Source organism: Hyperolius riggenbachi, chromosome 8, assembly GCF_040937935.1.
Source record: "Hyperolius riggenbachi isolate aHypRig1 chromosome 8, aHypRig1.pri, whole genome shotgun sequence".
In the NCBI taxonomy this organism is placed as follows: domain Eukaryota; kingdom Metazoa; phylum Chordata; class Amphibia; order Anura; family Hyperoliidae; genus Hyperolius; species Hyperolius riggenbachi.
Window position 1 is genome coordinate 284,946,214 of NC_090653.1, and position 122,790 is coordinate 285,069,003.

The window sequence follows — 122,790 nt, forward strand, 5'->3', positions numbered from 1 at the left end:
ATCGGGAGATGAGGTGGGCAGCAGAGTTCAGTAAGAACTATAGAGGTGCCAGTCTAGTTTTTGGTAGACCGCAGCGTAGGGTGTTACAGTAGTCAAGACGGGATATGATTAGAGTATGTACAAACATTTTAGTAGCCTCCTGTGTAAGCAAGGGACAAATTCTGGAAATGTTTTTGAGATGGAAGTAGCAGGAGGTAGTTGATGTGTTAATAAGCTATATGCAAAACTATATAAATGGCACTTCAAACATTTATGTGTCATTCCTTGATACGCTGTTTCTTCCCTGGCCCTGACAAAGTTCCTGCTGTACTACATTGATCTCAAATCCAGGCCCTCAATTACCATACAGAGGTTCTTGGGTTTTGAGAATTAGTATAGACATTTAAACAATTTATCCTTTGGCAAAACATTCCCATCGATCTAAAAAATAATCATTTCACTGAAAGTCAGGGAACGTCTGGCCATGAAATTGGTGCTTGAGGAGTGTCAGCTGCTCCTGGGCACTGATACCCACTCGGTATAGGCAGCTGGAAGGCGTCTGTTTCCTGGAGCAACATCTGAGCGCAGCCACACTCAGGTGCGACATCACATGTAGTTCCCTGCTGCCAGGTAAACATTGATACCTGTGACTGCTACTGTATTTGTGCCAGTAAAGCCAGAAAGCACTCAGTGGTCAGCAGAAGAGAGGTTGAAAGTGTACCATTCAACCATCCATGTGAAACAGCCCTAAGGGTTCTTTAACACTAGGAGCTGATCCGTGCGTTTCTGACGGATCGCTCCTAGGACGCGGTAAGCAGGGTAACATGAAAGTCTTTTGACTTTCATGTTACCGATCATATTATACCTGGGATGTCAAACTCAAATACAAAGTGGGCCGAGATTGTACATTGGGACGTAGTCGCAGGCCAATATCAATGACTACTGGCCACCATCATCCCTTATAAAGTTCCCAGGTGTCTAATGGCCCCCCTCCAACCCCTATGCAGTTCCCTGGTGTCTAGTGGTCCTCCATCCCCTATACAGTTTCCTGAATCCCTAATGTCTAGAGACCCCACCCTCCCCTATACGGTTCACTGGTGTTTAGGGCTTTCCACCTACCTCCCCCATATGGCTTCCCTGGTGTTCTAGGGCTTCACCTCCAATATAGCTTCCCTGGTGGTCTAGAGTGGGCCAAACATAATGTAAAGTGGGAAACCACTTGAAGGCCAAATTTAATGTCTCTGAGGGCCAGTTTTTGGCCCGTGGGCCGGAGTTTGACATGTATGCATAAGACAAAGTGTTCCAGAGCGTTAAGTTGTAACACATCTGAGAGTTTTTAATCGTACATCGCCGGTGTTTTCCTGTCGGGTGAATTAGAACTAGATCAGCGTTGAACCGCAAAGTCCCGACGTTTCGCTGTAGATCACAATGTGTGCGCGAAATCGTGTTCGTACACACGTTATGTAATGTGAAAATGGTCTGAGAGCCTCAAAGCTGATGGCTTGTCTTGTTGTTTTGAAATTGAACTTCAGGAACCTGAACTTACCATTATAGTTCTTCCCCCTTGAATCCTGTATTTTGCTCCAACTTACACAGATACCAACTAAAATAATATTTTAATGTCCACAATTGTTTCCTTTCTTGTGACACGACTGGCCACTCTGGTCAGTACAGTATAATCTTGTTATAATAAACTCAGGTGTAGTAAACATTTGGGTATAGTAAACAACCGCTCCAGGTCCTGGTCAATCTCCATTGTAAGTCTATGGGAGCAACGCCTGTTATAGTAAACTCAGATATACCGTAATAAAAATTTGGGTATAGTAAACTAGTTTTCTGGACCCTACGTGACGCTGACGCCAGATATAGGGTAAAGTGGGCGGTGCATGCGTCACTGGGTGGAGCAGGTGTCCTGTCAGTGGGCTGTGCATGCGACATGTGATCAGTGTGAACTGAATCTCGGCTGCTCTCTTCACACTGGAAGGTGAGTTGATGCCTGAATGGAGTGCAATTAATAGCGCCTCTGTTACTCTTTAGCAAGGATGCACACTTGGTGAACGGACTACAAGGCATAGAATACATTAGAGCTGCATAGCTCTGATACCTCGGCGGGCGGGACTTAGCAACGGGTTGGACTGCATGATGACTGGATGTATTTTGGAGAGAGGCTACATGATTCCTTTAGATCACGTGTCAAACTCCAGGCCTGGAGGGCCGGATCCATGCCAGTGTTTAGGATAGACTGAGAAAGAGAGGAATGCGTTCTACCTGATGGACCACATCTGTCCTGATTCAGACCCATCAATTCATTTGAGCGGTGTCAAAAATGTGTGAGGACCTCGGTCCTTGTAGGACCAGTTTGACATACCTGCTTTAGATTGTAAGCTCGCAAGGGCAGGGTTCTCACCCCTTTGTGTCTTGGAATGTTATTCATTTATTTGCGTGCACTTTTACATTTTAGTCATCATGTTAAATCTGTTATTGTAATCACCAGTTCTGTATTTTGTACCAGTATCCATATTTGATGTATATGATTGTCTGTATCATTATGTATCCCTTGTTTGTACAGCGCCACAGAATATGTTGGCGCTTTATAAATAAATAATAATAATTGCCCCTAGTGTGAACAGGAATTTTTGTCTTACCCAGTTACAGCATGCATGCTGTGATTTGTCCAGCCTGGGATGCGCCCAGCCTGGCTATCAGGGCCAAATTTACCATGAGGCACTGTAGGCACGTGCTTACAGGCGCCTCTTGATGGAAAGGCGGCTCACTCCCCTCCCCAAGAGGCCTCCCTCCCTCCTTCCCTATACAGAGTCCCGAGCAGAGTGTACATGAGAGGTTACTCACCCAGCTCTCGGCATTCCACTGACCAGATCTTTCAGTTAGGGGCACCTCTAGCTACTTAATACTGAGGGTACTCCTGACTACCTAATACTAAGAGGCACCTGTAGCTACCTGTGGTGGGCAAGGGAAGTAAGGGTGAAGTGACAGCTGGGAGAGCCAGCCCACTTGCAGTGCAGTTCGGTGGGGGTTTGTTTCATGGAGGGCGCAGTCTAGGGTGCCGGCCCGGGTCATCTGTGCATATAGGCTCCAGTAATATAAATCCGAGCCTGCTGGCTATGCAGCCCTAAGGTATTCTAGACCTTGTAGTCTAGATATGGTGAGGGTGTGATGTATAGAACCTCCCGTGGTAAGGGGTGATATTACAGTGGCTGATAGTTTAATGGTTAAGGGCTCTGCCTCTGACACAGGAGACCAGGGTTCGAATCTCGGCTCTGCCTGTTCAGTAGGCCAGCGCCTATTCAGTAGGAGACCTTAGGCAAGTCTCCCTAACACTGCTACTGCCTATAGAGCGCATCCTAGTGGTTGCAGCTCTGGCACTTTGAGTCCACCAGGAGAAAAGTGCAATATAAATGTTATTTGTCTTGTCTTTATATATATCTCGGTTGTAATGAGTGGTTATTTCAGTCAACGTTGCTCTTCTATCAACTTGAATCAGTTGGCCCATTCTCCTTTGATCTCTAGCATCAACAAGGCATTTTCGCCCCCCCAGGACTGCCGCATACTGGATGTTTTTCCCTTTTCACACCATTCTTTGTAAACCCTAGAAATGGTTGTGCGTGAAAATCCCAGTAACTGAGCAGATTGTGAAATACTCAGAATGGCCCATCTGGCACCAACAACCATGCCATGCTCATAATTGCTTAAATCACCTTTCCTGATACCTCCATGTCGTCATACTTCCTGGGTTAGCTCCTCCCCCTGAGCCACTATAGGACCCATACAAAACTATAAATAAAAGGTCACAACCCTATATCACCCCATTCTCTTTTTTTGGCCTCTATGACACTATTATTATTTATTATATTTATAAAGCGCCAACATATTACGCAGCGCAGCAGACACTATAGGATCCAGGATGATTTAGTTTAGTATATATTCTATTCTTTAAGTATATTTCTTCATTATCTGAACCTTTTTTCTTATCTTTTCTAAATACTCTAAGCTCATTGAGCACCTTACCCTTCCCAGGTTTTTCTTTTAACCACCCTGGCGTTCTGATAAGATCGCCAGGGTGGCTGCGGGAGGGTTTTTTGTAAATAAAAAAAAAACTATTTCATGCAGCCAACTGAAAGTTGGCTGCATGAAAGCCCACTAGATGGCGCTCCGGAGGCGTTCTTCTGATCGCCTCTGGCGGCCAAAAGTAACACGGAAGGCCGCAATGAGCAGCCTTCCGTGTTTGGCTTCTCCTGTCGCCATGGCGACGAGCGGAGTGACGTCATGGACGTCAGCCGACGTCCTGACGTCAGCCGCCTCCGATCCAGCCCTTAGCGCTGGCCGGAACTATTTGTTCCGGCTGCGCAGGGCTCAGGCGGCTGGGGGGACCCTCTTTCGCCGCTGCTCGCGGCGGATCGCCGCAGAGCGGCGGCGATCGGGCAGCACACGCGGCTGGCAAAGTGCCGGCTGCGTGTGCTGCTCTTTATTGCATCAAAATCGGCCCAGCAGGGCCTGAGCGGCACCCTCTGGCGGTGATGGACGAGCTGAGCTCGTCCATACCGCTAAGGTGGTTAAACTTCTTTTCCTGGAGTAAGGTCTTTCCATGGCTACTAAATGTGCCTGCATGGGAGATCTGTGTATCGCTTGACCATGACACAGGCTAAATACCTATAGGGTTCACTTTGTGCCCGTTTTGGGTGGGCTTCGACTCATAGAGAGTCCTGTTTTTTACTTACTATGAGCTCGGTTTTCTATGTAAGCATTGTTTTGGATGTGGGGCGCCGGTTTTCACTACTATGCAGAGCGGTGGCTATGGCGAATGGAGTTCTTCCTTGTCCGCGCGGCTTCCGATACGCTTTATTAGTTCGACCCCAGCGAGCGGTGGACATATTTGTTAAAGGCAAGCGTGCCCTAGGGACGTGTTTACGCTGCTCACGCTGTTGGGGGCGGTCTATTTAAACCAGGCAAGCTGCAGTCAGTGTGTGGTTCACCTGGTGGATACTAGGTTGCTGCAAAATGGAATTCCCTGTATGCTAGCATTGCACCAAGGAGTACGGTCCTTATCTATAGTTCTACACAAGTAAGTATTTGTTATAGCAGATCCTGGTTAATACTTTGGGGATTATACTGTATATGGATTTAGGCTTATTCTATTTTTGTTCATTTCATTCCCCACAGTGAATCCTGCCGCAATAAGTGATACTGCTGGTCCTTCAGGGTAAGGTTGATTTCTTAAAGGGACATATAGATTGAAAAAAAATTAGCTTATTTACGTTACAGAGCAATTAAATCATTGCTTATGTCTTTTAGCTCATATGATGCGATTCAAGAGGGATCAGGATCTAATAGATCACGCTCAAAATCCAAACCTAAAAAAAGCATAAATCGAAAAAGCATCATCGCAGATCCTCTAGATCACGTTCCAGATCAAGATCACCGAGGCGGAGAAATTCCTCAAGATCTACTCATCATCATCATCATTGTGATATTAGGAGTACATTTCCTTCTCCAACTCTTAAATCAACTACCTAATAAAGGCCAGTGTTGGGCATGCCCCAGAAAGGCCTTGCCTGATAAGACTGTATGCGAGGAGTGTTTTGCACAAGTTGCAAATGGTCAAGAGGAAAAAGCTGAGGATATTATGGAAATCATTTGTAAAATAATTAGAGATGAAGTTATGGCTCATGCTTCCAAATCTGGACAACAAGAGGATCAGGAGGCAGTGGAAACAGATGCTGCAGATGAAGAGTCTCCATGCTTGCTTGACTTTAAATTAACGAATCCTTTTATTACGGCTATAAAGGAAGCCTAATGGCCCATACTCACGGGCTACAATTGTCGCCGCAACCACGTGGCGCGCGCGTGTTGCGGCGACAGGTCGCCCGTGAGTATGGCGCGCGCACCCCGAACCGTTGCTTGTCGCTGCTGTCAGCAGGCATTTGGCGCGGTCAATCGCCTGGCGACAGTTGCCGCCGCAACTGTCGCTAGTCCGAGTGTGTATGCGGACTAGCGACAGCAACCTCTATGAAGAACACGGCACTTCCGGCGGTGGAGGGAGGAGCCTGGCGAGGAGCTGTCGCCGGCCTGTCGCCCACACGCTCACATGTGCTAGCGACAGGCCACAAATGTAGCCTGTGAGTATGGGCCATTAGAATGGACAGATCCTCCTGTGGAACAAGAATCAAATAAGGAATATTATTCACATCTCACAAAGAAGACAAACATCTTTCCGCTAATGAAAGAAATTAAGAATTTGATTCTAGAAGAATGGAAAAAAGTGGAAAACAAACAACCATTACATAATAGTTTTTCCAAACTGTACCCACTGAAAGAGTAGGAGATTCCTTTTCTTCAGAATCCTCCCTCAGTAGATGAATCGCTCTCAAGACTTGTGAAACATGTCACTTTACCTAAGGAGGACTCTGCTATCTGTAAAGATGTACTTGAGAGATGCTTAGACATTGATCTTAAAAAGTCATATTTGTCTGCGGGGGCTTGTTGTGAACCAGCAATTGCATTAACCACTTTACCCCCCGCGGTACGGATTTCTCCGTCCCCTTTTCCACCTGTAAACTTGGCGGCTGCGGATACGCATGTTATACCCGCAGCCGACTTTGTTCCCTGTTCACAGGCCTTATCCGTCCCGGCGGCGTCCAGCACGCCGGGAACGGCATTGTCTCTTGCTCATAGGGTCTCTATATCGCGCGGGCGCGCGCGGAGACAGGACCTTTATGCTGGAAGAAGGCGCGTCAGCTGACCTGCCGGTCAGCTGACGTCGGGAGTGACTCACGCTGCTCGGATTGGCTGATTGTTAGGAGGCGTGGCACTGGGCTCTCCTCGGCTTCTTAAGCCTTCACTAATCATTGGCAACTCGTCTGCTGTTGCGAATACACTCGTGTTAGCGCTCAGACCTAGTGAGGTTCCTGTTGATGATAGATGTATATGCAGTGTTTGCGATATACATCTATCTATAGTTAGTTATTATTACATTGTATTTCTGATAACCTGTGTATGATACTGGCTACTCTCTGACCTTGCTATTGCTAAACGATTCCGTACCTCTGCATTTCTGACTTTAGTTGCTGAACCTCTGCCTGATATTAACTACTCTCTTGCCTGCCGTTTTGGTACTGTCTCTGCCTGCCTGTTATCGAACTTTGCTTGTCTGACTACTCTACTCACCAGTGGGCCCTAGCCACTGGTGAGGTTCTCTGGCCTTTAGAACCCACCAGCTCCTCTGGTGAGGTTCAGACGCACTTATATAAGCTCCAGTGACTGATAGTGCCTTGCCAGCTCCTCTGGCAAGGTCTTGCTAAACTATTCAGTCACTTGTGCTGGTATTACCTTGCCAGCTCCTCTGGCAAGGTCTAGTCTAACTTTTCAGTCAATTGTACTGTCAGTACCTTACCAGCTCCTCTGGTAAGGTTCAGCCAAACTTCTTAGTTCTCTCATTATTAGTACTTTCCCAGCTCCTCTGGTAAAGGTATTGTTTGTTATTTGTGTTGACAGACCCTCCAGCTCCTCTGGAGTAGTCTATACTGTTGCAGCTAGTACCCACTAGCTCCTCTGGTGAGGTCTAGCACTGTTGTTGCAGATAGTACTCACCAGCTCCTCTGGTGAGATCTATCCAATTGTTCTACTGTTGCACCAAACACCACACCTTACTCTCAGCTAGCTATACCAGTATTATTGGTGATACTGCAGATCACCACATAATCAGGTATAGCGTCTGTATTATTGGTGATTCTGCAGATCACCAATGATCAGACGTCTGAGTTGCAGTACCCAATCGTTACACCACCCTTATAAAACCAAGGGACGGAGAAATCCATACCTCCCGCGCTACCGCCACTGTCCGAGCTCCCACCGCTCGTGCGCGTGCTCCCGCCGCTCGTGCATGCCGCCGCCCGCTCGCCCGGAGATCAATGAACGGGAAAATCCATTCCCGCAGCACGGTGGCGTAGTGGTTAGCTCTCTCGCCTTGCAGCGCTGGGTCCCTGGTTCGAATCCCAGCCAGGGCACTATCTGCAAAGAGTTTGTATGTTCTCTCCGTGTCTGCGTGGGTTTCCTCCGGGCACTCCGGTTTCCTCCCACATTCCAAAAACATACAGATAAGTTAATTGGCTCCCACTAAAATTGGCCCTAGACTACAGTACGTTCACTACATAATATAGACATATGGCAATGGTAGGGATTAGATTGTGAGCTCCTTTGAGGGACAGTTAGTGACAAGATATATATATACACACTGTACAGCGCTGCGTAATATGTTGGCGCATCAGCGGCTCGATTGATAAGGAGCATCGCGGCCGCATCTACGTGTGTAGATGTGGCTTTAAAGCAAGAAAAGTATCCACAAATAAGTCATATCACAGAGTACAGAAGAGATTTATAGACTTTTCAGTTCACAAAGGAATAGACTTTCTATCTCCTTCTGTTCCTCATGTACTAGACTTTCTGCAATCTGCAGTTGATTTGGGACTAAGCATGAGTACGCTAAGAGGACAGATATCAGCTATTTCAAGCTTAATAGGTCATTGTCATCGGATAGACTTATTCAACTATTCTTCCAAGCCTTAATGAAGATTAGGAAAATCCTTCCTTCCTGGGACTTACCTCTTGTGCTGGAATATCTATCATCCTCTACCTTTGAACCACTGGAATCATGTTCTATCTGGTACTTGACACTAAAGACAACTCAGAGTTTCAGAGATACAGGCTCTAGGAGTATAAGATCCACATATCGTTTTCTTTCCTGATAGAGTAGTTTTGAGGCCAGTTATGTATTTTCTTCCAAAAGTGGTCTCTGTTAAACATCTGAATCAGGAATGGACTTTGCCTTCCTTCCCTGATGAAGAAGGGAGATCTGGAAATCATCCTCTGGACATTGCTAGAATATTGAGGTTCTACATACAGTCCACAGAGACATTTAGAGACTCTGAACACCTTTTCATATGTCTCTCAGGTCCGAGAAAAGGGAAGAAAGTAACTGCTAGGACTATTGCTACGTGGATAGTAAGACTGATCAAAGCTGCTTATAGAGCGAAGGGGTCGGAGGAGTTTCCTTCCACTACTGCTCATTCAACCAGAAGTATGGCGGCCTCCTGGGCAGCTTCTGCAGGAGTATCTCTTACTACAATTTGTAAAGCTGCTAATTGGTCTATTCCAAATACTTTTATCAAACGTTATAGGATTGATCCTTCTGAGTTAACCACTGCTAAGTTTGGAAAAAAAAAAAAAGTTCTTTCTGCTGTTGTTAAATAATTTAGTTTCTTGCATTATACCCTCCCGACTTTTTTTTATTGTGTACAGGTTATATCCCAGGAAGTATGACGATATGGAGGTTTCAGGAAAGCCAGAAAATTTGTCCTTACCTCTATAATTTTCCTTTCCTGATACTACTCCATGTCAGCGTACGACCCACCCTTTTTGATTTTTGTTGTGTCTGAGTACTTTGGCCTCTATTCATAAAACTGTTCCGCAAGTTTTCCGCTCAAAACAGCTGACTTTCCCGACCATTTAGCACAGTGTGCATTCTTAAAAGCTGTTTCCGCAAGAAAAGTTACAATTCCCCAGCAGAGCGATAAATGTCCGCCTTGTGCGGTGATTTTCTAGATTTATCTAGAAAAGGTAACAAAAGCCAGAAAATGTGTACTTACCTTGGTAATTTTCCTTTCCTGATACAACTCCATGTCGACATACTTCTTGAATTAACTACTCCCCTCTAACCCCTATAGGACCCATTCCAAAAATAAAAAATAAAGGATATGACCCAGTACACCCCATTCTTGTATCTAGTACTCAGACACAATAACAAAGAAAAAAAGGGTGGGTCGTATGTCGACATGGAGTTGTATCAGGAAAGGAAAATTACCAAGGTAAGTACAAATTTTCTGGCTTTCCTGATACCTCCTGGGATTTAACTAGCATAAAAAGAAAACAAGTCGGTGGGTTATAATGCAACAAATATTTATGTAGAAAAACAACAATTATTTATGTACAGAAGATAACACTTTTTCCCAAACTCAACTGTAGTCAGTACAGAGGGATCAATACTGTAGTGATAAATAAATGTATTTGGACTGGCCCAGTTCGCTGCCTATTACAAATTGTTGAAAGTGAAACACCTGACGAAGCTGCCCAGGAAGCTGACATGCTTCTTGGTGAGTGGGCTGAGGTTGAAGGAGCCTCTGCTGCTCCCTTGGCCCTGTAAGCTGCTTTTATCAGTCTCACTATCTATGTAGCGATAGTCCTTGACGTAACTTCTCTACCCTTTCTGGGCCCTGAAGGGCAGATAAATAAATGATCAGAATTTCTGAATGAATTAGTCCTTTCAATATAAGCAGCGAGTATTCTGGCCATATCCAGCTCATGAAGCCCTGACCCTTCTTGAGATTGTGGAAAGGCTGGTAATGTCCATTCTTGGTTCAAATGTCTTGTGGAGACCACCTTGGGTAAGAAACTCATGACTGGCCTTAAAACCACTCTATCCGGATAGAAAACAATGTGTGGTTCTGAAGCTCCTAGAGCTTGAATTTCCGAGACTCTTCTCCCAGAAGTTATTGCTACCAGAAAAGTTGCTTTCAGTGTTAGGTTCCAAATACAGCATGCTTCAATCGGTTCAAAAGGAGCTGATGAAAGATAGTCGAGTACAAGAGGTAAGTCCCATGTAGGTAGCACCTTCTTTATGGGAGGTCTTATCTTTAATAGTGCTTGGAAAAACAACTGAACCAATCTTTCTGAGGATAATCTTTTACCTATCAAACTTGACAAGGCCGACACCTGACATCGAAGGGTACTAACACTCAAACCGACATCTACTCCAGACTGTAAAAAGTCCAATATATGCGGCATGGATGGTGATAGAAAGTCTACTCCTTTAGAGTATGAAAAGTCCATGAATCTTTTTTATATTCTATGGTATGATTTATTAGTTGACACCTTTCTGGCTTGCAGCAAGGTATTTACTACTGCTTCAGAGAAACCAGCTTGTATTAAAAGCCCCCTTTCAATTTCCACGCCGTTAGTGATAATACTTCCGGATTCTGATGATATATTCCGTTCTGAGATAATATGTCTTGCGTCATCTGTAATCTGAGCGGTGGACAAACTGACATCTCGATTAATAGCGGGAACCAAGGCCTCTTGGGCCAATATGGAGCTATCACTATTGCTGTGGTTTCTTCCGTCTTCAATCTCTGCAAGAATCTGAGCATCAGTGGAACCGGAAGAAATGCATAAACCATCCATGCCTTCCATGGGGATGTAAGAGCATCCACTCCATATGTCCCCGGTACTAAATGTCGTGACAGGAACCTCGGTAACTGATGATTGAGATGAGACGCAAAAAGGTCCAACTTGGGAAGTCCCCATAGTTGAACTATTTGCTTGAAGATTACCATATTTAATTTCCATTCGTTGTTGTTGATCATTTTCCTTGATAAAGAATCCGTTTGGACATTCAGCTTGCCTGGAAGATACACTGCTCTGATCGATAAAAGATTGGACTCCGCCCAATCCATCAATGGTGAAAGTTCCCTCATCAATGACCAGCTCCTGGTGCCCCCCTGTTTCTGCACATATGCGACTGCCGCACGGTTGTCCATTTGGAGACAAAAAGCTGAGTTCTTTACTAAATGTGTAAATGCTTGGGTTGCTTGAAATGCTGCTCTGAGCTCCAATACGTTGGAAACCACCTTTGTTTGTATTGAAGACCACTGACCCTGAGCCCAGTTCTGAAGGCAATGGGCACCCCAGCCAATTTTGCTCGCATCTGATGTAATCGTGATCCATCTGTACGGAATTAGAGGAAAACCCTGTCTCAGGTTGCCTGGATCCATCCACCATAGGAGGGACATTCTGCATGACATCGATAGCTTTATCTTTTGATTCATTGATGATTGGTTTCATTGTTTCAAGAAATTTAACTGAAAAGATCTCATGTGCCATCTGGCCCACTTGACTATCGGAATCACTGACGACATCAGTCCTAGAATCTGAAGGCACTGTCTTGATGATATTAGCTGACATTGTAGAATCCAATGTATTGTCTTTACCAGATTCTTGACCTTCTCTTCCGGTAGACAAACTATGTTGTTCACCGTGTTGAACGTTGCACCTATATATATTAACTCTCTGGTTGGTTCCATCTGACTTTTCTGCCAATTGATGATCCAACCTAGTTCCATCAGAAATCTGATGGAGATGTCTCTGTGCTGGATAAGCTTTTGCTTGGAATCCGCTAATATCAGGATGTCGTCCAAGTAGTGGTATATCCTGATGTTTTTCAACCTCAGTTGTGCTATTATTATTATTATTTAGTATTTATATAGCGCCGAAATATTACGCAGCGCTGTACAGCGTATATATATATCTTGTCACTATGCTATGGCAGAAATCAGTACTTTTGTGAAAGTGCGGGGCGCTGTTGACAGCCCGAAGGGCAAAGAAGTAAATTGGAAATGGACCTCGTCTATACAAAACCTCAGGAATCTTTGAAATCTTTGATGAATAGGTATGTGAAGATAGGTATCTTGTAAGTCGATTGACATCATCCAATCGTTCGGCATGATTGCTAGGATAATTGATTGGAGAGACTCCATCTTGAACTTTGGAATTGTCACAGCCTTGTTTAAGTATTTCAAGTCTATTACCGGTCTGAAACCTCCGCTCTTCTTCTGTACTAGAAACAGTTGAGAATACACCCCTTCTCCCTGTTCCAATAAAGGTACTGGTGCTACTGCTTTTTGTTGCTGCAATGAAATTACATATTCCCTCAAGGTGTTTGCTTTCTGTAAATTTTTTGAAAGATAAGTCGGAATGAATCTGTTGCTTGGAGTCCATCGAAACTTCCACTTGTGACCCTTTGAGATGGTAGCCACCACCCATTTGTCTGGTATTCTTTCCACCCAAACATCCTTGTAGCTTCTTAATCTTGACCCTACTATGGATATCTGGGTGGGTGCAACTTCAAAATACTGCATAGCTTGTCCTGGACTCTGGATATTTGTCTTAAGGGATCTTGCCAGAGAAGCCTGCGAGCTCTTCCAGTTTCCTCTAAATGGTTTTCCCGGTCTGTATGACCTCGCGTCTCTGAAACGGCTTGTCTGTTGCTTCTTAGGACCCGCAAAATTACGCTTTTGTGGCCTGTCCTGAGGAATTAATCCAGATTTTCCTCCGGTAACTCTTGAGATGGTTTTGTCCATCTCACTGCCAAACAAAGTTTCTCCGTCATATGGTATTTTTTACCCAATTCTGCTTCAAACTTAAATCCGCTCTCCACGGTTTCAGCCACATGGCCCGCTTGGCAGTTACTGAATTAACCATAATTTTGGCCAAAGATTTCAAAATGTCCATGGATGCCTCTCCTACGAAATCAGCAGTGATTTTAAGATCTTCCATTGCTGCTATAATATCTGATTTCTCTGCGTCTGCTTCTATAGCTTGTTCAATATTAGAAGTCCATACTTTCAGGGCTTTTGCTACTGCTGTCAGGGCAATCGCTGGTTTGCATGTAGCTCCTGCCCCCAGATAGGATTTTTTTAGATCATTATCCACTCGGCGTTCTAGAACATCTTTGAAGATAGCTGAGTCCTCTTTGGGCAAAGTTACATGCTTGACTAATCTTGAAAGCGACGCGTCTACCGCAGGAGGGTTTTGTAGAAAAGGTACTTCTTCCTCCTTTAAAGGGTACAATTTTGCAAATCTATTTTGATATGATGTTTTATTTTCCACCTTTTTGAATTCCTCCAGTATTATATTTTTGATCTCCCTCATAACTGGAAAGGTGTTCGATTTCTTTGTAAGATGAGAATAGTATTCTTTATTCTGATCTTCCTCAGCTGGGGGGTCTGTCCAATCCAAGGCCTCTTTCACAGCAGAAATGAAAGGATTACCGGTAGTTAACCAGCTGAGCGGTCTGGACGAGCTCAGCTCGTCCAACACCGCCAGAGGCTGCCGCTCAGGCCCTGCTGGGCCGATTTTAATGAAATAAAAAGCAGCACACGCAGCCGGCACTTTGCCAGCCGCGTGTGCTGCCTGATCGCCGCTGCAGCGCGGCGATCCGCCGCGTGCAGCGGCGAAAGAGGGTCCCCCCAGCCGCCCGAGCCCAGCGTAGCCGGAACAAACAGTTCCGGCCAGCGCTAAGGGCTGGATCGGAGGCGGCTGACGTCAGGACGTCGGCTGACGTCCATGACGTCACTCCGCTCGTCGCCATGGCGACGAGGTAAGCGAAACACGGAAGGCTGCTTATTGCGGCCTTCCGTGTTACTTCTGGCCGCCGGAGGCGATCGGAAGAACGCCTCCGGAGCGCCATCTAGTGGGCTTTCATGCAGCCAACTTTCAGTTGGCTGCATGAAATAGTTTTTTTTTTTATTTAAAAAAAACCCTCCCGCAGCCACCCTGGCGATTTAATCAGAACGCCAGGGTGGTTAATTTAAAGTCGAATAGACAAGGAGACTCATCCTCATCCGTAACCACTAAATCTTGATCCTGTTCCTCCAGTGGTTGGACTGTAGATGTATGGGCCATCACTACTTCCCTGACCACTTTCCTAATGACCTCTGATATATCCTCCGTTTTATTCTCCTGTGCTTTTGCCAGCTGAATAAAGCATGATTCGCAGATAGTTTTTTCCGGCATTGCCGGTTTCGGGCAAGCCCAGCACTGATCCATCACAGGCAAGCGTCTATGTGTCGGAGACCGTGATCTAGTTCTTGAATCGTAATATCTCCTGTTTGATCCAGACGAATGCCTCCTTCTGTTGGAACGTGATCTTGATCTTGACCTAGATCTAGAAGATCTGCGATGCTTCTTCGCTTTATGCTTTTTTTGCCTTGATTTGGATCTGGTTCTGGAGCGTGGTCTGTTAGACCTCGAATCTCCTCGTTCTGCATTAGTTGCTCTGCAAGACGTAAGCAATAATTTAATTGCTTGTTGCAGATGCAAGAAATAGCATCATTAAAATCTGCATTTTTTTTTTTAAATACACTTTTTTTTTTCTGTCCCTTTAAAAATATTAGGAACCTTACCCAGAGGGACCCGGATCAACATTTTCAGCAGGATTCACTGTGGGGAATAAACATAAACCTACATTACTAGACTGTCATAAACAATCATTCCAATATCATCCTGTGATATGATCTTTACTCACTTTACACAACTTCCATCTTTAATATTATCTCTCTGGGCAGCAGGATCGGGAGCCACCACTTCAGCGTCCTATCCCTCTGCTCGCCCAGACTTTCTGCTTAAATATAGTGACGTACCGCGCTCACGCTGCGTGAATACGCGTGATCACACGCGATTACGCCTGAAGGGCACGCTTGCCCACAACAAAGATGGCCGCCGCACTCCGACCTGCCGACCTCACAGTCCTGCGCATGCGTACGCGCCACTTCCGGATGCCAGCCCCGCATGGCGAACTGCAGGATGAAGCGTAACGGCCAAAGCCCGCTGAACAACTCCATCAAGATACAGCTATGCCACAACAGCGCTAGCAGCGCAGCCAGCCGAGAGGAAGAAAAGCTTAGATAAGCCGAGCGCACCCTAAAGCGGGCACACAGTAATCCAAACAGACATTTAGTCTGGTAAACGCCATGTTGATCCATATGAAGCCTCTATGGACACATTTAGTAATCCTAGACATTTCATATTGCTCAGGGGAAAAAAAATCGACTCCATTAAAAAAACCCTGCCATAGTCTGGGTAAGGTGCTTAATAATCAAACATTCAACAAAGTACAGATAATAAATACATTATGAACTAATATATCTACCAATAACCTGGATCCTATAGTGTCTGAGGACGAAAAAGAGAATGGAGTGTACTGGGTCATAGCCTTTATTTATAGTTTTGGTATGGGTCCTATAGGGGTTAGAGGGGAGGAGCTAACCCAGGAAGTATGGAGACATGGAGGTATCAGGAAATGTCCATTCATAAAGATTAGAGGAAGCGGTATGTGGACGGGAAATACCGCTTCCTCTAATGTGGCGAGAAGCGTGCGGAATACATTGCAGTGAATAGGACAGACCTCCCAAGCAGCAGCAGAGAGAGAAGCGCACGGAGGGACTCTGCCAGCTTCTGTGTTTCCGCCAGCCTACAGCGGGAAATCTCCGCACTGCTATCACAGCTGTCAAGATTTTTTATGAATGACCACCCAGAAGTCTAAAATACCGATGCGGTATTTTCCCTCCACAAATTTTTTTCACCCCAAAGGTTTTATGAATAGAGGCCTATGTGACAAGAATAGGGTGATAGGGTCGTGACCTTTATTTATATGGATCCTATAGGGGTTAAGGGGGTGGAGCTAACCCAGGAAGTATGCCGACATGGAGTAGTATCAGGAAAGGAAAATTATACAGGTAAGTACAAATTTTCTGGCTTTCTTTCCCATTCTGACATTCAGTTTGGAGTTCAGGAGATTGTCTTGACCAGGACCACACCCCTAACTGCATTGAAGCAACTGTCCTACGATTGGTTGATTAGATAATTGCATTACTCCTTTAGGTGAGTGTGTATATATATATATATATATATATATATATATATATATATATATATATATACACATACATTATATATATATGTATATATATATATATTTTCTATATATCCCCCTGTTGATGGCTGACACACTGTAGTGGAGAGTACAGAAGCACGTATGAGAGGGGTGACATATATAACCCCCTATAGTGATTGGTGACAATGCTCTCCCCACCCCCTCTTTGGCAGAATGGAGGGAAGTGTCACCATGTAGGAGGGAAGGAGGAGGGGAGGGGTCAGTGGACCCTCCCCCTCTTCGGCCTGATCTGCCCCTCCCCTGCCCCCCCAGAGCCACACGTTCCAGGGAGGTGCCCGCCGGTTCCCCGGATCCCTCTCTCAGGACAGCAGAGCTCCCGAATCCAGCGGATCAGCTCACAAAGCGCCCCGCGTCCTCTCCCGGCCGCTCCATTACACGGGGGGGAGAGGGGGAGGAGGCCGCGCTGGGGCAGCTGGGACTCGTAGTCTTCTCGCCAATCTGAGGTTACGCTCTATTCACCAGTGCGGACTACAAGACCCGGCGGGCATTGCTGGCTGTGCGCATGCGCAGCGCGGAGTCGGAGCTGCTCTATTCTGCTGGTGAGGAGAAGAAGAGGCGCTGGAGGGACGGCGGAGCCCCGGGGAGAGTAATCCGCCCCCTCTCTGACCCCCGTCACCCCCCGGTGTGTGTATGGAGGAGGGGGAGGCTACGGGGATCCGGGGGGGCTCCTCCCCCCCTCTCCGCCATGGTAGCGGCCGCTCCGGCCTTTGTGCGGCCGGGGATACAATGTAACAAAGCGGCGGCCCGGACTGATACACTGTGTGCGGGGGGTTGTGTGTATACGACTGATGTGTAGGAGGTAGGGAGGAATTATTACTATGGGGGAGGGGGAGAGTGTTTCTGCAGGTGGGCTTCTGATGTATGGGGGGCCCGGGGGAGGGGTAATATCCTTACACTAGAAGGGGGGGGAGGGGTATTGGGGGCAGGGTAAGTGTGTCAGCAGGTGCTTATTAGGGGGGGGTATATTAGCAGGCATAGAAAGTTAGCGACCCCAAACCTGTATGATGGTGACAACCATACCTAGAGGGAGGGGATTGTATGATGGGGGTGTCTATGGAGAGGAATGGGTCACTTGATAGAATGTGTACTAGTAAGAGGGCTTTTTGGTCTCTTGGAGCCTTTTGCTTGATCCTGTGGCTGTAGGTGAGCTGTGTAGGCACTCTGTAATAGATTGTATGTGACAGCTACCCCTGGAAACATAGGAAGGTGTTATTGTTGGGGACATAAGGGGTACTTTTAGGTGGTAGGACTCTTGAGTATTGTTAATGTGGAAGACCCCTTTTTTTTATAGATGACTAACTTATCATGAAGGGGAAAAAGGTGGCAAACAATTTATTAGTATGGCTCTGGATTATGCGCATATTTGTAGGATATCTGCTGAAATCTTTTGCAGCACTTTACAGAGTACATAGTCTTGCAACTACTGTCCTCAGAGAAGCTCACAATCTACTTACCACCATAGGGTAATGTCCTACCATATTATTATGCATTTATATATCCCTGACATCTTCTGCAGCACTTTACACAGTCATGTCCCTGACTGTCCTCAGAGGTGCTTACAGTCTAATACTACCATAATCATAGTGTAATGTCCTCCCATGCTATTATTATGTATTTACATAGCACTGACATCTTCTGCAGCACTTTACAGAGTACATAGTCATGTCACTGACTGTCCTCAGAGGAGCTCACACTCTAATCCTACCATAGTCATAGTGTAATGTCCTACCATATTATTATTATGTATTTATATAGCACTGACATCTTCTGCAGCGCTGTACAGAGTACGTAGTCATGTCACTGACTGTCCTCAGAGGAGCTCACAATCTAATCCTACCATACTCATAGTGTAATGTCCTAACATATTATTATTATTATGTATTTATATAGCACTGACATCTTCTGCAGCACATTACAGAGTACATAGTCATGTCACTGACTGTCCCTCAGAGGAGCTCACAATCTAATCCCACCATAGTCATAGTCTAATGTCCTACCATGTTATTATGTATTTATATAGCACTGACATCTTCTGCAGCACATTACAGAGTACGTAGTCCTGGCTCTGACTGGCCTCAGAGAGGAGCCCACAATCTAATCCTACCATAGTCATATCCTAATGTCATATCCTAATAGCACTGACATCTTCTGCAGCACTTTACAGAGTACATAGTCATGTCACTGACTGTCCTCAGAGGAGCTCACAATCTAATCCTACCACTGTCATAGTCTAATGTCCTACCATATTATTATTATGTATTTATATAGCACTGACAGCTTCTGCAGCACATTACAGAGTACATAGTCATGTCACTGACTGTCCACAGAGGAGCTCACACTCTAATCCTACCATAGTCATAGTCTAGTGTCCTACCATATTATTATTATTATTATTATTATTATTATGTATTTATATAGCCCTGACATCTCCTGCAGCACTTTAGAGTACATAGACATGTCACTGACTGTCCTCCGGAGCTCATTATCTAATCTTACCATAGTCGTTGTCTAATGTCCTAACATAATAATTTCTATTTATATAGCACTGACATCTTCTGCAGCACTTTACAGAGGGAGGACACACAAACTTCATGCAGATAGTACTGCGGCCCAGACTTGAGCTTGGGACTCTAGTGTATTACTATAAATAGAATAGTAACGGGGTAGAGGTGTAGATTTGGGGGTTTCTGTGTATTGCTATAAAGGGACTAGGTGCCTCTTCGTCTGTCTGTGGTGGATAGCTGGGGAAGGAGGTATGTTTATTCTCACTGGGAACACGTAGGATGGTTGTGTCTGTCCATGTGTGAGGGGTGTCTGTGTGTTATTAAAGTATTGAGGTGTGTGTGGGGGGGGGGGGATTCTATCCATAGGTGACCAACTGCTCCTGGATGGAGTAGAATGGGAGATATTTTATTAGGACTGTGTGTTGGCTTTGGGTGGTAATACAAGTCTCTCTGTATTACTATGTATATAATAGATGTCTGTGTCTCAGTGACAGCGGGAGGGAGAGAGGTATGTGTACTTTCACTAGACTCTTTATTTCAATTGCAGTCTATAGACGTTGGGGGTGTGTATCTGCTGATGCTGGCTCCCCGTGAAACTGTTGTGTTATGCTGGGAATATACCATTCGTTTTTCCAATCAGTTTTCCGATCTTTTTTTTTTTTCTGATTTCCATTTACTTCTATGAGAAAACTGATCCCAAAAAATTGGGCTGTGGAGTCGGAGTCGAGGAGTTGGAGCAGTTTTGGGTACCCGGAGTCGGTGGTTTTAGTAAACTGAAGTCAGATGATTTTTGAACCAATCCCTAGCTTTTGTAAAAATTAGACTAATGGTCCAATTTTTTTCAACCAATCTCACCAATTCTATGTAATATGAGGGAACTGCCTAAATTATCCTCTCCATATATTCCCTCAATTTACCCTTATACTACATAGATTTGGTAGAATTGGATGAAAAATATTGGATCATTAGTGGCCACCTTTAAGAGTCCGAGCCATTTTGGGTACCCGGAGTCGGAGTTGGAGGTTTCACAAAATGAGGTGTTGGGAGTCGGATTAGTTTTGTACCGACTCCAGAGTCCTGGAAAAAAGTGATCGGATCCGTCAGAAATGATCTATCAAGCCATCTATCTGCTGAAAACCTCATGGTGTATTCCCAGCATTAAGGTGCGTACACACATGCGACTATAGTCGTTTGTAACGATCGTTCCCCGATCTTTACCAACGACGATCGTTACAAAAAACGAACCAACGACTATTAAGGCAAACGACGAACGAGGCAAATCGCTACAAAACAAAGTTCTGTCTTGGCGGATTTTTACCACCGACGATCGTTAGCAAAAGTGGTACATCGTTGGAAACGATCGTTCGTACCAGGCTGGACATGCGTATTTCACTTTTTCTCCAAGGAACTTTACAATTTTATGCGCAGGCGCATTAAGTGCTTTTACGTGGTGTAACGTTCGTTCTAACGATGTGATCGTTACACACTTTTTACAACTAACTTTACTTCGGTCGTTCTTTTGTCAATTAAAAGATCGTTCGTCGTTGACAACGAACGATCGTTGTCGCATGTGTGTACGTAGCATTAGTCTCCTTACCTGCAGACGTACACTCTCTTATTCTTGGAGAGAGTGCAGGTCTGGCAGGTAGGGGGACTCTATTCACTGCAACCGTCATTCTCCTCATTAGGAGTACATCTCTGCTTGTGACAGTTACCTTTGTATGGGGGGGGGGGGGGGGGATCTAATTATTATTGCTAATTGTGAAGCCTCCATCTGCAGATAACTCCACAGCAGGGGGCTGAGTGTGATATTATTTGCGTGGCAGCTTCAGTATCTGCAGATATTGCTGTGGTAACTGTATTGTGTGTTTTATGGCGCTGCTATCTTCTAGTTTTGCCTTGATTACTAGTGCTACTTTTAGAGGCTGCCTGGCCTGTGTATAACGTATGAGAGGTGTATCTACAGGGAGTGCTGTACATGAACGGATCATTCATCCTCCATTAGCTCTGAGCTGGCTGCTCCTGTCGCAGGTAGAGCTCTTGTTTCCATTCTCTATTGTTGTTGTGTACAGGACCTTCTGTTTACAAATATGCATTCTGCTGTTTACAAACATCAGGGCTGTGTTTATAGTTTTGTTGTATTTGGAATGGTTTCCCTGTTTTTTGTTTTTTTTCACTGCAGATTGTTTTTTGTGTGTGTGTGGTTTTTTTTTGTTGTTGTTTTTTAACATTTAAAGCTTTATTGTAACTTTTACAATACAGTAGTAGCAATAAAGTACACATACTCAAGGAAACAGGACGCAGATAGTATTAGAAGTGTTTCTCATTGGTAGAGAGCATGAATTACGAGTTTAGGCAATTTTTTCTTGCTCCAAGTGGCATTTATTACGGGCTGAAGTGGAGCTTTGCAAGGGGTGATTAATATTGGGGAGGCTGAGAATTAATTACCTTGAACGCTTATTAATTCATGAAACCGGTGGGGAACTCGGTCATTGTTGTTCTGCGTTTTATACTGTTCAGTAAGCCAGCACCTATTCAGTAGGAGACCTTAGGCAAGTCTTCCTAACACTGCTACTGCCTATAGAGTGCGTCCTAGTGGCTGTAGCTCTGGCGCTTTGAGTCCGCCAGGAGAAAAGCTCGATATGTGTTCTGTGTTTGTTTGTTTACACACGATGCAATTTTCTGACAGATTTACAGTCTGATTATTTCCAACAGGTCCGATACGATTTCTGATCAATTTTTCATAGAAGCGAAAGGAAAATCGATTTGAAATCAGATTGGACCTGACGGAAATAATCGATCTGACAGTAAATCTGTCAGAAAATTGTATCGAGTGTACCAGACTTAAGTCCGCTGCAAAGATCTGGTTCAGTTCAGTTTCCACTTGAAAACTGACAAGTTAGAGTTCTGATAACTTCTTTCCAGTATTGTACATGTATCCCTTTATAAAAAGCAGTGCGTCTAGTGTACATCATCTCATAGCTGTTTATTTATATTCATAAATGTGTTTGCGCTTTTGCAAAACTTCCTACGTGCTTTTAATTAACTTATTCAGGTTTGTGTTTATGTGGTATAGTTTTTTTTGTCTCAAAACTTGCCGTAATTGCTTGTAATAAGTTCAACCACCCCTATCTTCCCCCCCCCCCCAAATCCCCAGAACCCCAAATAAATGGCCCCAGGTGTACATGTACTGCATCATGACCCTGGGGGTTTACAGTGAACCCGAGGTGAGAGGTATATGGAAGCTGCCATATTTATTTCCTTTTTAAACAATACAGTAAAATCCCTTTAGGCTACTTGCACACCAAGACGTTGCATTAGGTGGCACGTTAAGGTCGCATAACGTGCACCTAACACAACGTATGGTGCTGCAAGAGCCGACGGTAGAGTGAGCCGCGTTAGGCGGCTCGATTCCTATAATGTCTCCCAGAGTGGCGCTGATTGGCCAGCGGGTCCACGTGATGCGGAGCGAGACACTCCGCATAACGTGGTCCCGCCGGCCAATAAGCGGCCGCCAGTGCAGTGAATATTAAGTAGCCATGTGCGCGGCTACTGTAGCTGGCTCTCCCCGCCTCCTCTCCGCCCCCCACTGCGCATGTGCAAACAGTCTAACGCGGCTATAGCCGCTCCAACGCCGTAGCATGCTGCACTTTGCGGAGAACGTGCAGCGTGACATGTAACGCAACGTGGGCTGTGTGAACAGCCCACTTGTGTTACATTGCTGTGCGTTGGGGGAGCGTTACAGGCGCACTAACGTGCGCCTGTAACGTCTTGGTGTGTAAGCAGCCTTAATATTAAACTCCAAGGAAGAGTAGTTTACTAAATCAGAATTGGTCACACATTGTATATTTATACAAATGCATTTGCTGGGACCTGAGGACTGAGTTTGCTATAGCTAGATTCTACTGTACCAGTTGCCTGGCAGCCCTGCTGATCTATTTGGCTGCAGTAGTGTCAGAATCCCACCAGAAACAAGCATGCGGCTAATCTTGTCAGATCTGACAATAATTTCAGAAACAACTGATCTGCTGCATGCTTGTTCAGGGGCTATGGCTGAAAGTATTTTTAAGAAAGTTTTTGCTCTTCATTTGCAAATGTTGGCAATTTTTCCTGGGTCATAGCAGAAAAAAAAAGTTGCTGGAAGATTAGTAAATTGTTTTTCCTGTACAGCACCCACAGCGATAATTTATTTTAGTAAATTCAAACTGCTCCAAATGGGACAGTTACATAAAATTGTAATGTTCTGAGCTTTCAGCAGTCGTAGTTATATTCTGATCTGACCCATGTGGAAGCTGCACAAATTTGCTGCTTAAAGGGATACTGTAGGGGGTTGGGGGAAAATGAGTTGAACTTACCCGGGGCTTCTAACGGTCCCCCGCAGACATCCTGTGTTGGCGCAGCCACTCACCGATGCTCCGGCCCCGCCTACGGTTCACTTCTGGAATTTCAGACTTTAAAGTCAGAGAACCACTGTGTCTGCACGCCCGTGTCCTCGCTCCCGCTGATGTCACCAGGAGCATACAGTGCAGGCCCAGTATGGTCTGTATCTGCGCAGTACACTCCTGGTGACATCAGCAGGAGCGAGGACACGGGCGTGCAGACACAGTGGTTTTCTGACTTTAAAGTCAGAAATTCCAGAAGTGAACTGGAGGCGGGGCCGGAGCATCGGTGAGTGGCTGCGCCAACACAGGATGTCTGCGGGGGACAATTAGAAGCCCCGGGTAAGTTCAGCTTATTTTCCCCCGACCCCCCTACAGTATCCCTTTAACACTAGACCGCATTTTGGAAAGCGTATGGCAGGTGTGACAGATCTGCAACTTTTGAAAACTGCCTTGCTTGATACACAGTAAAGCAATCAAACTCGATCTGTTGTGTTGGGCAATCTGACTTGTAAGTCAAGTCGTGTATCATACATACTAGTACACGTGGATAAATGTTTTGCTTTCAGACATTTCTGGACTTGTACATACAGTGTAAATATTTTTGGGTTGATTTTTTTTTTTTTATGTGTTTTTATGGACATGAACTCTTCCACAGGACAGAAAGTAAATAGAGAGAATTGCACCCTGTATGAACTAAGAGAGTTTTGCCTGTGTAGTTCCATCTCATCTGTGACTAATCACAAGTGTAATTTGATCCCTTAGCTGCGTCAGCTGGATGCCTCGACAGAGCAACTGATTTGTAAACCTAGGATGTTTAATTCTACGTCTCCTTCCATGAAAACAGGAAGTAGACAAACTGAAGATATATTGCAGGATCTGTATCAGCTGTAACAAAAAAGTTTTTCTTTAAAGGTTATTATGCTTATCTTTTAGAACAGAGAGGAAGTTCTGAGGTCAGTTCCGCTTTAAAAAAGTTTATGCAATACTGTAAAAGAAAAGTTTTGAATCAATACTGTAACACGTTGTGAGGAAATCAGTACCGTATATCTTGTCCTTGATGTCGGCCTTGTATGTATGAGTCGTCTGTAACTTGAGTCATTTGGATTTAGGGGGCTTTCTGTAAATGATTTTCTAGACAAGCAATAGGTTTGTCGGGTTCCATCAAACTGTTCTGATCTGCCTGAAATTGATCAATACAGTCGATTGGCCAATACACGTCACTCTCAAATCCAGTTGTCTCTCTTATACGCCAGATGTTATGCTTTTAAACACGTTTATAGTATGCAGAAAACTGTTTTCATATCGGGAAGGGATCATACTTGTGTCTGCTGGAAATGCAGACGATTTGTCGCAAGCGTTTCCCCGCACGATATGCGTTTGTGGTTGAATGCAGCTTTGATTGTGTTTTTTAGCTGAGATCACACTTGAGTCTGCGGAAAATGGCAGCGGTTTTCTGCGGACATTTCTTTGTGTTTTTCTGCACACTTCAGCTGACAGTCAGCAATAGGAATCGCAGGCGATGTACAAAAAAGTGAAGCAAAGCCCCTTGAGTGCAAATGCGAAAAACCGCATGCGATTCCTGCCAGGGCAGTACCTGTCTAATAGTGGCCACTAACAGTCCAATTTCTAGCGAAAAATCCTTCGAGTGATCAGAAATTCTCATCGGATTGGTTGTAAATAAACTCCATCGATGGGCACAATCGATTACGAACGATTATAAAAATAGTCGCCCGATTGGATTTTGGTTAAACCAAAATTTGGATTTTCTTGTTGGTTGTGATAGATAGGAAGCAAAGATTGGTTCGTTGATGGTGTGGTGGACGATTTTTCTTCCAATCAGAATTATCTGTTCGCTGGAACGATTTTTCTCTAGTAATTGGATTGGTAGTGGCCACCTTTTACAGTAGCCAGTGAAGTATGAGGCATCCGCATGCGTTGTGTGGGAAAATGTGTAATTTTGTTACCGCTATACAGAATTGAGCATGACTCCTGAAAAATGTATCGTCCCTATAGAAAGGCATTACTTGCGTTTTCACATTGCAACAAAACGTCTGCGATTTTCAATAAGTGTGACTCCTGCCTCAGTTGCCTCGCCTCTTCTGCATTTTGTTGTACTATGCTGGTGAGGCAGTAACTGGGGTCGGTCGTATTTTTCTGATTGTCGTTTTGTTGCTTTGTAAGTGTTGGTATTTGTTGTATTGGGTAAATCGTTTCTGGTCTGCAGTGTATTGCCGGGGTGACCACAGGATGTACCATGTCGTGTACTAGACTCTCCTCTGGCATCTGCACATTTCGGTTGTCTGAATTATGGTCAATCAGGATTGACAGCCCATAGCGTTAAGCTATTTCCGACAGGCCTGATCTGATTTCCGATCTTTCTGATCGATTTTTGTACAGAAGCGATCGGAAAATCGTTCAGGAAAATACTGCTCCAAACAGCACAGCACTGCGGTTAGATCGATTTCCAATCAAAGAGGAATCCGTCATTTTTGCCACATATGGTGGCAATCTGGAAGTGTATGGCCAGTTTTATGGTGCCCATGCACTGTACAATAAAAATGTTCGATTTTCCTGTTTATTCAACCAAAACGATGGAATGGAAAGTTGAAAATCATTTTTTTTTTTGTTTTTTTTATCAAGAAAAACAAATGATGATCTCATTTTTATTTATTTATTTTTTTTAAAGTCCGATCGGACATGTTGGAAAAATCTTTATATTCGATTATTTTTTTTCAGAATTTCGGATAAATCGAACGTCCGTGTATGATACCTCCAATACAACTTTTTTTTTTTTTTTTTTTTTTAATCTAATGGAATAATCGAACAAAATTATCTTATTGAAAAAAAAGATTGTACCATGTATGGGCACCATTAGATTGTGCATGAGTATTCCAGAGCTAGATGTATACCGATAGTTGAGGGGCCAATGCACCTTAATGATGGCTGATAAAGAGCGCTCAGGCTTTTCTCGGTATCAGAAGTGCAATTGTAAACCCAAATAAAAATGAACTAAACTTCAATTTGAGACATTTTAGCATTCTAACAGCAGTTCTGATGAGTGAAGTAGATACTGAAGTGTAACTAGAAGACTCCTTAAAGGGAACCTAAAGTGAGAGGGATATGGATGTTTCCTTTTAAACAATACTAGTTGCCTGGCAGTCCTGATGATCTCTTTTGCTGCAGTAGTGGCTGAATCACACACCTGAAACAAGCATGCAGCTAATCCAGTCTGACTTCAGTCAGAGCACCTGATCTGCATGTCTGTTCAGGGGCTGTGGCTAAAAGTATTAGAGACATAGGATCAGCAGGAGAGTCAGGCAACTGGTATTATCTTAAAAGGAAGAACCCATATACTTCTCAGTTTAGGTTTCCTTTAAAGGGACACTGCAGGGGGGTTGGGGGAAAATGAGCTGAACTTACCCGGGGCTTCTAATGGTCCCCTGCAGACATCCTGTGCTTGCGCAGCCGCTCACCGATGCTCCGGACCCGCCTCCAGTTCACTTCTGGAATTTCTGACTTTAAAGTCAGAAAACCACTGCGCCTGCGTTGCTGTGTCCTCGCTCCCGCTGATGTCATCAAGAGCGCACAGCGCAGGCCCAGTATGGTCTGTGTCTGCGCAGTACACTCCTGGTGACATCAGCGGGAGCGAGGACACGGCAAAGCAGGCGCAGTGGTTTTCTGACTTTAAAGTCAGAAATTCCAGAAGTGAACCGGAGGCGGGGCCGGAGCATTGGGGAGTGGCTGCGCCAACACAGGATGTCTGCGGGGGACTATTAGAAGCCCCGGGTAAGTTCAGCTCATTTTCCCCCGACACCCCTACTGTATCCCTTTAAGCTAAGCGCATGCTAGATTGAAGTAGCTCGAAATGAATGATCATCGTTTGGTCGCCCAACTATCAAAATAAGAGCTGCAGATAAAATGATTACCAAAGCACCTCGGCCATTCTCAGCTATGTGCCTGGCGCATCACTTCGGGAAATTATCCAATGTTTGAAGATGTTTGCCCTTGACGTATACTGTACATCGTTTCATGGTTTGTTTTTAAATAACCTCAATTTAGCGTGTGTGTTGCTATAGAACAGAATCTCTATAGAAGTGCCGTACCATGTAGGATTCCACACCGAGATGTATTCTAGCTGTCGTGTTTGCTGAATACTCCCTGGACTCTGGTGTGTATATGTATATCTATCTAGTGTCCCACACCGAGATGTTCTCCGATAGTTGTGTTGGCTGATTTGTTCTTGACATTGATGTTGTGTGTGAATATACAATGTTGTGTTCCACACTGAGATGTCCTCTAGCACAGTGCTTCTCAAACCTGTCCTCAAGTACCACCTGCAGCGGCTTTGTGGTTTTCTGCAAAAACTGTTGGTGGTACTTGAGGACGTGGTTGGGAAGCCCTGCTCTAGCGGTTGTGATGGCCGATTTCTCCCTGGACTTTAATCTATGGCCAGATGCTGGTGTTGGTGTGTGTGTTTATACTGTATACAATGTAGTGTTCCATACTGAGATGTCCTCTAGTGGTTGTGTTGGCCGATTGCTCCCTGGTCTCTGGTGTATGGCCAGGTTATGAAGTTGGCTGTGTATATACAAAGTAGTGTTCCACATGAAATGTCCTCTAGCGGTTGTGTAGGCCATTTTCTCCCTAGACTCTGGTCAATGGCATGATGATGATGGTGGTGGGTACATTGTAGTGTTCCATACTGAGATGTCCTCTAGTGGTTGTGTTCGCTGATTGCTCCCTGGTCTCTGGTGTCTGGCCAGATTATGAAGTTGGCTGTGTATATACAAGGTAGTGTTCCACATGAAATGTTCTCTAGCGGTTGTGTAGGCCGTTTTCTCCCTAGACTCTGGTCAATGGCATGATGATGATGATGATGATGATGGTGGGTACAATGTAGTGTTCCATACTGGGATGTCCTCTAGTGGTTGTGTTCGCTGATTGCTCCCTGGTGTATGGCCAGGTTATGAAGTTGGCTGTGTATATACAAGGTAGTGTTCCGCATGAAATGTTCTCTAGCGGTTGTGTAGGCCGTTTTCTCCTTGGTCAATGGCATGATGATGGTGGTGGTGGTGGGTACAATGTAGTGCTCCACACTGAGATGTCGTCTAGTGGTTGTGTTGGCTGATTTCTCACTGGACTCCGGTATATGGCTGGATTATGATGATGATGTATACACAATGTAGTGTTCCACACTGAAATGTCCTCTAGCAGTTGGGTTGGCTCATTGCTCAGTGTTCTCCTCAGATCCTTTTAGGCGGGTGCTCCACCCGGCTAATTTTGGTGAGCACCCGGCTGCCACTGGCTGTCCTCCTCATCCTCCTATGCTGTAAGCAGAGTTGCACCAGCCCTGCATTCTCTCATCGTGCTCCTCCCGGCTACTTTTCCATGCCACCCGGCTGGAAAAAAATTCTGGGGAGAATACCAGGGCTGTGGAGTCGGAGTCGAGGAGTTGGAGTCGGGACAATTTTGGGCTCCCGGAGTTGGAGTCGTGTTGGAAGATTTTAGTACCGACTCCACAGCCCTGGAAAATACTGTTGCTCCCTGGTCTATGGCCGGATGATGTTGGCTGTGTACATGCAATATAATGTTCCACACCGAGCCTTTCTATGGCATTTGTGTGGTTTCCGGTTCTCCACCAGGGAGTGAGAAAGCCATTATAGAGTTCTGCAGATGTGCAGCCACCTCAGTGGTGAGCTATGACCTTCCCTGGTGACCCCAGTGTCCAGGAATGTGTCACTCTGACATGGGGCGGGCTTCTCTGTGGTTTCAGCCTGCCTGATGCCTCTGGGGGATCCCAGACTACACAGGGAACAATTCATAGCAGATCTCCCCCAGGAATCAGTCTAGTTTGTGCAGCCGCTGGAGATTGTTGAGAAATTTAAATCAGAAATGGGGGGGAAATCGCTTAACTGCTTCATCTTCTATCTAGAATGTAGATCTGTTCACTGACATTTCATGAGATTGTTAACACTTTTATGAACTTTATCATGTTCCAATAGAAATAACAAAAGTTTGCTTTCCTAAAACAGAAAGAATTTGCGATAATTCAGGTTGGAGTGAGCTTGAGATGTCTCCCAGTGCAACACAGCTGAATATATGCAAATTAACCATTGTACCCTTAGCAGCTAAAAACACCTCCAGAACTGCTGAAATGCAATGATGTGTCAGCTTGTTAATTTGTACAGAGCCATAATAATCCAACATGCATACAGACTGTTTAGGATTGTTTGATCCTCATCAGTGCATGGCATGGATTAATTTGGCTCTATGCAGTAGGGCTTGTAACACCGAGATGTACAGACTAACCAGCAAGCTCATGGTGACCCAGAACTCATTGGAGTGTGTAAGGGACTACAATGGTCCTAAAAGCCCCCTTCTGGGTCACCATGAGCTTGCTGGTTAGTCTGTCCCTCTCGGTGTTACAAGCTCTACTGCATAGAGCCACATTAATCCATGCCATGCACTGATGAGGATCAACCAATCCGAAACAGTCTGTATGCATGTTGGATTATTATGGCTCTGTACAAATTAACAAGCTGACACATCATTGCATTCCAGCGGTTCTGGAGGTGTTTAGCTTCTAAGGGTACAATGGTTAATTTGCATATATTCAGCAGTGATGCTCTGGGAGACAACTCAAACTCACTCCAACCTGAATTATCGCAAATTCTTTCTGTTTTAGGAAAGCAAACTTTTGTTTTTCTTAACATCTTAGTAAGGGGGCTTTTAGGACCATTGTAGTCCCTTACACACTCCAATGAGTTCTGGGTCACCATGAGCTTGTTGGTTAGTCTGTCCCCAATAGAAATAGACAGGGACCCCTTAATAATATTATTATTATTATTATTATTATTATTATTATTATTATTATTATTATTATTTTATATAGCACCAACATATTATGCAGAACTGTAAAAAGTAAGAAACAAAAATGGGGTACGAAATAATACAGACAAATGGAAGACGCCAATATACAAAATACAGAGTTGGTAATTACAGTGACAAAAGTAATATACATAAAATGTGTAACAAGTTCCAATACACAAAGGGTGAGAGAGCCCTGCCCTTGCAAGCTTACAATCTAAAGACCCCCGATGAAGCTGTAAGTGAAACCGGTAGGGTGGGAAGGAGACACCGCCGTCGCATTCTTGCTTATCGTACTGGTTATAGTTAGAGTCCCTGTCAGATGGACCCTTGATGTGAGTTGTCTAATACTTTGTTTTTAGATGGATTTCATTAACCATAATTGAATAAACCTCATTTATATGGGAAGCTACACTTATGGTGCCCATACACGGTACAATAAAAATGTTCGATCTTCCTTTTTTTTTTTTTTTTTTTTCGACCAAAACAATCGACTGAAAGTAGAAAAGAATGTGGTTTTTTTTCGATCAACAAAAACAGATTATGCCGTTTTTGTGTTTTTTGTTTTTTTTTTGTTTTGGTTTTTTGTTTAATAAAAATCTGATCGGACATTTTGGAAAAATCTTTATAATCGATCTAAATTATCTAATTGAATTTTTTTTTTTACATTGTACCATGTATGGGCACCATAAGAGATTGTTTCCATTTCCTCCTTGGGCATGTATGGGACCATTGCCACGGAGGGTGTATCTGATGTGTGTTTGATTCGGAGTTTTCTGTGAGCCACGAGGAGAGCTGCCTACATGTTATATGACCTTGTAATTCAGGTCACCTGCATAGTTACATAGTTATTTTGGTTGAAAAAAGACATACGTCCATCGAGTTCAACCAGTACAAAGTACAACTCCAGCCCGTCCCCCACATACCCCTGTTGATCCAGAGGAAGGCGGAAAAAAACCCCACAAGGCATGGTCCAATTAGCCCCAAAAGGGAAAAATTCCTTCCTGACTCCAGATGGCAATCAGATAAAATCCCTGGATCAACATCATTAGGCATTACCTAGTAATTGTAGCCATGGATGTCTTTCAACGCAAAGAAAGCATCTAAGCCCCCTTTAAATGCAGGTATAGAGTTTGCCATAACGACTTCCTGTGGCAATGCATTCCACATCTTAATCACTCTTACTGTAAAGAACCCTTTCCTAAATAAATGGCTAAAACGTTTTTCCTCCATGCGCAGATCATGTCCTCTAGTCCTTTGAGAAGGCATAGGGACAAAAAGCTCATCCGCCAAGCTATTATATTGCCCTCTGATGTATTTATACATGTTAATTAGATCCCCTCTAAGGCGTCTTTTCTCTAGACTAAATAAATCCAGTTTATCTAACCTTTCTTGGTAAGCGAGACCTTCCATCCCACGTATCAATTTTATAGCTCGTCTCTGCACCTGCTCTGAGGCTTCTTGCACACCAAGACGTTGTGTTAGGTGGCACGTTAAGGTCGCATAACGTGCACCTAACACAACGTATGGTGCTGCAAAAGCCGACGGTAGAGTGAGCCGCGTTAGGCTGCTCGATGCCCATAATATCTCCCAGAGTGGCGCTGATTGGCCAGCGGGACCACGTGATGCGGAGCGAGACACTCCGCATCACGTGGTCCCGCCGGCCAATCAGCGCCCGCCAGTGCAGTGAATATTAAGTAGCCATGTGCGCGGCTACTGTAGCTGGCTCTCCCCGCCTCCTCCGCCCCCCACTGCGCATGTGCAAACAGTCTAACGCGGCTATAGCCGCTCCAACGCCGTAGCATGCTGCACTTTGCACAGAACGTGCAGCGTTACATGTAACGCAACGTGGGCTGTGTGAACAGCCCACTTGTGTTACATTGCTGTGCGTTGGGGGAGCGTTACAGGCGCACTAACGTGCGCCTGTAACGTCTTGGTGTGCAAGCAGCCTAAAACTGCAATATCTTTTTTGTAATGTGGTGCCCAGAACTGAATTCCATATTCCAGATGTGGCCTTACTAGAGAGTTAAACAGGGGCAATATTATGCTAGCATCTCGAGTTTTTATTTCCCTTTTAATGCATCCCAAAATTTTGTTAGCTTTAGCTGCAGCGGCTTGGCATTGAGTACGATTATTTAACTTGTTGTCGATGAGTACTTCTAAGTCCTTCTCCAAGTTTGATGTCCCCAACTGTCTCCCATTTATTTTGTATGGTGCTAGACCATTGGTACGACCAAAATGCATGACTTTACATTTGTCAACATTGAATTTCATCTGCCATGTATGTGCCCATATAGCCATCCTATCCAGATCCTGTTGCAATATGACACTATCTTCCTGAGAGTTGCTGATTCTGCACAATTTTGTATCATCTGCAAAAATAGCAACATTGCTCACTACTGCATCTACTAGGTCATTAATAAATAAATTGAAGAGCACTGGACCCAGTACAGACCCCTGTGGGACCCCACTGCTAACAGTCTCCCATTTAGAGTACGATCCATTGACCACAACTCTTTGTTTTCTGTCCATTAGCCAGTTCCCTATCCATGCACACAAACTCTTCCCCAGTCCTTGCATCAACAACTTTTGCACCAGACTTTTGTGGGGAACAGTGTCGAAGGCCTTTGCAAAGTCCAAGTATATCACATCTACAGCATTCCCAATATCCATATTAGCATTCACTACCTCATAAAATCTGAGCATGTTAGTCAAACAGGACCTGTCTTTAGTAAACCCATGTTGATGCTGAGAAATAAGATTATTTTCTACTATGAAGTCATGTATAGTATCTCTTAATAACCCCTCAAATAGTTTGCATACAACTGATGTTAAGCTTACAGGTCTATAATTTCCGGGATCAGATTTTTTGCCCTTCTTAAATAATGGGAAAATGTGGGCTGTACGCCAATCCACTGGGACTCTGCCAGTTGCAAGAGAGTCACAAAAGATGAGATAAAGGGGCTTAGCTATAACTGAACTTAATTCTCTTAGGACCCGAGGATGCATGCCATCCGGGCCAGGTGCCTTGTCTATTTTTAATTTATTTAGTCTTGCCTTTACTTCTTCCTGCGTTAAGTATTTAAAGGAATACTTAAGGGGAAAAAAAAATGACATTTACTCACCCGGGGCATCCCTCAGCCCCCTGAAGCTGGATGGTGCCCTCGCAGCCCCGCTCCGATCGTCCTGTCCCCGCCGGCGGCTACTTCCGGGTTCGGCGACAGCCGCTGACAGGCCGGGAACGCGGCTGATTTTCCGCGTTCCCACTCTCTATATGCTGCTATAGCGTAGCTATATACGCTATAGCAGCATATAGCGAGTGGGAACGCGGAAAATCAGCCGCGTTCCCGGCCTGTCGGCGGCTGTCGCCGAACCCGGAAGTAGCCGCCGGCGGGGACAGGACGATCGGAGCAGGGCTGCGAGGGCACCATCCAGCTTCAGGGGGCTGAGGGATGCCCCGGGTGAGTAAATGTCATTATTATTTTTTTTTCCCTTAAGTATTCCTTTAATATTACAGTTAGAAGATTGAGACTCTTCCGCCTCTGTAGTTTGCAACAGTGCTGTTTCCTTTGTGAAGACAGAAGCAAAGAAAGCATTTAATAACTCTGCCTTACCTTGGTCATCCACCATTGAGTTCCCACCCTCATCCTTTAGGATTCCTATACAGTCAACCTTTCTTTTTTTTAGAGTTGATGTACTTGTAAAACTTTTTGGGGTTAGATTTGATATCCCTAGAGATTTGATTTTCAGCTTTGATCTTTGCCAGCCTAATTTCTTTTTTGCAATTTTTATTGTACTCCTTATAAGTGCTTAGTGCAGCCTTGGCCCTCTCCTGCAATTCGGTAAGCTCAATTATATCACTGGGGGGTGGGCACTAAAATGTATGTGCCGAAATTCACAGCGGTGAAATAGCGGCCTGAAGATTTGTGCGCTGATCTTGGGAATTAAGTTAATTGGCAGCCCTTTAAAAAAATGCCTTTAGACTATGACTATGGTAGGATTAGAGTGTAAGCTCCTCTGAGGTCAGTGACATGACTATGTACTCTGTAATGTGCTGCAGAAGATGTCAGTGCTATATAAATACATCATAATAATATGGTAGGACATTACACTATGACTATGGCAGGATTAGATTGTGAGCTCCTATGAGGACAGTCAGTGACATGAATATGTACGGTATACAGTGCTGCAGAAGATGTCAGTGCTATATAAATACATAATAATAATAATACTACTACTAATATGGGAGGACATTACACTATGACTATAGTAGGATTAGAGTGTGAGCTCCTCTGAGGACAGTCAGTGACATGACTATGTATGCTATACAGTGCTGCAGAAGATGTCAGTGCTATATAAATACATAATAATAATATGGTAGGACATTAGGCGGTCACTATGGTAGGATTAGATTGTGAGCTCCTCTGAGGACAGTCAGTGACATGACTATGTATGCTATACAGTGCTGCAGAAGATGTCAGTGCTATATAAATACATAATAATAATAATAATATGGTAGGACATTACACTAGGACTATGGTAGGATTAGAGTGCGAGCTCCTCCGAGGACAGACAGTGACATGGCTATGTACTCTGTAATGTGCTGCAGAATATGTCAGTGCTATATAAATACATAATAATATGGTAGGACATTACACTATGACTATGGTAGGATTAGAGTGCGAGCTCCTCTGAGGACAGTCAGTGACATGACTATGTACTCTGTAATATCCTGCAGAATATGTCAGTGCTATATAAATACATAATAATAATAATATGGAAGGACATTAGACTATGACTATGGTAGGATTAGATTGTGCGCTCCTCTGAGGACAGTCAGTGACATGACTATGTACTCTGTAATGTGCTGCAGAAGATGTCAGTGCTATATAAATACATAATAATAATATGGTAGGACATTAGAGTAGGACTATGGTAGGATAAGTCAGTGCTATATAAATGCATAATAATATAGGAAAACATTAGACTATGACCATGGTAGCAGAGCAGATTTGGTTGCAGAGCCTGCAGGGAAGCTGTGCAGAGCAGCTCAGTGTTACCGCCCGCACTCTGCGTTATTCCTCTGCAGGAAGTGACCTCATTGGTCCCTATTTTAATAGCAGAGCAAGTTTGGTTGCAGAGCCTGCAGGGAAGCTGTGCAGAGCAGCTCAGTGTTGTTACCGCCCACACTGTTATTCTCCTGCAGGAAGTGACCTCATTGGTCTCTGTTGACAGTCAGCGCATTGCAGTTTTCTTTACTTGAAGCAGATTTTTTTTGCAGTTTGCAGCCTAAAATTGGAGCAGTCACATGCAGTTGCAGCCGATTGCGTGGCTCTGTGGTCAGGCCCCACGTGGGAGTTAGTTTAACCCTTTTCAGTCCTCTATCCCGATCATCCACGTCCCCAAATGCACCTAATTTTTTTCCAGGGTGCTGGGGAAGGTAAGGGGGGGAGGGGGGGGGGATGTGGATAATCAGCAAAAAGTGTTGGCAGCGGCTGTGTGGAGGGTCTCTAAAGGTGGCCACGCACGATGCAATAAAATTATCCGATTTTACGGCAATTCGATAAAAACGATCGGATCTCCCGAAAAAATCGAAAGCTTTTTTTTCCATTCGACTGAAAAATCCGATCGGATTTCCCATTTTCTTATCGATCCGGAATGCCAGATATTTTTCTTCAATCTTTCTAAAGATTGTATGGTGTGTGTTGGATTGTCAATTTATTAACATACACTCCCGAGCAATTTTGTCAGAGTTTCCAATCATTTTTATCATAATGGGCGGAAAAATTGAACATACGTGTGTGGTACATTGGTCATATTTTTGAAATGTTACAATCAGTCAGAAAAATTGATTGCAATTCTTAAATTGAACAGATATTTAAAAAATTGTATGGTGTGTGGCCTCCTTAACTCCCCACATTAGAGCGAGGAGGTGATCCGCATCAGTAGCAGAGGTGGGCTGGCTCCCGTGCTGTAGCTCCACCTTCTTGCATGAGTGGCAATGTAATCTTACATTACGTGGTGCTCAATGCAGCTAGAAAAGTTCAGTCGCAGACTTTGACACCTTGATTTGTCTGACACATTATTCACCTCAGTGATCAGAAGAGGAGGATGCTGTGCAAGATTTAATCGGCAACAGCTCCACCTAGTGGCAATCACTTTTCCTATGTCGGCCTATGCTGACATTGCTATAGGACGGGTCAGGAACCTTTTTGGCTGAGCGCCATAAACGCCACATATTTTAAAATGTAATTCTGTGAGCGCCATACAATATGTTTCAAACTGGGACAGTGTATGCGCAGCAGAGGGCTCATATCCCTGTTGCCATGGTGATGTGTATACAGTTGATCCTCCGGGCAGGGGAAGTGTCAGACACGTCTTCAGCTTCTCTCGGGTTTCAGCAACATCAGCAATTTCCCTGAGAGCCAGACAGGAGAAATACCGATAGGTCAAGTGACAGACAGCCTACTGGGCCAATCAAAGTGCAGGGATCTCGTCCTACAAAGTCACTGGATCTGACAGGATCCAGAGTGGGACAATTTGAGCGGCTGTTTAGTTTTGGGGGGTAGCGTGAGTAAGTTGGTAGTGATGCTACAGCAGTAGCGTGCCTACTTTGAAAATGTTACCTGCGCTGCCACACTAAGCTGCGCTGCTTGAGCAGTGTATATTAGTGAATCAACCCCTACTGATTTGTCTGAGCCAGATATAGCCATTAAAAGAGCCACATCTGGCTCCTGAGCCATAGGTTCCCTACCCCTGCTATAGGGAAAGATGCCAAGGATCTGAAAGGGTTAAGGGCCGTTTGCGCTACAGCGAATTTGCATGTGTTTTCTGCACGCAGATTCGCATAGCCAATACAAGTAAATGTCCTGTTTCCACTTGTCAGGAAATCTGCGTGTTTTGCTGTGCAGAAAAAATCTGCACAGCAGAGCCATCAGAATTCACTTGCCGCACACACCGCGTGCGATTCGCCTGTAATGCATTTAATAGGAAATTCGCATGCGTTTTTGCCATGCGAATTTCCATGTGAATTTGCGTACGTTTTCGCATAAAAAAAACAATGTAAAAGCACATTGTTAAAATCGCTTACTTACAAAAGTATGCAAAAACGCATGCAAATTCGCATAAAAATTTGCATGCGAGTTGGCTCACGCATTTTCCGCAACTAATTTGCACCGCAAAAGTGGAAACGGGCCCTAAAAGGAACCCGAGGTGAGAGACCTATGGAAGCTGCCATATTTATTTCCTTACCTTCAATACCAGTTGCCCGGCAGTGCTGCTGATCTTTCTGGTCAGTTGGGTCTAAATCACACACCTGAAACAAGCATGCAGATAATCTTGTCAGATTTGTCATAGACATCTGATCTACATAGGGTACTAGGAAAAAACACAAAGACAACGGGAGCCCAAATTGTGCAGTATATCACAGGTAGATGGATAAATAAAGTGTTTGAAAAGGGAATACTCATAAAGGTGGTTAGCACACGGGGAAACCGACCACTTCAAGCAGGTGGCGTGTCTTATACCTGACTCCACTCAGGTAAGCCAGTGATCCTGGAGGCGGTCGCTCTCAAGGTAAAAAACCTCATGCATTCTAAAACCATGAGGCGATGTGGATTCCACCTCAAGTTTGATGCATGGGACTCCCCTCACTGGAACGTGGAAGGGAGTATGACACAGAAGGGAGCCAACGCGTTTCGTAGGTTCTAGCCCACTTCCTCAGGCCAAATAAAGTGCCACTGCAGTCTAATAGCCGCAGAGAGGCGCCCCAAAATGATCCTACAAAACTCATTGCCTGTGCTTATTACTAAACATTTCTGCTGAAAGTGAGTTAAGTCATCTGAGATAAGCCACCTCAACCTTTTAGTTTTAGTGTTTTTAACTCTTTTATACTCCATTGGGCGCCTCTTTACTCCCATCTGATCTGCATGCTTGTTCAGGGTCTGTGGTTTAAAGCATTATGCTAGGTACAGACAATACAATTTTCTGACCGATTTATTTCCAACATGCCCAATCTGATTTTCCAACGATTTTTCATAGAAGTGAACAGAAAATCAGATCGGACATCTTGGAAATAATCAAACTGACAGCAAATTTGTCAGAAAATTGCATTGTGTGTACCTAGAATTAGAGGCAGGAAATCAGCCAGGCAATGCGCCTTATTTAAAAGGAAATAAACATGTCAGCCTCCATATCCGGCTCACATCGGGTTCAGCTGTGAGCACACCCTGGCTCAGCGATGGGCGCCGTTGTGCCGATGCGTCGTGTAACGAACGATCCCTCAGCTGCAGGTCGCGTACAATGCAGGCCATGAGGGAATCCTGTGCCCCAGCAGCTACTTCTGTCTTCCCTCTCTGGAGCCCAGACACAGGATAAGAACAGCCTCCCTGCTGGGGAATAAGGTCGCTCTCTAATTAGAGCCGTGTGATCAGGTTTCAGCCCCGCCCACTTGTTTGTTTCTTGAATTTAAAGTCATCCTGCGAGCGCAAAAAAAAAAGCGGCTGCCACGGCTAAATGTGGTAGTGACGGAGCGATCCAGGTCTCCTCCAGTCTCATTGGATGAGGCACTCGATGGGGGAGGACATTTTATTTTATTCAGAAATTTTTGACAGTAGTGGAACAATATGGAGTTTGCGTGCACACATTCAGTTCTGATTGGCCAATTTTCCATGTGGTTTGTGCAGGACTCAGACTGCTTAGTTTATGAAACCTCCGACTCCAGGTGCCCAAAATAGCTCCGACTCCTTGGTCTAATACTTACCAGGGCTGTGGATTTTGTACAAAAATTATCTGACTCTGACTGCTGACTCAGACTCCAATTCCTCGACTCCAACTCCGACTCTACAACCCTGAGTATGAGGGCCGATAGATACTGAATACTAGCTTATTGTGTAGGTAAGCCCTAATACTGCTCTGCATACTACAGAACACAGGGGGCCGAATGTGACCCTGCTTGCCATTTTATGTGGCCCCCTGAGAGCTTCAAATGTGCATCATTGTAAGCAGTAAGGCCTTGTTCACATTAGAGGCGTTTTTGTAAGATTTTAAGCGCAAGCAATTTTCAAAATCGCCCTGAAAGCACTTGTGCAATGATTCTCTATGAGAGAGTTCATATCTGGTTCATTTGCAATCCCCTTTTCTAAACGGTGTTTTTTGGCCATTTTTTAAGGCGATTTGCCATTTCCATTTCAATGGAATGAATAACGCAAAACGCTCACAAAATCGCTTTAGTAAACGATTGCGCTGAGCGTTTATAAAAAAAAAATACATTTTATTCCGGATATTTTTCAGATCAAAAGATGGAAGCATTCTGCAAAAGCGCTTACAAAAACAAGCGAATGCGCACAAAATCGCCAGAAAACACTTTAAAAAGTCGCTGAAAAACAAGCCCACTGTGGACGGACACGTGACCCAAACGCAATGTGAGCAAGACTTAAAGGGGAACTGAAGTAAGAGGTATACGGAGGCTGCCATATTTATTTCCTTTTAGTCAATACCAGTTGCCTGGCAGCCCTGCTGGTCTATTTCTCTGCAGTAGTATCTGAATAACACCAGAAACAAGCATGCAGCTAGTCTTGTCTGATCTGACTTTATAGTCTGAAACACCTGATCTGCTGCATGCTTGTTCAGGGGCTATGGCTAATAGTATTAGAGGCAGAGGATCAGCAGGGCTGCCAGGCAACTGGTATTGTCTAAAAGGAAATAAACATGGCAGCCTCCATATACATCTCTCTTCAGTTCCCCTTTAAGAGAACAATAAACTGCCGTCCCATCCAGAGGATGACAGCGTCTCTGGTTAAAACATTATGAGCATAGGTGCAGCAAAAACCCACGTGATCCCTCTTAGGACAGAACTCATCCCCCCCCTTCCCTCCTGAGGGCCTGGTATGACACACCTACTGTACATACTTTATGTGCACCTTTTTTCTTCCATACTTTTCCCTTCCACATAACCTTCTGTTAGGCTGTAGACACACTACGAGCGCTTTCTGGGTGCTTTTCTGACCAGCTGCGCTTTCTGATCAGTTTTAAAAAAAAAAAATACTCCCATTGACTTGCATTAATATCACCACGTTGCCATTCACTGATTCCCCCCCCCCCCCCCCCCAACGATCGGCAGCATGAACGAGCACGGGAGCGAGTGGGAGTGCGCGGCGGCGAGGGACGAGTATCTATGTCCCTGCGAGGTGTAGTGGTGTTTTGCTGGGACGTAGATTCTCGGGGGAGGGGAAGTGGTTAAAGGAACCCTTTGCAGGTGTTTTGGATTCATTAGCGGAGTCTTATGCTTCGTACACACTTGCGATAACTATCGTTTGCAAGGAACGATAGTTACCAGACGAACGCTATTGGAAAGATTGGTATGCAACGATGGGATGCAGTGATCATCATACACATTTTAACGATCGTTCTCGCAGAAAAGAACGATCAGGAGGAAATGTTGCGTACTTATTTATATAAAATTAAAAAAAAAACACTGACATGGAGTTACAATAGATACAAAAATATGATTGTTAACTTGAAAACAAAGTTTAATTGAAATGAGCAATGTAACAATCCTTACGGCCGCGCTACAAAGGAAGTACTGAAGCTGGGCAGAATTCAACGCAGGCGCATTGGCCCTTGTAACGATTGTTCTCTGCCGATGTCTGTACACACTATAGTTTTGTAACGATTGTCAGTAGATACGATCCGTCAGGTTGGATATTTCCATCTTCCCGATGTCGTTCGTGTTAATGATCGTTGGGTAAAGTTCTTTCCCCGATTGTCGGCGGAACGATCGTTAATGAGCTGTTTCAAACGACCATAGTCGCCAGTGTGTACGCAGCATTACACTTTGAGCCTAGAAAATTGAACCTTTTCATAATATTCTAATGGCCTGAGATTTTGAGGTCCTCCTAAAGCTGTGATGCCTCGTTCATATTGCGTTCCGATCGCCTTCACGTTGGACGTTTTTCCCCTTCCCGACGATTTGTGTTCATTGGTCATTTTTGGTAATGGTTTTTGCAGAGTGATTCCGTTTTTTCACTTCCTGATATCAGTTAGGAAGTGAACTCTGACTCGGAAAACAATAAATACTATGTATTTATTCTTAAAATGCAAATGCAATCGCTGGACAAAGTGATTTTGTGAGCATTTTGCATTTTTCCTATACCTTCCGTTGTAGCAAAATCGTCCAGAAAATGGTCCATGTATCGCTTCTCTTAGCGGAAAGCGGACGGATTGCCCTAATCTGAACTAGCGCATAGGATAGCATGGTGTAAGCGTTTTCATCGCAGGCGCTTAAAAAATATCCTAAAACGCCTCCAGTGTGAGCGAGCTCTTAGACATAATGCTCAAAATTCTAACACAGGCATGAAATATCTCACTTTGCATGTAATATATTTCATATATTACTTTCGCCTTTTTAAAGGGATACTGTAGGGGGGTCGGGGGAAAATGAGTTGAACTTACCCGGGGCTTCTAACGGTCCCCCGCAGACATCCTGTGTTGGCGCAGCCACTCACCGATGCTCCGGCCCCGCCTCCGGTTCACTTCTGGAATTTCAGACTTTAAAGTCTGAAAACCACTGCGCCTGCGTTGCCGTGTCCTCGATCCCGCTGATGTCACCAAGAGCGCACAGCGCAGGCCCAGTATGGTCTGTGTCTGCGCAGTACACTCGTGGTGACATCAGCGGGAGTGAGGACATGGCAACGCAGGCGCAGTGGTTTTCTGACTTTAAAGTCAGAAATTCCAGAAGTGAACTGGAGGCGGGGCCGGAGCATCAGTGAGTGGCTGCGCCAACACAGGATGTCTGCGGGGGACCATTAGAAGCCCCGGGTAAGTTCAACTCATTTTCCCCCGACCCCCCCCCCTACAGTATCCCTTTAAGTTGAATTACTGAAAAAAATGAACTTTTGCAGGATAGTCTAATTTTTTTTTTTGAGCTTCACCTGTAGATCTCTCTAAATGATGCAAAATCAACTTGAAGGTGTTCACTCAATATGTCTCATCAGCCTTCAATCGTTTTGAAAACCGGATCAGCAATTTCAGGGGATGGCTTTGTTGAACCCCTCTCTGAGATCTTGCTGATCTTTCTGAAAGTTGGCCCACCGCACCGTCACAGCTGAGAGTGATGGACACTTGTCACTCAATTTGTGTCTCAACCACTCATGAATGTCTTTCTTCTGCAAGATTAGAAGCATTATGGCCCAGAGTTAAACTTTTCAAAAATTCCACACTTGATGTGGTTGTATCAACAATCTGAAAAAAAAAAAAAAATTGAGACGTTAGCACCATCATCCTGTAACTGCCACATTTACAATAAAAATTAACACTTTTAAGATACTGCAACAAATGAATGCTTGTAATCTGGGAAGAGGGTCAGGCTATTACGTTATTATTTAGTATTTATTTAGCACTGACATCTTCTGCAGCGCTGTACAGAGAATATAGTGTTGTCGCTTAAAGGGATCTTAAACCAAATGTTTTCACTTACCTGGGGCTTCTGCCAGCCCCCTGCAGCCGTACTGTCCCATGCCACTCCTCAACGATGCTCCCTTGCACAGACGCTGCTAAGTTTTGTTTTTGCTGCGCCTGTGCAGCCCTGGCCATCTGTATACGTGTCTGCTTTGCCGTTCGTAATAGCAGATGGCAACGCAGACAAGTATACGGATGGCCAGGGCTGGACCGCCTAACGCCAATTGGCAACAAGTCCTGGGGCTGCATTTTGCAGGAGATCGCGCGCAGGCTGCATGCGCATCTCCTGCTCGGGGGGTGGAGCTCTGCCCCACCTTCAGTCTCCGAGTGGCGATTGCCGCTCGGAAGACTGTTAGACGGCGAAACCGCCGTCTTTTGTGTTAGTACAGCGCTGCGATCAGCAGCAGCGCTGTACTGGGGACAGCCGTGTGAAATGGCTGTCCCCTTGGAGGACAAGAGAGCGATCGGCTCTCATAGGCAGAAGCCGATGACCGGATTGGCTAAAGGGGGAGGGAGGGGTTTAGAAAACAAAAGAAATTTAACAATAGGCCTTGTCTTTAGGGGGGTTTAACACTGCGGTCCTCAAGTGGTTACATTTGGGTTAGGTACTCCTTTTAATTGTCCTTCAGAGGGGTGCACAATCTAATCCTGCCATAGTCATATGTCTCTGTATGTATCGTGTAGTGCATGTATCGTAGTCTAGGTCGAATTTAGGGGAAGCCAATTAACTTATCTATGTTTTTGGGATGTGGTGTGCCTGGAGGAAACCTAAGGCAGACAGGGAGAACATGCAAACTCCTGCAGATAGTGCCTTGGCTGGGATTCGAACCGGGGACCCAGCGCTGCCAGGCGAGAGCGCTAACCACTACGCCACCGTGCTGCCCATATGTGCTGTGAGTAGAGTGGAACTGCGAGCTTGTTCAGGGTAGATTGCACTGCCTCTGCATGTGAATGGAGCAGTGTAGGCATGCTGTACTGCCTCTCATGAATAGGGCAGAAGAGTACCTGGCATTGGCTGCAGTGTGCAGATCTTGGGCACTGGATCTCTTTGGCCCTCAGGCCTCCAGCGTGTCCCTGTGCTGGATTGCTGTGTCCAGGGATGTCAGTACAACTTTATCTGATTCCTCGACTGCTCCCTGCTGAACTGGACTGACCAGCTCTGCCAGGACGTGCCTGAGGGACCAGAGCTGCCTGTTTCCTCTGCCCTTCACCTTTTTTGTTTTTGATGAACTAATTTGCTAAGTAAATGGCTAAAAAGGCCAGCAAAATGTCCATGTTTGTGTTGGTCAGGTATTTGGCGGCACTAGGACAATTACTGATGGATTTCATGCTGAAATCTGTCTGCAATGTGTGGGCAGGCAAGAGATCCTCCTCTGGTCAGAGTCGATGGATGGATCTATCTGGTGGTAGATAAACAGGTGTATGGGCACCTTAAAGAAAACCTGTACTGAAAAAAAGTTCCCCTGGGAGGTACTCCCCTCAGTAGGGGGAAGCCTCTGGACCCTATCGAGGCTTTCCCCGTCCTCCTGTGTCCCACGGCGGTCTCGCTGCAGCCCACGGAACGCACGGGTGACAAATCCGACAGCCTGTGCAATATTTACCTTTCCTGGCTCCAGTGGGGGCGCTGTTGTGGCTCTTCCCACGGAGATAGGCGAAAATAGCCGATCTCTGTTGGGTCCGCTCTACTACACAGGTGCAGGAGACTTGCGCCTGCGCAGTAGAGCTGCCCGACTGAGATCAGCTATTTTCACCTATCTCTGTGCAGAGAGCGGATACTGCGCCTGCGCTGGAGCCACGGAGGTAAATATTTACATTGGCGCTGCTCCGGGAGGATTTTAGCCGCTGCCGTAAGCCCGAGGAGGACGGGGGAAGCCTCAATAGGATCCGGACGCTCCCCCCCCCCCCCCCCCCCCCAAGGTGAGTGCCCCCCCCCCAAGGTGAGTGCCCCCCAGGGGAGGTTTTTTCATTACAGCCGATTATCAAGCATGCACAGTAGACCCCAACCCCAGAGCGATCTGATGGACGGCCAATGTCTTTGAAGAGGCCACTCCCCCTCCCGCTGCGCGACGTCAAGCATGTGCCGCTTTGTCGTTGTCTGCCCCCCCGCATAGCAACCGAACACATTGTCAGCTACACAGGTGACACACGTCTGCGCTGGCCCCCCACGGCGATAGTTACCCGTGGGGATTGGGTCTCGATCCCCGACAGGTGTGTACGCACCTTGAAGCGGACCCGAACTCAGAACTTCCTCTCTGCTCTAAAAGATAAGCAACAGCATAACCTTTTAAAGTAACATTTCTTGGTTACAGCCGATACAAATCTTGAAATACTGTAAATCTGCAGTGTGTTTACTTCCTGCTTTCATGTAAACAGACATAGGGCTAACATCCTGTGTTTTCAAATGAGCTCATCTGCTGTGGCAGTCAGGTGATCTCTCAAATTACAACTATTGTATTTATAAAGCGCCAACATATTACTGTACATTAGTTTAGGTTACAGACAATATTTAGGGGTGACAAACAGCAATATGACAGTACAGGATTACAAGAAAGACCAGATCACACACCATAGTATGAGTACAAGGTAATGCTTAGTTAGTCACTGGAGGGGAGCATGGAGATTAGGCAAGTTAGGTTCACTCAGATGCATAGCATGGGTGCACAGTAATGGAGGTGCATGATCAGGTAGGACACAAAACTTGTGATTAGACACAGATAAGGGGGAATTGGACAGGCTAAACTCTCTAAATACATACAGGGTGCATTTCTCTCTGTTTTCCTTCTGTCCTGTGCAAGAGTTCAGGTCCACTTTAACACTCTTCGAAAGTTATCAGACTACGGCCCTTATGCAGTTCACTTTTTCTCTCTTGAGGTTTCTCCCAGGAGATAAATATTCCTTATCTAAGAAATGTTTCAGTACTCTGCGTTTAGCACTTAAAAGTTGGTCTAAAGGTAACATCAAACTTTTTTTTGTGTAATTTCTCACATGGTGGTAGCTTTAAAGAGAATCTGTATTGTTAAAAATCGCACAAAAGTAAACATACCAGTGTGTTAGGGGACATCTCCTATTACCCTCTGTCACAATTTCGCCGCTCCCCACCGCATTAAAAGTGGTTAAAAATAGTTTTAAAAAGTTTGTTTATAAACAAACAAAATGGCCACCAAAACAGGAAGTAGGTTGATGTACAGCATGTCCACACATAGAAAATACATCCATACACAAGCAGGCTGTATACACCCTTCCTTTTGAATCTCAAGAGATCATTTGTGTGTTTCTTTCCCCCTGCAGCTATCTTCCACTGAAGTGTCAGGCTGTTTCTTCCTGCAGAGTGCAGACAGCTCTGCCTGTATGTAATTCCTCAGTATGTGAAAGCCCAGCCAGCTCAGAGGAGGATTTATCCAGCTTGTAAAAGATGAGAAGCTGCCCTAATCTAAATAACACGCAGGCAGTGTGCATAGAGGGGCCTGTAGGGGGGAAGACATCACAGAACCACAACACTGAAGAACTTGGCAGCCTTCCAGACACAGGGCGACAAGTCAGACAGGGAAAACATTTGCTGATTTATTACAGAGACGGTGATAGTAGAAAGTGCTGCAGTAAGCCTGAGCACATTAAAATAGATTTTGGTACTTTGTAGGATGGTAGAAAACAGGATGACATTTTTGGTACGGAGTCTCTTTAAAGAGGAACTGTAACCAAGAATTGAACTTCATGCCAATCAGTAGCTGATACCCCCTTTTACATGAGAAATCTTTTCCTTTTCTCAAACGGACCATCAGGGGGCGCTGTGTGGCTGATATTGTGGTGAAACCCCTCCCACAGTGTGATGTCAGGACCATGGTCCTGACAGTTTCCTGTCTGTAAAAATCATTGCATTGTGTGAAATAACAGCTGTGTACAGCTGTTTCCAACTGCCAAAAAAGCAAGCAGCATCTCCTTCCACTGACCTCACCTGCCAGCAGTAAAAATGTCACCATGTGATAAATGTCAGAATGTAAATAGGGGAGCAGAAAGATTTTACAATGGGCAAACACTGACTAAATCATTTATACATAATTATTGTAAAAATGAAGCACTTTTTATTTTCACTGGACTTCCTCTTTTAAGGGAATTTTATTGCTAAAGTTTGATAATCTCTCCTTGGAGAAAAGTTTATAGGACATGGGCTTGTGCAGGTGTCTCCTCCTTCATGGTGGTCTTACTCTGAGTGATGAGGCTGATAGTGATTGAGCGCTTGTGTTGGTTCTGGTGACAGATGCAGAGCAGGCTGATCATGTGACAGGAAGTACAGATCGCAGCAGCGTGTTCAGTTAATAGTTGTAGTATTTGCAGTGAAATACATAGCCCGCAGTGCTGCAATTCACAGTGTCAATATTACCACCGCAAACATGCCGAACAGGAATCATTGGCATGAACGCCCCGGAACTATGCCTGGATGACTGAGGGAGACTTTTTTTTTTTTTTTTCTTTTTCTTAAACTTTATTCGAAAACTAAAATACAACAGATTACAAACCTCATCAGGCGTAAGCTGTATATACTTTAGACACTGTTAATAAGAATGCATGGAAATCAGGTAATCGAGAAACAGACCCAGTCTACCTTATCCTCTATAATAAAATCTCTATCCCTGCATGTGCTGTCTCTGTGTAGCTAGTCTGTGATTTTTGGTACTGCACATGTGCGCAGCACGGACCAGCCTACAGAGACAAGAGGATGGAGCCAGGCGGGCGTGTGAGCGGGCAGCCGTGTATGCGGCGGATGTGTGTGCAGGTGCAGTAACATGCGGCGGCGAGAAACAGACCCTAGAGCCAGTTTTTAAATGGGCTTTGGTCTACTAGTACAGTATAACAGTGTAACTGAACTAACATTGGGAAATGTTAACTGAGAGGGATATGGATGTTTCCTGTTAAATACCAGTTGCCTGGCAGTCCTGCTGATCTCTTTGGCTGCAGTAGTGTCTGAATCACACACCTGAAAACAAGCACGCCTGAAAACAAGCATGCAGCTAATCCAGTCTGACTTCAGTCGGAGCCGCTGATCTGCATGCTTGTTCAGGGGCTGTGACTAAAAGTGTTAGAGACACAGGATCAGCAGGAGAGTCAGGCAACTGGTATTATTGTAAAAGGAAAAATCCAAATCCTTCTCAGTTTAGATTCTCCTTAGTGGTAATCCCGAGTCAGGCTCGGGATGGAAATCCACAGCTCAGAGCGGTAATCCCGTGCCTGAGTGAGTTATATGCAGGAGCTGCTGCAGATCTCTCTGTGGTATATATATATATATTTTTATTATTGTTTTTAGGGTCTAAAAGCTTCTGAAAAAAATGCACGGCCTTTAGACCCTAAATCTGGAAATAATCATCATGCCAGGGTGGTTAAGGTGATTGAAATTGGCTGGATAGTATGATGGTTAAAGGTTCTTCCTCTGGCACAGGAGGCTTGGTTTAAAATCTGAGCTTTTCCTGTTCAGTAAGCCAGCCCCTATTCAGTAAGGAGACCTTGGGCAACACTCCCTAACACTGCTACTGAATGCGCCTTAGGGGCTGCAGCTCTGGCGCTTTGAGTCGACCAGGAGAAAGGCACAAAATAAATTTTATTTACCTGCCCCCACACTGCACACCGAATTCCAATACATCTCAGCTTGAAATCTATTGAAAATCTGCTCAGAACCGTTTCCGCCTGCGTCCTGCCAGATCTCGAACGCCAAAAACTAGAGTCATATGAGCCTGCAGTGTTCGATAGGGTCATATGACTAGTGCCGAACCCCCTCCCCCCCCCCGCACGCCCTTCAATGTCACTGGGATTCCCAGCTTTCTCATCCCATTTGCGTCTTTCTACGCATGCGCCCTGCCACCAACAATTTAAAAATGTTTGCATCACCCATTGACTTCGATGCATTCCACCGTCTCCCATAACACTTTGACTTTAACGGCGGGTCGGGAACTTTCGGCCCAACACATCGGGGTAAAGGTTACTGGGCCCCATGGACTTTCTTTGCTGTTTTTACCCTGAGCGCAGAAAGGGTGGCGCAACGCAAGTGGCCCAGTGTGAAAGGGGCCTCAGGGTGTGCTACGGTGATGGGCGATCTGTAGTAAGTCCCAGGCCTCATACTGCTGAATCCAATCAGACAGCACGTAGCGGAGTTACCAGCGCTTTGTGTCCTGTCTGCGTAACACGCGGCCTGCTGCTGTTTTTTGGGTAGAGGTACTGCTGTGGGTCAGCATGGTCACATTGGGGGAGATCTGCCACCTCCTCATGTGGACTGAGAGGATTTTGTGTTCTCACCTATCATATCTGTAAGGTTATGTTGCGTTCCTGTTGTAGTTGTTTACTGTCGGTATGTGAAACGGACGCAGACGTTCCTCCCCCTCCCCCTCTCGCCTATGCGAGCTCATTTTAATTGTTTATTGTGCATTTCTCTCAGGGGTTCCAAATATAACGAATGACTCCAGTTTGAGGGTCTCTGGGGCTGCCAGATGGGGGCGCCTCAGGGGGATGGATTATTTTACCAGACATTGAAGTAACCAGTTTGTGCAGGTGAGGTGTGTGTGTGTGGGGGGGGGGGGGGGGGTATAGAGACACCTCTACGACATGTGACAGAATTTGTATCCTCTGCTCCACCTCAAATCCAGCTGGGAGATCCCCACATATGGAACCATCTCAGGACAGCCGCAGTTGTGAACCACACCGGGCAGCCTGTTGTCCTCCTGTCATCTGTTCAAGAGGAAGACAACTTACAGAGATTTATTGGCAAAATTCCCTTGAGATTAGCAGACAGGAAAACAGCGGTGCGCAGGTGAATAGCTTCCCCAGTATACCACCACCTGGTTATAAAAAAGGCTTTGAAATGTTTTACAAAATCGTTGAGGGCCCGTTTCCACTATCGCGAATTCGCATGCATTTTCTGCGTGCGAGTTCGCATAGGCAATACAAGTGGATGGGGCTTCCACTTGTCATGATTTCTTTGCGGTTTTGTGTGCAGGAAAAATCTGCACGGCAGAGCCATCAGAATTCACTCGCCGCACACCACTAGGCGATTTAATAGGAAGTTCGCATGGGGTTTCGGTATGCGCATTTTCATGCGAATTCGCATATGATTTCGCACAAAACCAATGTGAAAGCACACAGGCACTGACATGGTTAAATTTGCATACATACAAACATATGCAAAATCGTATGCAAATTCACTGTAAAATTCGCATATAAACGCTAACGAATCCGCACCGCACAAGTGGAAACAGGCCTTGAAAAGAAGGAACGGGCCTCAATAGGGCTCCGTACATTTTTTGCCAGGTTTCCGTTTCCAGCTAGAGCGTTTATAAATTATTTTGTGTCCTTTATTTGTATGCTGTTCTCGATAAAATGCAAATCCATACCGGCATTTTTATTGGCATGTTCCTGCATTGGTGTTCTGTACTGTGTTTAGGACAGTAGAGTGTGAGCTCCCCTGGTGCAGAGACTGATGGGAATGGATCAATGATCTCTGTACAGCGCTGTGGAATGTCAGAGCTATATAATGTATAATAATAATAGTGTGTGACTGTGGTGAGGGCATTAGAGTGTAAGCTCCTCGGGTGCAGAGACTGATGGGAATGGAGTGTACCCCTGTGTACTTACCTGTTGTGTTTGTGCCTGCAGGTTCTATGGTGGGACTCCTGAAATGGGATGTCCTTCCCTTTCGGGGGCCATAAAGGAAGAGATTGCGCTGCAGAGTCGCTGTGAAAGGAAGTAACGCCGATATAGGAAGACGATGTCCACCTCTGCCCAGGCCCCCCAGGGGCCAGTGATCCCGCCCCCTCCAGAGGTCACAAACCCCAACAAGCCGGGTCGGAAGACCAACCAGCTGCAGTACATGCAGAATGTGGTGGTGAAGACTCTCTGGAAGCACCAGTTCGCTTGGCCATTCTACACCCCCGTAGACTGCATCAAACTCAACCTACCTGTAAGTGAATTCATCGGTTAAAACACACACACACCACACACATACACACCACACACATACACAGCTCACACATATACACAGCTCACACATATACACAGCTCACACATATACACAGCTCACACATATACTCAGCTCACACATATACTCAGCTCACACATATACACAGCTCACACATATACACAGCTCACACATATACACAGCTCACACATATACACAGCTCACACATATACTCAGCTCACACATATACACAGCTCACACATATACACAGCTCACACATATACACAGCTCACACATATACACAGCTCACACATATACACAGCTCACACATATACACAGCTCACACATATACACAGCTCACACATATACACAGCTCACACATATACACAGCTCACACATATACACAGCTCACACATATACACAGCTCACACATATACACAGCTCACACATATACACAGCTCACACATATACACAGCTCACACATATACACAGCTCACACATATACACAGCTCACACATATACACAGCTCACACATATACACAGCTCACACATATACACAGCTCACACATATACACAGCTCACACATATACACAGCTCACACATATACACAGCTCACACATATACACAGCTCACACATATACACAGCACACACATATACACAGCTCACACATATACACAGCTCACAGCACACACATATACACGCACACAGCACACACATATACACGCACACAGCACACACATATACACGCACACACATATACACGCACACAGCACACACATATACACGCACACAGCACACACATATACACGCACGCAGCACACACATATACACGCACGCAGCACACACATATACACGCACGCAGCACACACATATACACGCACGCAGCACACACATATACACGCACGCAGCACACACATATACACGCACGCAGCACACACATATACACGCACGCAGCACACACATATACACGCACGCAACACACACATATACACGCACGCAGCACACACATATACACGCACGCAGCACACACATATACACGCACGCAGCACACACATATACACGCACGCAGCACACACATATACACGCACGCAGCACACACATATACACGCACGCAGCACACACATATACACGCACGCAGCACACACATATACACGCACGCAGCACACACATATACACGCACGCAGCACACACATATACACGCACGCAGCACACACATATACACGCACGCAGCACACACATATACACGCACGCAGCACACAGCACACACATATACACGCACACAGCACACACATATACACGCACACAGCACACACATATACACGCACACACATATACACGCACACACATATACACGCACACAGCACACACATATACACGCACACAGCACACACACACATATGTGTGTGTGTGTGTGTGTGTGTGTGTGTGTGTGTGTGTGTGTGTGTGTGTATACACATACACATACACACACACACACACACACACACACACACACACACACACACACACACACACACACACACACACACACACACACACACACACACACACACACACACACACACACACACACACACACACACACACCTCTCTCTCTCTCTTCTCTCTTCTCTCTTCTCTCTTCTCTCTTCTCTCTTCTCTCTTCTCTCTTCTCTCTACATCACAGCATGCCACAGACTGAGAGCAGGAATCCACAGTGACAATAGCTGCACACTGTCTGGCATGCTGTGGCATAGTGTGCTGCAATTGTAGCTGTGGATTCCTCCCATGTGTGTGGCATGCTGTGACGCAGTGTCCAGTGATTGTCACTGTGCATTCCTTCTCTGTCTGTGACATACAGCTTGATGCATGAAACTGCGCTAAAGATACCATGCACACACAGCACGCAGTATGCGTAACTAATGCACGATGCGGTACTGTTGTCATTATGGGCACACGCTATGCTAATGTAACCGTGCACTGTGTGTGCGGTAATATTAATCCATGCTGTGTGTGCGCGGTACAAGGCCTTAGTGTGCAGCGATTGTCACTGTGGACTTCTCCTCTGTCTGTGGCATGCTGTGACATAGTGTGCAGCGATTGTCACTGTGGACTCCTCTCAGTATGTGGCATGCTGTGACGCAGTGTGCAGTGATTGTCATTGTAGCGATTGTCACTGTGGATTTCTCCTCTGTCTGTGGCAGGCTGTGACCTAGTGTGCAGCAATTGTCACTGTGGATTCCTCCTTTCCTAGTAGAATGTAGCTTTTTTTTTTTTTTTTTTTTTTTATCTCATACTCTGATAAGTTAGTCTGGAAATAGTTCCATCCAATTCTTAAAGAGAACCTGTAACAAAAAAAAGTTCTCCAGGGGGGTACTCACTTCGGGAGGGAGAAGCCTCAGGATCCCAATGAGGCTTCCCCTCCCCTGTAGCTGCAGGCAATCCAGCGCTGGCTCCCCCGAAGTGTCCCGGAATCCTCCCCCGACAAGCCTGATAAGCTCTGATATATTTACCTTCCTTGGCTCCAGCGGAGGCGCTGTTGTGGCTCTCAGCACGGAGATAGGTGGAAATAGCCGATCTCTGTCAGATCCGCTCTACTGCGCAGGTGCAGTAGACTTGCGCCTGCACAGTAGAGCGTCCTGACAGCAATCGCCTATTTCCGCTTATCCAAGCGGAGAGCCGCAACAGCACCTCCGCTGGAGCCAGGGAAGGTAAATATTTACATGCCCGCTGTTCGGGGAGCTTTCCTAAAACAGAAAGACTTTGCAATAATTCAGGTTGGAGTGAGCTTGAGATATCTCCCAGAGCAACACTGCTGAATATATGCAAATTATCCATTGTTACCCTTAGAAGCTAAACACACCTCCAGAACCGCTGGAATGCAATGATGTGTCAGCTTGTTCATTTGTACAGAGCAACAATTCGGATTGTTTGATCCTCATCAGTGCATGGCATGGATTAGTTTGGAGTAGGGCTTGTAACCTGAATTATCGCAAATTCTTTCTGTTTTAAGAAAGCAAATTTTTGTTTTTCTTAGCATTTTAGTAAGTTAGTAAGGGGGCTTTAGGACCATTGTAGCCCCTCGCACAACAATGAGTTCTGGTTCATCGTGAGCTTTGCTGGTTAGTTACGCAGCGCTGCGTTATATGTTGGCGCATTATAAATACAATTAATAATAATTATAATAGTCTGTACCTATCCTGCATTGTGTGCGTTTTCTCCATCAATTACATAGCTGTGAGAAAAACACGCATGTTTTTCTGCATATAAATGCATAGTGCTTGATTCACAAAGCGTTGCTAACCCAGTTAGAGACTTTAGGCGTGATAACCATTGCACCATGCTGGTGAAAAGCCAGTTTAGGCGTGATAAGTTTAGGTGTGATAAGTTTAGATCGCGCGCAAAGTCCCGCACGCAAAGCAGCGCCATTAAACTCTATGCGAAGTGCACCAGACTTTGCTAGCGCAAAACTTTTGATCAGCTGTGCACTGCGGTGCTAACCCGGTTGGTGCCTAGACTTATCACGCCTAGACTTATCACGCCTAGACTTATCACGCCTAGACTTATCACGCCTAGACTTATCACGCCTAGACTTATCACGCCTAGACTTATCACGCCTAGACTTATCACGCCTAGACTTATCACGCCTAGACTTATCACGCCTAGACTTATCACGCCTAGACTTATCACGCCTAGACTTATCACGCCTAGACTTATCACGCCTAGACTTATCACGCCTAGACTTATCACGCCTAAACTGAGTTTAGGCGTGATAAAGGGCTTTTCACCAGCGTGCTAACTGTTAGCACTGCTTTGTGAATCAAGCCCATAGTGTGCAGAAAACTAAGACAAGTGTGTCCCCTGCCTCAGGGCCAGTTCATACTGACCGAAAAAGCAAACTTGATTTTGCCGCAATTTACTTTGGGATTCCCGTTAGAACGAACAATCACAACGCAATCGCCCCCCGAAGCGCTGCATGCAACACGTTTATGATGCAGGCAAATCTCTGCAGTGAGAATGATCCCATGGGGATACATTAGCAGCAGCGCTTTGCTGATTGCTGGCGATCAACAAAGCGTTGAAAAGCACGCAAGTGTGAACCAGCCCTTACTCGTAATCTTTCTCTCTCTCTTGTCTTGTTGCTAACAGGTTTGTCTTTTCTTCCAGGACTATCACAAAATTATCAAGAACCCAATGGACATGGGGACAATTAAAAAGCGTCTTGAAAATAACTATTACTGGAGTGCAAATGAATGCATGCAGGACTTCAATACCATGTTTACAAACTGTTACATTTACAACAAGGTGAGTCTCTGCGCCCGTCCAATGAGAGGGGGGGAGAGCCTGCTGCCCAGAGCAACCAATCAGACGGCAGCTCTCATAGTGTCATTGTGGCGTAGAGAACGGAGGGGAGGATCTTGTTGCTATGGGTAACGCAGATGCTCCTCCCCCTCTCCTGACATATTGGTAACTGAAGTTCTGTGTGTTTTTGATTGGTGAATAACCGGAGACCTGCGGTCTGATCTTCCCAGTCCACAGATGACATTGTGTTAATGGCGCAGGCCCTGGAGAAGATTTTCCTGCAGAAAGTTGCCCAAATGCCCCAGGAAGAGGTTGAATTATTGCCCCCGGTTCCGAAAGGCAAAGGGAAGAAGGCGAGCCCGCCGGCAGCACAGACTCCAGGTAATGGCTTAGAGGGAAGTATGGTGTGGATAAACCCTGCTTATCCCCTTCATCGGTGTGACCAAATGACCTTCTGCACGACCCGACGCGTTTCAGGGGAAAGTGGTGGGTGGGGCTTATGTTAGAAAAAGGGGAAGAGCTGGCACAGTATTGGCTCATGTCATGTGAAAAGGGGAGTTGTTTATGAAGTTTAGCATAAGTTTAAGCGGATCCAAGATGAAAAACTAGCTATAACCAGTAACTTATCTCTATATCTTATCTAAAGTTTAGATAGTTTACACAGCAAATCTAGCTGCAAACAGCATTAATAGAATGATTATTTCTTCCTGTGATACAATGACGGCAGCCATGTTTATAAACATTACACACAGGCAAGCTTATCTTCATCTTCAGCACTCAGCCTGTGATAACCCCGCCCCCCCCTTCCTCCTCCCCTCTGCCTCTGAAATCTCTGGCTTGTAATACCTCCCCCTCCTCCTGCCCAGACTGAGCTCCCATGAGCCCTTGCTATTGCCAAGGCTCTCTGAAAAGCTGTGGAAGAGGCTTGTTTAGTTTATAGGAAATTTGAGTATTAAAACAAAAACAAAAAAAAGTATTTGGCTTGAGGAATGCTATGGAAAACAAGTTTGCTTTCTTAAAACAGAAAGAATTTGCGATAATTCAGGTTGGAGTGAGCTTGAGATGTCTCCCAGGCACCACTGCTGAATATATGCAAATTAACCATTGTTACCCTTAGTAGCTAAACACACCTCCAGAACCGCTGGAATGCAATGATGTGTCAGCTTGGAATGCAATGATGTGTCAGCTAGTATTTGGCAATGAGTAAACGTTCATCTCGGATCCACTTTAAGTAGAGAATGGGTCTTGCACATTATTCTGCGATGAGAAAGGCACCAGCCTTGACTAGATTTCCCTCTGTAAGAGAGAGGCTGAAACTTGGCCAGACTGGCACATATAACAATATAAAAAGGAGGGACTTGCATTAGTCTGTCACCTGTAAGTTGGTATGGCCTTCCAAAAAGAATAGAATGGGGAGGGGCTTACACTACGTCGTGAAAAAGAGGTTATATGATTGGCCACTATCAGAAGAAAAGGAAAGAGGGGCTTACACCAGACTGGCCCAAGAAGAATTTGACAGTGGGTCTTATACGTTTGTAGTATTAGTCACATGCAGCATCTACGGTGGGACTTTAATGATTAACCGTGTGTTTTCCAGTCTGGCAAGAACCTCTGTAGGTCAGGCTTCCTGATATAAAGCACACCTGAACAGAGAGTGATGTGGAGGCTGATATATTTATTTCCTTTTGAACAATGCAGATTGCCTGGCTGTCTTGCTGAGCTTCTGTCTCGAATACTCTTAGCCAAAGACACTGAGTAAGCATGCCAATATGTTTCTTACTGGATTAGCCACACTTGTTCCAGGTGTGTGATTCAGACACTACAGCAGTCAAAGAGCCCAGCAAACTAGCCAAGTAACTGGCATTGTTTAAAGTGGATGAATAACTAACTATAACAAGTAACTTGTCTATGTATCTTATCTAAAGTTTAGTTTTACACAGTAAATCTAGCTGCAAACAGCTTCAGCAGTTTAGGATTATTTATTCCTGTGGTACAATGAGGGCAGTCATGTTCTGTTTGTCACATTACACACAGGCAAGCTGATAGCATCTCCAGCTCTCAGCCTTTGACAAATTCAGTCTCCTCTCCTCCTACCTCCTCCCCTTCGCCTCTGAAATCTCTGGCTAGTAACCTCCTCCTCCTGCCAAAACTGAGCTCCCATAAGCCCTTGCTACATGGGACTGAGTGCCAAGGCCCTCTGAAAAAGCTGTGGGCGAGGCTTGTTTAGTTTATAGTATTAAAAAAAAAAAAAAAAGTATTTGGCTTGAGGAATGCCCTATAGGAAAGGAACACAATTATGCAATGAGTAAAAGTTTGTTGGATCCACTTTAAGATAAATTAAATATGGCAGCCTCCATATCCCTCTCCGTTCAGGTGTTCTGAAACTCAATCACCAAGATTCATCATTATCTCACAAGGAGAATCTCCATCTGGGTAGGCCCATGGCCACAATTAGTCTTCTCTCCTTCTGTGGAATACATGGGAGCTGCTTTGCTTTGTACGTACACTCACTGCTGCCACCCATTGGCCAGATCAGAGGACTCTGTCAGTGAGTGAGTGGACAAAGGACGGCATGTTCACCAACCGCCTACACATCCACAGTTAGGTACGGGCTCAACTTAATTGGGAATATATCTCACTTACCTTCTGGTTGGCAGCATTAAACGTAGCAGATCACAGCGTTGTGCGTTGGGTGTTGCTCTTTGGTCATCTTGTATAAATGCGGGTTTGTTGCTTTGTGCCTTTCAGTGATTGGCCATGCTGTCTATTTAACACGGTCATTTTTGTTTTCTTTCCAGTCATTACAGAACCAGAAAAACCAGTGGAGAAAAAACCTCCGTCTCCCAAACCAGTCGTAGCGCCCAAACCAGTCGTAGCGCCGAAACCAGTCGTAGCGGAGAGCAGCCCCCCCAAACCCGCCGTGGTTGAGCGCAGTTCCGGGAGAAGAGCCGAGCCGCCCATGGAGAGGCGACGGGAGCGCTACAAAGGTCTCCTAAATATTAGAATGATGTTTGTGCATGTGGCCGTAGCTTAGTGTGCGTCACAGCAGTCCCAGAACTTCCTGACTTTCAACCTCCCTGGCGGGTATGATTATTTCTGGATCTTAGGGTTTGGTCCTCAAACTAAGGCCCGCGGGCCGAATGCGGCCCCCTGAGGCTTTTTCACTGGCCCCCAAGCACCAAATGTATAACTTATAGATGTGGCCCACTGCACCTTTAAATATCCGTGGCCAATATTAGCAGTGCTGGCACCACCCATCCACATACTGTAGAAGCCAGCGAGCAGTCATTCGCTGGCTTCCAATCCAATTCTGCATCAGGTGACACTGCTGTCCAACTAGACGGCAGGTTGTCACCTGGGTAGGCTTTACTGTCTGATGCACAAATAAATACTTCGGGTGCTGCATGACTGCTGGGAGTTCTCCTCTGGGCATGATTGGGAGGAAATCAATACCTAGAATCAATGTCATGTTTTTCAACATCATTTTATGCATGTTCCGGCCCCCCAGCAGTCCGAAGTATGTTGACCTCGGCCCTTGACCGAAAAAGTTTTGGGACCCGCTGGTTTAACCACTTGAGGACCACAGTGTTAAACTCCCCCCTAAAGACCAGGCCATTTTTCATTAAATTGGCCATTTCAGCTTTAAGGCCTCGCTGCAGGGCTGCACAACTCAGCACACAAGTGATTTCCCCCCACTTTTCTCCCCGACAGAGCTTTCTGTTGGTGAGGTCTGATCTCCCCCCTAGATGTCTGTTTATTTTTTTAAATATTTGTCATTATTTTTTAATAAATGTTCCTATTTTATTTATTTTTCTGTTCCTCCCGCCCTCCCGCCGCCAGCCAATCACTGTGATTGGCTGTCATAGGCTTCAGCCGATCACCCTTGAGCTTCTGGAGGGGACAGCCGTGTCACACGAGTCCTCAGTACAGCGCTGCCTTAGATCGCAGCCCTGTACGGAGTGTAAAGACGGCAGTTTCGCTGTCCAACAGTCTCCTAGTGGCAATCGCCGCCAGGAGACTGAAGGCGGGGCGGAGCCTACCAAGCAGTGATGCGCACGCAATCTCCTGCAAAATCTGCCAAACAGGCCCGCAGGACCTTACGCCAATCGGCGTTAGGTGGTTCTTGGGCTGCAGCCACGCCCATCGGGGTGATGCGGTCGGCTACAAGTTAAAAGCGGTGCAATTTTTTTAACTGCTTTTAGACTGCAGGTGTGGAACTCCAGGCCTGGAGGGCCAGATCCATGCCAGTGTTTAGGATAGACTGAGAAAGAGAGGAATGTGCTCTACCTGATGGATCACACCCTTCCTGTCTTACAACCATCAATTAATTTGAGCTGTGCCAAAAATGTGCGAGGACTTCGGCCCTCAAAGGACCGGTGTGACATCCCTGTTTTTATACCCTAAAACGGGGAAGAAATCATTCTGCTAGAGAGATCTGCAGCAGTTCCTGCATTTACTCACCTCCGTGGGATCCAGCGATGCAGTTCTCCCTCCGGCCTCTGGGTGGCGCTGTAACACTGTAGTGAGATTGCCATCTGTTGTCATGGCAACAGACGGCAATCTCACCAGAGGAACCCCCCCTGAGGCCCGCAAGAAGAATGGCCTGCCGGTATCTGGAACCTGGGGAAGGTGAGTTAAAACGCCTGCTGTGCTTCAGGTTCTGCCTATACCCATGAGCCGGGCACGGGGTTACCGCTCCTGGTTCCTTTTTTTTTTTTTTTTTTTTTTTTCTTCATCCCCTAGCCTGACTTCGGGTTACCCGCCAGGGAGGTTAAGTAACGGTTTCCAAAGCTTTAGTGGCAGGCCTGAGACACACTGCAGAGCGCTTTTTGATTCGCCAGTTCTGCATTTGCGATTTAAAAAAACAAAACAAAAAAAGTTCCCATTGATTTGCATCAAAATCAGGGCAAAATCATAATTTACTGCGAGTTTGTGCAAGTCAATGGGAGCGTTTTTTTTTAAAACGCAAACACAGCGCTGATTGATCAAAAAGCACTCAGCAGCGTCTAAGGCTGCTAATTAGAGCCACGGCTGTGTGTAGACGTTCCACATCTGCACAATTTGTGACCTATAGAAGAGTCCTTAGCTACAGCATTTCACAAAAGTGAGTACACCTCCCTCTCATTTTTGTAAAAGTTATATCTTTTTAAGGGACAGCACTGAAGACATGACACTGTGATGCGATGTATAACAGTCAGTGTACACAGAGCGTATAACAGTCAGTGTAACAGCACCCCCTGTGATGACATGACCGCATGTCCCCCCAGGGGGTGCTGTTACCAATACACAGATGACGGGACAGGAAGGAGATGGAAGCTGTGAGGATCGGCGGCAGAAACTTGAGTTTTAACTACTATGCCCGCTCTCCCCACCGCTGCAGCCAGCTACCAATCTAACCTTTACTTAGGGAACCTACCTATCTAATCTATACTGCAGGCACCTACCTATCTAATCTATACTGCGGGGAACCTACCTATCTAACCTATACAGAGTGTGTGTGTATCCACAGCATATGTCTCTAGGCCCCGCATATGACACTCGCCCCAGGCCCCGCATACTCTAAGGCCGCCTCTGAGTGTAGAGCTTCTATAACAGTGTACATTTACTATCCCATCAAAATGACTCAACACACAGCCATTAAAGGACAACCAATGTGACATGATGAGATAGACATGTGTATGTACAGTGCCTAGCACACAAATAACTAAGCTGTGTTCCTTTTTTACTTTCTCTGCCTGAAAGAGTCAAACATCAGATATGCAAGTGGCCGCTTCTGCCCAGGTCAAGACCGGGTCTGACTGGGTCAGACTACAGTGTGACCCTCACTGATAAGAAATTCAGCCATAAAACACTTTCCTGTCAGTAAATGGCTTCTGAGAGCAGGAAAGAGATATAAAGGGTCAATAATTCATAGATTTGAGCTCTGGCATACTTCAATGAATGTGTCATTGAGCAGAGACAATGAAATGGTAAAAACTTAAAAACTAGATTTAAATATAAAATATAAACTGGGATTTCTGAAAATCATTTTTAGGAGAAGGACGGATACAATTTTCTCATCAGTTTATTTTCAGCTCTGATGTCCTTTAATGTCTAAACTGCTGGCCACAAAAGTGAGTACCTTTTGTGAGTATTAATCACATTTGACCCACTACTTGACAGTACTGCACCATCGCGCTCCCGGTTTCCCTGCTTGTCTCCTGGGTGACCCTGGGCAATATGCCCACTATAGAAATCACCTGCACCCATTCATAGGCTTCCGTAACTGTCAGACACATTCCCAGCTATTTGCATCTGCTCTTTCCACTATTGCTTATATAATGAGTGATGGTAATAGAATGTAAAGTTGTTGTTTGTTTTTTTATTGTTATAATGGTTCTGGTTTAAAGGGATTTATTCAATTTTTTGTTTTTCCTTAATTTGCAGCATCATCGCAAGCTTCCTCCACTGCAACCCCCACAGTACAGCTTACCAACATCGCACCCGTCATATCGCAGACCCCAGTGATCGCTGCCACTCCTGTGCCAACCATAACCGCAAACGTAAACCTCTCCACCGCCACTACAGCTCCCCCGCCTCCTGCCGCCGCCCCCCCAGTACCCGTAGCAGCCGTGGTCCCGCCAGCAGCCCCCGTCGTCAAGGTAAGTTTATGGAGGCAGAATTACTTTGTACTCGCATGCATGCAAAACAGTGCATTCGTTGTGTTACTGACACTGGCAGAATAGTGTCAGTTTGCGGCCAGTCGTGGGGTTTGTGCCAGTGGCTTCTACCCAGTGCAGCAAGATGGGAATCAGTCTCGTGGCAAATGGCACTCTTGGTATGGTATTGTTTTTTCTAGGACTGTTTGTAAGGGTGTGTGGTGACCAATGGGAGTCCAAGGACCTTCCAGAGGAGGCAAAAAGCAAGACGGGGACACTGGGAGCTCCTGATAGTGTAGTTTATCGATGCTATGGGCCACACAACAGTATTACAGTGTTCTCCCCAGAATTTTTTTCCCAGCCGGGTGGCTTGAAAAAGTAGCTGGGTAGCATGAAAAAGTAGTCAAGTGGGGCAAGATGAGGGAATACAGGACCAGCGCTTCTGTGTGCAACTCTGCTTACAGCAGAGGAGGTGGTGAGCCGATAACAGCCGGGTGCTCACCAAAACTAGCCGGGTGGAACACCCGGCAAAAAGAGCCTGGGGAGAACACTGGTATTAGACGTGCAGGACACTCAAAAAGATTGGTTGCAAGACTGGCGACCACAGTATATTCGCCAGTAAGGAAAACGTCCTTACTCAGTTTCTTGTCTCTTCAATAGCACAGGTCTTACCCCAAAAAAATAGGCAATGGGGGTTCAAAATAACCCACAAGACCAGCACCCCATGATCGTGGGGCTGATATGGGATATCACTGGGAGGGAGAAGGCACCCCAAAAAAGTAGGTTTGCAAACAGCCTATAAAAATGGCAAACATCTATAAAGAAGGGGGTGACCCAAAATAATAGTACATTTTTATTAGGAAGCGGATACTTGATAACGTGTTGCACGGATCGCAGTCCTCTTCCTCAGATAAGTATAAATAGTGTCTTAAAACCAATGTTTTTCAAGCAGCGCCTATAAGAATAAAAAAAATGCTGGTTTTTATGACCCTTTTTGTACTGATCTGAGGAAGCGGACTGCAATCCGTGTAACGCTTCATCAATCAAGAGTCTGGTTCCTAATAAAAATTTGCGATTATCTTGGGTTACCACTGTCTTTATAGAGGTTAGTCATTTTTAGATGCTGTTTCTACACCCACACACCTACTTTTTTGGGGCGCCTCCTCCCTCCCAGTGATTTTTGTAAGTGTGCATACACACGTGCAGTTCTGATTGGCCAAGGTGGGAAAATTGACTAATCGAAAGTGTATGTATTTACAGTACAGACCAAAAGTTTGGACACCCCTTTTCATTCAAAGCGTTTTCTTTATTTTCCTGACTATGAACATTGTAGATTCACACGGAAGGCATCCAAACTATGAACTAACACATGTGGAAGTATAGTACATAACCAAAACGTGTGAAACTGAAACTACGTCATATTCTAGGTTCTTCAAAGTAGCCACCTTTTGATTTGATTTCTGCTTTGCACACTCTTGGCATTCTCTTGATGAGCTTCAAGAGGTAGTCACCTGAAATGGTCTTCACTTCACAGGTGTGCCCTGTCATGTTTAATAAGTGGGATTTCTTGCCTTATAAATGGGGTTGGGACCATCAGTTGCGTTGTGGAGAAGTCAGGTGGATACAGAGCTGATAGTCCTACTGAATAGACTGTTAGAATTTGTATTATAGCAAGAAAAAAGCAGCTAAGTAAAGAAAAACGAGTGGCCATCATTACTTTAAGAAATGAAGGTCAGTCAGTCCGAAAAATTGGGGAAACTTTGAAAGTGTCCCCAAGTGCAGTCTCAAAAACCATCAAACGCTACAAAGAAACTGGCTCACATGCGGACCGCCCTAGGAAAGGAAGACCAAGAGTCACCTCTGCTGCGGAGGAGAAGTTCATCCGAGTCACCAGCCTCAAAAAGGCTGCTTTTTTCTTGCCATAATACAAATTCTAACAGTCTATTCAGTAGGACTATCAGCTGTGTATCCACCTGACTTCTCCACAACGCAACTGATGGTCCCAACCCCATTTATAAGGCAAGAAATCCCACTTATTAAACCTGACAGGGCACACCTGTGAAGTGAAAACCACTTCAGATGACTACCTCTTGCTGCTCATCAAGAGAATGCCAAGAGTGTGCCAAGCAGTAATCAAAGCAAAAGGTGGTTACTTTGAAGAACCTAGAATATGACGTAGTTTCAGTTGTTTCACACTTTTTGGTTATGTACTATACTTCCACGTGTTAATTCATAGTTTGGATGCCTTCAGTGTGAATCTACAATGTTAATAATCATGAAAATAAAGAAAACTCTTTGAATGAGGTGTTTCCAAACTTTTGGTCCGTACTGTATGTACGTGCCTTAAAGAGAACCCGAGGTGGGTTTAAAGAATATTATCTGTATAGTGAGGCTGGATCTGCCTATACAGCCCAGCCTCTGTTGCTATCCCAAACCCCCCTAAGGTCCCCCTGCACTCTGCAATCCCTCATAAATCACAGCCACGCTGCTGACAAACAGCTTGTCAGAGCTGGCTGTGTTTATCTCTATAGTGTCAGTCTGCTGCTCTCCCCGCCTCCTGCAGAACTCCAGTCCCCGCCTGCATCCTATCCCTCCCTGCTGATTGGAGGGAAGGGACGGGGGCAGGGACCGGAGCTATGCAGGAGGCGGGGGAGCAGCTGAGACTGACACTACAGATGTAAACAAAGCCTCACAGCACGGCTGTGATTTATGAGGGATTGCAGAGTGCAGGGGGACCTTAGTGGGGTTTGGGATAGCAACAGAGGCTGGGCTGTATAAGCAGATCCAGCCTCTGTATGCAGATAACATTCTTTAAACACACCTCGGGTTCTCTTTTAAGAGAAACCGTAACCAAGAATTTGGGGTAAAGTTAATCAGTAGCCTATACCCCCTTCCCCATGAGAACTCTTTCTTTTCTCAAACGGATGATCAGGGGGCTCTGTATGGCTGATTTTGTGGTGAAACCCCATTCCACAGTGTGATGTCAGCACCTCACAGCACTGAGGTACTGACATCACACTGTGGGAGCCTTATTGCATTGTGGGAAATAGATATTGTCAATACAGAGTCAAAGAAACAAGTTTTTATTGATGTAAAATGTAAAAAACAAAAAACAAACAAACAGCATAGAACTGTAACGTATTGCTTGACCAGGTCAGTGGTCAGGTAACCGTTGTTTTCTCTGAGGGCACTGAAAGACCCCGATAGCTCACACAACCCCCATCTTTGTTTCTCTTCCCCCTCTTGTGTTCCAGAAAAAAGGGGTGAAGAGAAAAGCGGACACCACCACCCCCACCACTTCCGCCATCACTGCCAGCCGTAGCGAGTCGCCCATCCCCATGCCTGAGGCGAAGCAAGCGAAAGTCTCCAATCGGCGGGAGAGCACTGGGCGCCCCATAAAGGCACCAAAGAAGGACTTGGAGGAGGGGGAGGTGCCGCAGCACGCTGGCAAGAAAGGCAAACTTACCGAGCACATGAAGTACTGCGACAGCATCCTGAAGGAGATGCTCTCCAAGAAGCACGCCGCCTACGCCTGGCCCTTCTACAAACCCGTGGATGCCGAGGCCCTGGAGCTACATGACTATCACGACATCATCAAACACCCCATGGATCTCAGCACTGTAAAGGTACTTGCGGCAGGTCCCTCCGCGTATGGGAAATAAAGGCGCCAGGAAAATCTATCTATCTATCTATCTATCTATCTATCTATCTATCTATCTATCTATCTATCTATCTATCTATATATATATATATATATATATATATATATCATGTTAGAGTATACTACAAGTTTTTATTACATAGTGAATTTTCTGCACTCCGGTCAGGGATTCTCATAGTTTCTCAGCATGGGCAGCTCCCTCCCCCCTCAGACAAGATGAAATTGAGAGCAGAGACCTGTCAGTGAGAGATAAACAAAGCACACACACAGAGCCTGCAGGGGGCGTGCATAACTTCTCCCTATCACAGCAGAGGAAGTGCATTCCTCCCTGGGTCGACAAAGTTTGACAAAGAAGAGAAGATTTGATATATTACAGAGACAGTTCAACTACAAAAGGCTGCAGTAATCCAGACCACATTAGAACAGGTATAGGAACTTGTAGGATAGAAGAAATATGTTAGTCTATTTAAAACCCTCCTTCCTGATGCCTAACTCTAACAGTAAGCCCCCTCTGGCTCAAACCCCCTTCCTGAAGCTTAACCTTATAAGCCCACCTCTGGCGCAACCCCCCTTTCTGACGCCTAACCTTTTTAAATTACCCTGCCACCTAAGTGATCTTATTATTAAAACTGGCAATATTAACGATAATAAATTGTACGTTTTGTTGGCTAAATTTCTGCTTGGGCGCTCAGTTGCCTCTAATTTACATAAGTGCCAGTGGTGGTTTCCAAATTGTCCATTTACCGTGCGTGACCACATTTCCGCTTTCTGGCCCTCTCCCCTTTGATATTTAGTTGGGAATTCTCCTTTCAAAAGGAAGAGCCATAAAAAACAAAGTACTTTAGCGGGTGATCCACCACACCCAAATTCAATACTTGTTTCCAATAGCAAGGACTATAAAAAAGATACTGCAGCAGAATCTTGTAGTACAAAACTTGATACAACTTTGACACAAATACAAAAATTAGAAATAGTCATAACCATAAAAAAACTTTTTTTTTTTTTTTTAGCTAAGAAAACAATCTCCATGAACAACAGTAGAGGACTGTCATAAGACTGGTACTATGATCTGGCTTGACGTCGTCAATAGTTAATTCAGGCAACGACACAAGTTTGTTTCGGGCTATTATATGCCCTTCATCAGGCCGGAATATGTATGAATAATTCTATAGGGCCCAGTTAGCAGCAAGAATCAGAACACCGAAAGAAAAAATGGCATCTGTACAAACCAGATCATAGTACCAGTCTCATGACAGTCCTGTACTGTCATTCACGGAAATTGCTTTCACGGATAAAAAAAGATTTTTATGGCCATGCCAATTTTTGAATTTTTGTATGTGTGTCAATAAAGTTGTATGAAATTTTGTACTGCAAGATTGTGCTACAGTATCTTTTATAGTCCTTGCTTTAAAGCGGAACCAAACATTTTTTTAATTGGAAATATTTAGTTGCACCACTCAAAGATAAATAAACACTCCTTCAAGCCTATGAGCATTTCAGTGCATGCTTTTCACCCTTCTCTTTTCATAACAAGGGTTATACAGGTGGCAGCCATTACTTCTGAGCTCAGTAGGAGGTTTTAGATAATGGGTGTGTTTGTCATCAGCTACCCTCCCTCACAGGGGCGTCGTCTATGTGAATGCTCACACAAGCCGAGGTCACCTTCCCTGTGACCTCATCAGTAGCAGCCTGTGTTTTGTTTATTATCTCCTCCACCAGTCTGCCAGATTCTGTCCCGGCAATATGAAAGGAAGGGAGGGGTTCCTACTATAAATGTAAAATATTTTAGATTTTTTGATTTTATTTCTGAAATCTTGTGTTTTTAATTTGGGTCCACTTTAAGAAACAAGCACCCCCCCCCCCCCCCCTAGGAAAGCATTGAGGTCTGTTCTTCTCTAGGAATGAAAAGTGTGAACCAGCACTAAATATGCTAGATTGAGAAAAACGAGATTAACCTCCTGGCCGCAATAGCAGCATAGGGGGCGATATACAGGCTGGGAACGCGAACAATCACTCGCGTTCCCATCCCTGTCGGCCGGTGACGGCCAAACCGGAAGTGCTCGCCGGCGGGTCCTGGGACATCGGAGCGAAGCTGCGAGGGCACCGATCGTCTGCAGGGGGCTGAGGGAAGCCCCAGGTGAGTTAATCTCGTTTTTTTTAAGTGACTTTAGGTTCACTTTAAAAGGAACCTAAAGTGACGGTACGGTGATGGGAGAAAAGCGGAAATACCCCGAGGGAGCAGGATGACTACAGGGTTCTGGATGAAGCCCCAGGCAAGTTACACTGGGGACCTTACTGTCACTTTAGGTTCCCTTTAAGCAAACATGAAGTGAAAGTAAACTTATACGATTTATAAAATCTGCTTCATTCAGCTGAAAAGCAAACAGAAATTATGACCCTTTCACCTTTTCAGCTTGAAAATAATACCAGCAGTGTTTCCTCAGCTAGATAGCATTTTGCCTTCTGTTTACTCTTCAGTACATGGGGCAGTGTTCTTTGCTGTTCTATAAGCTCATTTGCATAGATAACAGCTTTTTTTTTTTTTTTAACACACACTTGCTGTGCAGGACAAACCGTTTCTTTTGCTAAGTACACACCATACAATTTTCTGGCGGACTCACCTGCCATATCGATTATCGTATATACTCAGCTATAAGTCGCAAAATTTAGGACTGACCCAAAGTACAAATGTGGGGGGGTCGACTTATAGTCACATAGTCCTAAATTTTGCGACTTACAGACTGTGTGTGTGGGGGGGGTGGGATATGGATGTGGGGTGTGTGTGTGTGGATACTCGCCATCCATCGCTGAGCGCAGTGTCCTCTCTCTTCCTCTCTTCTATCTCACTCGCGTCTACCCCCTTCAGAGATGGTCCGGCTCCCGATGTCACATGACGTCGGGAGCGGAAGTTACAGCGCGAGTGGAGGAGAAGAGAGCAGACTGCGCCCAGCGGTGGATTTGGTAACGGACAGCTGCAGCGGCGGGGAGAGCGGGCAGCATGGAGGCAAACATCGCACCACAGCCTCTATCTTCCACCTACCACGCATCCCCTTGTGTTGATACCAGCGTCTCTCCTGTGATGATGTCATCACAGGAGACGCTGGTATCAGCGCATGGGATGCCTGGGAGAGGAAGTAAATGGAAGATAGGTAAGATGTTAACCTCCATGCCCGCTCTCCCCACCGCTGCAGCCTGTACATGGGGGCAACTGTACTGGCTACCTTCCTATACTGGGGGCAACTATACCTGGCTGCCTATCAATGCTGGGGCATCTATACTGGCTACTTACGTATGCCAAGGGCAACTATACTGGCTACCTTCCTATACTGGTGGCAACTATGCCTGGCTGCCTATCAATACTGGGGCATCTATACTGGCTACCTACCTATGCTAGGGGCAACTATACTGGCTAACCTCATATACTGGGGACAACTATACCTGGCTGCCTACCTATGCTGGGGGCAACTATACTGGCTACCTACCTATACTGGGGGCAACTATACCTTGCTACATACTCTGGATGCACCTACCTGCCTAGCCTATACTGGGGGTAACAATACTGGCTACCTATACTGGAGGCACATACCTGGCTGGCTTACATATAATTACATATAGACTTATACTTGAATAATTGAGAAAATCCACCTTGTGAGGGTCAAATTTGGGGGGTCGACTTATACACGGGTCGACTTGTATGCGAGTATATACGGTATTTCCAACATGTCCGATCTGAATTACAAACGATTTTTCAGTCGTTTTTCTTTAATCATTTTTTCGATTCTTTTTTGAAAGATTTTTATAGAACTGAATGAAAATAGATTGGAAAAACGATTTTAAAAAAATGATCGAAAAATCGATCGAAATGCAGATCGGACATGTTGGAAATAATCGATATGGCAGCTAAGTCTGCCAGAAAATTGTATGGTGTGTGTACCTAGCATAAGTAGGGCTAGTACTATATGTACCTATCTCTTTCTCATCATGTCACATGCCTTTCCTCTCTGTTTTAGTGCTTCTATTATTTTATCTCCTAATTTTAGCTTCTTCTTCTCCTCCTCCTCCTTCCTCCTCCCCCTCCTCCTTCTTCCTCCCCCCCCCCCCCCTCCTCCTCCTCCTCCTTCCCCTCCTTCCCCTCCTTCCTCCTCCCCCCTCCTTCCTCCTCCCCCCTCCTTCCTCCTCCCCCCTCCTTCCTCCTCCTTCCCCTCCTTCCTCCTCCCCCCTCCTCCTCCTTCCCCTCCTTCCTCCTCCCTCCTCCTCCCTCCTCCTCCCCCCTCCTCCCTCCTCCCTCCTCCTCCCCCCTCCTTCCTCCTCCCCCCCTCCTCCTTCTTCTCCTTCTTTCCTTCTATAGCGCCGATTTATTCTGCAGCACTTGACAGAATTTTTATAGTCTTGTCACAATCCAATTCCCCACCATAGTCATATGTCTATGTATGCATCGTGTAGTTTAGGGCTAAGGTAGGAGAAAGCCAATTAACTTATCTGTATGTTTTTGGGATGTGGGAGGAAACTGGAGTGCCCGGAGGAAACCCACACAGACACGGGGGGAGGGGGCATACAAACTCCTTGCAGATAGTGCCCTGTTAATCACTACACCACCGTGCTGCCCAGGCCCATTATCATGACTTGTGTAGGGTTTTTTTTCCCCTCTTGGAGCATCAGTTGTGTCTGTTTGCCATTGCAGAAGAAGATGGACGCCCGGGACTACGTGGATGCACAGGCCTTTGCTGCCGATATACGGTTAATGTTCTCCAACTGTTACAAATATAACCCACCGGATCACGAAGTGGTTGCCATGGCCAGGAAACTGCAGGTAACTGTGCGCTGAGTGGAACTGCATCGTATATTATGGAAAACTGACCCTGATGCAAGATTTAAAAGGAACCCAAAGCGTGAGACCAATGGAAGCTGCCATAATTATTTCCTTTTAACCAGTTTATCTTGACAACTGTAGTTGTCCAGATACGAGCCGCGCTAGTCTATCTGGACACAAATGTGTCCAGTACTGCTGCAGCGTGTGAGCGTGCGCCCGTGGCTTGTTCTTGGCAGAATTTACAGAGCTGCAATTGGGGAAGGGGAATAAATGGACATGATCCAGGGGCCATGTTCATTCATATGAAGTTACAAAAAAAAAAAAAAATACCAAACCGTTGTAAAAAAAAATCTTAACAGTTGCCTTAAAAATTTAAAGGGACGCTGAGCAGTAGCTAGAAGAAAAAAATTCACTTACCTTGGGCCTCCTCTAGCCCACCGTAGGCCATGAGGTCCCCCGGCGTCCTCCTGGCTCCTGTCCGTGTCCCGCCGGCGGCTCCCATTACCGGCGACACTCGGGCCGGTTGTTGGGTGACTCTTCCTGGATCTTCACGATCGTCTCCATCACACATGCCGCTACGCGTCATCATGTTGGCCGGTGTGACAGGTCTACACATGCGCGGTTTAGAGTTAGAAAACCGCGCATGTGCAGACACATCCGCCGGCGTGATGATGAGCGTGAAGATCCAGGAAGAGTCGCCTGGCACCCAGTTCGGGTGTTAGCGGTAACGGGAGCCGGCAGCGGGACATGGATAGGAGCCTGGACGACGCCGGGGGACCTCACAGCCTACGGTGGGCTGGAGGAGGCCCAAGGTAAGAGAAATTTTTTCATTCTAGCTACTGCTCCAGGGCCCTTTTAATACATAAATAGTTACCTAAGGGAAGAGCTCGTTTTAATATGTATGTCATGAGGGTATAGTGCTGTTACTTTAGTAAATAAAGGATTGTTATTATTGACCGGATACAAAAAACGGAAAAATACACCATTATTTCCAAATATGTTACCGCCATACATTGTACTAGGAACATAATGGTGTGAAGTGGTTAAACAATACCAGTTGCCTGGCAGTCCTGATGATCTTTTTGTTCACTAGTGTCTGAACCTCACACCTGAAACAAGCATGCAGCTAATCTTTCCAGATTTGTCAGAGCACCTGATCTGCATGCTTGTTCAGGGTCTGTGGCTTAAAGGACAACTGAAGAGAGAGGTATATGGAGGCTGCCATGTTTATTTCCTTTTAAGCAATACCAGTTGTCTGGCAGCCCTGCTGATCCTCTGCTTCTAATACTATTAGCCATAGCCCCTGAACAAGCATGCAGCAGATCAGGTGTTTCAGACTTTTAAGTCAGATCTGACAAGACTAGCTGCATGCTTGTTTCTGGTGTTCTTCAGATACTACTGCAGAGAAATAGACCAGCAGGGCTGCCAGGCAACTGGTATTGCTTAAAAGGAAATAAATATGGCAGCCTCCGTATACCTCTTACTTTAGTTCCCCTTTAAAGTATTAGAGGCAAAGGATCAGCAGGACAGCCAGGAAAAGTGCATTATTCAAAAGGAAACAAACACAATAGCCTCCATATCCCTCTCACCTTGGGTTAAACAAAAAGTTGGAAACTCTGAATCCCATAGAGGCTTCCTGGTCCTCTACATCCCCTCGTTCGTTAAATGTGAATTACGCATGCGGGGGAGGGGGAATACAGCAGTGCAGCACAATCTTCGCTTTGGCAATCATTAGCTACTGTGGAAACACGTGCATAGTTTCCAACAAATCTTAGACAAGTGTAACCTCAGACCTGAAGCCGTGGCATGAGGTTGTTGTCTGACAAGGAACCCCTCCTCTCTGATCACCCTACCAGTTGGACGTTGCCAACTGCCAGCTGACGCAACAGTCCCAGAAATGCGTGGCAACCCTAGAAACAACTTTGTATTGATTGGTTTCTTGCGCCTCTGCTGCTCCTGCTCTGTGCTCCGCACGCTTCTTCTGCTGCTCCTGCTCTGTGCTCCGTACTTATCCCTTCTGCTGCTCTGTGGTCCGGACGCTTCCCTTCTGCTGCTCTGTGCTTTGCACGCTTCCCCTCTGCTGCTCCTGCTCTGTGCTCCGCACGCTTCCCTTCTGCTGCTCCTGCTCTGTGCTCTGCATGCATCCCTTCTGCTGCTCCTGCTCTGTGCTCCGCACGCTTCCCTTCTGCTGCTCCTGCTCTGTGCTCTGCATGCATCCCTTCTGCTGCTCCTGCTCTGTGCTCTGCACTCATCCCTTCTGCTGCTCTGTGCTCCACACGCTTCCCTTCTGGTGCTCTGCACGCTTCCCTTCTGCTGCTCCTGCTCTGTGCTCTGCACGCTTCCCCTCTGCTGCTCCTGCTCTTTGCTCTGCACTCATCCCTTCTGCTGCTCCTGCACTGTGCTCTGCATGCATCCCTTCTGCTGCTCTTGCTCTGTGCTCCGCACGCTTCCCTTCTGCTGCGCCTGCTCTGTGCTCCGCACACTTCCCTTCTGCTGCTCCTGCTCTGTGCTCCGCATGCTTCCCTTCTGCTGCTCCTGCTCTGTGCTCCGCACTCATCCCTTCTGCTGCTCCTGCTCTGTGCTCTGCATGCATCCCTTTTGCTACTCCTGCTCTGTGCTCTGCACGCTTCCCTTCTGCTGCTCCTGCTCTGTGCTCTGCACGCTTCCCTTCTGCTGCTCCTGCTCTGTGCTCTGCACGCTTCCCTTCTACTGCTCCTGCTCTGTGCTCTGCACGCTTTCCTTCTGCTGCTCCTGCTCCCCTTCTGCTGCTCCTGCTCTGTGCTCCGCACGCTTCCCTTCTGCTGCTCCTGCTCTGTGCTCTGCACTCATCCTTTCTGCTGCTCCTGCTCTATGCTCTGCACTCATCTCTTCTGCTGCTCCTGCTATGTGCTCTGCATGCATCCCTTCTGCTGCTCCTGCTCTGTGCTCTGCACGCTTCCCTTCTGCTGCTCCTGCTCTGTGCTCTGCACGCTTCCCTTCTGCTGCTCCTGCTCTGTGCTCCGCACTCATCCCTTCTGCTGCTCCTGCTCTGTGCTCTGCATGCATCCCTTCTGCTGCTCCTGCTCTGTGCTCCGCACTCATCCCTTCTGCTGCTCCTGCTCTGTACTCTGCACTCATCCTTTCTGCTGCTCCTGCTCTATGCTCTGCACTCATCCCTTCTGCTGCTCCTACTCTGTGCTCTGCACTCATCTCTTCTGCTGCTCCTGCTATGTGCTCTGCATGCATCCCTTCTGCTGCTCCTGCTCTGTGCTCCGCACACTTCCCTTCTGCTGCTCCTGCTCTGTGCTCTGCACGCTTCCCTTCTGCTGCTCCTGCTCTGTGCTCCGCACTCATCCCTTCTGCTGCTCCTGCTCTGTGCTCTGCATGCATCCCTTCTGCTGCTCCTGCTCTGTGCTCCGCACTCATCCCTTCTGCTGCTCCTGCTCTGTACTCTGCACTCATCCTTTCTGCTGCTCCTGCTCTATGCTCTGCACTCATCCCTTCTGCTGCTCCTACTCTGTGCTCTGCACTCATCTCTTCTGCTGCTCCTGCTATGTGCTCTGCATGCATCCCTTCTGCTGCTCCTGCTCTGTGCTCTGCATGCATCCCTTCTGCTGCTCCTGCTCTGTGCTCCGCACGCTTCCCCTCTGCTGCTCCTGCTCTGTGCTCCGCACTCATCCCTTCTGCTGCTCCTGCTCTGTGCTCCGCACGCTTCCCTTCTGCTGCTCCTGCTCTGTGCTCCGCACGCTTCCCCTCTGCTGCTCCTGCTCTGTGCTCCGCACTCATCCCTTCTGCTGCTCCTGCTCTGTGCTCCGCACGCTTCCCTTCTGCTGCTCCTGCTCTGTGCTCTGCACGCTTCCCCTCTGCTGCTCCTGCTCTGTGCTCTGCATGCATCCCTTCTGCTGCTCCTGCTCTGTGCTCCGCACGCTTCCCCTCTGCTGCTCCTGCTCTGTGCTCTGCATGCATCCCTTCTGCTGCTCCTGCTCTGTGCTCCGCACGCTTCCCTTCTGCTGCTCCTGCTCTGTGCTCTGCACGCTTCCCCTCTGCTGCTCCTGCTCTTTGCTCTGCACTCATCCCTTCTGCTGCTCCTGCTCTGTGCTCTGAATGCATCCCTTCTGCTGCTCCTGCTCTGTGCTCCGCACGCTTCCCCTCTGCTGCTCCTGCTCTGTGCTCTGCATGCATCCCTTCTGCTGCTCCTGCTCTATGCTCTGCACTCATCCCTTCTGCTGCTCCTGCTCTGTGCTCCGCACGCTTCCCTTCTGCTGCTCCTGCTCTGTGCTCTGCATGCATCTCTTCTGCTGCTCTTGCTCTGTGCTCCGCACGCTTCCCTTCTGCTGCTCCTGCTCTGTGCTCTGCATGCATCCCTTTTGCTACTCCTGCTCTGTGCTCTGCATGCATCCCTTTTGCTACTCCTGCTCTGTGCTCTGCACGCTTCCCTTCTGCTGCTCCTGCTCTGTGCTCTGCACGCTTCCCTTCTACTGCTCCTGCTCTGTGCTCCGCACGCTTCCCTTCTGCTGCTCCTGCTCTGTGCTCTGCATGCATCCCTTCTGCTGCTCCTGCTCTGTGCTCCGCACGCTTCCCTTCTGCTGCTCCTGCTCTGTGCTCCGCACGCTTCCCTTCTGCTGCTCCTGCTCTGTGCTCTGCATGCATCTCTTCTGCTGCTCTTGCTCTGTGCTCCGCACGCTTCCCTTCTGCTGCTCCTGCTCTGTGCTCTGAATGCATCCCTTCTGCTGCTCCTGCTCTATGCTCTGCACTCATCCCTTCTGCTGCTCCTGCTCTATGCTCTGCATGCATCCCTTCTGCTGCTTCTGCTCTGTGCTCTGCATGCTTCCCTTCTGCTGCTCCTGCTCTGTGCTCTGCACGCTTTCCTTCTGCTGCTCCTGCTCTGTGCTCTGCACGCTTCCCTTCTGCTGCTCCTGCTCCCCTTCTGCTGCTCCTGCTCTGTGCTCCGCACTCATCCCTTCTGCTGCTCCTGCTCTATGCTCTGCACTCATCCCTTCTGCTGCTCCTGCTCTATGCTCTGCACTCATCCCTTCTGCTGCTCCTGCTCTGTGCTCTGCACGCTTCCCTTCTGCTGCTCCTGCTCTGTGCTCTGCATGCATCCCTTCTGCTACTCCTGCTCTGTGCTCCGCACGCTTCCCTTCTGCTACTCCTGCTCTGTGCTCCGCACGCTTCCCTTCTGCTGCTCCTGCTCTGTGCTCCGCACTCATCCCTTCTGCTGCTCCTGCTATGTGCTCTGCATGCATCCCTTCTGCTGCTCCTGCTCTGTGTTCTGCATGCATCCCTTCTGCTGCTCTTGCTCTGTGCTCCGCACGCTTCCCTTCTGCTGCTCCTGCTCTGTGCTCTGAATGCATCCCTTCTGCTGCTCCTGCTCTATGCTCTGCACTCATCCCTTCTGCTGCTCCTGCTCTATGCTCTGCATGCATCCCTTCTGCTGCTTCTGCTCTGTGCTCTGCATGCTTCCCTTCTGCTGCTCCTGCTCTGTGCTCTGCACGCTTTCCTTCTGCTGCTCCTGCTCTGTGCTCTGCACGCTTCCCTTCTGCTGCTCCTGCTCCCCTTCTGCTGCTCCTGCTCTGTGCTATGCACACTTCCTTTCTGCTGCTCTGTGCTCTGCATGCTTCCCTTCTGCTGCTCCTGCTCTGTGCTCTGCACGCTTCCCTTCTGCTGCTCCTGCTCTGTGCTCCGCACGCTTCCCTTCTGCTGCTCCTGCTCTGTGCTCTGCACGCTTCCCTTCTGCTGCTCCTGCTCTGTGCTCTGCATGCTTCCCTTCTGCTGCTCCTGCTCTGTACGCTTCCCTTCTGCTGCTCTGTGCTCTGCATGCTTCCCTTCTGCTGCTCCTTCTCTGTGCTCTGCATGCTTCCCTTCTGCTGCTCCTGCTCTGTGCTCTGCATGCATCCCTTCTGCTGCTCCTGCTTTGTGCTCCGCATGCATTCCTTCTGCTGCTCTGTGCTCTGCATGCTTCCTTTCTGCTGCTCCTTCTCTGTGCTCTGCACGCTTCCCTTCTGCTGCTCCTGCTCTATGCTCTGCACGCTTCCCTTCTGCTTCACCTGCTCTGTGCTCTGCACGCTTCCCTTCACCTGCTCTGTGCTCTGCACGCTTCCCTTTTGCTGCTCCTGCTCTGTGCTCTGCATGCATCCCTTCTGCTGCTCCTGCTCTGTGCTCTGCATGCTTCCTTTCTGCTGCTTCTGCTCTGTGCTCCGCATGCTTCCCTTCTGCTGCTCTTGCTCTGTGCTCCGCACTCATCCCTTCTGCTGCTTCTGCTCTGTGCTCTGCATGCTTCCCTTCTGCTGCTCCTGCTCTGTGCTCCGCACTCATCCCTTCTGCTTCTCCTGCTTTGTGCTCTGCACGCTTCTCTTCTGCTGCTCCTGCTCTGTGCTCTGCATGCATCCCTTCTGCTGCTCCTGCTCTGTGCTCTGCATGCATCCCTTCTGCTGCTCCTGCTCTGTGCTCTGCATGCTTCCCTTCTGCTCTGTGCTCCACACTCATCCCTTCTGCTGCTCCTGTTCTGTGCTCTGCATGCTTCCCTTCTGTTGCTCTGTGCTCTGCATGCTTCCCTTCTGTTGCTCTGTGCTCTGCATGCTTCCCTTCTGTTGCTTCTGCTTTGTGCTCTGCATGCTTTTCTTCATCTGCTCCTGCTCTGCATACTTCCTTTTAGCTGCTCCTGCTCTGAGCTCTGCACGCTTCCCTTCTGCTGTGCCTACTCTGTGCTCTTCATGCTTGCCTTTTGCTGCTCTATGTGCTCATCAGCATCTCTCTTCTGCTCTCTTACAGGATGTTTTTGAGATGAGGTTTGCAAAGATGCCGGATGAGCCAGTGGAGGCCCCAGCACCTCCCCCAGCTCCAGCTCCAGTGGTCAGTAAAAGTGTGGAGAGCAGCCACACCAGCGAGGAGAGTTCCTCCGAGACGGACAGCTCAGATTCTGAGGAGGAACGGGCCACGCGGCTAGCTGAGCTTCAGGAGCAGGTGAGGAGATCATATCTGCTATACCTCTTCTCCTGCAGCTGCTAATGATATCCGTTATACCTCTTCTCCTGCAGCAGCTGATATCAATCATACCTCTTCTCCTGCAGCAGCTAATGATATCAGTTATACCTCATCTCCTGCAGCAGCTAGTGATATCAGTTATCCCTCTTCTCCTGCAGCAGCTAGTGATATCAGTTATACCTCTTCTCCTGCAGCAGCTAGTGATACCAGTTATACCTCATCTCCTGCAGCAGCCAATGATATCAGTTATACCTCATCTCCTGCAGCAGCTAGTGATATCAGTTATCCCTCTTCTCCTGCAGCAGCTAGTGATATCAGTTATACCTCTTCTCCTGCAGCAGCTAGTGATACCAGTTATACCTCATCTCCTGCAGCAGCCAATGATATCAGTTATACCTCTTTTTCTGCAGCTGCTAATGATATCAGTTATCCCTCTTCTCCTGCAGCAGCTAGTGATATCAGTTATACCTCTTCTCCTGCAGCAGCTAGTGATATCAGTTATACCTCTTCTCCTGCAGCAGCTAGTGATATCAGTTATACCTCTTCTCCTGCAGCAGCTAATGATATCAGTTATACCTCATCTCCTGCAGCAGCTAGTGATATCAGTTATACCTCTTCTCCTGCAGCAGGTAATATCAGTTATACCTCATCTCCTGCAGCAGCTAGTGATATCAGTTATACCTCATCTCCTGCAGCAGCTAGTGATATCAGTTATACCTCATCTCCTGCAGCTGCTAATGATATCAGTTATACCTCTTCTCCTGCAGCAGCTAGTGATATCAGTTATACCTCTTCTCCTGCAGCAGCTAATGATATCAGTTATACCTCATCTCCTGCAGCAGCTAATGATATCAGTCATACCTCTTCTCCTGCAGCAGCTAGTGATATCAGTTATACCTCTTCTCCTGCAGCAGGTAATGATATCAGTTATACCTCATCTCCTGCAGCAGCTAGTGATATCAGTTATACCTCATCTCCTGCAGCAGCTAGTGATATCAGTTATACCTCATCTCCTGCAGCTGCTAATGATATCAGTTATACCTCTTCTCCTGCAGCAGCTAGTGATATCAGTTATACCTCTTCTCCTGCAGCAGCTAATGATATCAGTTATACCTCTTCTCCTGCAACAGCTAATGATATCAGTCATACCTCTTCTCCTGCAGCAGCTAGTGATATCAGTTATACCTCTTCTCCTGCAACTACTGATGATATCAGCTATGCATTTTCTCCTGCAGCAGCTAGTGATATCAGTTATACCTCTTCTCCTGCAGCAGCTAATGATATCAGTTATACCTCATCTCCTGCAGCAGCTGATGATATCAGTTATACCTCATCTCCTGCAGCAGCTAATGATATCAGTTATACCTCATCTCCTGCAGCTGCTAATGATATCAGTTATACCTCTTCTCCTGCAACTACTGATGATATCAGTTATACATCTTCTCCTGCAGCAGCTAGTGATATCAGTTATACCGCTTCTCCTGCAGCAGCTAGTGATATCAGTTATACCTTATCTCCTGCAGCAGCTAGTGATATCAGTTATACCTCTTCTCCTGCAGCAGCTAATGATATCAGTTATACCTCTTCTCCTGCAGCAGCCAATGATATCAGTTATACCTCTTCTCCTGCAGCAGCTAGTGATATCAGTTATACCTCATCTCCTGCAGCTGCTAATGATATCAGTTATACCTCTTCTCCTGCAGCAGCTAGTGATATCAGTTATACCTCTTCTCCTGCAGCAGCTAATGATATCAGTTATACCTCATCTCCTGCTGCAGCTAGTGATATCAGTTATACCTCTTCTCCTGCAGCAGCTAATGATATCAGTTATACCTCATCTCCTGCAGCAGCTAGTGATATCAGTTATACCTCATCTCCTGCAGCTGCTAATGATATCAGTTATACCTCATCTCCTGCAGCAGCTAGTGATATCAGTTATACCTCATCTCCTGCAGCAGCTAGTGATATCAGTTATACCTCTTCTCCTGCAGCAGCTAATGATATCAGTTATACCTCTTCTCCTGCAGCAGCTAGTGATATCAGTTATACCTCTTCTCCTGCAACTACTGATGATATCAGCTATACCTCTTCTCCTGCAGCAGCTAGTGATATCAGTTATACCTAATCTCCTGCAGCAGCTAATGATCAGTTATACCTCTTCTCCTGCAGCAGCTAGTGATATCAGTTATACCTCTTCTCCTGCAGCAGCTAGTGATATCAGTTATACCTCTTCTCCTGCAGCAGCTAGTGATATCAGTTATACCTCATCTCCTGCAGCAGCTAATGATATCAGTTATACCTCTTCTCCTGCAGCAGCTAGTGATATCAGTTATACCTAATCTCCTGCAGCAGCTAATGATCAGTTATACCTCTTCTCCTGCAGCAGCTAGTGATATCAGTTATACCTCATCTCCTGCAGCAGCTAGTGATATCAGTCATACCTCATCTCCTGCAGCAGCTAATGATATCAATTATACCTCATCTCCTGCAGCTGCTAATGATATCAGTTATACCTCTTCTCCTGCAGCAGCTAATTATATCAGTTATACCTCTTCTCCTGCAACTACTGATGATATCAGTTATACATCTTCTCCTGCAGCAGCTAGTGATATCACTTATACCTCATCTCCTGCAGCAGCTAGTGATATCAGTTATGCCTCTTCTCCTGCAGCTGCTAATGATATCAGTTATACCTCTTCTCCTGCAGCAGCTAATGATATCAGTTATACCGCTTCTCCTGCAGCAGCTAGTGATATCAGTTATACCTCTTCTCCTGCAGCAGCTAGTGATATCAGTTATACCTCTTCTCCTGCAGCTGCTAGTGATATCAGTTATACCTCTTCTCCTGCAGCAGCTAGTGATATCAGTTATACCTCTTCTCCTGCAGCAGCTAATGATATCAGTTATACCTCATCTCCTGCAGCAGCTAATGATATCAGTTATACCTCATCTCCTGCAGCAGCTAATGATATCAGTTATACCTCTTCTCCTGCAGCAGCTAATGATATCAGTTATCCCTCTTCTCCTGCAGCAGCTAGTGATATCAGTTATACCTCATCTCCTGCAGCAGCTAGTGATATCAGTTATACCTCATCTCCTGCAGCAGCTAGTGATATCAGTTATACCTCATCTCCTGCAGCAGCTAATGATATCAGTTATACCTCTTCTCCTGCAGCAGCCAATGATATCAGTTATACCTCTTTTCCTGCAGCTGCTAATGATATCAGTTATACATCTTCTCCTGCAGCAGCTAGTGATATCAGCTATACCTCATCTCCTGCAGCAGCTAGTGATATCAGTTATACCTCATCTCCTGCAGCAGCTAGTGATATCAGTTATGCCTCTTCTCCTGCAGCTGCTAATGATATCAGTTATACCTCTTCTCCTGCAGCAGCTAATGATATCAGTTATAACTCTTCTCCTGCAACAACTAGTGATATCAGTTATACCTCTTCTGCTGCAGCAGCTAGTGATATCAGTTATACCTCATCTCCTGCAGCAGCTAGTGATATCAGTTATACCTCATCTCCTGCAGCAGCTAGTGATATCAGTTATACCTCATCTCCTGCAGCAGCTAGTGATATCAGTTATGCCTCATCTCCTGCAGCAGCTAGTGATATCAGTTATACCTCATCTCCTGCAGCAGCTAGTGATATCAGTTATACCTCTTCTGCTGCAGCAGCTGATAGGATATGCTGTTATAACCTATATATGGGGGGGGGGGGGGGGGGGTTATGCTGTCTGTTCTGCATCTTTTCTTCTGTTTTCTTTTACGGGGGACTCCTAAATCTCAAACTTTGTAAGCCTTCCCTTGTGGCTCAGTCTCTGTGGCCACGCGGTGTAAAGTAATCCATCTGTTAGAAATATCACATTGATGAAACTGGCAATCTTGAATTGATGGATTTAGCACCTCTGTATGCTCTTTCTCTCAGTTTGGCCATGCAGGAAAGATTAGATGTTATGCGTGGCTATCAATGTTCGTTGTTTATCATTTCACTTGTGCCATTTTCAATTATTTCTACACACGCAAGGGTGGCCAGTTGTCAAGAGTTGGATTTCTGTATTACCAAATGTGATCAGATCAAAGCCAGTGCTAGCTTTAGGCACATTGTTTCTTTTTGGCACTGTTACATTTTAGACTGAGTTTGTCTTTTCTTTTTTCCCTGTTCTCTGGCTGGCTGTATTCTTCAGAGGGAGTGTCCTAATGTCTCCCTCATTTGCATTTCTGCATCCCCTCCCCTCTCTCTGCCTGATTAGTGAACAGAAGTCTCTGCTGTCAGATTTGACAGCTGTTGTTTATACTTACAGATCAGATAAGCTGGAACCAACAGGGGTAAGCTGAATTTAATTTTTTTTTGTAATTGGCTTTCTAATTAAAGGACCACAATCATGAAAAACTGCATAGTTTAAAATACATGTAAACCCATAATTATATAGAAGTATATTTTTCCCCAGATTAAGATGCATTATCAATTACTTTTCTCCTTTGCTGCTGTCACTTACGGTATGCAGTAAAAATCTGACATTGGACTGGTTTTGGACTAGTTCATCTCCTCCTGGGGAACGCTCAGCATTTTCGGTATTTCTTACAAAAGCACTACCTGGAAAGGATCTATACAAATACGGTGGCTGGTCTTCCTACTCATTTGCGCGCTATTTTCGCAGTTGGACGGAGCAACTGCTTTTGAAAATAAAGAACTCTGGTAGTCCCCCATGAGAAGATGAATCAGTCCAAAACCTGTTATATCTGTCAGATTTCTACTGCAAGTGACAGGAACAAAAGAGAAAAGCCATTTATCATGCAGCTTACTCTGGGACAAATGTACTTTATGTACATATGTATTTTAGATTTTATAATTTTTTTTTGTGATAGCGGCCCTTTAATTAATGACTTTAATTTCATTACATAAATGCTGTCTGCTGAAGGGTTTTAATTTTAAAGGGATATTCCGCTCTTGTTGATTTTTAAAAGAAAAAATAAATTCCCTTACTTCTATAAATCACAAAGGATTTTTCAAACATTTCAAATTTATTACCTTGGTTTTATCTGCAGAGACAGCCACATGCATCGCTGAGCCTTCCTGCCAGCAAAGTGAGTATTGGGTGTGTCAGTTTTCTGATTAGTACAGGTGATGCTCCTCCTCCTTTGTTGCTTCCTGCTCTGTGTATTTAAACACACAGGCAGGAAGAGGGGAGTTTCTGGGGCGTTACTGAGCGGTCTGTATTTTACAGAGGGCTCTGAAAAATACAGATTGCATGCATGGGACAAAAACAATGCAATTTCAACATCAAGACTCTCTAAGACTTGCACATCAGGCTGCAAATTGCAATGGGTAATATTTATAATTTTGAAATGTAATCACCTAAGGATGGTAAGGGTGGGTGAGTGCCGATCAGGTTGTGGAAGTGAGTTCCAGAGAAAAGGAGACATTTGAGAAAAGTTTTGTATATGAGAAGAGGTGATTGGAGAGGATGGTGGGAGAGTATCAGGAGCAGAGTGGAGGTTGTGTGTAGGATAGTGTCTGGAAAGAAGCACAGTAGGGCTGAGCATGCAGACAGTAATTGAACCTGCGCGTGTTTGAGGCGGGACTTGTGGCAGAGAGGGTTAAAGGATACCTGAGACAAAACGACCACAAGGATTTATACTTACCTGGTGCCTCCTAGTCTGTGGGCTCCCTCACCGTCCTCCCGGGCTCCTCTGTTCTCCTGCTGTGAGCCCTGGGAGTTGGAAACTACTGCGCATGCACGGTCGTACACCTCCTTTGTCACGCTCCCATGGCTGGTAGCATTCTGGGCTTGAAAAGTTAGGTAAGGCTTGTAACTACGCAGGCGCAACCAAGAAGGCACGCAGCCTGAGGCACGCAGTAGTCCCCAACTGGGTCTGTTAGGGACTTTACTGAGGCTGCCAGTGGCAGAACAGCCGAACTGAACGGTCACCAAGGCAACTGACAGATTGGAGGTAGCCCTAAGTGTAAATGCTTGTGGTCGTTTGGTCTCAGACACACTCTAGCTACCTGCATGACTGCCATTTGCCGGTCTGCTCCATCCTCCTGACACTTGCTGTTACGCAGCCAGGACTTCCCCTGCGAAGGAGGATGTGTCAGGAGAATGGAGCACCATGGCAAGTCATGCAGGTAACTTAACCCTCTCTGTGGCGGGACCCTCCATGGACACACGTAGGTATAGTATCTACTCTCCCGAAAACTGTGCTCGCTCCTCCCTAGAGTGCAAATATGTGGGTAGTAAAGGCTGGTTAAGACAGGCATCTGAACCAGCAACCATTGGTACAAGGGGTGGGTCATCACGAATGCTTTGAAAACCACCAAAGTGCTGTTCCAACCCACAAGACTGCTCCAAAGTTTTTTTTTTGGTAGAGCGCAAAAAAAAATTTGGCTGTGCTTCCTGTCCGAATGTTGCACCGCATGTTTCTGACCCCCGCAGCAGGACATGGACGCGCCGCGCTTAGGTGATCCCGGAAGCTACATGTAAGCAAGACAATGGGATTGACTGCAGAGCTTGTGTGGACGATGGTACCAAGAGATGTCCATTCATATAAATGAACATCACTTGAGTGATGAGCACCGCTGCAGCCGTTGTTTAACACCTTTTCGCCGCCCATGTGAACCGGCCCTAAAGGGACTCCGAGCACCTCTCATGGACATGCCTTTGAGACTCCGACCAGTACTGTAAAGTACTTAAACTCTGTAACAAAAAATAGTTCCCCTGGTGGTACTCACTTCGGGTGGGGGAAGCCTCCGGATCCTATTGAGGCTTCCCCCGTCATCCTGTGTCCCACGGCGGTCTCGCTGTGCCCCTCCGAACAGCGGGGATGTAAATATTTACCTTCCCGGCTCTCCGCTCTGAGAGGCAGAAATAACCGATCTGTCAGTCCGCTCTACTGCACAGGTGCAAGTTTCCTACGCCTACATAGTAGAGCGGACCCGACAGAGATTGGCTATTTTTGCCTCTCTCCGTGCTGAGAGCCGCAACAGCGCCCCCGCTGGAGCCTTTCCTGGTAAATATTGCACAGCCTGACAAATTGTTGGCTGTGCGTTCGGCGGCCTGCAGCGAGACCGCCGTGGGACACAGGAGGATGGGGAAGCCCCGATGGGATCCGGAAGTTTCCCTCTACCGATGTGAGTAATGACCCCCCCCCCCCCCCCAGGGGAACTTTTTTTTTTTTTTGTTAGTCCCTTTAATGATGCATACCTTTCTGTAGCTTGTGCTCTCCTCTTTCATTTGATGCCTGAATCGCCATTCTACACCAAATAGTTTTTGTTCGATTTCAATTTAAAAATCGCGGCTGCCATCTTGGCTATGTTATAACTTCTGGATCACCCCTGTCTTCTCTGTTAGAGAAGTGCATCACAATGAAGCAGGAAGAGGAAGTGACACACATGGCCATTGCAAGAGGCTCCTCCAGAGGGGTCATAGCACGACTTTGTTGGAAGTCTTCTGTCTTAAAGGCATGCTGCCCATGAGAGGTGCTCGGAGTCCCTTTAAAGACCTAAGGAGGCACTCCACAGGCTAGAACTTGCATTTTATTACACGTGAACACACAGCTTGTTTCAGGACTGGCTCTTCATCAGGTGTGCAGATATGGAAGGTGGCAACAGCCAGTATAGGGTTTTGGAGGGTGTAGAGTTAGGAACTTGAATTGTATCCTTTATGTGCTCGGCAGCCAGTGGAGGAACTGACAAAGACGGGCAAAACTCGAGAAGAGGGAGGCGTGGTGGATGAATCGTATCGCAGTGTCCATGATGGATTGGCGCGAAACCAGTTGTTTAGCGCAGAGATCCTGTAAGAGCCACCAACAGTACATGTTTTGCAGGAAACCACAAACCTTCACAGATGGGGTAATTACGGTAGTACCGGAGGCATGGTAAAATAAAAAAACAAGATGCTTACCTAAGAGAGAGGTATGTGGATCCTGCAGAGGCTTCCCTATTCCTCCTGGCCCCCTCCGTTGCTGCACATGGACCCCGGAACATACCTGACAAGAGCTTGTTGCATACGTTGTACGGCCGTGCTGCTCTCCATGGATGAGCGCGGCCGTAAGGCACCCATGCATTCTACTTCTCAGGCGCGGGTGCAGCTCGCTCATGCTTGATGATTAGGGTGGCTGTATCTTCTATAGGTTTTCCGGTCGCAGTGGTGGTCTCCAGGAGAACGTGGGAAGTCTCAGGAGGATCCAGGGCTTCCCCCTTCTTAGGCAAGCATCTAATTCTTTTTGTTAGGTTCGCCTTGGGTTCTCTTTTAACCACCTCTGTGATTTCCACAATACATGCATTGTTGGTGAGCGTTGTGGACAGAGTTGGGGAACACTAGGGCCTGGTTCACATTAGCGTTACGATCCGAAAGGATCCGCTGAGCGGATCCCGTCTCCGCTTCATTGGATCCGGATGGCTCTGTCCGCGGCCCGGTTCACATTAAAAATGGAAAGTGAAAACGGATCTGATCAATGATTGATTGGATCAGTTTTCACTCAATTTCGCCAACAAATACATACCTAATGTTCTGTAGCAGCTGGCGGTAGAGGCTTCCTGCTCTTCCGCTGTGACTACACAGCGCGTCATGTGACTAGTCACATGACGCGGAAGAAGACAGAAGCCTCTACCACCGGCTGCTACAGAAGATTAGGTATGTATAAACCCTCCCCTCACCCTCCCGCCCAGCTGCTGCACCCTCCCTCACCCTCCCGTCGCTCAGGTTCGCATCAGCACATCCCCCCCATCCCCCGTGGAACGGTCCATTTCTTCACTAGTGTGAAGAAACGTTCCATTTTCCATTGCCCCGATGCTGCAGCATTTTTTATCCGGATCTGTTCCGCTGGGCAGATTGGTCCGAAAAATTAGGGTCTGCGGCAATTTTTCGATTCAGGGAACGAAACGTACGGAACGTATCTGTACCAACGGACACATATGAATGGATCCATAGGTTAACATTGGATCCATTCACATCCGTTCCGTTTGTACTTTGTACAGTATACGTTCCGATCCGATCTGCAAAAGAAACGCTAGTGTGAACCAGGCCTCTGTGATTAGGCCAAAGAGGAGGGAGTTGCCGTAAGGCGTGGAAGAGTGAGGGCATGCACTAGTAGTTTGGTTTTGTCCTGAAAGGGAGGGAGATGTTCTTTAGGTGAGGATGACAGCAGTTGGTTAGTGAAACAATGTGAGGATTAAAGGGAACATGCAGCGAGAGGTATATGGAGGCTGCCTTTTTCCTTTTAAACAATACCAGTTGCCCGGCAGTCCTGCTGATGTTTCTGACATCAGTAGTGACTAAATTACACACCAACAACAAGCATGCAGCTAATCCAGTCACACTTCAGTCAGAAACCTCTGATCTCTATGCTTGTTCAGGGGCTGTGGCTAAATGTATTAGAGGCAGAGGATCAGCAGGACAGCCAGGTAATCTGCATTGTTTAAAAGGAAATAAATATGGCAGCCTCCTCCCTCTCACTTCAGGTGTGCCTGAAAGGAGAGAGCTAAAGCAAAGCTAAGCAGGGGGTCTGAGGGGCAGAAGTTATTGCTGTTATCTAGGGATGATCTATGAGATGCAAATCATTTTGAGTTGATGTAAATTTATGTAGCTTGAAAATGAACCAATCAAATTTTACCTCAGCAGGATTTGATGGGTTCATTTTTAAAGCAGCATAATTTTGCGTCTCATTGAGCATCACTACTGTTATCCACATCGATATGCCAGGCAGGGGAGTCCGATCATGTGGTCTAAAAATTGTAATTTTCTGTTTTATCCCTATATGTATGAGATTGGAGTTTTTGGCGGATACAATGCACCATGGACTGTATATGTAGCTTTGTACTGCATCGAGTAATTTTAGGAGTGCCAAGTTAGTATTTGTGCACTGTCTAGATCAGTGGTCCTCAAACTAAGGCCCGTGGGCCGAATGTGGCCCCCTGAGGCTTACACACACACACACACACACACACACACACACACACACACACACACACACACACACACACACACACACACACACACACACACACACACACACACACACACACACACACACACACACACACACACACACACACACACACACACACACACACACACACACACACACACACACACACACACACACACACACACACACACACACACACACACACACAATGTATTACTTATAGATGCAGTCAGCCACATCTTAGCAGTGCTGGCACCACCCATCCACATGGAAGCCAGTAAGCAGTAATTCGCTGGTTTCCAATCAAATTCCACATCAGGTGACACTGCTGTCCAATTGGACTGCAGGTTGTCACCTGGGTATGCATCACTGTCTGGCCCGCAAAGACTTCTACATCATTTTATGTACACTCCGGCCCCCCAGCAATCTGAAGTATGTTGACCCGGCCCTCCACCCAAAATGCTTGGGGACCCCTGGTCTAGATGTACTGACATGTGATCTACACTGTGCATGGCAGTATCCAGGTAGTCTATAATTATGGGTCAGATATTGTCCTGAAGTCAGTCCCTGTGTCAGTCTGGTTATGTACGAATAATATTTGTAATTTATAGTTTAAAAAAAAAAAAAAAAATACTATTTTGAAAGTTATCAGCATTGAAGTGTTAAACACTGCTGGCCAACTCACCTGTGTGGATGCGTCACCAGATAAGTAGAGAAACAGAGTATTTGCTTCCCAACTTCGAGGGCAATACTGTTGTTTTATTACTCTTATTATGCACTTACAATACATTGCTTGGCAGGAGCCGCTTATTATTGCCAATACAGCAAGTGGTTAACTTGATGAATAGATGAGTTTTTTTTCTTTTTACCAAACCAACTATTTTACTATTTAAACTCGCTCCATCATACTGGCTTCCAGACCTCCCGCTCCCCGGGTCTTGGCCTTGTGCGTGCTATCTTGCCTCTTTGTTCCAGGCTCACCCTGGTCTTTGGTAGAGGGTTTGAGCACCTGAGGAATCAGAAGGGTGGGGCCCGAGGGTTTATCAGCGGGCAACAGCCAAAGATCCAATGATGGAACTAGGAGATGATGAAACTAAGACACTCCTCCTAGATCGTGCTTCTCCAATGCCTACCTTGCTTTTGATAGGCGGGGGGGAACCACTGGTTGCTTGTTGGGCAGGATATTCTGCACTGCGCCTCCTGCATTTTAATACATTTTAGGAGTGGGGACTGGAGTAGCTTTCAGGGCCGTTGAGCGGGAAAAGAAGAAACCACACCGGTGGCGGGACCAGTAGTGTAATCTGATGGTGGGTGGCCAACCACTTTTACCTCTTATCTCAAGTCAAAAAGGGTGGGCTTGGTTTGTACTTGAATAGTTTTTAATATTCAAGTAGAATATATGCTTATATATTTATATGGCATAGAACAACTTGATTTTCCTTTCTAGGGAGTATTATTAAACCTGTTGTGCCCACAATTTAAACATCAATGACAGAACCTTTTGCGTCCAATAAATATGTATGTAATTGTGTTCTTGGCATGACGTTGTGAAGGGTTTTCCCCTCCTGTCTCTGCAGTTGAAGGCCGTACACGAGCAGCTGGCTGCGCTGTCCCAGGCGCCGGTCAACAAACCAAAGAAGAAGAAAGAGAAGAAGGAGAAAGAGAAGAAGAAGAAAGACAAAGACAAGGAGAAAGAAAAAGAGAAGGAAAAAGAGAAGCACAAGGTGAAGACGGAGGAAGATAAAAAGATGAAGCCAGCTCAGCCCGTCAAGCCTGTCCCGCCCAAGAAGGCACCCACCAAGAAAGCCAACAGCACAACCACCACTGCTGCCACCACCACGGCTACCCCTCCTCCTAACAGGTCAGGAGAGCAGCGATTACCCAGAGTCCTTCACTACCCCCACAATGCCATGCTCGCCAACTTCTATCAGCCCAAAGATTGTCCTCTCAGTAGCAAAGCACCCATTATTGTCACACTTTAGGTTATTAGAGTGTTTTTGGATGGCAGAAGCTGACAAGGCCCTTCACCATTCTACAGCTGAACATGAAAGAAATCTAAACCTTACAAATAACCCTGCAGTGTGTAAGATGGTAAAAGGGAAGTTTAGTTTGGTGAAGCTGGACATCAGATGTACTGATGACTTACTCCTAATTGTACAGGGTGGCGCACGCCAGACCAACCAGCCTACCTGCCACTAGGGTGAGTATACAGGCAGATGCCTCTAGTCCCTGTGTGTTGCTTACTCTAGCCCGGTTTTGTGTGTCCTCCCTGTCTTTATTGAAGTCTGCATCTCCTGCATTTGCTGCTGTATGGACAACATTCTCATACAGCAGCCAATGCAGGCAACACCTGCTTCAGTACAGCCATGGTGGACACACAGCAGGGACTGAGTAGGAGGGGGGACAGGCCAGCTGGCGTCTGCCTGTATATTCACGCTGTTGATGTGCCGATCCTCCACCTTTAAGGTACACCTGAACTGATGCATACGGAGGCTGCCATATTTATTTCCTTTTAAACAATACCAGTTACCTGGCAGTCCTTCTGATCTTTGGCTGCAGTAGCGTCTGGATCACAAACCTGAAACAAGCATGCAGCTAATGCAGTCATACTTCAGTCAGAGCACCTGATCTGCATTTTTAAACAGGGTCTATGGCTATAAGCATTAGAGGGACATAATCAGCAGGACAGCCAGGCAATGTGCATGGTTTAAAAGGAAATGTAAATGTCATATCCCTTTCAGTTCAGTGCTTTAAATAATACGTGTAACCACCAGGGGGTAAAAAGTTTTATACCTAAGAAAAGGGAAGGCTTTGCCCTTAGAGCCTCCCCGGTCCTCTCTGCGCCCCTTCGTTCCACTGCTAGGCCCCCGTTCTAGCGTCAAATAAGCTTTTGGGCCTCCTTGGAAAGGCTACGGAAGTACTTCTGAAGATGAGCGGCTCCGCACTGCGCATGCGGGAGTGCAGACTTGCGCATGCACACTATGGAGCTACGCATCTTTGGAAGTACTAGGAGACCCAAGTACTTCTGTAGCTGGTCACACTTCCGTCAGAGCCTCTGATCTGTATGCTTGTTCAGGGGCTATGGCTAAATGTATTACAGGCACATGATCAGTAGGACAGCCAGGCAACTAGTGTTGTTTGAAAGTAACACAATATGTAAAGCTAAAATTAGGTTAAAATCAAATAAAACGTAGAAAAATGAGGTGGTTTAACTCAATGACGACAGCTAGATGAGACAATGAGATTTATTGTGCACAGGCAACGCATTTCACAGTTTTGAACCTGCTTCCTCGGGCCAGTACAAGTGCCGCAGTACCAATAGCCAATAGTATTGAGCGCCTCTAGTTGTTGGGTTGCCTCTGTTGCAACCCACCTACGTGAGTAGATTCTTTTTGATTTTGTACACTATCGATTAGCTACCAACATGCTGCTCTATTTCGCTCCCGTTGTGTTTTTTTTTTCTTTTCCTCAGGTTGTCAAGACACCCCCACTTAACTATGTTTAAAAGGAAAAATGGCAGCCTCCACACACCTCCCAGATTAGTTGTCATTTAAAGTGGACCTGAACTTAGAACTGCTATAAAAGCTGCATAAGGGCATAATAACCTTTAAACAAAAAACATGTATTTGTTGCAGCTGATACAAATCTTAAAATACATCTGCACGGTTTCTACTTCTTGATTCGTGGAAGCAGACATATTGTGCCTGTGCTTTTAAATGGGTTTATCTGTGTGTTTGCCATAGGCAGTCATGTGACACAAGGGAGGATCAAATTACAACTTGTGATTAGACACAAATGCAGGGGAATTAGACAGAGAAATGCACCCTGTGTGTATTCAGAGAGTTTAGCCTGTGTTTTCCTTCTGTCCTGTGCAAGCGTTCAGGTCCACTTTAAAGTGGTCTGAAAGTCTGCATTTCTACTTTGCTTTAAAAGGTTCCTTACAGCTTTAAAGCTACTATCCCAGAAAAAAAATTGTAGCAGAACCTCATTAAAATGGTTAAACACAGCACTTTGTCCTGCTATGCAAAGGCTATTCAGCTTCAAATCACATCCAGACTGGAGATAACCGTATCTTTGTTTACATTCCAATGTTGTTACATTTGTGTGTAAACAACTGAAAGCACTCTCTGAGAAGCTCTCTGCTCCTAGCACACACACAGTTCAGAACTGCTCATTAGAAGATTTTAATCTATAATAAAAAAACAGCTGGATGAAAATGCAATGGCAGCTTTCAGGGCAAGATAAACTACAATTTGGAAACTTGTAATTTGTAGACAGACAATAATTAGCACAAAAGCAAATAGAACTATGAATAATAAAAAGTAGGAAAACGCATTTTTATTGAATGTTTGTTAGTTTCTGATCACTTTAAGTGAAAAAATTTCAGCAGTTTTACTTTGGCCCCTTTGTCAAAAGTTACGACCGCATGTGCAGACCAGTCGTCGTGACTTAATTCTGCTGTGAATGGCTGCATACTTGTGCTGAGGCACCAACTGCAAAGTTGTTGGCGTGATGAGCGTAAGAAACGTTGTTTAGAAAGCAGCTTAATCTTCTTAGAACATAAACTGATCAGTCAAAGCATTAAAACCATCTGCTAAATATTGTGTAGGTCCTCCTTGTCTGATCCAATCAAGGCCCGTAGTCCACTAGGTTTGGGAAGGTACCCGTCCGTCACCAAGGTACACTGCTCAAGCAGCGCAGCTTAGTGTGGCAGCGCAAGTAACATTTTCAAAGTAGGCATGTTACTGCTGTAGCATGCACTAATAACTTACTCGCGCTCCCCCCAAAACTAACGGCAGCTCCAATTGTCCCAGTAAGAACCCTGTCGGGTCCAGTGACTTTGTAGGACGAGATCCCCGCACTTTGATTGGCCCAATAGGCTGCCAGTCACTTGACAGGCAGGCTATTGGGCCAAAGTGCAGGGATCTCGTCCTACAAAGTGAATTGACCCCCAAGTCAGCTAGCTAATTGTACGAGCTGTTAGTCAGTATTTCTCCTGTCTGGCTCTCGGGGGGATTGCTGATGTTGCTGAAACCCAAGAGAAGCTGAAGACGTGTCTGACACTTCCACTGCCCGGCGGATCAACTGTATACACATCACCATGGCAACAGGGACGTGATCCCTCTGCAGTGTATTGGCTCTCACGGAAATATATTTTAAAATGTGGCGTTTATGGCTCTCAGCCAAAAAGGTTTCTGACCCCTGGATTACACTATCCAGCCACTGTTGGCAGCAGTCATGGCTGTCCAACTCCGATCCTCCTGGGTCATATCCATGCCAGTGTTTAGGATGGACAGATGGATGGAGAAATGGGCTCCACAACTTTCCTGGTTCACTCCCACCAATTCATGTAAGCTGTGCCCTGACTGGGGTTGGACAGCCCTGCTTTAAAGGATGTGCGAGCTGAGCAATAAAATCTATCTTACCTGGGGCTTCTTCCAGCCCCTAGAAATCATTTGTGTATCTCTCCACAGCTCCGGGTCTTCCCTGGAGTCCTGCTGGCAGCCTCTATAAGGATCACAGACCCTTGATGGGTCGGCGTCTTCTGCACATTGGCCTGCCCCACGCAAGTATGCTCCAAATGACGTGAAGACACCGACCCATCGGGGGTTGGTGATCCTTAGAGACCGGGCTGCGGGACACAAATGACTTCTCGAGCCCTAGAAGCCCCAGTTAAGTAAAGATAGATTTTATTGGTTGGCTGGCAATATCCTTTTAGTACGGTAAGTTGTGAGCTGGGGCCTTAAAGAGAATCTGTATGGTTAAAATCGCACAAAAGTAAACATACCAGTGCGTTAGGGGACATCTCCTATTACCCTCTGTCACAATTTCACCGCTCCCCGCCGCATTAAAAGTAGTCAAAAACTGTTTTAAAAAGTTTGTTTATAAACAAACAAAATGGCCACCAAAACAGGAAGTAGATTGATGTACAATATGTCCACACATAGAAAATACATCCATACACAAGCAGGCTGTATACAGCCTTACTTCTGAATCTCAAGAGATCACTTGTGTGTGTTTACCTTCTGTCCCCTTCTTCTCTCATGCACTGAACATTACAGGCTTCCTGCAGACAGCTCTGCCTATGTCGTTAATTCCTTAGTATGTGACAGACCAGCTCCTTTCACAGCCTCCAGAGGAGGATTTTTATCCAGCTCTCTTCTATCACTGATAAGATAGCAGAGAAGCTGCTGGCTTATGTAAATAAAACACACTGGAGTGTGCATAGAGGAACAGTTCAACACTGAAGAACTTGGCAGCCTTCCAGACACAGGCCGACAAGTCTGACAGGGGAAAGATACATTGATTTATTACAGAGATGGTTATAGTAGAAAGAGCTGCAGCAAGCCAGATCACATTAGAATAGGTTTAGGAACTTGTAGGATGGTAGAAAAAACGTTGTAATTTTTGTTACAGAGTCACTTTAAAGGAAACCCGAGCTGAATTAAATTAAAAATGTTATATTTGTCCTTAGATAGCACACCTCACTTGCCTGGTCGGTCGTTCCAGGTCTAGTCCATGTGACTAGCACGGACTTGGTGGAGTTCAAAAGTAGCAAAATGACCAGCACCGGCCGTATTCTTAAAAATGCAGATGTTTATTCACCAAAAACACGTGAACAAAACGTAGCCAGCAACATCCAAAAAAGCTCAAGGATGTAAATATAGCTCATTAGTATTCATAGCTCTTAGCTGCAGAGAGTAGCCAAAGACATCACCAGGACCTGGAATGTGCCTCCACTGCAGCCTAATCTGCCCCACAATGGACAGTTGCCGTTTCGAACGGGTAAACCGTTCTTTGTCAAGCTTAACACTTGACAAAGAACGGTTTACCCGTTCGAAACGGCAACTGTCCGTTGTGCTGGTCATTTTGCTACTATTAAAAATATTATACATACCTGGGGCATCCACCAGCCCCATGCGCACTGATCACTCCCACACCGCCGTCCTCCGTCTTCTCCTTCTTCGGTACCGGGTTCCGTAACGTCCTCCAGTCGGGGCCAAGAGAAGTGCACCCTCGAAGTATCTCTCCGGCGGCTGACACGCATTTATGGCACACCTCAAATTAGTTAATTAATTAGCTTAATTAGATTGCATCAGGCAAGGTGTGGTTCATGAAGTAGAACACATTTCTCAGTACATCCTAAACACTGGCATGGATATGGCCCTCAAGGGCTGGAGTCCAAAACTTGTGCTCATCCCTGTAGATTGAAGGTGTCATTACAGTAATGTACAAACCTCAGCAAACCTGTAGGGGTGCAAAGGGAGCAATCAATTTTACATCCTGCTTTGTGCAGGTTTGTGAGCTAATGAGAGAAGACTCACCAAACCAGACTCGCCAAAAATTATGTAGGAGATGCAGACTGAAGTTTAAATATATTTAATGGCATGTGGTTACAAAATGGCAGGTTATAGTGATGTATTTATGGGTTAATGTACTAAAATGGAGTAGTAAATTTAAGGAAGGTCACTGATCTAAAGAAGGCCAAATGAAGAAGGCCTTATTGAACATACAATTTACAAGTTCATCTGGTATAGAATCTGCTTCTGTGCCTTTTTTAATTGGCCAAAGCGTCTCTGAAGTCAAATGTCCTCATACTTTCTTTAGATGACCTTCCTAAGGTTTGAGATCTGGTTCAGAAGTGAGCACTTTGTTTGTTTTTAATATATCGTTAAAATTTAATGGTACTACCTCCAGTGGACTCATATCACACAATCATTCCCAATGGTGACCCGTCCACAAAATTTACTGCGGTGACACTGAGATGTACTGTGGACTATGGGTGTCACTGGGAAAGGAAAGGGACAGAAGTCTTTCTAATTCACATAGCAAAAATACAGCGAAGCTTCTTGCCCTCCCAATGTCCAAAACCAACTCCAAATGCGACATTTAGGATTGCATTGTGCTTGGGTGGTGTTCTTTTTTTTTTTCCTCCTAGACATCTTGACTTTATAAACCAAACACCAATTCAGTTCAGCAGAATTTAAAAGTCTTATACCCAAAATGAAGGTAAAAGTTTTGGTTTCTCATCTCCTCTTCCCATGTCTGCCCGCAGCAAGCCCCCGAAGAAGGGAGGTAAGCAGCCTCCATCTGCCAGCTATGACTCGGATGAAGAAGAAGAGGGTCTCCCCATGACCTACGACGAGAAGAGACAGCTCAGCCTGGACATCAACCGGCTGCCTGGGGAGAAGTTGGGCCGGGTTGTTCACATCATCCAGTCCCGGGAACCGTCCCTAAGAGACTCCAACCCTGATGAGATAGAAATCGATTTTGAGACCTTGAAGCCTACCACACTGAGGGAGCTGGAGAGATACGTCAAATCTTGTTTACAAAAAAAACAGCGAAAACCGTTCTGTGAGTAGCCAGATCTCTGTACACATGGCAATCGATCAGATGCTATGAATTCAATTGTCTTCTATACACAGAAGCTTACAGTCTCCCTATCTGTGCAGAAGCCTCTACAGGGGCCAGTCTTACAGAAATGTCACAGGTCATTGATATTTTTGAGGGGCCTGTTTTTGAATAGTCTTGCCAATCTAGACCATCTCAGTCTGAAAGCTGTGCTGATAGAACTTTGATCGATATGGTCTCCCTTAGTGCGGTTTGGCATCTTCTTGCCCTCTCCCACCTTCACCATAGCTCAGACAAAAGCTACTCAACCATGCCAAGCCTTTTCGATGTACTGCTTGCTTTGAGGACTTTCTAATCACCCTCACTGGTCTGTGGCCAGGTAAACCTCTTCAGCAGTCCCCCTACCTTGTAAGAGACTGATTAGTTAGCTGGAGGCAAAATAATATAGCATAACAGTCACAGGGTTTATACGTTTTAATGAAGCCTTAGCAGTTCAGTGACATTCTATTGATGTTAACCAAATGTCCCAAAATGTCCAAAAGGCATGCTGAATATTGGAACAGTCTTCAGCACTGAGTATCATTCTACTACTAACAGCCACTTATTTGTGGGTGACTTGCTTTCAGTGAGCTTCTGCTATGGGAGACTTGTAGAACTTTGAAATCTAAAGCAAACTTATCCCACCACAATATGTGACCACACTAAGAATGCTGCAGATGCGTGGCACCAACACCAAACCTCAGACTTATCTCTGTAATCCTGCCCAGCTCCTGGATTTCTGGGTACACTGCATACAAGACGATGTCCGCTTTCCAGTCTTGTCAAGGTCCCAGTCAGAGCAACTATGCAGCAAGAGAGTGTTGACCACTGAGGCCCTGGCATTGGGTTACTAAGTTTGGGGTGTGAAAGCTACACCTGAAGCACTGGTCTTGGCCTCACATCAAAGCTTGTTGGGGCGACTTGTATGTTGTGCACTCTGATATCCAGAAACTCCTCAGGTACAGAGCTTGAGGATTGCACTCAAGTGGAACAAGGTGCTACACGTCAACTGTGTTACTAGTTTGATTACACTTTGACAGGTTGGCTTTACAAAACCTTCTGCAAAGCACCATGGGTTTGCTGTCCTCTTACCTTGCTTGGACTGAAGTGGCAATTTATGGTCCATCTCACCCCATTCCATATTCATGCTTTAGTTTTGCCTTATCTTCCCTTATCTTCCTGCATTCTGAGATTTCCTGCACGTATGTAGCCATAGCTGAAGACCTTTATTCAGAGGACAGGTGGAGATGTCACTAATGGCACCGGATGCTCCTTTGGCTGTCTCTGTGTTACTACATGATGTTTGTTTCTGCGCTTTTAATCTAGTCTACCTTTCTCCGTGCTTGCGGAGGCATCAGTCTGACCAATGTCTTTCGTTTTTATTTCCCAAGGCTAAATATTTTGTAGCTGGTTCTCCGTAGTAAACATGAATGCTCAGGCATCCCTCAACACATCTTAAGCTTATCGTTGTCTGCGCACAGTTCGGGCCATGTGACTATTAACTAACTTTGGTGACCTTCCTGTGCTCATGCAATGATGCTTCAGTGCTCCACCCAAAACTAGTATTTTCTTATTTAACTTCTGGGTAGAGTGGGGAAGGGTTGTCCCTTGCTGTGGCTATAATGCCTTCTGTGACCCCCACAAATTGATCTCTGATGCCCGCGGTGACGGCCATAGCTCTACAAGCTGAACATCTGTTTCCTCTCTTTGGTCTGCATTCTCCATCTCTTCCTGAGGGTGGTGACAAAGTATTCAAGGCTATACCTTCATGTCACCTGTTCCTTGCATGGAGAACACACCCAGAGTGGAGATCAAGGAAGTTCAGCTTACCAGAAACTATGGTTGCTATGGTCTGACCATAGGCACGGGGATGTATTTACTGGGGTTATGACTGGCAATAAAGGCACACCAGGAAAATCAAGCCCTTCCCGACTATCCAGTGTAACAAACGTTTTGGTTGAAGTTCCACTTTAAACTTTGGCCTGTTGGGAGTCACGAGAAGTTCCCTCTAGAGCCCTTTAGAGCAGTGTTTTCCAACTCTGGTCCTCAAGCCCCCCCAACAGGTCAGGTTTTCAGGATATTCTTTGCTTATTGCAGGTGCCTCTAATTGAGTTTGCGTTCCACCCACCTGTCTATAATCGGGATATCCTCAAAACATGCGCTACCTCTCGCGGTGCGGCTTGAGGAGCAGAGTTGGCAAACACTGCTCTGGAGGTTGTGCAGAAAAACCTCTCTTGTGTTTGGCGTCTGGCTGATTGCTTCACTTTCCCAGCAGCCTCGGGGAAGAAGCAAGCGGTAAAGTCCAAGGAGGAGTTGGCTCAGGAAAAGAAAAAGCAGTTGGAGAAGAGACTCCAGGATGTCAGCGGCCAATTAAATAACAAGAAACCCACGAAAAAAGGTACAGTGCTAGACCGCCCTCCCCACCCAAGCCAGGCAAAAGTCACAAAAATAAAGCTCCGCCAAAACGCAAATGTTCTTCACCTCAAAACACCGATTAGTATTCTGTTGCAGAACCCAAACCATTTCTGGTCTGGTAGATTGGTAGGCAGCTTCTGTCATCTGATGTTCCCTCCTTCTGTTTCCATTCATCGCCTCACCTGCCAGTTCCTAATAATCTGCGTAACACTCGGGCTGGACAAACATAGAATTTAACAGCCAGAGCAATCTAAGGGACAACTTCACCGTCACGTTTTCATCTTGCAAAAATGTTTGTAGGACCTCGTTTCTGCTCAGTTAAGCTTTATTCTGTCTTCTTGTTTCCGTCCAACCAGCTCTACCTATCCTAAAACAACAGCTAAAAATATATATTCAACAGAAAAGTTCTGCTTGCCTGTAGCATGCAGTAGCCTAAGGAGATGACCATTGCAATTTTCAGCGAAGAATCCTTGTTGATGTCCCAAATCAACTGTGAACGATTCTAATGGTGATCGTTCAATTAAGTTGACTGGAAAAAACCCTTTTTCATAATTGGTTGTGATTAATAGGAAGTACAGATTGGAACGTTGATGGTGAAATAATCGATGCATTGACACTTTATTTTTGATTGCATTTATCTGATTGCTCGGGTGATTCTTTGCTGAAAATTCTACAATTAGTGGGAACCTTTAACTTCCTGTTAATTTTGATTGGTTCATTTGCAAGCTGCATACAATTAGCATGGAATTTGAATGCAAGCCATAATTATTTGCATCCCCTTCACCGTCTCTAGTCAATGACATGCTAATAATTCTGGCCTGTATGCAAATTGTACGTAGCTTGAAATTAGGCCAATTAAAATCATCAAAAGAGTGCATTTGATTGGCCTAATTCAAATTTGCACGCAAGCCATGGTTATTAGCGTCTCTCTGACCAACTTTTGCTTGTTGCATTCATACTTTAAAGGGAATGTGTGCTGTATGCTTATAGTCATCAGTATCAGTTACATGATCCTCCTTAGTGTGGCATCCTCTGATGGAAGCTCTGCGCACATCCGACCAGTGGCCTGGCCGCACGGAGGTTGACCTGGATGCAATGGTAGCCTCTGGTCAGATGTGCGCTGAGGTTCTGTTGGAGAATACTGTACTATACTGACCCGGATCAGGTAACTGATGGTTCACTATGTTCGATAAGTCCAAGATAGGTTGGCACACCATTTTTGCACTATGAGGGTGCACTAAGGACGTACACTTGGTGACCGACATGGGGAACGTACACTTGGTGACCGACATGGGGAACGTACACTTGGTGACCGACATGGGGAACGTACACTTGGTGACCGACATGGGGAACGTACACTTGGTGACCGACATGGGGAACGTACACTTGGTGACCGACATGGGGAACGTACACTTGGTGACCGACATGGGGAACGTACACTTGGTGACCGACATGGGGAACGTACACTTGGTGACCGACATGGGGGAACGTACACTTGGTGACCGACATGGGGGTACGTACACTTGGTGACCGACATGGGGAACGTACACTTGGTGACCGACATGGGGAACGTACACTTGGTGACCGACATGGGGAACGTACACTTGGTGACCGACATGGGGTACGTACACTTGGTGACCGACATGGGGTACGTACACTTGGTGACCGACATGGGGAACGTACACTTGGTGACCGACATGGGGAACGTACACTTGGTGACCGACATGGGGTACGTACACTTGGTGACCGACATGGGGTACGTACACTTGGTGACCGACATGGGGAACGTACACTTGGTGACCGACATGGGGTACGTACACTTGGTGACCGACATGGGGAACGTACACTTGGTGACCGACATGGGGTACGTACACTTGGTGACCGACATGGGGAACGTACACTTGGTGACCGACATGGGGTACGTACACTTGGTGACCGACATGGGGTACGTACACTTGGTGACCGACATGGGGAACGTACACTTGGTGACCGACATGGGGTACGTACACTTGGTGACCGACATGGGGTACGTACACTTGGTGACAGACATGGGGAACGTACACTTGGTGACCGACATGGGGTACGTACACTTGGTGACCGACATGTGGCCTTGTATACTTTGAGTATTTTTTTTTTGTACTCACTATAGGGTCTGTTTAACTTAAAGTTGGACTCTAGTTTAAACTCTTTTTGTATAATTATTAGCATTACAGTTTTGGAAGCTTAGGAGGGGATTAAACATATGGCAGCCTTCTTAGCTCTAACTTCACATTCAGTTTATGTGAGTGCTTTCCTCCAAGTTAAGCTGGTTCCAATATAATGCCTATTTGTTTGCCTAACCTACAGCCAGTAACTTTGGAGGTATGCACTCGAAATACTCAGAGAGATGCTAATATTTCCAGCTTGTATAGAAATTGAATGCAAATTGCTTGTGGCATTGAATTGAGCCAATCAAATGTGCACGCCCTTATTTGAATTGGGCCAATTTCAGGTTGCACGAAATTTGCTGAGAATTTTCAAGTTAAAACTTTCACGGAAAAACATAGTCCATGTGAGGCGTCTTGAATTGTGCAAACCCTCTCCTGCTGTCCAATCTGAGCAAGCCAGGGGCCTGTGGGTCTTCATGGGCCTGCAGGTTTACAGTTCTGAAGTGTGACGGTGAACTTGCGCTTTTAAGGCTATCCGAACAGTGATGGTGCTAATGACCAGCCCTGCAGGAAGTGTCCAGCCAGAGTGTGCACTGTAAAATGCAGTCCTCCCTCCCCCCCCCCCACATCCTGTACAGAAAAATCAGATTTTATTTTTTCCTTCCATTGTTTTATTGCGTTGGATTATTTCCCCTCTCCCCAAAGAACTAGAATTCAGCACTGTTGATGTTCATCGGCTCCCGAGGATAAATGAGGGTTGATGGCTGCTGGACTCGGTTACAGCCCCATGTGACGGGAATGTTTCTCGTTTTATCGGAGGGAATGATGACCCCCCAGCAGTGCTGCATTCAGACCACTTCAGACGTGTGTGGCTTTCTCTGCTGTGTTTGACCTTCCTAACCAAACCTTTCTCACCACTGCATGAGTAGGTCTGCGCCTCTTCAACTTCTGCTATTGCTCTTTGCAGCTAAAGGTTTTCTACTACTGTAACGATCACTGCCTTACATCCCATTGTGCAATACTTTTTCTGTGCTGAACATGAACAGTGGAAAACTTTCCATCATTCAGCTGACCCGGGTTTTTTTCAGAGTAGGGTGGTCTCCTGATCTTTCAGCACGTCAAAGTTTTGATATCGTAATATGGGGGCTGCCGTTGACTGTTTTTGAAGGCAAAGTGCCATTATCCATATTTTGGCAGTTACTACCCATGGAGTCAGTAAACCCCGGAGGAAACCTGCAAGGTGAAAGTTTATCGTCCTTAGATTTTATCGGTGCTTGCCCAACAAAACTGACTCATTAGGTAGGAAAGCCAAGACCAAGATGGTGGCTTTCAATTGCAGGAAACGATCACTTGCATATTTACAGGTCATATACAGTATAGTCGTTTCTCAGCCTTATTTTCTGTAATAAGGTTAGCCCCTAAAATGCAATAGAATTTCAAGTCCAAATTTAAAACAACGAGAAATAGATTGTAGATATCTTGACGAGCTTTCGTAAATAAACAAGAAGACAAACCAAAAATATCGCAAAGTGAGACTCCTTTGTGGTCAGAATGCTTTAAATAAATACACTATATATATATATATATATATATATATATATATATATATATATATATATATATATATATATATATATATATATATATATATATATATATATATATATATATATATATATATATATATATAATAATATTTTTTTTTTATTTTTTTTTTTTTTCCTAGTTCCTTAATTAAAAAAAAAAAAAAAACCTTGATTAAGAAGGGGGAAAAAAAAACAAAGAACTGCAGCTCTTAAAGTTGGGAGATCAAACAATAAACTTTTGGTCTGATGTTTTTATTGTGGAAATTCCATGGAATACAATACAAGCATTCTTAGTTGTTGTTTTTGTTTTTTTCCATTGGAGTGATTTACTCACTACCTGCCTGGAAATGAGTTAAATATTTCCAGATGGGGACACTTACAGGGACAAAAACTTAGAAGGTTCTTGCACACCTTTCACATTATATAAAGCTGAAGTATTTTTTCAACTCTATTTTTTTTTGTTCAGCTTATCAATTCACTCACCAACTGATAGTACATCTAAATGCATATTCTGTGAATTTACAACATTAAAGGACAACAGTAGTGAGAGGGATATGGAGGCTTTTTTTTTCTTGTAAGGAATATTAGTTGCCTGGCTGTTCGGCTGATCCTCTGCCTCTCATACTTTTAGCCATAGACCCCGAACAAGCACAAAGTAAATCAGGTGTTTCTGACATTGTCAGATCTGACAAGATTAGCTGCATGCTTGTTTCTGGGCCAAGTAGATCAACAAGTCTGCAAGGCAACTAGTATTGGTTAATGAGAAATAAATATGGCATCCTCCATACACCTCTCACTACAGTTGCCGGTACTTATCCGTTAGCCGGGCGCATCCTCTAGGTGGCGACAAAACTCCACCAGAGTTACATCTTTCCCTACTATCCATGTCGGCCTGGAGGGGGAATAGTAATTAGCGCCACCTGCCGGATGCGCCCGGCTAACGGATAAGTACCCAGTTGCCCTTTAATTTGTATAAACATGTTTGTTTTTTTTTGCTTTTTTTTTTTGCTTCCCCCCCCCCCCCGATTAAAAAAAATTAAAATAATGTAAACTGAATTAATTTTAGTTCTTATATTTTTTTTTTTTTAATTCATTTTAAAAACGTTCCTCTGTTAAGCAATAAAAAAGGGAAAATAGATTATTCACAATCTAATACGATACTGCTGTTTTTGGTTTTTTTCTTTGTTTTTTCTACCCCCTACAGAGAAATCGGGAGGAGCCGGAGGTCCATCGCGGCTCAGCAGCAGTAGCAGCTCCTCAGAATCTGGTAGCAGCAGCTCAAGTGGAACCAGCTCAGATAGCAGTGACTCCGAGTAAAACTGAGTTCGCCATGGAAACACAAAACTGCTCACACCACCTTGTCCCTCTCCCCCATGGTTTCCGCCTGAGGCTTACAGCTTACGTAACACTTTGGTGTGCTGTTTTAAAAAGGAAAAATACAAAAACAAAAAAATTCCACAAACAAGAAAAAAAAGAAAGCTACAAACTAATTTTATTTTTTAAAAAAAGGAAAAAAAAAAACTAGAAGAGTCTCCAGTTTGGCAATCAGGCGTCAGCAATAACCAACAAGCAGAAGGGTCCTGTTGCTTTTCATTGGATTTTATGAAAGTTTTACTTTATATAATTAAAGAGATTTTAAACCGGTTTTAATGCCTCTTCTCCCTGTTTTGGGTCTGCATTGTGTTTGTTGGAACATAACAGAACTTAACATGAAATGGACTGAATACCACCGATTCTAACACGCCCCTCAACTTTGGAAACTAACTGCAAAGTTGTCTCTCACATGGTACTTTCTCGATTGGAGACTGTCTGCCTTGTAATTTAATAGGTGTGCGTATCCTTGCTGTAGTAACTAGATATACTAATCACCAGTTTACAGCTTCAGCGTTATGCCTGTACCTTTTTTTTTTGGTCTCTTTTTTTCCCCTAAATGGAAAGTGGGCAGAATGTGCACAAGGCACTTGTAAGTTGTAGCTGATGTTAGGGGAAGTAATATTCATATGGGGGTAATATTAATCATTTTTATCTCCTCCTTTGTTTTTATTTTATTTTTTATGTCGCCATGTTTACCTCTGAACAAAACTCCTAAATGAAAATGGCATTTTTGTATAATTTTAACCTTTCATTTCTCCTCAGCGATGTGGCTTCTCAGCTACACATTCCACTAGCCTTTTGTCTTTGCTACCATGTACATATACACATATTATTTATTAACCATTTGACTTTTAACTTTTTATTCTGTCATTGCAAAACAGAATATGCTACAAAAGATATACGAAAAGGAAAAAAAAAAAATGTAAAATATGAAAATGCTTATGCGTTCTATCTTTGTGACAAGAGTGTGGAATGCACTCAGTGTACTATTTGTGGAGAAGTTATTTTAGAAGCTCGACAATCTCTCCACAATTTTTTTATTTTATTTTTTACAAAGTATACTCTGCAGTTAAATTAATGCCTGTCCTCTTTATTAGAACTAAAAACGTTTATATTAATGGGTGCCATTGTACATTCTTCAGTGGAGTGATTTTTTTTCTTTTCTTTATAGGAAATTGTACCTTTTTGTTTTTATTTTGTTTACAACATACTGCATGAACATGAATCCATTCTTTGCATCAATGCACACTGCAAGGGGGGTAAAGTGACTATTGTTTTTACACTAAATATTTTACAGAGCTTCTGACTTTCAGGCCCAGTGCACACCGAGCGGTTTTAGCAGCGATCCGCCAACCGCATCCGCATGTGAAAACGCTTGGCTAATGTATTTCAATGGGATGGTGCACACCAGCGGTTTGAGGTATTTAGCAAACCGCACACGTGGGTCCTGCAGCACATTTGCGGTTTGCAGAAGCGATTCTGCCTCAATATAAAGTATAGGAAAAGCTCAAACCGCTGTGGAAAACGCATGTTTAGAAAACGTCTCTAAACATGCCTAGAATCGCTCTGAAATCTTCTCCAAAAACCGCTAGCGTATTGCGGATCTGCTAGCGGTTTTGGTGTGCACTGGGCCATGGAGGCTGTTTTCTAGACTAGCTCTATTTTGGCCTTTTCCAAATACCTACATACCAGATACACACCACACCACACCACACACACACACACACACACACCACACCACACACACACACACCTAAATTACACACACACACACCTAAATTACACACACACACACCTAAATTACACACACACACACCTAAATTACACACACACACACACACCTAAATTACACACACACACACACCTAAATTACACACACACACACACCTAAATTACACACACACACACACCTAAATTACACACACACACACACACCTAAATTACACACACACACACACACCTAAATTACACACACACACACCTAAATTACACACACACACACACACACACACCTAAATTACACATACACACACACACACACCTAAATTATACATACACACACACACACACACACTTTTTGTCTTTGTCAGCTACTTTGGTTTCTAAAGTTCTAGTGTGGTAGTTTAACACACATTTTTTAATACACACAGCTATAAAGCTAACTTAAATGAACCATGGCAGTTGTCACTTTTTGTCTTAATTTTTTTTTTTTTAAAGCTCTTAATAACCCTCAGTTACACTTTATAGGAATATCTATATATATTTTTCCCCAGAGGTTTTTTTTTTAATTACAGGTGAAGCTAGTTCAAAAACTGTTATATATGCCATGTAACAGATTTGGAATGTGTTGCGTTTTTCCATCTATGTTCATTTAAAGTAATAAGCAGGGAAATAGCAGACTGTTCTTTTTGCGGTTTAATCTTATTTTTTTTTTTTTTTTTTTTAACGCTACCAAAATGGCAGCTATAATTTTAGTATAAACCCAGATTGACAGATTTTAAGGGTTTGGTGGAAAATAAAACTAATTGTCTATTTTTTATTGTGACCTGTGTACTTTCTCTTCTGTATTTCTATATAAGATGATTATGTTCTCTCTAGTCTTATATGGTAGTGTTCTAATAAATGTTTTTCTTAGCATCTGTGTTTTAACGCTTGCAAATATTTAGGTGAACCATAGCAAGTGTGATACACAAGTAGGTTTTCTCGTTTTATTTTTTACTCTTTTTTTATAACATGTGAGCGCTGTATTCTGTCCGTAAGCACTAGAACATTTTAAATGGTTCTAAAACATGAGTGAAAATTACTTAGGGAAATTATATTTTTCTTGCGCATTTTTAAGATACGATTATTAGATTTAATCAAGACATAGTATTTTAATGAATTTGGTAGACCTGTAAATAAGCAATCATAAAGCCTCTGAGACCACAGACCCATAGAGGGGTGAATACTAGAGGTGAGAAGCCTCTATCGTGGACATCTTTTAAAGGATACCCGAAGTGACACGTAACATGATGAGATAGACATGGGTATGTACAGTGCCTAGCACACTAATAACTAGGCTGTGTTCCTTTTTTTCTTTCTCTGCCTGAAAGAGTTAAATATCAGGTATGTAAGTGGCTGATTCAGTCCTGTCTCAGACAGGAAGTGACTACAGTGTGACCCTCACTGATAAGACATTCCCATTTTTATCTCTTTCCTGCTCTCAGAAGCCATTTTCTGGTAGGAAAGTGTTTATAGTTGAAATTTCTTATCAGTGAGGGTCACGCTGTAGTCACTTCCTGTCTGAGTCAGGACTGAGTCAGCCACTTACATACCTGATATTTAACTCTTTCAGGCAGAGAAAGAAAAAAAAGGAACAAAGCATAGTTATCTGTGTGCTAGGCACTGTACATACCCATGTCTATCTCATCATGTCACATGTCACCTTGGGTATCCTTTAAAAGTGCAGCTGATGGATGTAAAAATGTACAATAGTAACTCATGTCATTTCAAACTCCTATAATTTTTCCTAGGGAATATTATACCGATCTGTGACTATGACAAAGCAGAGTAATTCTCATTTATACATTAAGTGTTGAGTTGATTATTTTATTTTTATCTTGTTTTTTCTTTTATTTAAACTTCCTAAAATATTTTTAGAATGATGACATTTTAAGCATTGTCCTACAGAAAATGGTTTCCTACTCTACTTGTTTTAATTATTTTCAGGGGTGTATTTAGAGAATTTGGGCAAATCCAGGAATATTTCACAGTAAAAGGCCGAGCTGTGCAGTTTTTACCATGGCTGGCACCTTGAGTCGACATAATGGTCACCCCATTGGTAAACTTGAACAGTGTGTGAATACTAGCTTTTACCATGCAAATATCAAATGCAGGCCGTGGGGGACACTATTGACAGTGAATGTATGGATGGATGAAAAGGGAATTTTTGGAAGAGGACCTTTATTTAAAAAAATAAAAAAAAATAAATGTAATTGACTGTTCAGTAGATACTTTAGGTAAAGCAACTAAAGCTCTTCTTTAGTAAGAGTGATACAATATTTTAAAAAATCCTAACCTAAAAGCTATTTTTTCCCTTAGAGACACTGTAACATCAAAAAGATCCCCTGGGGGTACTCTCCTCGGGTGGGGGAAGCTTCAGGATCCTAATGAGGCTTCCCAAGCTGTCCTCTGTCCCACGGGGGTCTCGCTGCAGCCCTCCGAACAGCCGCCGACAGACCCGACTGTTGATTCAATATTTACCTTCCCTGGCTCCAGCGGGGGCGCTGTGGCTGCTTTCGGCTCCGAAGTAGACGGAAATACCCGACCTCAGTCAGGTCCGCTCTACTGCGCAGGCCCGACTGGGATCGGGTATTTCCGCCTACTTTGGAGCCGCCAGAGCGCCTGCGCAGGAGCCGGGAAGGTAAATATTGATGTCACGGCTGTACGGAGGGCTGCAGCGAGACCCCCGAGGGACAGAGGACAGCGTTTAAAGCCTCATTAGGATCCTGAGGCTTCCCCCACCCGAGGTGAGTACCCCCCAGGGTTAGGATTTTGATGTTACAAATTCTCTTTAATTAGAGTTCCATAACCTTCTTTTTTTCATCACTCAGACTCTTTGAGTTGACCTTTTTTTTATGGTAGTATTGGTTGAGGAGACCCTTTCCTCAGGCTGCTTTCAGCAGGGCATGCTGGTGCTTGTACTCTTCTTTGCAGTATGTAGGATGTGCGTTTGTGTACTTTTTATGGCATTGTACATGGGCATTAATATATGGAGAATTTTTAATATTGTTCAATAGGAAACGCCCACAGCAGTAACTATTGAGTGACCTCTTCTGGTTGAACTCGATGGACATAGGTCTTGTTTCAGCCGAAATAATTATGTAACTTATCTTGCTGGTACATGATACATTGAACTTCAGGCTGTGTCCCTCGATGCTTAGAATAACCAATCAATATTATGGAATTGCTGCAATTCTTAGGTGCTAAGTGCTAAACTTTAGCGTTTAACCTCCCAGCTTTCCCTTGCATGTCATAGAATGAACTTAAGAACTACTCCCACTTCTTTTGTCTTAGAAGAGTTGTAGCCGGTTCAGATTTGCAGTGTGTTAGGGGTCCCCCAAAAAAGGAAATCTGTTTTGCTGAGTGCCTGGAGGATGTCTAACAAGTGTTATAGACCTTGGTACAGACGGTGCCTGGGCGTATGAAGCCTACTCAGACCTGCATGCTACACGGGGCTAAAAATCTTTTTATATTCAGTTGTAGCTCCAGCTAACGCACGGTTTGAACACAATAGTAAAGAATCAAAACCTCTAATTGATTATGTAATATTTGTGTCCCTGTTAAAGGGACTCCGAGCAGTGCAGAAACTATGGAAAGATGCACATCATTTTAAAGCTCTCTTTCTCCTCTTTCCAATGATATATAAACCACCACCCTACGCCTTTTAGTTTTCGCTATTTTTGCGATTGAATTTGCAGCGGCCGCGATTTCGATCACGAAAATAGAGAAAACTAAAAGGCGTAGGGCAACGATTTAGGTGTCGTCAGAAAGAGGAGAAAGAGAGCTTTAAAATGATATCCATCTTTCCATAGTTATATTGTATTACACAGGCCGACTTTTTGTCAAAGTCAGCAGCTCCATTCAGCAAAATGGAGCTGCTGACACTGGGGAAAGTGTCGGCCTGTGTAATACAATATAACTATGGCTTGATGGATATCATTTTAAAGCTCTCTTTCTCCTCTTTCTGGCGACACCTAAATCGTTGCCCTACGCCTTTTAGTTTTCTCTATTTTCGCGATCGAAATCGCGGCCGCGGCAATTTCGATCGCGAAAATGGCGAAAACTAAAAGACGTAGGGTGGTGGTTTATATATCATTGGAAAGAGGAGAAAGAGAGCTTCAAAATGATATGCATCTTTCCATAGTTTCTGCACTGCTCGGAGTCCCTTTAAGATTTTCCCATGTTTCCTGTGCAGGCAGGAAATTGCGTAGCCTCTTATCTAGCAAGGAAAGAGAAATTGATGACTGCAGGAATTTTTTTCTTCCCTGCCAGTACTATTCCTCCTTCATTGACACCTGCCATACTTTCGGAAGCTCAAATTAAAACGTTATAAGAACCTTTAGTGTCACCATGAAAAAAAAATGAGATGGCATTGAAGATATGGTAGAGATGCTTCATCCTCCACACTACAAAAAAATAAAAAAATATTGTTGCCTGTATCCCTGCCAGAGATATTTGCACAGCTTCCTGTCTTGAGTGCTCTCCACAATTTTTATGCAGCAATCAGTGCTTTCAAAAAATTCAAACTTTATCCAATTTAAAAACTGAAGTTAACGCTCAATACTCCGACCCCAAGCATTCTGGCATACAATCTTTACATTCTCTGAGTTTTCTGCATGTCTTGCGGCTGGCCTGCATGCCAAATACTTTTTACGTTGTCTTTTGACCCAAATAAAGTTACATTTTTTTAAAAAATATGCATTTACTTTGCCTTCTAGTTCAGCTGCAGAGTTTCAGTGTGTTAAACTAAGTGACAATTTCTTCCACATGAGCAAATCTACTGCTTTGTGGACCATTACCGATTTCCTGTTTCATTTAGAACAAAAAAAAAAATTACCTGTACAGTTGTCTTGCGAAAATTTCAATTTTCCCAGTTCAAATTTTCTTTTCAATCTTCCAGGAATTCATGTAAAATAAAATCTGTTTGCATGTTATTCCAAGATAATCTTAACCTCCAATAAGGAATGACCTACACCTGTTTAATTCTACATGTGCAAGACTGCAAAATGCATGGGTTTCCTTTGGCGCAACTGCTTTCTACGAACAATAAACCCACAAGAATAAGGGGGTGGGGCTGATATAAGACTGGAGACAAAAAAAAATAAAAATAAAATAAAAACAATGCTGTTCTATGCAGCCAATGTATGCTGTCTGTTGTAAGGTGCACATAATACTATATATATATATTTTCTTTTTTAAACTTTTTTGAGTTTTGGGAAATTTATAAATATATATATTTTTCTTCATTTTGTGTTTGTTTTTAAACACCGTGATGCTTCCCATAGGTCATGGGCCTTTTGGCAGCTCTTTCTAGCCTCCTGGCTGACACCTTTCTGTGGTAGCCAGGGGGTTAAAAACCTTATGTATCTCCTGCGGTTTGTTAAACATTTTAGCTTTTGCTTTGAATTGCATAACTTTATTTTCATCATTTTTTTTCTTTTAATTTCCTGATGTGCATGCACGTTTACTGTATCTTCTGGAAATTTTAGTGCTGTTTATATCTAGTATATTGCTGTACATGTCAGTGACTGAGAAGAAGTCAATGTTGGTAGATTTTAGCTTGTCTATTGCTATGCTGACCTCCGGCCCACAGGAGAGCATAGAAGAGATATAACAGTTAGGACATACTCGTTGATGTTCTAGTAATCCTGGGCCCAGTGGGGCTTATTTTTGGTTTTTTTCCCCCTTTTTATTTTTTTTTATTTTATAATAAACTACAAAAAAAAATCTCAAGTCTTTTTTGGTGTTTTTTTTTAACCCACCCCTCAATCATCTGCTGCAGATCCAACTTTCGCCATAAAAACATAAAAAGTTGCAGAATTTTAACCGACGATTTAAGGACAACTGTAGTGAGAGGGATATGGAGACTGCCATATTTATTTCCTTTTAAACAATACCAGCCTTGCCAGTCTATGTGGCTGCAGTAGTGTCTGAATCACGCTAGAAACAAGCGTGCAGCTAATCTTGTCAGATCTGACAATAATGTCAAAAACACCTGATTTTTCTGCATGCTTGTTCAGGGGCTATGGCTAAAAGTATTAGAGGCAGAGGATAAGCCGGAAAGCCAGGCAACTGGTTTTGCTTAAAAGGAAATAAATATGGCAGCCTGCATCCCTCTCGCTACAGTTGTCCTTTAGGAAAGACCATAGGAGGTATCTCAAAAAACAAAAAAACTTTAAAAATGGAAAAAAGAGGTGACTTCAAAGCATATATGCTATGGGGTAGCCCTATTCTTGGGACAAAGTAGACCTCAAGAAGCAAGAAACTCTGTTGCTTCAAGTGCTTAAAGGACAACTATCAAAGTTAACTAAAACTCTAAATGCCATATATTTCCAGTAATTACTAGCAAATAGCAATACAAAGGCTTTTTTCATCTTTTCATATTTTATATGAAGAAAATAGCATTTACAATTCTCATTGTGGGCATTACTATGGAGGACTGTGCCCAGCACATCCAACATACAGAAACGCTCTTCACTGGTTCTAATACTGTGACAGTGGCCTCAATTCATGGAGCATTATCAAACACTTTATCAAACGTTTGATAATTTACCTCATGGGTAAAATCTCACTAAGGTGTTATATATTTGTTGAACGTTTTATCGGTAAAACATTCGATAAATATATAACACCTTAGTGAATTTAAAATGAGATTTTACCCATGAGGTAAATTATCAAACGTTTGATAAAGTGTTTGGTAAACGTTTGATAATGCTCCGTGAATTGAGGCCTGTGTTTTTTGCCCCCACCCCAAATGCAGTCACAATTTGTTACAAACCAGCTGGGAAACGCTGCTTATTTTTTGTCACACAGGCTGTACTGAGGGAACTTTGAAAAGCTTTCTAGTGTTGCTGGCTAAAAGCTCTATAGGTTTGTGGGGTTTACAGAAAATCAGTTTATTTGATAGTTGTTCTTTAATAAAATGTGTTAAAGAGAAACCGTAGCCAAGGATTGAACTTCACCCCAATCATTAGCTGAAACCCCCTTTCCCACGAGAAATCTTTTCCTTTTCACAAACGGATCATCAGGGGGCGCTGTATGGCTGATATTATGGTGAAACCGTTCCCCCAGTGTGGTGTCAGGATCATGGTGCTGACATCACACTGTGGGAGCCTTGTTGTATTGTGGGAAATAACAGCTATTTCCAACTGGCAAAAAAGCAAGCAGCATCTCCTTCCGCTGACATCACCAGCCAGCAGTAAAAATGTCACCATGTGATAAATGTGAGAAAGTAAGTCAGGGAGAGGAAATATATTTAGCTGACATTTTTTTATTGGAACAACCAGCGATTTATACAGGAAAATCATGACGATTAACAAGGTTGCCCAAAATATTGTATCCCACTGTATTTGGTTTTGTACCAAAGTTTCGGCTCGGGAAGCCTTTAGGCTACTTGCACACCAAGACTTTGCATTAGGTGCTACGTTAAGGTCGCATAACGTGCACCTAACGCAAGGCCTGGTGCTCTTCGATGTGGACGTCAGTGAGCCGCGTTGTGCAGCTCACTCTGGTGTCCGTGATGCTTACTCTTGGACGCATGCGGCATCACGTGGTCCTGCCCGGCCAATCGCCGCACAGAGCGGCCGCACCAGGAAGTAAACACTGCACGTCACAACGTGCAGTGAATATTAATTAGCCATGTTCCCGGCCGCTCTCCCCTCCTCCCCAACATGACTGCGCATGTGCAAGCAGTCTAACGCGACTTAAGCCGCTGTAACGCCGTAGCATGCTGCACTTTCGGGAGAACGTGCAGCGTTACAATGTAACGCAACGTGGGCAGTGTGAACAGCCCACTTGTGTTACATTGCTGTACGTTGGGGGAGCGTTACAGGCTGCACTAACGTGCGCCTGTAACGTCCCTGTGTGCAAGAAGCCTTCATCTACTTTGTTGGTTTGTGGAATTGTTTGGAAGTATAACTTGACCTCCTCTTGTAGATTGCCTTAAAAGATTTATGAAAACAATGAGGCAACCAAACAAAAAACTAACTAGATCCCAATGCCCCACAGATGAGCATTAAAGATGCAAATAGTTGAAACAAGATTTATGCAGCTTGAAAATGGACCAATAGACTCCTGCCGAGGTTAAATTCAATTGGTATTTTCAAGGTGCATAAACTACAACATTTCTATAAGCTGATATTTATGTATTGTATTTATAAAGCGCCAGCGTATTACGCAGCGCTGGACATCAGTTAAACTGGACCCACATTAAAAATACAAGATTTCAGAAATAAAATCCATTTTCTAATAATAGCAGCCTTTTTTTTACAGCTGTATGATGACAAATATAAAATATTTTACATTTATTGGAAGAACACCTCCCTTCCTTTCATATTGCCGGGACAGAAACCAGCAAACTGGTGGAGGAGATAAAACACATAAACAAAACACAGGCTGCTACTGATGATGTCACAGGGGAGGTGACCTCAGCTTGTGTGAGATTTCACAGAGGATGTCCCTGTGAGGGAGGGTAGCTGATGACAAACACACCCATGATCTAAAACCTCCTACTAAGCTCAGAAGTAATGGCTGCCGCCTGTATAACCCTAGTTATGAAAAGAGAAGGGTGAAAAGCATGCACTGAAATGCTCATAGGTTTGAAGGAGTGTTTATTTATCTTTGTACGTGTCAGATTGGTGCAACTAAATATTTTTAATTAAAAAAAATTTTGGTTTGGGTCCGCTTTAAGGTTACAGACAATATTTAGGGGTGACATACAGCAATACGACAATACAGGAATACATGCAAACCAGATCACCCAGCACAGTAGGGAGTACAAGGTAATGCTTAGTCAGTCACTGGATGGGAGCATGGAGATTAGGCAAGTCGCGTTCACTCAGATCCATAGGATAGGTGTAGGGTGATGGAGGTGCATGAGCAGGTAGGATACACAAGGAGGAGGACCCTGCTGAAGGTTACAATCTAGAGGGAGAGGTAAGGACAGGAAAGGTAGGGGATCAATGTTCAGCTGCGGGTTTAGAGCACTTGTGAGGGGGTGTAGGCCAGAGTGAAGATGAGTTCTGTGGGCCTTCTTGAAGATGTTGAAGGAGGGGGCTGCACTAATGGGTGGAGGTAGGGAGTTCCATAGTGTTGGAGCAGCTCTTGAGAAGTCCTGGAGGCGTGCATGGGACTGGGTGATGCGGGGGGCAGTCAGGAGAAGTTCATTGGAGGAGCAGAGTGAGCGGCTAGGTGTTCTGGGTAAGATCAGAAATGTAGATTGGACAGGTTTTGTGGACTGATTTGTAGGCCAGGCACAATATCTTGAATCTGATTCTGGACTGGATAGGAAGCCAGTGGAGGGATTCACAGAGGGGAGCCGCCGTGGTGAAGCGATGTGAAGAGTGGATAATTCTGGATGCCGCATTCATGACGGACTGCAGCGGGGCAATTCGGGTCATAGGGAGAACAGACAAAAGGGCGTTGCAGTAGTCAAGGTGGGAAATTATAAGGGCATGGATGAAGAGTAGAGTTGGGCCGAACCTCCGATTTTAGGTTCGCGAACCCTGTTCGCGAACTTCCGCGAAAGGTTCGGTTCGCGAAAAAGTTTGCGAACCGCAATAGACTTCAATGGGGAGGCGAACTTTGAAAGTTTAAAAAAATTCTATCAACTGGAAAAATGATAGAAACCATGTTTCAAAAGCTCTAATACCTGGAGCCACACCTAATTGAGTGAAATACACATCACTGCTGGAGGACCCGCCCGCCCACCTTCCCTCCCTCCTCCAAGCAAGGTCCTTTATACCATTTGCCTGCCTACACTAATTAGTTATGGGACAGCTGCTACACACTCTGCTAGGGAGATTTTAATTGGCCTCCACCCTTCCTCCCATCCTCCCCTTCTACCGGAGGGAGGAGGGTCTCTTCTGCCAGGGAATTATACTATTTTAAAAACCAGTATACATCATACCATAGCTGGGAATACATACATGAGTATACATCATACCATAGCTGGGGATACATACATGAGTATACATCATACCATAGCTGGGAATCAAATCCAGATCTCACTGTGTGGTGGGCACGTCACCCTAAGCACTGTACCACTACAGAAGTAAGTGAAGCTAGCCTAAAATTTAACATTTATGCTCAATGCAATAGAACCATTAGGTTGCTTAAAGGAGAACTGTAGTGAGAGGTATATGGAGGCTGCCATATTGATTTCCTTTTAAGCTATACCAGTTGCCTGGCAGCCCTGCTGATCTATTTGGCTGCAGTAGTGTGAATCACACCAGAAACAAGGTTGCAGCTAATCTTGTCAGATCTTACAAAAATGTCAAACACCAGATCATACCATAGCTGGGAATCGAACCCAGATCTCACTGTGTGGTGGGCACATCACCCTAAGCACTGTACCACTACAGAAGTAAGTGAAGCTAGCCTAAAATTTAACATTTATGCTCAATGCAATAGAACCATTAGGTTGCTTAAAGGATTTCCACAAAACATGCACTGTTGGTGGGCCTTGAGGAGAGGGTTGGGGAACACTGGTATAAAGGACCTAGCTTGAAGGGAGGGTGGGCGGGTTCTCTAGCAGTGTGTTTGACAATAACATGTCTGCTGACAGTGAAATGGAGTCTAAAAATTTTGCTCAATACAGCATTATGGGGCGAATCAAACTTCCGCAAAAGTTCGCCTGCAGCGAACCCCCAAAGTTCGCCTGGAACCGTTCGGCCCATCTCTAATGAAGAGTTTGGTGGTGGCGGAGGTCAAGTAAGGGGTGGATCTTGCAGATCTTACAGAGGTGCCTGGCCTACACTTGCAGGACTTAGTGAGATATTGGATGTGGGGGATGAAGGAGATTGCGGAGTCCAGGGTGACACCCAGACAGCGAACCTGAGAGGTAGGGTGAGTGGTAGTATGGTTAACAGTGACCTGCACATCTGGGAGGTTCAGTGATGGCCAGGGTGGGAAGATAATAAGTTCTGTTATGTCCAGGTTTAGTTTCAGGAACCTAGCAGACATCCAGGAGATGTCTGATAGGCAGGAAGAGACCTTGTCCATGGTAATGGTGGATAGGTCAGGGGTGTGGAGGTAGATCTGGGTGACATCTGCATACAGGTGATAGTTAAAACCCATGGAGGAGATAACTTTGCCAATGGAGGATGTGTATAGGGAGAACAGTAGGCGGCCAAGGACCGAGCCTTGGGGGACTCCCACCAAGAGGTGGATGAGGACTCATTGAAGGCAGTCGTGAAGGGGTGGTTGGAGGGGTAGGATGAGAGCCAGGTCAGGACGAGATCAGGAAATCCCAGGGACTGGAGGAGTAGGGGATGATCCACTGTGTCAAAAGCTGCTAAACGGTCAAGAAGGAGGAGAATAAAGTATTTGCCTTCAGCTTTCTTTGGTGAGAGCAGTTTCGGTTGAGTGGGCAGGCCGAAATCCAGATTGCAGTAGGTCTAGCCGGGAGTTGGCATTGAGGTACTGGGTCAGGCGTTTGTGAACCAGACACTCCAGGAGTTGTGAGGCAAAGGGGAGGGGGGGAGTTAGGGTGGTAGTTGGAGGGTAGTGAGGGGTCGAGGGAGGATTTCTTGAGCAGGGGTAATACAGTGGTCTGCTTTAAGTCTGAGGGGAAGGTGCCTGTGGATAGGGAGAGGTTAACCAGGGCAGTGAGGACTAGGGCTAAACCTGGCAGTAAGGAAGAAGTAAGTCAGAAGGGATGGGGTCAAGGTGAGAGGTAGTGGTGTGGGAAGTCTGCAGTAGGTGGTTGATTTCCTTAACCTCCCTGGCGGTAAACCCGTGCTGAGCACGGGCTATGCCGCAGGGAGGCACCGCTCAGGCCCCGCTGGGCTGATTAGCATAATTTTTTTTTTTGCTGCACGCAGCTAGCACTTTGCTAGCTGCGTGCAGTGCCCGATCGCCGCCGCTACCCGCCGATCCGCCGCTATACGCGTCGCAGCAGCCGCGCCCCCCCAGACCCCGTGCGCTGCCTGGCCAATCAGTGCCAGGCAGCGCCGTGGGGTGGATCGGAGTCCCCTTTCACGTCATGACGTCGGTGACGTCATCCCGCCCCGTCGCCAAGCCCTCCAGGAGATACCGTTCTTTGAACAGGATCTCCTGATCGCCAGTCGCCGGCGGCGATCGGAGGGGCTGGGGGGATGCCGCTGAGCGGCTATCATGTAGCGAGACCTCGTCTCGCTACATGAAAAATTAAAAAAAAAAAAAAAACGTATTTGCTGCCCCCTGGCGGATGTAGCATATTCCACTGAATTGTCCAAACTAAGTCTATCTCCTGTTCCTCTCTTGGGGAGTTGTTCCAGCGCTGTACCCCGTTCACATTTGCTGCTACCAGAAGCCCTCAGAAACACTAGTGTCCTTGAGTACTTCCAAAGAGAGGCAGCTCCGTAATACGCCAGCGCACTTTTGTGCATGGGCAGTATGGAGCCACCTGTATTCGGAAGCACTCGGGACATACATGCTTCTGGACCTTTCAGGAACCCCCCCCTTAAAAATCCTGCGTGTGCCCCTGAGGGTTAATGGTAGTAGTAGGACTAAAGGAGAGGGGAGGATAGGATGGAGGAGGGGGTGGGAAGTTAGGATTGAGCCCTGGATATTTCCTGACGAATGGAGACAATTGTGACGGTGACGTGGGTGGCTAAATCTGTGTCAGAGAGGGAGGAAATGGAGGGTGGGGTGGAGGGGGGAAGTTATAAGCAGGGAGCTGAAAGTGGCAAAAAGATTCTGGGGGTTGGAAGCTTGTGCTCCGATGAGCTTGGTGAAGTATTCCTGCTTTGCATCAGCAAAGGCAGTGTGGAAATGCAGCAGGTTAGCCTTGTACTGTAGGAACTCCTGGTTAAGTTTACTTTTCCTCCTTTTCCGTTCAGTGGCACATGTTACCCTATGGAGGTTTGCGAGTATGGGTAGTGCGCCAGGGCTGGGGGTTAGGGGTCGGTTGCGGCAGAATATTGGGGGAGCAGCTTCCTCAAGGGCCGATGAGAGGGTTTGAGGATACTGAGCTGCAGCAAAATTAGGACAGGTTTGGGGGGGAAGAGAGGATAAGGCATGGAGGGGGTTGGCTAGGACACTAGGGTTGAGCTGATGTAGGTCTCGCTGCCATCGACCAGGTGGGTGGGCGGTTCCTTCTGTGAGGAGGTTGAAGGTGATGGTCTGAGGGGCGGGAAGGGTGTGATGGCAAGGTCTGTAATGATGGAGGACACTGATTCAAAAGTATTAGCATGTAACTGTCCATCCTTAGTGAGAATATTTGAATGTATGAAGGTATCTCATCCCCCCCCCCCCCCTTCAGGAAATGACCTTTAGGGCCCTTTTACATTAGGAGCGTTTGCGATGGTGAATTGCAAAATCGCTAGGGTTTGCTAAGTAACCATGTGGTTGCTGGCATAACATGGGCACGTGTGAAGTCAGATGTGCCCACGTTTACGCTGGCAACCACGCTCCATGGAGCCAGTGGCAGACAACAGGTAAAATATGCATGCATGGGACACTGGGGGGTTGTACGTATGAAATTGCCGCCAGGAGACTTGGGCGCAGGATATTGGGTATAGAGTCATGTCAGTGGGCGGCGCATGTGTCATATCAGTGGGAGGTGTATGCGTCACATGTCAGTGTGATACACATGGCCAGCTGCTCTCTTCAGGCTCATTGCAAGTGTGTTGATGCCTGATAACATTTGTAAGACAAGAAGAATGGCACTGTTACAGTACTGTACATATAAGCAGCCTGGGGAAAATTAGGAATAATGTGAACATAAGCAAAAGAGGATGTAGTGTTACCACTTCCACTTTGCAATCACCGATAAAAGTATCGTCACAGTCCTCCCACTGGATTGTATGCACTCCCGGATATCGCTTCCCTTATTAGTGATGACACTCCTGGTAGCATGTGGAGTGCAGTACAGGCTACTCTACTGGTAGTGCAGATTGGAAAGGCCCTACTCGCTGCAAAGCTAAGGAGAGTGGTGAGTAGAGTGCCAAGTCCCGCCCTTGGAGGTATCAAAGCCACTTGCATTACAGATGCGATTGGCTGGATTTTGAAGAAAGGCTTCATGATTGGCTCATGTGTGAGCGGAAAACTTTGCAGGATACGTGCTGCAATTCCCGCCTGCAGAGGTATCGGAGCCACTCACAGGATGCGAGTGGCTGGCTCTATTCAGTGATAGATGCAATTTTTAAAGGACAACTGAAGAGAGAGGTATATGGAGGCTGCCATGTTTATTTCCTTTTAATCAATACCAGTTGCCTGGCAGCCCTGCTGGTCTATTTCTCTGCAGTAGTATCTGAATAACACCAGAAACAAGCATGCAGCTAGTCTTGTCAGATCAGACTTTAAAGGGAAGGTCCAAGCAAAAAAAAAAAATGAGTTTCACTTACCTGGGGCTTCTACCAGCCCCATGCAGCAGTCCTGTGCCCTCATAGTCACTCACTGCTGCTCCAGTCCCCCGCTGGCAGCTTTCTGACCTCGGAGGTCAGGGCCGCATTGCGTACATTTTTACGCATTCCCGCTAGTGCAGGAACATTAACATATACATTTTTACGCGTAAGTGGTGCAACGCATACATTTTTGTTCCTGCACTAGCTGGAATGCGTAAAAATGTATGCAATGCGGCCCTGACCTCCGAGGTCAGAAAGCTGCCAGCGGGGGACTGGAGCAGCAGTGAGTGACTACGAGGGCACAGGATGGCTACATGGGGCTGGTAGAAGCCCCAGGTAAGTGAAACTCATTTTTTTTTTTTGCTTGGACCTTCCCTTTAAAGTCTGAAACACCTGATCTGCTGCATGGCTAATAGTATTAGAGGCAGAGGATTAGCAGGAGAGCCAGGCAACTGGTATTGCTTAAAAGGAAATAAACATGGCAGCCTCCATATAACTCTCTCTTCAGTTCCCCTTTAAAGAGAACCCGAGGTGGGTTTGATAAATCATATTAGGACATAGGCACGTTCTGTATACAATGACCTGCCTCTGTGTCCTTCCAGTGTTCCTCCAGGCCCACCCCCCAGGCTCTGCTGTCCCCCATTAAAAAAAAATGTGTCAGGCTAGCGACACGCAGATTGTCACTAGCCTGCTATTTACCTTTGCCTGTCATTCACCTGCAGCTCCCCTGCCTCCTCCATAGCGCGGCTCCCCGCCTGTGTCCTTTCCATCCCCGCCTCTGTAAGCTTCCTCTAATCCTCTTATGGAGGTGAGAAGGGACACAGGTGGGGAGCCGCGCTATGGAGGAGGCTGGGGAGTGGTGGTGACAGACAGCCTTCAGCTAAACAGCAAGCTAGCGACAATCTGCGTCCCGGGGGGACCTGGAGGAATGCTGGAAGGACACAGAGGCAGGTCATTGTATACAGAAAGAAAGTTCCTCTGTGTCCTAATATGATTTGACAAACCCACCTCGGGTTCTCTTTAACCACTTGAGGACCGCAGTGTTAAACCCCCCTAAAGACCAGACCATGTTTCATGAAATAGGCTACCGCAGCTTTAAGGCTTTGCTGCAGGTCCGTGCATGTCAGCACGAAAGTGATTCCCCCCCCCGCGTTTTCTCCCCACCAACAGAGCTTTCTGTTGTGGGGTCAGATCGCCCACAGCATGTTTGTTTGTTTTGTTATAAATATTTAATTATTTTTTTTTGTATTAAATGTTTGTATTTATTTTTTTCCCTCTCCATCAGCCAATTACAGCGATAGGCTGTGATAGGCTTCAGCAGCGCGCGCGCAATCTCCTGCTAGCCCCATAGAAGGCCGTTCACGACAATCGGCGTGGAGCAGTGCTGGGGCAGCCGCCGCGTTCACACCAATTTGCGCGGAGCGGTCGGCAAATGATTAAATAGAATTTCAAAAAAACAAAAATCTGTCGGCCTGCAAGTAAAAAAGTTCTACTTACGAAATAAGTCTTGTCCCGCGATGCTGTCCCGAAGTCCCTGCATCACCCGACTTCCTGCGCCTGGCCCCGCCTCCTCTCTCTCCCCGGAGAATACCACCAAGCTATTTACTGTAGTACAGCAAGCTGTGTTGCACCACTGTGACCGTAGTCTTTATTGTGAGATCTGTGTTCAGCCACCTGAGCCCCAATCACAGGAAGCCAGACGTCAAGCAAGACTTTTATTATGTAAATGGTGCAATCGTACACAAAATAATACATCTAGTATAACACGATAAAGCTCATATTTGTTCCCTTTAACACTGTCAGATAAACGGTATAGTATCCGGTTGTTCCTGGTCTAGAGATCTTCAGCGAAAAACTGTAAAATATGTGCAAACATATATAAATTAGAAGTACATTTTTTTCAGAGTAAAATGAGCCATAAATTACTTTTCTCCTATGTGGCTGTCACTTACAGTAGGTAGTAGAAATCTGACAGAAGTGACAGGTTTTGGACTAGTCCATCTCTTCATAGGGGATTCTCAGCAAGGCTTTTATTCTTTATAAAGATATTCCCAAAAAAGGACTTCGGCCCAGTGCACACCAAAACCGCTAGCAGATCCGCAATACGCTAGCGGTTTTGGGAGCTGATTTCAGAGCGATTCTAGGTATGTATAGAGAGGTTTTCTAAACATACCTAGCGGTTTTGGGTGCGTTTTTGTGTAGCAGATTACACATATTGTTACAGTAAAAGCTGTTACTGAACAGCTTCTGTAACAAAAATGCCTGGCAAACCGCTCTGAAGTAGCGTTTTTCAGAGCGGTTTGCGTTTTTCCTATACTTTACATTGAGGACGAAACGCTTCCGAAATCCGCAAACTCGCAGCAGGAGGCGCGTTTGCAGCTTGGCAAAAACTGCAAACCGCCGGTGTGCACCATCCCATTGCAATACATTAGACAAGCGTTTTTATAGGCGGATGCGGCCGGCGGATCGCTCCAAAAACCGCTCGGTGTGCACTGGGCCTTAAACAATGATGCCGGCCAGCTTCCCTGCTCCCTACACAGTTTTTTGGCAGTTGGACAGAGCAACTGCCATTCACTAAGTGCTTTTGAAAATAAATCCCTGAGAATCCCCTATAAAGAGATGGGCTAGTCCAAAACCTGTCACTTCTGTCAGATTTCTACTACCTACTGTAAGTGAACGCAACATAGGAGAAAAGCAATTTATGGCTTATTTTACTCTGGAAGAAACGTACTTCTTATTTGTATATGTTTGCACATATTTAAAATGTTACAGTTTTTCGCTGTAGTGCCCCTTTAATAACGTGTATAACGCACAGCATGCAGCACTTTCTAATAACGCCTCACGTTACACACAAACGCAACGTGTGAATGTCGCACAGACTTAGAATTGCTGTGCGTTAGTCCACGTTTAAACATTTTCTAACGTGCGACTTTAACATCGCACTGTGAAAGAGGCCTTAGAGGTGGACAAATTATCTGTAAATACATATTTCTCGAGAATAACCTTTTTGGCAGGTTGACCATTTGTGGCGAAGGCAAGGGGGGTGCCTGAAACTCATAAAGGAAGATGTCAATAGCATGTTATTCATTTTATGCAAATTATATGTAAATTTATGCAGATCACTTGTAGTGTACAGGCGCATACACACGCCATATTTTCACAAACGACAGGTCCGTCAGACCGCTGGGCGGACGTTCTGCCGACAGTAGCACATTTACAGTCTGTCGGCAGACCGATAAGACTGTTTCTGACATATCCGCTGATCTGTCGGCAGAACGTCCGCCCAGCAGGAGGGTCTGACTACCCGTCGTTTGTGAAAATATGGCGTGTATGCGCCTTTAAGCCTTGTACTCAAGCCTGATTTAACTCAGCTGAGGCGGCCGATAAGACTGCCTCAGCTGACAATCAGGCGTGTGTATGGCAGCTGGCGACCCCTAAAGGTTCATGCACACCTACCAACCTTTTGTCCAACTATCTGCCAAACTCGTCTGTTAAAGGGATACTTAAGTCAAAAATAAAAAATGATTTTTACTCACCTGGGGCATCCCTGAGCCCCCTGAAGCTGTATGGTGCCCTCGCAGCATTGCTCCGATCCACCTGTCCCCGCCAGCGGTTACTTCCGGGTTCGGCGACAGCTATGTTATACGCTATAGCAGCATAGAGGGTGATATAGCGGCTGGGAACGCGCAGAATCACTCGCGTTCCCAGCCTGTCAGCAGCTGTCGCCGAACCCGGAAGTAGCCGGCGGCGGGGACAGGAGGATCGGAGCCAGGCTGCGAGGGCACCATACAGCTTCAG

The 122,790-nt window shown here is 45.5% G+C and overlaps 1 protein-coding gene across 11 annotated transcripts; it reads left to right on the forward strand.

Annotated features, from left to right (window-relative positions):
* The first annotated feature begins 16,460 nt into the window (after positions 1-16,460).
* BRD3 (bromodomain containing 3) lies at positions 16,461-103,175 on the forward strand. 11 transcript variants are annotated; one of them, XM_068249077.1, is made up of 14 exons: positions 16,461-16,485; positions 50,403-50,706; positions 54,851-54,988; positions 55,216-55,366; positions 57,784-57,972; positions 61,412-61,626; positions 64,878-65,249; positions 69,966-70,094; positions 76,845-77,036; positions 82,111-82,149; positions 88,545-88,852; positions 95,048-95,346; positions 97,655-97,780; positions 102,735-103,175. In XM_068249077.1, exons 2-14 carry the CDS (start codon positions 50,515-50,517, stop codon positions 102,845-102,847), a joined length of 2,463 nt encoding a protein of 820 aa, XP_068105178.1. In that variant the 5' UTR covers positions 16,461-16,485; positions 50,403-50,514; the 3' UTR covers positions 102,848-103,175. The 11 variants fall into 11 exon arrangements, with proteins under 11 accessions (XP_068105178.1, XP_068105175.1, XP_068105174.1 ...); XM_068249074.1 differs by lacking the exon at positions 16,461-16,485 and adding an exon at positions 16,998-17,097; XM_068249073.1 differs by lacking the exon at positions 16,461-16,485 and adding an exon at positions 17,043-17,180.
* The last annotated feature ends 19,615 nt before the right edge of the window (positions 103,176-122,790 follow it).

What these genes read in the sequence shown, in the direction of transcription:
- BRD3 (XM_068249077.1), top strand. Translation starts at nt 50,515, where the DNA reads ATGTCCACCTCTGCCCAGGCCCCCCAGGGGCCAGTGATCCCGCCCCCT. An exon ending in GCGACGGGAGCGCTACAAAG is followed by an intron (nt 57,973 to 61,411) that starts GTCTCCTAAATA and finishes CTTAATTTGCAG; the next exon opens with CATCATCGCAAGCTTCCTCC. An exon ending in AAAACAGCGAAAACCGTTCT is followed by an intron (nt 95,347 to 97,654) that starts GTGAGTAGCCAG and finishes TCACTTTCCCAG; the next exon opens with CAGCCTCGGGGAAGAAGCAA.